The sequence below is a fragment of the Seriola aureovittata genome, chromosome 16, assembly GCF_021018895.1.
Source record: "Seriola aureovittata isolate HTS-2021-v1 ecotype China chromosome 16, ASM2101889v1, whole genome shotgun sequence".
NCBI lineage: Eukaryota > Metazoa > Chordata > Actinopteri > Carangiformes > Carangidae > Seriola > Seriola aureovittata.
Window position 1 is genome coordinate 4,024,094 of NC_079379.1, and position 141,149 is coordinate 4,165,242.

General features: G+C 39.6%; 12 protein-coding genes and 1 long non-coding RNA gene across 17 annotated transcripts in view; 7 read left to right on the forward strand and 6 right to left on the reverse strand.

Annotated features, from left to right (window-relative positions):
• The first annotated feature begins 455 nt into the window (after positions 1-455).
• LOC130183668 (major histocompatibility complex class I-related gene protein-like) lies at positions 456-4,978 on the forward strand. Of its 2 annotated transcripts, none has more exons than XM_056399287.1 (7): positions 456-570; positions 789-1,055; positions 1,680-1,958; positions 2,739-3,041; positions 3,581-3,685; positions 3,888-3,905; positions 4,078-4,978. In XM_056399287.1, the coding sequence occupies exons 1-7, from the start codon at positions 522-524 to the stop codon at positions 4,125-4,127; spliced, it is 1,071 nt and encodes a 356-aa protein (XP_056255262.1). In that variant the 5' UTR covers positions 456-521; the 3' UTR covers positions 4,128-4,978. The 2 variants fall into 2 exon arrangements, with proteins under 2 accessions (XP_056255262.1, XP_056255263.1); XM_056399288.1 differs by having other exon boundaries at positions 3,584-3,685.
• A 2,131-nt stretch (positions 4,979-7,109) lies between these two features.
• On the reverse strand, positions 7,110-12,413 carry LOC130183670 (major histocompatibility complex class I-related gene protein-like). Its single transcript, XM_056399290.1, has 7 exons — positions 12,358-12,413; positions 11,797-12,065; positions 10,862-11,140; positions 9,666-9,995; positions 8,967-9,016; positions 8,614-8,672; positions 7,110-8,501 (listed from the first exon to the last, which is right to left on the reverse strand). The coding sequence occupies exons 1-7, from the start codon at positions 12,411-12,413 to the stop codon at positions 8,495-8,497; spliced, it is 1,050 nt and encodes a 349-aa protein (XP_056255265.1). The 3' UTR covers positions 7,110-8,494.
• Positions 12,414-21,864: 9,451 nt separating this feature from the next.
• LOC130183667 (major histocompatibility complex class I-related gene protein-like) lies at positions 21,865-27,413 on the forward strand. Its single transcript, XM_056399286.1, has 6 exons — positions 21,865-21,995; positions 22,214-22,483; positions 22,985-23,263; positions 24,211-24,513; positions 25,789-26,259; positions 26,585-27,413. The coding sequence occupies exons 1-5, from the start codon at positions 21,947-21,949 to the stop codon at positions 25,971-25,973; spliced, it is 1,086 nt and encodes a 361-aa protein (XP_056255261.1). The 5' UTR covers positions 21,865-21,946; the 3' UTR covers positions 25,974-26,259; positions 26,585-27,413.
• A 2,610-nt stretch (positions 27,414-30,023) lies between these two features.
• Positions 30,024-38,220, reverse strand: LOC130183669 (major histocompatibility complex class I-related gene protein-like). Its single transcript, XM_056399289.1, has 7 exons — positions 38,102-38,220; positions 36,529-36,795; positions 32,984-33,262; positions 31,585-31,887; positions 31,033-31,137; positions 30,723-30,740; positions 30,024-30,551 (listed from the first exon to the last, which is right to left on the reverse strand). Exons 1-7 carry the CDS (start codon positions 38,148-38,150, stop codon positions 30,511-30,513), a joined length of 1,062 nt encoding a protein of 353 aa, XP_056255264.1. The 5' UTR covers positions 38,151-38,220; the 3' UTR covers positions 30,024-30,510.
• A 2,501-nt stretch (positions 38,221-40,721) lies between these two features.
• On the reverse strand, positions 40,722-45,270 carry LOC130183671 (H-2 class I histocompatibility antigen, Q9 alpha chain-like). Its single transcript, XM_056399291.1, has 4 exons — positions 45,105-45,270; positions 43,493-43,759; positions 42,320-42,598; positions 40,722-41,814 (listed from the first exon to the last, which is right to left on the reverse strand). Exons 1-4 carry the CDS (start codon positions 45,154-45,156, stop codon positions 41,513-41,515), a joined length of 900 nt encoding a protein of 299 aa, XP_056255266.1. The 5' UTR covers positions 45,157-45,270; the 3' UTR covers positions 40,722-41,512.
• A 6,399-nt stretch (positions 45,271-51,669) lies between these two features.
• Positions 51,670-56,927, forward strand: LOC130183383 (major histocompatibility complex class I-related gene protein-like). 2 transcript variants are annotated; one of them, XM_056398716.1, is made up of 7 exons: positions 51,670-51,916; positions 52,135-52,395; positions 52,895-53,173; positions 54,156-54,458; positions 55,687-55,788; positions 55,889-55,906; positions 56,094-56,927. In XM_056398716.1, the coding sequence occupies exons 1-7, from the start codon at positions 51,868-51,870 to the stop codon at positions 56,141-56,143; spliced, it is 1,062 nt and encodes a 353-aa protein (XP_056254691.1). In that variant the 5' UTR covers positions 51,670-51,867; the 3' UTR covers positions 56,144-56,927. The 2 variants fall into 2 exon arrangements, with proteins under 2 accessions (XP_056254691.1, XP_056254692.1); XM_056398717.1 differs by lacking the exon at positions 52,895-53,173 and having other exon boundaries at positions 51,675-51,916.
• Positions 56,928-57,571: 644 nt separating this feature from the next.
• On the forward strand, positions 57,572-61,901 carry LOC130183382 (major histocompatibility complex class I-related gene protein-like). 2 transcript variants are annotated; one of them, XM_056398714.1, is made up of 7 exons: positions 57,572-57,701; positions 57,920-58,186; positions 58,811-59,089; positions 60,012-60,314; positions 60,664-60,765; positions 60,864-60,881; positions 61,073-61,901. In XM_056398714.1, the coding sequence occupies exons 1-7, from the start codon at positions 57,653-57,655 to the stop codon at positions 61,120-61,122; spliced, it is 1,068 nt and encodes a 355-aa protein (XP_056254689.1). In that variant the 5' UTR covers positions 57,572-57,652; the 3' UTR covers positions 61,123-61,901. The 2 variants fall into 2 exon arrangements, with proteins under 2 accessions (XP_056254689.1, XP_056254690.1); XM_056398715.1 differs by lacking the exon at positions 58,811-59,089.
• A 1,832-nt stretch (positions 61,902-63,733) lies between these two features.
• On the reverse strand, positions 63,734-79,843 carry LOC130183890 (major histocompatibility complex class I-related gene protein-like). Its single transcript, XM_056399631.1, has 8 exons — positions 79,733-79,843; positions 78,831-79,097; positions 78,288-78,433; positions 71,247-71,379; positions 70,649-71,090; positions 68,174-68,202; positions 66,300-66,578; positions 63,734-65,290 (listed from the first exon to the last, which is right to left on the reverse strand). Exons 1-8 carry the CDS (start codon positions 79,782-79,784, stop codon positions 65,016-65,018), a joined length of 1,623 nt encoding a protein of 540 aa, XP_056255606.1. The 5' UTR covers positions 79,785-79,843; the 3' UTR covers positions 63,734-65,015.
• On the reverse strand, positions 72,514-75,698 carry LOC130183385 (uncharacterized). Of its 2 annotated transcripts, XR_008829831.1 has the most exons (4): positions 75,661-75,698; positions 74,203-74,225; positions 73,946-73,984; positions 72,514-72,794 (listed from the first exon to the last, which is right to left on the reverse strand). It is a non-coding gene; the product is annotated as an uncharacterized LOC130183385 (long non-coding RNA). The 2 variants fall into 2 exon arrangements; XR_008829830.1 differs by lacking the exon at positions 75,661-75,698 and having other exon boundaries at positions 74,203-75,645.
• A 647-nt stretch (positions 79,844-80,490) lies between the features above and the next one.
• LOC130183384 (major histocompatibility complex class I-related gene protein-like) lies at positions 80,491-84,589 on the reverse strand. The gene is made up of 7 exons (XM_056398719.1): positions 84,480-84,589; positions 83,747-84,013; positions 83,203-83,481; positions 82,764-83,066; positions 82,154-82,258; positions 82,037-82,054; positions 80,491-81,934 (listed from the first exon to the last, which is right to left on the reverse strand). Exons 1-7 carry the CDS (start codon positions 84,526-84,528, stop codon positions 81,924-81,926), a joined length of 1,032 nt encoding a protein of 343 aa, XP_056254694.1. The 5' UTR covers positions 84,529-84,589; the 3' UTR covers positions 80,491-81,923.
• Positions 84,590-85,188: 599 nt separating this feature from the next.
• Positions 85,189-94,618, forward strand: slc39a7 (solute carrier family 39 member 7). Its single transcript, XM_056399311.1, has 8 exons — positions 85,189-85,341; positions 87,345-87,918; positions 89,234-89,402; positions 89,904-89,984; positions 90,178-90,312; positions 90,522-90,632; positions 90,759-90,955; positions 91,680-94,618. The coding sequence occupies exons 2-8, from the start codon at positions 87,355-87,357 to the stop codon at positions 91,932-91,934; spliced, it is 1,512 nt and encodes a 503-aa protein (XP_056255286.1). The 5' UTR covers positions 85,189-85,341; positions 87,345-87,354; the 3' UTR covers positions 91,935-94,618.
• A 13,680-nt stretch (positions 94,619-108,298) lies between these two features.
• On the forward strand, positions 108,299-117,942 carry LOC130183316 (chitin synthase chs-1-like). The gene is made up of 22 exons (XM_056398617.1): positions 108,299-108,360; positions 109,183-109,318; positions 109,673-109,861; positions 109,981-110,860; positions 111,223-111,406; positions 111,570-111,665; positions 112,033-112,197; positions 112,279-112,453; positions 112,586-112,687; positions 112,814-112,955; positions 113,055-113,255; positions 113,393-113,508; positions 113,611-113,779; positions 113,909-114,088; positions 114,182-114,460; positions 114,561-114,732; positions 114,813-114,847; positions 114,954-115,018; positions 115,511-115,621; positions 115,716-115,930; positions 116,032-116,122; positions 116,674-117,942. Exons 1-22 carry the CDS (start codon positions 108,335-108,337, stop codon positions 116,839-116,841), a joined length of 3,897 nt encoding a protein of 1,298 aa, XP_056254592.1. The 5' UTR covers positions 108,299-108,334; the 3' UTR covers positions 116,842-117,942.
• Positions 117,943-136,729: 18,787 nt separating this feature from the next.
• The window catches only part of LOC130183891 (chitin synthase chs-1-like), a 9,862-nt gene continuing 5,442 nt past the window's right edge, over positions 136,730-141,149 (forward strand). The window contains exons 1-9 of the mRNA XM_056399632.1: positions 136,730-136,804; positions 137,158-137,346; positions 137,677-138,556; positions 138,747-138,930; positions 139,274-139,369; positions 139,623-139,784; positions 139,881-140,055; positions 140,283-140,315; positions 140,375-140,612. Of these exons, the coding sequence (XP_056255607.1) occupies positions 136,730-136,804; positions 137,158-137,346; positions 137,677-138,556; positions 138,747-138,930; positions 139,274-139,369; positions 139,623-139,784; positions 139,881-140,055; positions 140,283-140,315; positions 140,375-140,612 (2,032 nt within the window). The remainder of the gene's footprint in view (positions 136,805-137,157; positions 137,347-137,676; positions 138,557-138,746; positions 138,931-139,273; positions 139,370-139,622; positions 139,785-139,880; positions 140,056-140,282; positions 140,316-140,374; positions 140,613-141,149) is intronic.

Below are 141,149 nucleotides of genomic sequence, written 5' to 3' on the forward strand. Positions count from 1 at the left end.
TGGTTTTATAATTCCACCATTAGAAAATATCAGATGTGTTGTTCTTTCCTTTGGTGCTGATGTTTCACTTTTCAATAAAGTGTCCAATTTTCAAAAGAACAACTTCAGAGCTAGATGATATGTAATTTTTTTTACACTGTGCACATGATCACACAGAGACTTGTTGACTCAAATACAGATGAGTTTTACCCACAATACACTGCTTTCCCCGCTCAGAGTAAGTTCATAGGTGTTTCTTCTGAAAGCTGATAGGTCAGTTAAGATGAACTCTGTGGATCCTCCTCAAACATGAAGAAATAGCCTGTGTTTTCCTGATGTGACGTCACGTGTTGTCAAGTGGTGAAAATGTTTCCTTAATCTGCAGTTTATTCAGCTCTGAGCTTCCATTAAAATGAATCCAACAGCTCCTTTCATCCCCTTTCTGACTTGACGTGGTGACGTTGACGTGCCAACACCCCCCTAAGCCCCACCCCCCTAAGCAGCTGAATCTTCAGTCTTTTATTCGTCTTCATCCAAACAAGATGGAAAAGTTATTTTTGTTGCTTCTTCTCTGTCTCGGTTCATCAGCAGGTAGGATCACGTTTTACATATTTATTTCACTCTCTCTCTCTCTACTTCGTTACTCTGCATTTTTCTCCTGCGTCACACTCCTGCATGATTTAGTTTCACTTTCACTTCAACTTAATAAAACAATCAACAAACAAGTTTTAACTGAATCCTACTGAATACATTTTATTTATGATGATTGTAAAGTCTATTAATTCTTGAAAACCTTGTTTGTCCCACAGTGAAACACTCCCTCAAGTATGTTCTCACTGTGTCTTCTGGAGTCACAAACCTCCCACCGGTTGTGATTGTTGGACTGGTTGATGATATTCAGATAGGTTACTGCGACAGCGACAAAAAGTTGTTTGAACCACGAGACTGGATGAAACATTATTTAGATACCGACCCTCAGCAGCTGGCGTATTACAAAGCAGAGTGCCATGAGATTCTGCCGAACGTCTGCAAAGCCAGGATGTCCAATGTGAAGCAGCGCCTCAACCAAAGTGATGGTACAGTGTGTTTTTATGTTTCATTGTGAACTCTTATACATGTGTTTTAATACTTTATTTTCCACTACTCATTAATTCACTGATTATATTTTTCCTGAACATGAAATATTCAGAGTTAAACTGCAGGAGGAGACATGGTGAGAAACAATAACGATGTAACGATGAGGAATTATTTAGCCGATCAGAGCATCAGCTGTGTCAGACAGTGAAAGTTTGGTTGTGATTTCCACCTTTTGCCATTTTGAAATTGTTCCAATAGAAACCACTAATGATTATTCAGTAAACAGGGATGTTTTAATGCAGACACATGAAGGTAACAGATCAGAAACAAAGAAGGAGGGGAACAAGTAGCTGTTGTCACATGATGATCACAGACGACGGGAACAGAAAGTTAACATGAGACTCAACATAGACTCTGCTCCCTGACTCACTGGAGCCTTAGCTATGATCCACCTTCCTTCCAATGGAGGCAAGACACTGGAAGCAATAACAGAGAGAGTCAAACAATCACATTACTATGCAGCACCATAACGCAACACACATTTATTAAAGATCATCTTTCCAGTGGAGAAATCATCTGTCCATCACTGTTAACTTCAGTCTCTGTGTCTGTCTCTGTCTCAGGTGTCCACATTTTACAGAGGATGAGTGGCTGTGAATGGGACGATGAGACTGGAGAAGTTGTTGGTTTTTGGCAGTATGGTTATGATGGAGAAGATTTCATATCATTGGACATGAACACACTGACATGGATCGCTCCGAAGCCACTGGCTGTCGTCACCAAACTGACATGGGATGCTGACAAAGCGAGAATAAATTACAATAAGAACTTTTTAACTCAGATGTGTCCTGAATGGCTGAAGAAGTATTTGGACTATGGGAGGAGCTCTCTGCAGAGAACAGGTAGAATCACATGACCTGATGTAGTTTCATGAACACAACAATATTCATATAGACTACTCAGACTGAATTACCAGTGTATCATCACTCCTCTCAGTCTGACTTTACCTTCTTTAGAGATTTGAGTCAGTCCTGACCAATCAGTAGAGACGGACATGTCAGGTGCTCTGACATCACTTTCAGTCAGCTGCTGATGGTCAGTGGACAGTTAGTTTGAGTTCAGTGAGTTAAAGAGTTTCATGGTTAGAAGAGAAAGATGCTGTGAACCATAGAAACAGGTGAGTCCTTCTCCTCTAGTGACTCTCTTTAGTGGAGGAGTAGTTCCCCTCTCTGACTACATACAGACTGTGGGGGTTGTGTAGGAAACCTAACATATGTTGGGATCGGCTGCAGAGCAAACAATTCATTCATTCATTCAGACACAATCTAACACAAATGTGTGATAGGATGACATGATGGAGAAATGACATTTTATATCCAACAGGTCAAAGGTCAACTTCACTGTGACATCATAATGTTCTGCAACAACACCTCTGGCCATTATTGAACACTGTAACTCAGGAAGGAGAGACTGTGGCCATGTTTCCTGTAACTTGACTGGTTGATGGAGGGATACAACGCTTCATCTTGATGACTCCATATTGAATCTCTTCATCTTTCTTTTCCCTTGTTTCCTTTCCTGTTTGTCCTTTTTCATCTTTATCTACCCCTTCACCATCTCTCACCTCCGCTACTTCCATTCTCTTCCTCCCTCTCTCTCTCTCTCCCTCTCTCTCCCTCCAGAGCTTCCCTCAGTGTCTCTCCTCCAGAAGACTCCCTCCTCTCCAGTCAGCTGCCACGCTACAGGTTTCTACCCTCACAGAGCTGTGATGTTCTGGAGGAAAGATGGGGAGGATCTTCATGAGGACGTGGACCAAGGAGAGATCCTCCCCAACCATGATGAAACCTTCCAGATGAGAGTTGACCTGGACATTTCATCAGTCACACCTGAAGACTGGAGGAGGTACGACTGTGTGTTTCATCTCTCTGGAGTGAAGGAGGACGTCGTCACCAAACTGGACAAAGCAGAGATCAGGACCAATGAAGGTAAGAGTGAGATCAGCAGCTGCTGAATGTGAAAGCTACAAAACATGATTTTATTCTGTTGTATCTACTTTGCTGAACCAAATGAACCAGTGTATTTAATATTGATCAACCTTATTAAATACACTGTTTTTTTGTAAATTTGTATCTTTAAGTGTTTAAGTTAAATTTAACTTAAGATCCAAATAGGAAAAACAGATTGATGGATGAATTGATTAGTTTTTCGTGGTCAAAGGTCAAAGGTCACTGTGACCTCACAAACATGTTTTTGGCACTCATGAATTCATACACTAACTATCACACAATTTAACACAAATGTCTAATAGGAAAAAATGAGGTGATGACATTTTATATCCACAAAGTCAAAGGTCAACTTCACTGTGACATCAAAACAGCTCTGGCTATTATTCAGTGCTGTAACAGAGGGGGAGATTGTGACCATACGTCCTGCATCTTGGATGGTTGGTAGCGACATACAACAGTGAGGTGGTAATTCTAGTTTGTCATTGATTTATTTTTTTTGTTATTGTTTTTTTGTTCAGCAGAGAAGCCCAGTAGCATGACCACACCCATCATCACTGCAGTGGTTGTTCTCACTCTCGTCCTCATTGCTGTCACTGGATTCATGGTTTACAAAAAGAAGAAAGGTGAGAGAGAAAAATGGAAAGATTACCGGCTTTAATGACTGTTACAATCCTTTACAATCATGGTCACATATATACAAGGGAAGAAATATATTAAGGGCAAACAGAAGGGTAAAAGTTTGAGTGAGTAGACAAGGGGATCAAATTCACTGGGGATAAGGTGACGTAACTGAACTGAAATGATTCTCTTTTCTTTTGATTTCAGCCAAACACCCTCCATCTCGTAAGTAAAACTTATTTTACTCTATTTCAGATGATCTAACACTGTTTATGCTTTAGATTATTGTGCAGATGATTTTTTAAAAAATTTTTTCAAGACAGTTTGCCGTCAAGTCCAGTGCTGGATGAATGACTTTACACAGTTTCTCACAAACAGTGTGTTTCTGCTCTTACAGCTCCTGACAGCGACTCTGAGCTCTCTGAGAACCTGAATCCAGAAACCTGACAAACACTCAGTCAGTGAGCTCACATGAGGGAAAAGTCAACACTTTAACTTGTGTCACTTTATATAGCTGGAACTTTATTTGTAATTACTGACTGACAAACATTCAAAATATCACATTATACAGCTACAAGAGCTGAAATGTTTTTTTTTCCTGTAGCAACAGTTCAGCAGCTTTATGAGAAGAAAAATGAGATTAGGAGAAGAAAGTACGCATGATTGCCATTCAGGGTTTCATTTAGGCAAATATGCAAATGATAGTTTGTGGATTTATTTTGTTGATTTATTTTAAATATGTTTTAAAAATGTGTATTATTTTTCATGATGCTTTTATTTCTCTTTCTTAATCATTCATTTCACATTGACGCATTCAGTTTTGAATATTTTATGATTTTAGAATAATGATCATATGATAATAATAATGAATTAAATGTTTCTGTAAACATGTTTATTTTGGTAAGACACGCCATGGGACATCATTTATGAGAAGTTTATCATAGCAGAGTGGCTGGTAACTGGTGGAATCAGATAAACATTGATGGTCCTCGGACTGATAAGTGGGACGTGGCGTTCACATGAAGTTATCTATTAACCAGCTGGACCAGCCTTTGTGGTTTAGTCTAACAGATAATAAGGCCAAGGCAGGGACAGCAGAGTATCTGCTCTTTGACTGAATCACAGAAGGTTTTAAAAGCAGCTTAATGATTCATGACAACACAGACTGACACCCACTGCAGCGTCTCATGATAGATCAAAGATCATTTAACTGGAGAACTGGTCATCTACAGGATCCAGAAAATTGTTCTGACTTTTTGGTTTTTCTTTTTTTTCAATAAAGTTTCCAATTTTCAAAACTTTGTCTTTTTTCTAAAGTTCACATGTTCATATGTGACTGTAGTAACAGTAATATGAATATTAGTTAAACAGTCAATACTCTCACAGAGGAGTTTGATGGATAATTAAGATCAGTGTCAACTCTGAGCAGTTAGCTCCCAGACAACTTTAGCTTAGCTTAGCATGAGGGAGAAAACAGCAGAGCAGCGTCTCTGTTGAAGGTGACCTCTAACAACTTCAGAGCTGGATGACATGTTTCTTGCACTGTCCACATGATCACACAGATTCTTGTTGTTGACCTGTTAATACAGATGTTTTTTTTAACAACAATACACTGCTACGAACAACAACTGCTCAGAGTAAGTTCATAGATATTTCTTCGTGAAGTTGATAATAATAATGAGCTCTGTTTGTAGCACTTCCTAACAAAGTGCTTTAAAAACAAGACAAGTGAAAACAATAAATGAATAAGATAAAATAAATAGGAATAATCAGTATAAATTACAACCTATGTCAAACATTTCTGAATGCTTTCACCAAAAAGTTTTCTGAAAATGTTTTTATTGAAACCAGGAAAACTTCACATCTGCAAACACACACACACATACACACTAAACAGTGTACAGTAAATAAAAACAGTAAATAAAAACAACAAAAACTAATTTAATAGGTTTTTTGAAATGAGGAGCAACATTATTGGTGAGTATCCAACGTTTCCAGGTCTGATATCATTTCTACACAGATGAGGACTTTGATTCATATGAAGAGATGAAGACAACACCTGCTCATACATGCAATCATCCATTCAGCCAATCATGGGGCAGCAGTGCAATGTATAAAGCACAAACATCAGAATATAGTAAAATGTGATCTCAGTCACTTTGACCCTGGCGTGATTGCTGGTGTAACCAGACTTAGTGAGGTGGGCGGGGGCTGACTTTGGTGACTCAAAATAAATTGTCTCAGCATAGGCAGCAGACTGTCTTAATGAGACTAGTCGAACTCAAGAATCTACAACTAGTCTCATTTTAAGGATTCAGATTTGAACATATTTTAACATCTTTTAATTGGACAAAATGTGTTTAGGCACAATCCTGGAAAAGATCCCAGTTTTCCTGACTCCTTTCCTCCTCCTCTGCTTCAAGCTCCTCTGGCTGATCTGTTACCATCTTCTGTGTGATTAAAGAAATGTTGAGGTGTCTGTTCATGCCTCACTGCTTCTGCCATCTGTAGAAAACTGTTCACATCTGCCTCCTACAGGTAGTTACACTTCACTTGGCCACCAGTTGTCACTGCCTGAGATTAAGAAGTCGCCTGATGTTGTGTCCCACAGCTGGTCCTCATTCCCTAATCAGTCCCTAGTGCTCACAACAGCCAGCTCAATTAACCACTTAGAAGCAGGTGTGTTAAAAGATGGTTCAGTGTTTTATAATGTTTGAAATGGTGACATCTCCTGGCCAAACCACAATATTGCATATGTATGGAAGGATGACATGAAGAATTTACCTATGCAAATTCCTGCCATGTCTTTTGACCTTTGTCTACTACAACTAAACTAAAGATTACTTTTACTATACCTGCCATGTCATCTGACTTGCGCCATGAAGTCACATCACCTGCTGTAGGTTGGATGATTTACAACTGAAGAATGTAAGTTAGATTATCCTTTAAATGTAAGTCACTGTTGGCGGCTCACTGTTTATTAGGTTTATAGATGAACGTATTCTTCCCAACTTGTGTTAAACTGTTGAATAATGGGTTAGCATATTTGGTTCAGTTGTTTGCTAGCTTGTTTTGCCTGTAGCAAAAGGTTTAAGGTTTGTGATTCAACTCTGGCGGAGCAAAGGCATTAAATGTGTGTTGGTTCAAATGTGTTGGTTGGCTTCCTGTTACTTGAAAATGGACTAAAGTGTGATAAACTAATTAGACCCAGCAACTCCACAGAGAGAAAATTCCTGTAGTTGTTCTAAATAATTATATAAAGAAGTTTTAATAACATTCCTTTAAACCATTAAGATAAAAGAGACAATAGACGTATGACTTTCTCACAAAATTACACATTAATGATTCATTGAAAAACATATGTAATTATGAATAGTTGTAAACACCTTACTTATAAATTCGGATCAAAAATAAAGTATAATGTAAAAAAACAAAACAGAAATGGAATTCAGATTAAACCTATTGTATTGGGGTGGAAGCAATTTTTCTGAGGCAGATATCTCCAAACCTCAGCAAGTAAAAGCAAAACGTAACTGCATGTAAGTCAGAAAATATATAGGCCTAGTTTTTTGTGATATGTGATTTTTGCCAAGTAACTCCAAACCTAAAGGGATGGAAGAACACTCACATAAAACAGAGTAAAGGTTGTTTAAAGTTCATCTCCAACAATGCTCAGTTTTATTGTAAGATGTTAATATATAAATTTTTCTAGAAAAACAAGCTATAACTACATGTTTTTGCTGGGCTACATCTAGTGGCTGTAGTTATGACAGGAGCAAAGGAAAAAGCCCGGTGAATAGAGAGACAGAGTCCACGTAAGAAGGAGGGTGGTGGATGTAATGACGGATGTTCGACAATTGGACAAAGTTAACCACATTATTGTTATTTTAACATGACAGCAAAGATTATTTAATTTAAAGTGAGGGAAGAAGTTATTCTAACAGAAACCACGGCCTTTTCCTAAACCTAACCAAGTAGTTTGAGTGCCTAAACCTTACCAAGCCCAACCATTCATTACTGCAACCATGACAACCAAGGTCTGGTTTGCCTGCTGCAGTAGGGGCACTATTTCCTGAGACCCCTTTATTGGTGGTATCAGAGGGCTGAACACGACAACAATAAGACACCATCTTGTTTATTTAGTTCTTTCTCTTAATAACCTCCCTTAACCTCATACAATGCTGCCTTTTTTGTCTTCCCACATAGGGATGGGCACTTGATGAAATTTCGATTCATTATTAATTTTTCATATTAAAAAATGCCTATGGCAGAAAATACTAAAGAAAGCGTCTTTTTCCTCAATGAAATCTTTATTCCAAGAAGAAATTATAGTCCAAGAACAATCCTCTTAAACAAAGCAGCGGAGCCCGAGGAGCCCTGACCTCCTCACAAATAACAAGCCAAAGCTACGGCGCTTATACACGGCATCTCAATGTTTACAATTAGCTTTGTTATTTTTTAGCTCGAAATGTTCCCACACCAAACTTCTCCTCGCTCTCTTCATGTGTACCTGCGATGCCTATGGCAGCCCGCGCGCCGGCAGCTGAGGGTTTTTCTCTGTTGAAAATTTAAATTGCACCCCTGCTGGCTGCTGCCACGTACTGAAATTCATGGCATTGCTTCAAGGCACACTACACAACACAACCTCGTTGATACACACATGATCAGATTCCACATGATCGACAAAACTCTTGACGATCATCGATTAATCATGCCCACCCCTAGTCCCACGTGATGTCACTGTGTGTGTGCAGGACGGTGTGACTGTCGATCAGGTTTCTGGATTCAGCTTTTCAGCCAGTTCAAAGACTTTGTCAAGAACTGTAGAAGTCAGAAATACATAGTTAGTCCACTCATCATCTACTAAACTATCCACACTGACAAACGTCACCTGTGCAGTCTTATTGAAACTCTTTAATCTACATTAAAGTACCTGTCTTCAGAGATGGGAGAATAAAAACAAGCTCTACTTATTAGGTGCAGGGCCTTTGGCTGAAATAAGGAGAAAAGAAGAATAATTTCAGTTGCCAGAACTTTTTTTTGTCTTATTTTCCACTCTGAACCTCATTCCCTAAATGAAGCCCCTCTCCTTTTCCTAAAACATCTCTTTATGTTGTATATATTAAATTGTGGAGTTACAGTCTTGTTATTGTTGGTTGCTTCAGATTTTTGGCCTTATTACATTTTGACTCAGTGTTGCAGCTTGACAGAATCATCCACTCAGCTGCTTCGAGTCTCACTTTTCTTTTTGTAAACAGTAAATCCAATAACAGAAATGAGGATTACAGGAACAGCCACTGCAGCCACGATGGGGAGGGTCTTTTCACTGGGCGTCTCTGTTCAGCAAAACACAAAGAAACAAAACATCATCACATAATGAGCAGATGAAGCAGGTCAGAACAGAGATACATGTGTTGATCACAATACATTTATCCAGGTGTTAACTATTGTCACCACATATGAGCTTTCTGAGGGGTGGTGAATCCAGTATAATCTAGTAGCTTCTGAGTGTTTAGAGTTACAACATATTAAAATAGCACCACAAACATTAAAATCAAGTTGTTTTTTTAAATGTTCTTGACTCTCGATGAAGATATTTGCACATCTAAATGTCTTAGATACAGGTGCGTTGGAAAGGGTCAATTGTCACTTTAAAACAAAATAACCCCCCGCACAAAAAGACATACCCATTCATATTTGACACCACATACACCCCCATAACTGCTACAGAGAGGTGGTAACACTGATGAAATGCTTAGAAGAAGTATACTGGATATTTACTTTGCAAAGGGACCACTGTCTAGGTGATGGGGTCAGGCCAGTAATCCTGGTAAAACTAGTTTTAGCAATCTTAGTCTTAAAATCATTAACAACTGTGACAATTCACAGATACAGAATGGATGACAAAAGCTAAAGAGAAAAAAAAACCTAAACAATCAGACCATTCAGCTTAAGAAAAAGAAAAGTTAGAGTTGCGTTTCTCACCTTCATCATTTCCATTCTGAATTTTTCCCCAGTTGGTCCTGATCTCTGCTTTGTCCAGTTTGGTGACGATGTCCTCCTTCACTCCAGAGAGCTGAAACACACAGTCGTACCTCCTCCAGTCTTCAGGTGTGACTGATGAAATGTCCAGGTCAACTCTCACCTGGAAGGTTTCATCATGGTTGGGGAGGATCTCTCCTTGGTCCATGTCCTCATGAAGATCCTCTCCATCTTTCCTCCAGAACATCACAGCTCTGTGAGGGTAGAAACCTGTAGCGTGGCAGCTGACTGGAGAGGAGGGAGTCTTCTGGAGGAGAGACACTGAGGGAAGCTCTGGAGAATTAAAAAACATTATCATTATCAGGGTATGTCATACATTTTAAAAAATACTAAAATAATCAGTAACAACTGATTCATCTTTAAACTTTGAGAACAGTGAACATATCCTGTGCTTCAGTTCAAGTGCACATGATGCAGTTTACCTCCACCACCAGGGGGAGCCAAAGTCTCACTCATGATGATAATACAGGGGTTAACTGAATTGTTGGCTAGATGCTGTACTATATTAGAGGTATACTGAACATTACCCAGTAACAACAACTGAAAAAATACTCCATTACGAACAAAGGTACTACATCCTGTCTAGTGGTTCCTCACAGTTGAACTGGATCACGGGATAAATTTGGGTTGATTGTGGGATGATTAAGAAGAAAAAAGAAAGTTCTGTGACCCAAAGCTATATTAATTATTTGAACTCTAATGTTAATCATAATTTTAATTTCATCTTTTGTGGCCTTAAACAGTTTATTTTAATTCATGTTATTTTACATAATGAAACATTAACATAATGTAACTTGAGGGTTCGAGGAATGGTGGTTAGAATCACTCTTTATATAAAGAAACAGCAGAATGGAGACGGATAACTTTCTCAAGCAGTACTTTAATATAACAATTTAAATTTTTCCCAGCTTTAATTATTATTTACATTCATATTATCATCCCAGTTTGAAGTACTATGAGTTAGTTTATTCCACCAAGTGGATAAAGATATGAGGAAAATAAGAGAGATGAGAACAGAAAATGGTGAGAGAGAAGGTGAAAGACAAAGAGGTGAACAAACCACAGTGAGAGAATAGTGTAAAGTTACTGGTTATTAACAACAGAAGAGACATTTCAAGTGTCAGGTCATGTGACTCTACCTGTTTTATGCAGAAGACCCCTCGCATAGGTCAAATACTTCCTCTGCAGCGAAGGACAAAGGTTGGTGAGGAAGTTCCTCCAATACTGATTATTAGCTGTTTTTCCATCCCACTCCTGTTTAGTGGTTTCAGCCTGGGGATTTAAAGAGATCCATGTCCCTGTCTCCAGGTCAAATTTGAGAATGTCTTCTCCATTATAACCATATTGTTTATAAGCATCAACTTCTTCCGTCTCATCATCCCATTCACAGCTGAAAGTCTGCTGGATAATGTAAACACCTGAGAGAGAGAGAGATAGATAGAGAGAGAGAGACAGAGAGAGAGAGAGAGAGAGAGACAGACACAGATTCAGCACAGTCAGCTGCAGTTTATATGACATCATTACTGAAGAGATTGACTGTCATTGCCTGCTGATCAGACTGAACTGCCATTTCACTACAACTCCATTTTTGCACTAATCAGTCATTACTGAGTGGCATCTGGTTTTTGAGCGCCTAAAACGCAGACCATTGGAAACACTGCTGGACCTGTTTTAGTTTGAAAACTCTGTTGCGTTGTCGTCCGGATGAGCGAAAACGGAGACATAGACACTAACAGTCGCTCCCTGATTGGGTCTTATCAGCCTCGACTACCAGTGTGAATACAACACGGATAACGAATTACAAGTGGTACTGACCTTGTTGTCTTTGTAAGCAGCTGTTGAGGAGTTAAAGTCTGCATTTTAACACTGCAGCTGACTTTGCTGTTCCTCATTCACAATATTTTTTTTCAAACAGTGCATACAGGCAGGCAGTAATGTTGATATGCTCAGCTGTGTGTTGTAAAGCTGTTGTCATACACAGGTTTCTGCAGCAGAGTCATTACTGACCAACTCAGCAGAGTTATTCTGCTCTAATCAAGTGGAAAAAGAAAGAAATATCTTGTTGGAAACATACCTCCAGTTTGGTTTGAGTGCTGCTTGAAACTGCCTGCTTCATCTTTGAAGGCCTGCTCATAATTTATGCAATCCTGAGAAATCGTTTCCCAGTGTTGTGGATCATCTTCCATTAATTTTCTCACCCAGTTGTGTCTGGGTTCTGGTGTTGTCATGTTGCTGTCATAGTACATCATCTCAACTTCCTCAAAGTTTGCCACAGCCATATAATCAGGGATGTTTGGGTTTCCAGAAGATATCATGTGGTAAAACTTCAGCGAGTGTTTGACTGTAGGACAAAGAGGGGAAGTGATTTGTCTATTTAAAAAATGTTTATTGTTGGACTATTCACTTCCCTGAACACAGAGCCAAGAAAAGTACAAGATATTATAGCCCTATGTTATGAATTCATTTCATTGTAAATCTGTGGCTCCAGTAGAATATTGTTAGTTTGAAATACCTTACAATGGTAATCTGGCAATTTGAACTCACTTGTACACACCAAAGACAGCTTTTGCAGCCTGAATAGTCTTAATAATTACGGTTTTGGCAACAAATCAAATTAAAATATATATATGTATTGATCTTACCTGAAGACACTTCGTGGCAGAAGAGCAGCAGTATCATGAGCTTCTCCATCTTGTTCAGACAGACACAGCTGAAGAACTAACCTGAATAGTCACTTAGTTTCACTTTGTAGTTTATTCCAAATGTGTTTTCTGGTTGTGTTAAATTATTTGAATTATTAAGGTGTGTTCACCTGTTGGGTGTGACTCTACCAGTGAAAAAGGCTTCACTCTGACTATCCTCTGTTTCCTGTTCCTTCCTGCTTCACTGAAACTCTTTGTCTCAGCTTGTCTGCTGATAAAGTCCAAAACACATGGAACACAGAGAAAGTGACACATTGGACATGATGCACTTCCTCACAAGATCCCATAATAATAATAATAATAATGAAACACTGCATTTACAAGTCATTTATCAAAATGAGTGAATACACAGTGCTTTATACAGGACAATTCTCTGAGAGCTGCACAGATGAAGACGGGTTGGGGTTAGGCAATAGGCAATAGGCAATACTTGTTATTGAAGTTACTGACTTGTCCCAAAGCTGGGTGTTTTTTTATACAAATGAAATGGGAGATATGACTGAGCTTGGGATGCAGACTTCAATTTTGCCATGTTACATCTGTTGTTGAAATTTCCCTTTGTGATTGGTTGGTTATGGAAAGAGCTTCTGCATCGGCGCACCAGTCAAAATATGAGGAGCAGAGTAGAGCCTTTCAACAGTTTATTCCCTTCAGGCAGGCAGTTCAGGTGATTTTAATGGCTTGAAGACAAATGAAAATATAATCAGCAAACATTGGTAATAAATCTAATCAAGGCACTTTACTATCAATCAAAGGAATCGCAATAATTATAACAAATGTCAATAATTTACTTAATCTAAACAAAGAAGCAGCAATAACTTTATCAAAACTCTTGGACTTACTCAAATAATGCATCTGAAGCACATTGAATTTCAGGAAACACAATTTCAAGTAATATAACACTCAACTCAATGTGCTACAGCAAACAAAGAAAGAGGCTGAGCAAGGCCTGATCCCGGCCTCTTATCAGTTCAGACGTGGCCTGATAGGTTGAGGGGCTAAGTCCCGCCTTCCTAGGATTTAACATAAGTCAGATTTTCAACATCTATTCTATTCTATTTTATTCTAGGGATGAATCTCAGTTCATCTCAGTTAATCTCCATGGAAACATGTAAGTCTGATAAATTCCCTACCATAGCGCATTTCATCCCCTCGTGGACTTGGTGTGGTGACGGTGATGTCACTGTACCTGTGGCAAACCTCTGCATGTCCTGAGCGCCAAACGCTTCTACCTCCCTCCGAGAAGAAACAGCAGTGGAGGGAAATGAGCTGCATCAGCTCAGTCCTTCATTCATCAAAACAAGATGAAAAAGTTCATTTTCTTGCTTCTTTTCTGTCACGGTTCATCAGCAGGTAGGATCACATTTTAATTTTTTTTTAAATTAAAAAAAAAAGTAAATTCAATCCTGAACTTCACTTTATTTTTTCCTGTCATAATCAATTGAATCAATGTCAAAGTGACTAAAATAAAACCTACTTGAAATGAAGCAAAGTTTTCCTTGTGTCAGTTTGTATTGTGCTTTAGTGATGTAAATTCACAAACTTCCCACATGTTCAATCTAATTATTACAAACTGGACACAGTAAACCACCAGCTTTCAGGACCCTTAAAGTTCTGCAACTTCCCACTTTGGAAACAGACTCTACACCACAGCCTCTGTCAGGCCGCTGCTCTTCTCTCAATATGACATTTTACAATGAGCGTATCTCTGACACTGAGCAACTACAGTCTTCATGACTGAACAGTCTGGTGTCCAAGGTTTGCAGTGACTCTCATGAGTTATTACAAGAGTCAGTTTGAACAGCGATTTACAAATACATTTCAGTAACTTCTACCACAGCTGCTTTTAAGATGTGGAAATATAAAAAGGTTTCATCATTGATATAAAGAAAGAGTTCACAGATGATCTGCTTTATCTCACATGACAGAGTAACCTAAAACTGTGCTTCACACAATGAACAATATTTTTACGATAACAGATTTAAATGAATTTAAAAGGCACTACTTTGGCTCTGATGCAGCTGCCTGTTTTTGGTCTGTAGTCAGCACTCTGGTCTGAAGCAATGTCCGATGACACCGCTGAAGTTGTAATAAGCATCACAATCCTTTACACTGAAGTGAGAACAACACCACACTCTGATGAACAAGTTCAGCTGTTGGTCGAAGACACACCGAGAGAGAGAGAGAGAGAGAAAAGCTAGCATGAACTGCTAAGCTAAAGTAACTAGCTGATCTGAATTAGTGAAAATCACTAAAAGGAGCTGAGAGCTCTGGGTGCTGGAGCAGAACTAGAGTAAGTCTAAATGTACAGCAGGTAGTTAGACACTGTGATGAAGAAAAGAAAGCATTACCTGTGATAAAACAGATGCAGTGAACACTACTAGTGTGAGAAACTGCGACACTACGCTGACTGCAGCATGTCAGCAGGTGAACACTCACTCGCTACTGTTACTGTTACATTTTAAAAGGCGGAAGGGAGATGGGGAGAGGTAAAACATGTTATATGGTGATAATGATAATATATGATGAAACTATTAAATTAAAGAGCATCTTTAGGCTGCCAGGTGAATCAGTTCAGAGATGAGAACAGCACTGAAGTCAACCGATTAATTCCAGTCAGGCTCTTTGCAGCCTGTGCATACACCTATTATACACTAGGTTGTCAGTTCATTAGGAACATCTAGCTAAAACTAATGTAGTCTAATACAAGTGTCCTGCAGTAAATCCTCCTTCATGAAGATTATGCTGTTCAGTTTGTAATAAAATCTTTTAGACAGATGTTGATTCAACCGTATGATCCTTATGGAGGATGTAGTGTTTGGAGCTGTGTTACATTATACAGAGGTGTTTGTTATTTAGCTACTTTCACTGATATAAATGGGATGGACAACATAATAGAAACACCTGGACGCCACGGTGAGTGTCCTTATACAACAGTAGTTTTGTGTTGGCATATCAGTTTCAAATATCGCTTATCGGTTACCTTGTTTACCGACAATCGGCCCTGAAAAAACCATATGGGTTGATCCCTACTTTCTAGTGGAGATATCATCTGTACACTGATTTCAGTGTCTGTCTCTGTCTCAGGTGTCCACATCTTACAGAGGATAAATGGCTGTGAATGGGACGATGAGACTGGAGAAGTTGTTGGATTTTTGCAGTTTGTTTATGATGGAGAAGAGTTCTTGTCATTGATCTGAAAACCTGCTAATAAGTGCTGACATATACATAAAATAATACTAGAATTTCACTCAGTTCAAAAGACAGGAGCGCAGACTTCTTCATGTTCTGTATGAGCCGTACAACAGGTCTGTAGTCGCTCTAGTTGTTCTGTTCATGTATCGTTGTTCTACAGATGATCAGAATGAATTCATCCTCTGTTTACTACATGATTCTTGTAAAGTGTGAAACGGGCCAAAGCCCATGATGGTGAGTATCCCGGGTGGTTTTATTGGGCCAGTTCAAGTGGCCTTAGTGGAGCTCTGTACAAGGAAAAGTCTGACGAGCTGAACTCATGTGCTTGGGGATTTTGTGAGATCATGTTGTGGTGATAAAATCAGGGTTTTAGCAGCAGAGTTTCGGTGACTATTTCAGACTCGTTCCACTTTCTGACAATAGAAACAGAAAAACACGTAATAGAGAACAGCTTTTCTGTGAATTAGACTGTTTTAAAATACTGTATGTGTGAGCCCAGAGAGGAGCAGAGAACAGGACAGGATGACATCAGTTAACAGGTTCTACAAGTGTTTTCAACTATGTCCTCAATTTCCATGATGTTCACACTGACCATTTGTTGTTATAAGTTATAAGTTATGACCTAGTCTTGTTTTTATGAGTTTTGGTACTTGGAGTGATAAGTGGGACGTCCATATGATGTTGTCTTTAAACCAGTTGGACCAGCCCATGTGAGCTGATCATGTAGATATGAGGCAGCGACAGCAGAGTATCTGCTCTTTGACTGAATGAGAGAAGGATTTAAAAGCTGCTTAAAGCAACATTAGCTCAAGGTTAGAGAAGGTGTCGTCTGTCAGAGGCTCAGTAGATTCATGACAACACAGACTGACACCCACTGCAGCGTCTAGTTATAGATCAAAGATCATTTAACAGGTGAACTAGTCAGTGACCAGTCATCTACTGTATCAAATATCAAATGGGCCAGAACAAAGAAGACCAGGCAATAGACAGACACATATTTTCTGTATTAACAGCAAGATCAAACACATTTAAACCAGCCTAGATGGTAAGATACAGTATCTTCCCCAAAATGAACAAATAGACATGGAGCCAATTCATTCATCACTTCCATTAGAACTTTATTCATCAAAGACAGATACACACATATACATATTTGAACAACTTGAAATAAATAAACAGAAATAATGTGAATGTAACAGCGGCTCAGAGAAAGTTTTCTTTATTATTAAATTATTAGAGTAGGGGCGTCGTGTAGCGTAGTGGTCTATGCAGGCGCCCCATGTGTAGAGGCTACAGTCCTTGCTGCAGTTGGCCCCGGTTCAAATCCCGCATCAGACGGCCTTTCGCTGCATGTCATTCCCCCTCTCTGCCTCCCCGTTTCCTGTCTCTCTCCACTATACTATCAATTAAAGGCATAAAAAGCCTGAAAAAATATACTTAAAAAAAAAAAATTATTAAAGTAGATTAACGGGTTACAGCACAGATGATTAACATTCCTGGTTGATATCTGGTGTAATCAATGATTAAACATCATTCAAGCCTTGATCTACTTCACAGATCAGAGATCATTTCTAATCATCAGCATCAGGAGAACTGACACACACTTTCCAAAACCCTTTAACCACAGCACATGGATATTTACACTATGAACTAATGCCACTGTAACTTCACTGCAGTCGACTTTCCTCTTCTGATCTTCTTCGGTAACATTTTATGACAAAGACGATCTGGTCCCAAAAGTAAAACTGAGGGAAGAATGTCTCTTTAAATCTTAACAGCATTTACATGTAAAATACAGGATGAAAATACAGTATCTGTGCTGCAGCGACTTGTTCATCACCACCCACCTTGGTTTACGGTTTGACAGCTCCTTCTGTTGCTCACACTGTCCCTCCTGCCTGGTCTATGATGCACTACATTGCTGGAGGTCTGACCCCGGTTTGGTGGCTGCTCTGCGGGGCGTCTACACGTCTCATACTTTGTGTTGTACCTTGCTCCTCTCCTTCAGGGAACACAAGTTATTGTCCTGACATTTCCTTTTGTTTCACACTGCAAATGTAAATTTACATTTTATGTTTTTATAATTCCACCATTAGAAAATATCAGATGTGTTGTTCTTTCCTTTGGTGCTGATGTTTCACTTTTCAATAAAGTGTCCAATTTTCAAAAGATTGTCTCTTTTTTCTGAAGTTCACATGTTCATCTGTAGCTGCAGTAATATGAATATTACTTGACTCTTCAATACTCTGACAGAGGAGTTTGATGGATGATCAATATCAGTGTGAACTCTGAGCAGTTAGCTCCCAGACAACTTTAGCTTAGCTTAGCATGAGGGAGAAAACAGCAGAGCAGCGTCTCTGTTGAAGGTGACCTCTAACAACTTCAGAGCTGGATGACATGTCATTTTTTTACAATGTGCAAATGATCATAAAGAGACTTGTTGACTCAAATACAGATGAGTTTTACCCACAATACACTGCTTTCCCCGCTCAGAGTAAGTTCATAGATGTTTCCAGTGAAAGCTGATAGGTCAGTTAAGATGAACTCTGTGGCTCCTCCTCAAACATGAAGAAATAGCCTGTGTTTTCCTGATGTGACGTCAAAGTGGTGAAAATGTTTCCTTAATCTGCAGCTTGTTTAATTTGACATGAGTAAAAAATAACCACTACAGTTGTTTTTATTTTTCTATTCCATCCTATTTCAATCAGCTCCAGTGAGTTCATCAGGGTCTTGATTCATGTTTCTGTGTAAAGTTCAGTGTGATCCTCTGTTACCTGTTCCTGCTGCTTCCACTGAAACTCTGCGTCTCAGCTGGTCTGCTGCTGAAGTCCAATGTCTGCAGCAGTAGTTTAATGACACTGGTGACTTCTTAATGTTGTCTTTATAATCACTTCAGGTTCCATCATGGTCGTGGAGGAAAATGTGAAGACCTGTGGGGCAGAGAGAGACAGACAGAGAGTGCAGTAAACCAGTGTGAGATTGCAGCAGTCAGTTATTATCAGTGGACTTCTTTCCTATGGAGACATGAGCCTTGATCCACAGACCCCAGAACAGCAGACCTACAGCTTTATGAGGTTAGACTACAATCAGAAATCATCACATTAAAACTAAGTTTTGAAAGTTTAAATTCTGGTTTTGAAACTGAAAAACAGGATTGGGATTTGACATTTCAAAATAAGATCTGACTCTTATCTGAATCAACAGGTGAATACACTCAACATGTATTGACATAGTAGCCTATATTCAGGTGAGCTTGTTCATCTCCTTGTGTATTCAATGGAGAATACACGAGCCTATAGGTCGTTTTTGCAGCAGTTTATTAAGACCCATAGTTACGTTTCGTTGTTAGGCAACATCTAGCAGACGTGGTATAAATAGAGAAAAAGTCCATGAGAGGAAGTGGTTAGGGTGGATGGGTCAACAAAACACAGTATTATGAAATGAGTGTGGTGTCAGTTCCCTTATGAAACCAGGATTTATACTGTTTCTAATATCCATGACAGTTGGTTGTTATTATTGTCACCATGACAACAAATATCATCTGATGTTGATGTTTTTCTGCCTAAACCTAACCAAGCTGTGATTGATATTAAAGTAACCATGGTACCGTTGCGTGTTTATCACGGTAACCATGACAACCAAGGTCCAGTGCGCATGCCGCCGTATGGGTGCTATTTCAGGAGACACTCATATGGGTTGCATCATTTACAGGCATTTATAGAGGCATAAAACAATTTAAAAACATTTAAAATAAAAGTATAAGAAGACATTAAAACTGCATTTAAAAATATAAAAACAAACGCAATAACAAGCAAATGAATAGATAAAGTTTAAAAGAGGTCAAGTTCGTAATTTATCGGGAAGCCTAACGAGTGTTTTTAGCCCTGATTTAAATGAGCCGACAGTTTCAGATCAGGAAGATTGTTCCACGTGGTGAGGAGCATAGTAATAAAAGCTGCTTCACTTTGCTTGGTTTTGATCCTGAGAACACTGAGAAAAACCTGTCCCAGGTGACCTGAGGGGTGTGGCCGCTTCATATCTACAGGTACATTAGAAATATATTTAGGGGCCAGACCATTTGTTTGGTTTTATCTTTGGTGGCCAAATTAATATGTGCTTGTTCTTTATCTCTTTATTCTCATGCACACATGTGTACACACACATGAAGAGCCTGAGTCTGGAGAGAGTTTATTTGGATTGAATATACGTTTGCTGATCAAACTTTTTTAGATTTTCAATATAATCTTACAAGTAAATAAATATGTATAACCCTGTAGGTCCACACAGCTAGGAAATAGCAGCCTCTACAGGGGCCATACACCACACAGATTGTAGCTCCTTGTCCAGATTGGACATTTGTGATGTGTGATATTGGGCCATATCAGCTGGAGGCCTACAATATTTTAAAGTGTTGTTTAAGTTACTGTAATGTGACCCAGGGTTATTCTGTTAAGAACGACTTCCTTCCCTTGTTTAAATTGTAAAGAACCTTTAGTCTCAGTGGTAGAAAGACTTGTTGTATTGGAGTGGAATATCCTGACAGCAGGAATTAAACATCTTCTTTGTGCCTTTGAAAATAATTGTTGTGATCCATTAAAAAATGAATGAATGTTCTTTTAAATGTTTACGACACAATATGTTTCCATTACAGTCTGTTGACGTGTCTGCTCCTCACTCTGAAACACACCCATTTTAACTTTGCATGCACTTTCTAACACAACCAAAAGCTTCTGTATTAACAGCAAGATCAAACACATTTAAACCAGCCTAGATGGTAAGATACAGTATCTTCCCCAAAATGAACAAATAGACATGGAGCCATTTCCTTCATCACTTCCATCAGAACTTTATTCATCAAAGACAGATACACACATATACATAATTGAACAACTTGAAATAAAAGCAACAGAAATAATGTGAATGTAACAGCGGCTCAGAGAAAGTTTTCTTTATTATTAAATGATTAAAGTAGATTAACGGGTTACAGCACAGATGATTAACATTCCTGGTTAAATGTCTAATCATGACGTCTGATATCTGGTGTAATGGATGATTAAACATCATTCAAGCCTTGATCTACTTCACAGATCAGAGATCATTTCTAATCATCAGCATCAGGAGAACTGACACACACTTTCCAAAACCCTTTAACCACAGCACATGGATATTTACACTATGAACTAATGCCACTGTAACTTCACTGCAGTCGACTTTCCTCTTCTGATCTTCTTCGGTAACATTTTATGACAAAGACGATCTGGTCCCAAAAGTAAAACTGAGGGAAGAATGTCTCTTTAAATCTTAACAGCATTTACATGTAAAATACAGGATGAAAATACAGTATCTGTGCTGCAGCTACTTGTTCATCACCACCCACCTTGGTTTACGGTTTGACAGCTCCTTCTGTTGCTCACACTGTCCCTCCTGCCTGGTCTGTGATGCACTACAGTGCTGGAGGTCTGACCCCGGTTTGGTGGCTGCTCTGCGGGGCGTCTACACGTCTCATACTTTGTGTTGTACCTTGCTCCTCTCCTTCAGGGAACACAAGTTATTGTCCTGACATTTCCTTTTGTTTCACACTGCAAATGTAAATTTACATTTTATGTTTTTATAATTCCACCATTAGAAAATATCAGATGTGTTGTTCTTTTCTTTGGTGCTTATGTTTCACTTTTCAATAAAGTGTCCAATTTTCAAAAGATTGTCTCTTTTTTCTGAAGTTCACATGTTCATCTGTAGCTGCAGGAATATGAATATTACTTGACTCTTCAATACTCTCACAGAGGAGTTTGATGGATGATCAATATCAGTGTGAACTCTGAGCAGTTAGCTCCCAGACAACTTTAGCTTAGCTTAGCATGAGGGAGAAAACAGCAGAGCAGCATCTCTGTTGAAGGTGACCTCTAACAACTTCAGAGCTGGATGACATGTTGTTTTTTACACTGTGCACATGATCACACAGAGACTTGTTGACTCAAATACAGATGATTTTTACCCACAATACACTGCTTTTCCCGCTCAGAGTAAGTTCATGGATGTTTCTTCTGAAAGCTGATAGGTCAGTTAAGATGAACTCTGTGGATCCTCCACAAACATGAAGAAGTAGCCTTTGTTTTCCTGATGTGACGTCATGTGTTGTCAAGTGGTGAAAATGTTTCCTTAATCTGCAGTTTATTCAGCTCTGAGCTTCCATTAAAATGAATTCAACAGCTCCTCCCATCCACTGTCTGACTTGACGTGGTGACGTTGACGTGCCAACACCCCCCTAAGCCCCACCCCCCTAAGCAGCTGAATCTTCAGTCTTTTATTCGTCTTCATCCAAACAAGATGGAAAAGTTATTTTTGTTGCTTCTTCTCTGTCTCGGTTCATCAGCAGGTAGGATCACGTTTTACATATTTATTTCACTCTTTCTCTCTCTACTTCTTTACTCTGCATTTTTCTCCTGCGTCTCACTCCTGCATGATTTAGTTTAACTTTCACTTCAGCTTGATAATACAATCAACAAACAAGTTTTAACTGGATCCTACTGAATACATTATATTTATGATGATTGTAAAGTCTATTAATCCTCGAAAACCTTGTTTGTCCCACAGTGAAACACTCCCTCAACTATGTTCTCACTGCGTCTTCTGGAGACACAAACCTCCCACCTGTTGTGATTGTTGCACTGATCGATGATATTCAGATAGCTTACTGCGACAGCAACAAAAAGTTGTTACAACCACGGGACTGGGTGAAAAATTATTTAGATACTGACCCTCATCAGCTGGAGTGGTACAAAGCAGAGTGTGAGAGTGAGAATCTGCCGATCCGCTACAAAGCCAGGATCTCCAATTTGATGCAGCGCCTCAACCAAAGTGATGGTACAGTGTGTTTTTATGTTTCATTGTGAACTCTTATACATGTGTTTTAATACTTTATTTTCCACTACTCATCAATTCACTCATTATATTTTTCATGCACATGAAATATTCAGAGTTAAACTGCAGGAGGAGACATGGTGAGAAACAATAACGATGTAACGATGAGGAATTATTTAGCCGATCAGAGCATCAGCTGTGTCAGACAGTGAAAGTTTGGTTGTGATTTCCACCTTTTTGCCATTTTGAAATTGTTGCAATAGAAACCACTAATGATTATTCAGTAAACAGGGATGTTTTAATGCAGACACATGAGCCTTAGCTATGATTCACCTTCCTTCCAATGGAGGCAAGACACTGGAAGCAATAACAGAGAGAGTCAAACAATCACATTACTACGCAGCACCATAACACAACACACATTTATTAAAGATCATCTTTCCAGTGGAGAAATCATCTGTACATCACTGTTAACTTCAGTCTCTGTGTCTGTCTCTGTCTCAGGTGTCCACATTTTACAGAGGATGATTGGCTGTGAATGGGACAATGAGACTGGAGAAGTTACTGATTTTACACAGTTTGGTTATGATGGAGAAGATTTCATATCATTGGACATGAACACACTGACATGGGTCGCTCTGAACCCACTGGCTGCCGTCACCAAACTGACATGGGATGTTGACAAAGCGAGAATAATAAACTATAAGAACTTCCACACTCAGATGTGTCCTGAATGGCTGAAGAAGTATTTGGACTATGGGAGGAGCTCTCTGCAGAGAACAGGTAGAATCACATGACCTGATGTAGTTTCATGAACACAACAATATTCATATAGACTACTTAGACTGAATTACCAGTGTATCATCACTCCTCTCAGTCTGACTTTACCTTCTTTAGAGATTTGAGTCAGTCCTGACCAATCAGTAGAGACGGACATGTCAGGTGCTCTGACATCACTTTCAGTCAGCTGCTGATGGTCAGTGGACAGTTAGTTTGAGTTCAGTGAGTTAAAGAGTTTCATGGTTAGAAGAGAAAGATGCTGTGAACCATAGAAACAGGTGAGTCCTTCTCCTCTAGTGACTCTCTTTAGTGGAGGAGTAGTTCCCCTCTCTGACTACATACAGACTGTGGGGGTTGTGTAGGAAACCTAACATATGTTGGGATCGGCTGCAGAGCAAACAATTCATTCATTCATTCAGACACAATCTAACACAAATGTGTAATAGGATGACATGATGGAGAAATGACATTTTATATCCAGAAGGTCAAGGGTCAACTTCACTGTGACATCATAATGTACTGCAGAAACACCTCTGGCCATTATTGAACACTGTAACTCAGGAAGGAGAGACTGTGACCATGTTTCCTGTAACTTGACTGGTTGGTGGAGGGATACAACGCTTCATCTTGATGACTCCATATTGAATCTCTTCATCTTTCTTTTCCCTTGTTTCCTTTCCTGTTTGTCCTTTTTCATCTTTCTCTCTCTCTACCCCTTCACCATCTCTCACCTCCTCTACTTCCTCTCCCTCTCTCTCTCTCTCTCTCTCCCTCTCTCACTCTCTCTCTCTTTCTCTCCCTCTCTCTCTCTCTCTCCTCTCTCTCTCTCCCTCTCTCTCTCGCTCTCCCTCTCTCTCTCTCTCTCTCCTCTCTCTCTCTCTCCTCTCCCTCTCTCTCTCTCTCTCTCCCTCTCCCTCTCTCTCTCTCCCTCTCTCTCTCTCTCCCTCCAGAGCTTCCCTCAGTGTCTCTCCTCCAGAAGACTCCCTCCTCTCCAGTCAGCTGCCACGCTACAGGTTTCTACCCTCACAGAGCTGTGATGTTCTGGAGGAAAGATGGAGAGGATCTTCATGAGGACGTGGACCAAGGAGAGATCCTCCCCAACCATGATGAAACCTTCCAGATGAGAGTTGACCTGGACATTTCATCAGTCACACCTGAAGACTGGAGGAGGTACGACTGTGTGTTTCAGCTCTCTGGAGTGAAGGAGGACGTCGTCACCAAACTGGACAAAGCAGTGATCAAGACCAATGAAGGTAAGAGTGAGATCAGCAGCTGCTGAATGTGACGTCATGTCTGTGGTTTGTTCTCAAGTTCAGCTTTGAATTCTTCTTCAACAAAACTCATAATAACAAACCAGTTAAATCATTAATATAATCAGAGCAGATTACCAGCAGATCTTTTTGGATTTTTTGAAGCTCTAAAACTTTTTGTAAGCGTCTTCCATCCTTCCATTTCCTGCTGCTTATCTGGAGTTGGGTGGCAGTAGGTCAAGCAAAGTAGTCTCCACCTCCCTCTCCCCACCAATGTTTTCCAGCAGCACCTGGGAGATCCTGAGGCGTTCCCAGGCCAGATGGGATACATCATCTCTGCAGCATGCTCTGGGTCTCCCCTGGGGTTTCCTCCAAAGGGAGGCGCCCCCAGGAGGAGTCCTGATCAGATGCATGAACCATCTCAACTTGCTCCTTTCGACGTGAAGGATCACCGGCTCCACTCTGAGCTCCCTCCAGATTTCAGAGCTCCTCACGCTTTCACAAACCACAAACAAGATTGGTGACAAGGGACGACTGTGGCAGAGGCCACCGCCAACTGAAAACGTGTTTGACTTCTTTCCAAGAATATGGAAACAACTCTCACTTTGGTTGTACAGGGACCAGAAGGCTCCTAGCAGCTGGACTCAGAGCCCCATATTCCCACAGTAGCTCCCACAAGATCTCTCAGAGCACACTGTTTCATCACAGTAGCAGCAGGTTTGTGCTGCCTGTCCACTTGTGTCCAGTTATTTTTGGGGCATGTTATTCCTTTAGTAGATAGCTACAGTGGAGACCAACAGGAAATGTGGAGGAAGAGAGTAGGGAAATGACGAGCAACAAATGGTCCAGCCGGACAGGAGTCAGGGCATTTGTGCACATGTGGGATACGCCTCGACCACTGGGCCATCAGGTTTCCCCCCTGCCTGTCCACTCTTTACTTCACCCAGAAAACACAGAGCAGCCAGTGGTCAAACCTACACAACATGATTTTATTCTGTTGGATCTACTTTGCTGAACTTTAGTCTTGATATAATTATAATTTTTTGTGCTTAAGTTTTTAAGTTACATTTGAATTTATTTATCAATGTTTTATTTATTTTCAACATGCATTGCTGTTTTCCACAGTGTCTGTCCAACACATGAGGGTTTAATATATATTTAAGATAACAGCTGAATAGGATGAACAGATTCATAGATGGATGGATATACAGTTCTGTTCTGTTCTAACCTGTTTATCTGTATCATCTGTAATCATTTTGTTATGTTGTTGTTCACCAGAGAAGCCCAGTAACGTGAGCGTCCCCATCATCACTGCAGTGGTTGCTCTCACTCTCGTCCTCATTGCAGTCACTGGATTCATGGTTTACAAAAAGAATAAAGGTGAGAGAGAAATAGAAAGATCACCTGACTGTTACAATCCTTTGACTTTAGTCTGTGAGTTGATGTTTTTATCCAGATTGTAAAAATGAAACAAGCTTCAGTTTCCTGCACAGTTTGAAGAAGTAAGCTGTGTAAGACTCAGAGCCGCAGAGTCATGATAGTACGACTGTACTATGATGATGTGGGAGAAAGTGTCTTAATGTTTTCACAGGTGATCAACACAAACAGTCAGAGACACAGAATACATGAGATAAATACTTCAAATTGATATTCACCGGTGATAAGGTGATAAAAGACTTCCTGTCATTTACACCTGGAACTGAAATGATTTGTCTTTTCTTTTCATTTTAGCCACATACCATTCATCTCGTGAGTAAAACTTATTGTATTCTTTTTCAAATGATCTAATGCACTATTTACACTTTGAAATGATTGTGTAGATGAACTTTTTTTAAAACAATTTACTACATTTACTGTTTATAAAAGATAAATAGATAAAGTATCTATCTATCTATCTATCTATCTATCTATCTATCTATCTATCTATCTATCTATCTATCTATCTATCTATCTATCTATCTATCTATCTATCTATCTATCTATCTATCTATCTATCTATCTATCTATAAAAGTTCAGTGCTGGATGAGTGACTTTACACAGTTTCTCACAAACAGTGTGTTTCTGCTCCTACAGCTCCTGACAGCGACTCTGAGCTCTCTGAGAACCTGAATGAAGGAACCTGACAAACACTCAGTCAGTGAGCTCACATGGGAGGGAAAAAGTGACGTGTGTCACGTTATACAGCTGAAAGAGTCTAAATGATGTTTTCCTGTAGCAAAAGTGCAATAGCTTTATATGAACAAAGTGGGATTAAGGGATAAAAACAATCTTGCTTGAGGTAAATGTCAAATATAATAGTTTTATTTTTTCATGATTGATTATTTAATTTTATCATTGATCTTACATTGATGCATTAATCTGTTTTCTATCATTTTTGAATGACAGTTTCTGGTTTTACTGTAACTCAGAGAAACATCTAACTAACCTCTGTTTGTTATTGAAACCATCTGCTTTTCTTTGGTGAAACGGGTCATGGGACATAATTAATGAAACTGCTGGGTATTATTAGACTGGTGGAACCAGATACACAGTGATGGTACTTGGACTGATAAGTGGGACATGGCGTTCACATGAAGTTATCTATTCAACCAGTTGGACCAGCCCATGATGTGATCATGTAGATATGAGGCAGAGGCAGCAGAATATCTGCTCTTTGACTGAATGAGAGAAGGATTTAAAAGCTGCTTAAAGCAACATTAGCTCAAGGTTAGAGAAGGTGTCGTCTGTCAGAGGCTCAGTAGATTCATGACAACACAGACTGACACCCGCTGCAGCGTCTAGTTATAGATCAAAGATCATTTAACTGGAGAACTGGTCATCTACAGGACCATCAAATATAAAATGTGTTGTTCTTTCTTTTGCTGCTCATGTTCCACTTTTAAATAAAGTTCAATTTTCCAAAGATTGTCTTTATTTCTGAAGTTCACATGTTCATCTGTATCTGCAGGAATATGAATATTAGTTGAGCTGTCAATCTTCTCACAGAAGAGCTGGATGAGAGCAGAGTCAGCTCCCACACACGTTTAGCTTAGCTTAGCATCAACACTGGAGATAGAGAGAAAATCACAGAGTCTTGTTGACCTGTTATGTTAATACAGGTGGTTTTTACCAACAATACACTGCTACATGCAACAACTGCTTTTCCCGCTCAGAGTAAGTTGATAGATGTTTCTTCTGAAAGCTGATAGGTCAGTTAAGATGAACTCTGTGGCTCCTCCTCAAACATGAAGAAATAGCCTGTGTTTTCCTGATGTGACGTCATGTGATGTCAAAGTGGTGAAAATGTTTCCTTAATCTGCAGTTTGTTTAATTTGACAAGGGTAAAAAATAACCACTACAACTGTTGTTATTTTTTATTCCATCCTATTTGAATCAGCTCCAGTGAGTTCATCAGGGTCTTGATTCATGTTTCTGTGTAAAGTTCAGTGTGATCCTCTGTTACCTGTTCCTGCTGCTTCCACTGAAACTCTGCGTCTCAGCTGGTCTGCTGCTGAAGTCCAATGTCTGCAGCAGTAGTTTAATGACACTGGTGACTTCTTAATGTTGTCTTTATAATCACTTCAGGTTCCATCGTGGTCGTGGAGGTAAATGTGAAGACCTGTGGGGCAGAGAGAGACAGACAGAGAGTGCAGTAAACCAGTGTGAGATTGTAGCAGTCAGTTATTATCAGTGGACTTCTTTCCTATGGAGACATGAGCCTTGATCCACAGACCCCAGAACAGCAGACCTACAGCTTTATGAGGTTAGACTACAATCAGAAATCATCACATTAAAACTAAGTTTTGAAAGTTTAAATTCTGGTTTTGAAACTGAAAAACAGGATTGGGATTTGACATTTCAAAATAAGATCTGACTCTTATCTGAATCAACAGGTGAATACACTCAACATGTATTGACATAGTAGCCTATATTCAGGTGAGCTTGTTCATCTCCTTGTGTATTCAATGGAGAATTAACAAGACTATAGGTCGTTTTTGCAGCAGTTTATTAAGACCAGTAGTTACGTTTCGTTGTCATCTAGCAGACGAATAGAGAAAATACCATGAGAGGAAGTGGTTAGGGTGGATGGGTCAGCAAAACACAGTATTATGAAATGAGTGTGGTGTCAGTTCCCATATGAAACCAGGATTTATACTGTTTCTATTATCCATGACAGTTGGTTGTTATTATTGTTACCATGACAACAAAGATCATCTGATGTTGATGTTTTCTGCCTAAACCTAACCAAGCCGTGACCAATATTATAGTAACCATGGTACAGTTGCGTGTTTATTACAGTAACCATGACAACCGAGGTCCAGTGCGCATGCCGCCATATGGGTGCTATTTCAGGAGACACTCATATGGGTCGCATCATTTACAGGCATTTATAGAAGTATAAAATAATTTAAAAACATTTCAAATTAAAGTATAAGAAGACATTAAAACTGCATTTAACAAACAATAAAAACAAAAGCAAAAACAAGCAAGTTTAAAAGAGGTCAAGTTCGTAATTTATCGGGAAGCCTAACAGGAGTGTTTTTAGCCCTGATTTAAATGAGCCGACAGTTTCAGATCAGGAAGATTGTTCCACGTGGTGAGGAGCATAGTAATAAAAGCTGCTTCACTTTGCTTGGTTTTGATCCTGAGAACACTGAGAAAAACCTGTCCCAGGTGACCTGAGGGGTGTGGCCGCTTCATATCTACAGCTACATTAGAAATGTATTTAGGGGCCAGACCATTTGTTTGGTTTTATCTTTGGTGGCCAAATTAACATGTGCTTGTTCTTTATTTCTTTATTCTCATGCACACACACACACATGAAGAGCCTGAGTCTGGAGAGAGTTTATTTGGATTGAATATACGTTTGCTGATATAACTTATGGACAATGGACTTGTCATGTTTTATTTTTCTCTCTTTAAACTCTTTTTTTCATTAACAGAAATAGTGACATGATAGATTTTCAATATAATCTTACAAGTAAATAAATATGTATAACCCTGTAGGTCCACACAGCTAGGAAATAGCAGCCTCTACAGGGGCCATACGCCACACAGATTGTAGCTCCTTGTCCAGATTGGACATTTGTGATGTGTGATATTGGGCCATATCAGCTGGAGGCCTACGATATTTTAAAGTGTTGTTTAAGTTACTGTAATGTGACCCAGTGTTATTCTGTTAAGAATGACTTCCTTCCCTTGTTTAAATTGTAAAAAACCTTTAGTCTCAGTGGTAGAAAGCCTTGTTGTATTGGAGTGGAATATCCTGACAGCAGGAATTAAACATGTTCTTCGTGCCTTTGAAAATAATTGTTGTGATCCATTAAAAAATGAATGAATGTTCTTTTAAATGTTTACAACACAATATGTTTCCACTACAGTCTGTTGACGTGTCTGCTCCTCACTCAGAAACACAACCATTTTAACTTTGCATGCACTTTCTAACACAACCAAAAGCTTCTGTATTAACAGCAAGATCAAACACATTTAAACCAGCCTAGATGGTAAGATACAGTATCTTCCCCAAAATGAACAAATAGACATGGAGCCATTTCCTTCATCACTTCCATCAGAACTTTATTCATCAAAGACAGATACACACATATACGTATTTGAACAACTTGAAATAAAAGCAACAGAAATAAAGTGATTGTAACAGCAGCTCAGAGAAAGTTTTCTTTATTATTAAATGATTAAAGTAGATTAACAGGTTACAGCACAGATGATTAACATTCCTGGTTAAATGTCTAATCATGACGTCTGATATCTGGTGTAATCGATGGTTAAACATCATTCAAGCCTTGATCTACTTCACAGATCAGAGATCATTTCTAATCATCAGCATCAGGAGAACTGACACACACTTTTCAAAACCCTTTAACCACAGCACATGGATATTTACACTGTGAACTAATGCCACTGTAACTTCACTGCAGTCGACTTTCCTCTTCTGATTTTCTTCGGTAACATTTTATGACTGAGCTCGTCTCTTTTTCTGCACATCTGACATCTCACTGTGATCAGTTAGAAGCTGCATCCAATGGAAATGAAGAGTCTGAAGCTGCAGGCAGAAACAAAAGTGAAGTAGATTCATTTGAAACAAAGAGGCATCATATGAAAGGCAGGGCTGGACATGAATGATTGAGTGTTAATGTTCAGACACATTCACTTCTCAACAATAAGACATTAGATTAAAATGATTATATTTCATTTGTCATAGAGGGAAACTTACTGTTTGCAGGTCTGAACCCTGAAACACAGAAGAGAGAAATCAATGTTAAAATAAATAAACAATAAAAAATAAAACAAAACTGAATTTATGACACAAACAAACGTCGTGTTGTTTTGAAGAAATCCCCCATAAATTCACAGATTTTTGTTTTGACTATAAATGTAGAAAACCAACTCTTTACAAACACACAACATCTGTCGAGGTCTTTGCTGCCTGCTCCAGTTGTCCTTTGGCTTTAGAATGACTGGAGATCAGTGAACAGTGGAGTAAAAGTGGCTTCATCATGAGTGAAAACATCTTTGTCCCTCACCATTGTGTTTCCTTCTCCAGATGAAGAGTCCACAGAGAGCCAGGAGCAGCAGTCCTACAACAACTCCACTGACAGCAGCAGCAGCAGGAAACTCAGAGGGAGGAACTGGAACCACAACAGAACATTCACACTTTGTCTCTAATGCTGGATGGAGACGAACATGTTTCGTCCACTTTAGTTTGAGATCGTAGTGGGAAACAGAATTCACTTCAGTCAGACACAACTGTAGTTTTGCTTTCCTTCAACACTTCAATTAGCAGCACTACAGAAACCTTGTTTCCCACTCACGTTAGTGTTGTAGTGATGTCACTGTGCCCACAGATGTTATCAGTGACTTTGATGTCATTGATGACAACTGATAGAAGGGATGGCCAGAACTTTGACAAGACCAAAGTCATAAACCAGAGTCATTCTGTTAGCCCGAGGTTAAGGCTTAAGATTTAAAAATCAAAGTAAAGATTTCAGAAAAAAAGAGAAAGAAAGAAAGAAAAAAGAAAGAAAGAATGAAAAGTGTGTATTTTCAATCTCCATCACCTCTGATCTCACTCTTACCTTCATTGGTCCTGATCACTGCTTTGTCCAGTTTGGTGACGACGTCCTCCTTCACTCCAGAGAGCTGAAACACACAGTCGTACCTCCTCCAGTCTTCAGGTGTGACTGATGAAATGTCCAGGTCAACTCTCACCTGGAAGGTGTCATCATTGTTGGGGAGGATCTCTCCTTGGTCCACGTCCTCATGAAGATCCTCTCCATCTTTCCTCCAGAACATCACAGCTCTGTGAGGGTAGAAACCTGTAGCGTGGCAGCTGACTGGAGAGGAGGGAGTCTTCTGGAGGAGAGACACTGAGGGAAGCTCTGGAGAATAAAAAAACATTATCATTATCAAGGTATGTCATACATTTTAAAAATACTAAAATAATCAGTAACAATTGATACATCTTTAAACTTTGAGAACAGTGAACATATCCTGTGCTTCAGTTCAAGTGCACATGATGCAGTTTACCTCCACCACCAGGGGGAGCCAAAGTCTCACTCATGATGATAATACAGGGGTTAACTGAATTATTAGTTAAATGCTGTACTATAATAATGCTATACTTAATATTACTCAGTAACAACAATAAAAAATATTCCATTATGAATAAAAACCCTGCATCCTGTGTAGTGGGACAAATTTGAGTCGGTCTTGAGATGATTAATGGAGAGAGAAGAAGAAAAAATACCTGTGACTTAAAGCTGTTTTGTTTTGTTTAATTATATTTTATTTCATTTAACCATTTACATTCAAATGGGGAAATTTCTTGGTTGTTTTTAAAAATGCTTTGTATTTCAGTAAAAATCTTAATCCAAAAACATCTAGTTACTCAATCTGTCCCATATAGTGGAGTGAAAAGTACAAACTTTCCCTCAGAACTGTGGGGGAGTAGAAGTATAAAGTGGGTATATACTCAATCATACTACTCAATTATATTAAAACCGTAGTGAAGAACAGAACATGAGTAAATGTACTTTGTTAAATTTCACCACTGGTCATGATTGAAGAGTGAGTGTCCGTTTATGGTGGTGATAAAAAAACCCACAGTCCTGCCGGACAAAGTTACATGTGGACAAATAAAAATCAGATCCTGTTGAGGCTGAAATGAATATTACAAACATAAACACTTTCTTATCATTATTTTCACTTGCTTCTTGCCCACACATTCTTTCACGTACAAAAATATTTTAATATGATTCAGTATAATCATCTGTAAATGCATAACTGAACCCAGCTTCATTTATTATTTACATTCATATTACTATCCCAGTCTGACGCACTATGAGTTAGAGGTGTTAATAGAGCGAGTAAAAGTGAGAGAGTAAAGACAAAGACGTGAATGAACGACAGTGAGAGTAAAAGTGGAAACACGGTCATATATACTGCAAAGAGACATTTCAGGTCACGTGACTCTACCTGGTCTACCCAGAAAACCACTTGCATAGATCAAATACTTCTTCAGCCAGAAAGGATAAACGTTGATGATGATGTTCTTCCAATGCTTATTATTAGCTGTATTTCCATCCCACTCCTGTTTAGTGGTTTCAGCCTGGGGGTTTGCAGCGATCCACGTCTCTGTCTCCAGGTCAAATGTGAGGAAGTCTTCCCCATTATAACCATATTGATTATAACCTATAACCTTCTCAGTCTCATCATCCCAATCACAGCCCAACATCTGCTGGATGATGTGAACACCTGAGAGAGAGAGAGAGAGAGAGAGAGAGAGAGAGAGAGAGAGAGAGTAAACCAGAGTGAGTTCAGCGCAGTCAGCTGCAGTTTACGGAAGAGGATCAGCGCCACATGTGAAAGTCCAACTCTGACTTTTTTTCTGGGTTTGTCCTCATCGGTTCACGTCGTCTGTTCATGTCTGCTTTACCCTCTGTCTGTTCATGTTGCCTGTTCCTGTTTCTTGTTTAAGTTCCTGTGTTTCCCTGTGCTTCACCAGTGTTTAAGCTTTTTCAGTTAAATAAACCTTTTTGCACGTCCTCATGAAGATCCTCTCCATCTTTCCTCCAGAACATCACAGCTCTGTGAGGGTAGAAACCTGTAGCGTGGCAGCTGACTGGAGAGGAGGGAGTCTTCTGGAGGAGAGACACTGAGGGAAGCTCTGGAGAATAAAAAAACATTATCATTATCAAGGTATGTCATACATTTTAAAAAATACTAAAATAATCAGTAACAACTGATTCATCTTTAAACTTTGAGAACAGTGAACATATCCTGTGCTTCAGTTCAAGTGCACATGATGCAGTTTACCTCCACCACCAGGGGGAGCCAAAGTCTCACTCATGATGATAATACAGGGGTTAACTGAATTATTGGCTAGATGCTGTACTATATTAATGCTATACTTAATAACAGTAAAAAATATTCCATTATAAATAAAAATCCTGCATCCTCTGTAGTGGTTCTTAACCTGAGGGTTGGACCACCTCTACAGGGTCTCAGGGTAAATTTGGGTCGGTCTTGAGATGATAAATGGAGAGAGAAGAAGAAAAAATAACTGTGACTTCAATCTGTCCCATAAATATAGTTGAGTGAAAAGTACAACCTTTCCCTCAGAACTGTGGGGGAGTAGAAGTATAAAGTGGGTATATACTCAATCATACTACTCAATTATATTAAAACCGTAGTGAAGAACAGAACATGAGTAAATGTACTTTGTTACATTTCACCACTGGTCATGATTGAAGAGTGAGTGTCCGTTTATGGTGGTGATAAAAAAAAACCCACAGTCCTGCCAGACAAAGTTACATTTGGACAAACAAAAATCAGATCCTGTTGAGGCTGAAATGAATATTACAAACATAAACACTTTCTTATCATTATTTTCACTTGCTTCTTGCCCACACATTCTTTCATGTACAAAAATATTTTAATATGATTCAGGATAATCATCTGTAAATGCATAACTGAACCCAGCTTCATTTATTATTTACATTCATATTACCATCCCAGTCTGACGCACTATGAGTTAGAGGTGTTAATAGAGTGAGTAAAAGTGAGACAGAGAGAGAGAGAGTAAAGACAAAGACGTGAATGAACGACAGTGAGAGTAAAAGTGGAAACACGGTCATATATACTGCAAAGAGACATTTCAGGTCACGTGACTCTACCTGGTCTACCCAGAAAACCACTTGCATAGATCAAATACTTCTTCAGCCAGAAAGGATAAACGTTGATGATGATGTTCTTCCAATGCCTATTATTAGCTGTATTTCCATCCCACTCCTGTTTAGTGGTTTCAGCCTGGGGGTTTGCAGCGATCCACGTCTCTGTCTCCAGGTCAAATGTGAGGAAGTCTTCCCCATTATAACCATATTGGTTATAACCTATAACCTTCTCAGTCTCATCATCCCAATCACAGCCGAAAATCTGCTGGATGATGTGAACACCTGAGAGAGAGAGAGAGAGAGAGAGAGAGAGAGAGAGAGAGAGAGAGAGAGAGAGAGAGAGAGAGTAACCAGAGTGAGTTCAGCGCATTCAGCTGCAGTTTACGGAAGAGGATCAGCGCCACATGTGAAAGTCCAACTCTGACTTTTTTTCTGGGTTTGTCCTCATCGGTTCACGTCGTCTGTTCATGTTGCCTGTTCCTGTTTCTTGTTTAAGTTCCTGTGTTTCCCTGTGCTTCACCAGTGTTTAAGCTTTTTCAGTTAAATAAACCTTTTTGCACCGTCTCCCAAGTGTTGGCTGCATTTTGGGTCCTACTTACCACAAACCTTGACACATTTCACTACAACTCTGACGCAATGTCACCCTGACATCATTTTCAGACGAGGCATGAAGTTTACAGAGCAGCAGTTAGGGTCAAGACAAGGTGTCGTATATTCCAGTTTCACAAATCACAAATTTCCCTCAAGGGGTGCTTCATTTCACTATGCTAATAATTACATAGTCACCTGCATGTGAAATAACTCCACTCATGCTCCTCTTTTGTTCAGACATTTATGCAGCTATTACCATGTTCATAAAGTAAAAAAATGTTTATAAAGCATAAATCAGTGAATACACAGTGCTTTACAAAAACCATAATGACTGCAGCACAGCCTCAGTAATTTTCTCCTTGTGCTCTGAGAGCTGCACAGATGAATATAAACAAAAAAATGTTAGTTTTGTACTTCTCCTTTCTCTGTCTTTTAATTTTATCTACATCTCAATCTCACAATTTTCATGTTCACATCATGTCCTCTAAAGTGTAATTACCCGAGAGGGAACAACCTTTCACGTCGGCTTCTGACTTTTAATTCTGAGTTGAACAGACTGACAAATCAGACTCAGTGAAAAGAACTGCAGACATCTCAGCAAACCTTTGTCTGCAAAGACTCCACAGCTGAAATCCAGTAGTCACACTGATACAGTTTTACAGGAGCTGTACATTGTTTGCTTGTGTCATGTTGTGGCAAAAAGTCATATCAAGTATTTCAGCATGTACCTCATGTATTCTTTGGAACGCATTATTGAACTGAGAATAGTTCATTACTATGATTAGTAATTGAGCTCATGTCAGTGTGACTGGGACAAGAGTCCTGGGAGAAGATTGTGAAATTGAGTTACTGGAATATTTGCTGTTACAAATACATAACACAACAAAATAGCATCAGATTTAGGCTGTTTATCCTTTGTGACTACAAGGTGAGCAGTAGGGATCCTCCCTCCCTCCTGTCGCCAAGTGTTTGCTAATGTCTATAATAAATTATGATCTTGGCGCTTTACAAATAAAACTGAATGTTTGAATACTGCAGGTCAGAATGAGGGGTGTTTCTCCATATCACTTTTTTTGAACTAATGAGGTGATTGTTGCATGAATGCACCAACCAGCAGCAGAAAAGCAAACAGTGCATAGTAATGTTCATCTACTCATCCATGTGTTGTAACGCTGTTATACACAGGTTTCTGCAGCAGAGTCATTACTGACCTCAGCAGAGTTATTCTGCTCTAATCAAGTGGAAAAAGAAACATACCTCCAGTTTGGTTTGAGTGCTGCTTGAAACTGTCTGTTTGCACTCTGAGGAGATGCTCATGATTTATGCCGTCCTTAGAAATCCCTTCCCAGTCATGTCGATCAATCTCTATTAATATTCTCATCAAGGCGTGTCTGGGTTCTGGTGTTTTCATGTTGCTGTCATAGTACGCCATCTCAACTTCCTCAAAGTTTGCCGCAGCCATATAATCAGGGATGTTTGGATTTCCAGAAGATATCATGGCGTGAAACCTCAACGAGTGTTTGACTGTAAAACAAAGAGGATTTAATGGATTTGAGTTCTATTTTATTCAAACATTATTCTAGTAGTTTACTAGTTTTCACTTCCATGAACACAAAGATATTTTTTTACGTTTGATCAATCACAATGAGCCGAAAAGAACAAGAATAAGACGTTATAGTCCCGTGTTATGTGAACATCTTACAATGATGTTCCTGAAATTTGAATAGTTTAAACCACCAGCATCAGATTGTGATGAGACAGTCTGATAATCATGTTAAAAGATTTTAGACCTAAGATTTTTCCACTTAGGTCTGTTACTGAATCCTAAATCAGTCAGAGTGCTTGAACAATCAGTGCGTCCTTTAGTCACCTGAGAAAGATCAGAGTTAGCGTCTGAGGTTTATCCTTCCAGCTGATACTGAAATCCCCCATAATATGACCTCATTCTTGTCACACCTTGGTGAGGTTGTCCTGGTTTTGTTTTGTCTTGTCATTTCCTGTTTTATTTTGAAAAGTAACTCTCCTCTCGTTTCAGATCACTTGCCCTTCCTCATGTGTCTCAGTCTGATTGCCCTGAGTGTTTTCACCTGTTCCCCTTGCCCAGTGTTTAAATAGTCCGTGTCTCCCTTTGTCTTGTGCCAGTGTGTTTGGTCTGCATGCACCTCAGCTCTTCGTCACAGCGTTCCTGAAAGTTTTGCATTCTTCTTCCTCTAAGTGAGGGATTTTGAGTTGTAAGTTTATTTCCTAGTTTTGTGTCGTAGTTAAAGATTGCATAACCTTTTGTTTCCTCCGTGTGGAGTGATCTTTTGTTTCCTTACTTTTTATAGAGTAGAGCCTCCAGTTGGCTGGAGAGTTTTTATTTTACAGATAGTAGTTTAATAATCCATTGTGTTTTTCCTCCTTAGTGGAGTGATTATTATTTTGATTTTTTTTTTTATAGCCTCTTATATAGTGAGAATTAGGTTTGATAGCCTATTTATTTCTCCACTTGGAGGCACCCTGAAGAAACAATAAAAACTGTCTATTGAACCCTGCATCTGTGTCCTGAGTCCTTGCCTGGTCGTGACAATTCTGAAAATTACAATCTCTTGGCATGTTTTTAAAATGGTCATAAAAACCATTATTTGATCAAGGTGAGCAACAATTACAGAACAACTTGTATAAGTTATTTTTCTTTAGCCTATACAGTTATTAGGTTCACTTGAAAGCTGAGACATGTTATCTGTGAGCACATACAGTACCCTTGGGTTTATAGTTAGATATAAAAAATAACATAGGATAACAAGAAATCTCGCCATCAAATTAAAATATAAATATGTATTGATCTGACCTGTAGATGCTTCGTGGCAGAGGAGCAGCAGTATCATCAGCTTCTCCATCTTGTTCACACAGACACAGCTGAAGTCAGTTAGTGTTACTTTGTTTATTTCAAAGATGTTTCCTGGTTGAGTTAAATTCTGTGAATTCCTGTGGTGTGTTCACCTAACTCTTCACTCTGATTATCCTCTGTTCCCTGTTCCTTCCTGCTTCACTGAAACTCTTTGTCTCAGCTTGTCTGCTGCTAAAGTCCAAAACACATGGAACACAGAGAAAGTGACACATTGGACATGCTGCACTTCCTCACCTGCAGAGCTTATTATAATAATAATAGTAAACCTTTTTTTGAAAAAAAAGGAAGCACTTATTAAAATCAGTAAACACACAATGTTTTACAAAGACAATAATGTCTGCAGCGCAGCAGCAGTCGTTTTCCTGACAGTGATTTTCTAATGTTCTGGTCTGGCTCACTAATTTTCTCCTTGTGCTCTGAGAGCTGCACAGAGGAAGACGTTCGATAGTCAAGGTGACACATACAAAAGATGTTTTAGTTTTTTGTACTTCTCTGGGTTTAATCTCCACCTCAGTCTCACTGTTTTCCTGAAAAAAAAATCTAGTTTGACCTGTTTCTATTTTTGATTCACATCAACAGGCTCAAAGTGAAGAATGTTGAGCTTGAGGATCGAACTCTGAACATGAAGCTTTGTCACTTCTCTTGTTCGTGACACTCACAGACAGGATGTCAAGCTGCTGTAGAGTCCAGTTTGGAGACATGTCTGCTTCTGTCTTCATCGCACACTGACCCCTGATGTTCCCTGGAGCCAGAACGAACTTTAAACATCTTCTCCTTGTTCCTGAGATAAACTCACTCATTCATTCAATGGGCCATTAATACACAAGTCACAACATCTACGGCTCTCTCTCCCTCTATAATTACGATCTAAATACAGAGTAAATGAAAGTAAAGGATGTATTAACTGCATCACACACCTGAAGTTCATTGAGGAAGCAGCAGAGATAGAAAGTTAGTAACAGACTCCATCTGATTAAATAAAAGGTATTTAAAGAGATTTCATTTGTTATTTTTCCAGTAGAGACATAAACAGGTCAAACCAAGAGAGAAAAAACAAATAAACCCACACCTCTGTCAGTGTTTATCAAGACAAGATAATTCCACAGTCAGGAAGTTTTTACAACCAGCACTGTAAGCCACTACTTTATCTTGCACTTGCACAACATTACATAGAGGTGTTCACTGTGTCTGTTGTTGTTATCATTTCCTACATCTTGGCTGTTTACAGTTTGTGTTTCACTTCACAATCAGACATTACAGATGTTGCTGCCCTCTAGTGGAGAGTTAATGAAGCGCACTCAATTAAAGTTTTGACCTGCTGGTGACATTGTATGTATTTATATTTCTCTATAATATTTCTTCATTTTTATTGTTTTTTATCTTTCTCTTCTACTCACGATGGTGTTCGACTCTCTCTCTCTCTTTTTACCCTCGGCACAGAGGAGCAGATGTTCCCACACATTAAAGGGAAGTTGTGTTATCATCGGCAGGAAGCCAGTGTTCAGCACAGTTTACAGGAAATCAAACTCTTGTTGCAGATCAGCAGTTAATATACCACACATCAGGTGGCGGTGGTTGTTTTGTCCCTTAAACAGCTGCATCCAGATGTTAGTGCACTATTTGACTGATACTGTGAGTTAATCATTGCAGCCATTAGTCCTACAGTTACAACTCTTCTACACACTGAACTGTGAGGACTAGACATCATGTCTGCACTGCTACAGAGAGAGTTCAGTGACTGTACAATGTTCCCATACAGAAATGTAATATCTGACATAGGTGTCCCAATAGCCAATTAGTATTTTCTTTGCATTTTTGGATTTTAATTTGGCACAAATAAATATATTTACTTAGTTATTTATTGTTATTGTATTTGTTGTTGTCACAGAAAGTCGCAGGCTTCCCTTTATAGAAACTTGGTTCTTTCCAAACACTTAAAACCCCTGAAGCTACAAATCTTAAAAGTCAGAAGTGTCATGTTTTGCCATGGCAGACACTTTTTGTTAGTTTTATTTTCGACTTCTTGCACTTCCTGTTTTATTTTGTATTGGTTTCCTTGTGTGTCTGTGTGTTGCTTCTTGTCAAGGTCCTGTTTCTGTGTGGTGATTGTCTGACTCGCCCTAATGTGTTTCACCTGTGTTCAATCACCCTTGCCTCCCTTGTCTATATAGTCCTTGTGCTTCCCTTTGTCTGTGTCGGTTCGTCTGTTTAGTTCAGGGTTTGTTCATGTCACATTCACGTCTGGATTTTTGTTAATAAACCTGCCTGCACCGTCTCCCAAGAGTTGACTGCATTTGGGTCCAACTTACCTCGCAACCCTTGACAAGAAGAATATATTTATCAGTAAATGATCTCGACTGGAACCTGAAAATCTATGACTTTATTGCTCAATTGCACATTTTCTTACTTCTTTATTTATAATGTAGAACTCCAGATATACCGTCCCTTTGCTAAACCAGTGCAGCATTGTTCTTAGTAATGTTGGCAGCAGCAGTTTTAAGTATAACAAACGCTGGTTTTGGAGTTTGGCGAAGGAAGACGGAACAGAAAGCAACAGAGAGAAAGTTCACACTTCATTTTATTTGACCGAACAGTTTCTAGTTTACTGAACCAAAAGCATCTCATCAACAATTCTCACTGTACTGAGGATTAAATATAGCACTTCATATGTGTGCAACACTTTGAATGTTAATGTGTTAACAAAGGGACAAACATATATAAATGAACAGTTCAATCAAACTGGATTTGCATTAATTTCAGCTCTTACAATAAAATAAAGCAGATACATTTCTAAAACTTTAAGTTTATTTGAATTACAGAGAGTCCCATGATCCATATGATGAAATCACAACTAGGCTTGAACCATATCTGCAACTTCATATCTAGTCCAGTCCAGCCCAAAATTTGCGATGTACAATAATTATATATTATATAATTGTATTATTGTATTTTATGTTTCAAGCGATGCTGACATTCTCTTCTCTCAATATTATGAAAAACATTTCATATGCCAGTAAATATTGTGATATTCAATATTGTTGTTGCTGTTTCATCCTTCATCATCAAGTCTCATTGCATACAATTATTTCATATAACAATAACCAAAGCAGCTGCTTAATCAATGAATTTTGTGGCAATTGATAAATGTCAAAGATGTAAAACAAACCCAAACTAAAAAAGAGACAAGTGGTCGCATCAGCACAACAACAACAAAACGCATGTGCAGAAAATCAGGTGAAATAAACTACATTTGTGTTTCCCACCTCTGTTATGTCTGATCCCAGCTTTACCTGAAAATGTTGAGTTTAGAATATGTTGACCACCTTCATCCTTTCTAATCCCAATATTTCCCTAGTTGGTCCTGATCTCTGCTTTGTCCAGTCTGGTGACGACGTCGTCCTTCACTCCAGAGAGCTGAAACACACAGTCGTACCTCCTCCAGTCTTCAGGTGTGACTGATGAAATGTTCAGGTCAACTCTCATCTGGAAGGTTTCATCATGGTTGGGGAGGATCTCTCCTTGGTCCACGTCCTCATGAAGCTCCTCTCCATCTTTCCTCCAGAACATCACAGCTCTGTGAGGGTAGAAACCTGTAGCGTGGCAGCTGACTGGAGAGGAGGGAGTCTTCTGGAGGAGAGACACTGAGGGAAGCTCTGGAGGGGGAACAGAAAAACAGCTTGTAGTTTCTTATCATTTTCTGCAAACTAACATTACCATTCCTGTTTGATGGGATGTGTTTTGAAAGACTTTGTTACACATTTTAATATATATGCCAAATGTAATTTAAAAAAAAGGTGTGGTGGGACAGAGGGGAAAAAGACAGATGAAGAAATGTGAGGAGGGAGAGAGAGAGAGGTTAGAAAGAGCAGAGGTGAAGAGACAGTGATGGAAAGACAGAGTGAAAGAGACACTGAGGCAGAAAGAAATGGGGCAGAAAGGAAGAAAAGTGGTGATAAATATGTAAGAGAGAGTGACAGAGAGAAAATGAGGAAAGGAAAGAGAGGTAGAGGTGAGAGAAAATGAGAGAAATATAAATGTGTGTAAACTGACACAGTCGGTCTCTGGATGTTGGTTTGTATTTATTGTTACTGTTGGTTAGAAACAGAGGAAACGTGAAGACTGTTGTTGATGAAACTTCATCAGATCATGTGATTGTACCTGTTCTCAGCATAAGGATCCTCCCATAGTCCAAATACTTCTTCAGCCACTCAGGACAGATCTGGTTCAGGTACTGCTCTGCCTGTGCGATCACAGCGTTGTTATTGTCCCACTTGTGTTTGGTGATGACAGCCTGTGGTGTTGGAGCGATCCATGTCTTTGTCTTTAGGTCAAATGCTATGAAATCTTCTCCATCATAACCGAACTGCAGAAAACCCTTAACCTCTTCAGTCTCATCGTCCCACTCACAGCCGTACATCTGCTGGACAACGTGGACTCCTGAGACAGAGACAGAGATTGTTGTAAACAGACTGAGATCAGCACAGTCAGTCATTAACAGCTGATTTCACACCTTTACCACAGATACACACTGATCCTTTCCTGTAGGATCACTGATATTTACTATAACTAACTATCCTCATATGTGCTGAAGCTAAAACAGTCATCTCTCCCTCTCCTCCTCTCTCTCATCACACTCTTCCTCCATCTCTCTCTCTCTCTGTCGGTCAGGACGACCATCTTCTCTCTGAATAACACTGAGACCACGCCACAAGAAAGCAGCAGTTTTGTGTCTTTAAAGAAAAGAAATGAATTATTGAACAACTGTAAAACTGAAAATGTGATATTTTATGAAAGGAAATAAAAGTTTTAAAGTGCTGAACTAATTTTGTGTTATGAGATAATGAGAAACTCTCATCACATCCTCTCTAGTTTATGTTGACACCAACACACTGTGGCCAAGTGAAGTTAATGTGATCCAATCTGGAGTTTACTGTGTATACATTATGGGATGGACAAATGTGGTCAGTGCAGTAGAATAGTGCTGTGATCTGTATGAAAAGATTCTTCATCACTCAGGTTTATTTAAACATACTGGTACTACTGTCTCATGAGGACCCAGCAGAAGCAGCCTGTGTCCTCTTTACAGTCCTGCTCCATAGTTTAAGAAACCGGGCAGGACTCTTCTTCTGTGTTATAAAAGTGTTGTGTGAACAGGTTTCTAAAGTAGAGTTATAAGGGATCAATTCACTCTCATGGAGATAAAGTAATAATCTCACTCTGAGGAATGTGTGTGTTGTTTAGTCTGACGGTGTGTGTGTGAGTGTGTTTGATACTTTGCAGCAAAGCAGGAAAACAACATGTTACCAGTAAAACAATGAAACATAAACAAACCTCCAGTTTGGTCGAAGCGCTGCTTTGCAATTCCAATGTTGGCTTTGAAGGATGGCTGGTTACCCACACAGATCTGAGTCTGTGTTTCCCAGTACTGTGGATCATCTGCTGTGACTTTGTTCATCCAGTCCTGTTTGGGTACGTTTCTGTTGGTGTTGCTGTCACAGTGGCTTATCTGGACTTCATCAACCAAACCAACAGACACGTACTCTGGGAAGTTTGGGACTCCAGAAGATGCAGTGTAGAAATACTTCAGGGAATGAGTCACTGTGGGGAAGTAGTAAAGATCATGATTTTATTTTCTTCATAACAACTTATTTATAGATAAAACATTTAATTCGTCTTGAAACATTTATTTATTCTGAAATAAGTATGAAATGAGTCGGATATTCAAGTCATGTAATCATGTACCTGACTTTCATTGAGGCACTTTTTTTAAATTAGTCATTTTTTCCTACTGTTGCATATGTAATTGTGAAGTGAAACTCTGATTTAGTGTTCAGTTAGTGTCGAATTTATTCTTCAATTCCCCATACTCATATTGGTTAGAAATATATATTTGCAAAACTCTTACCAAAATATACATGATGGACGTGATTTAGTTTAAATCTGCTTTCTATTTTCAGCTCTAGTTGATTATATTATGTCTGCAATTGGCCCCAACAAACAAATAGTGGAATTCTCTCAGGATTGACTTAAAATATTTCTGAATATTAGATAACTTAAGAAAATACAGGTCAAACTATTTTACTATATGAACTTAATATTTATGTTCAGTAGGTTGTCATTGATTATGTGTGTGTTTTGCTGTGAGCACATTGTGTCAAATTAGAAAGTATTCACAGACACACATTAGTTATTTATTTAATATGAAATAGGGGCCAAATATTTTTCTTCTCCTTCCTCCTTTCAAATGCATGAAATGTACATGAGAATGTACATTAAAGCAATCTGATAAGAAAAGATAATTAATGAGTAGTGATGTATCATGTTGTGGGTGTAGTTAGAAATAAAAAACTTAAACCTAAACTGCAGTTTTATCTTTATTTACACTTTAGATGAACTGTAGTGACATGTTTCGTGAATGTGAACATTTACACCTGATGAATGAAAACGCAAATAAAAAAATATTTACACAGTTGATACAGTAACAGTAATGATTACTGACACTAAATAAAGTATTAACACTGAGCATGTGACTTTAATCAGTCATTCAGAGCACAAAACTTTTTATATACATTCAATTAAATTAAAGATTCCAACTGTCAATGGTCAAGTGCATAATGTGCAGCTTTGGTTAAGAAACCCTTTATTCTAATGCCCCATTTTATCTCATTTTCCCTTTTTCTGCAGTTATCTGACAGTGTGTCGGACTTCTCTCTGCGTTGGGACCGTATCGATCTCAATGATCCTGATTGAAGAGAAAAGACACTTTTCAATTGCCTTTTCAAAAATAGAATATTGGCTTTCCTTCTTGCCATATTAAGGATCAATGACATGAACAGGCTGATTAAGGTAATGAGTTTGTTACTTTGGGTCTTTACATTTCTCTGCAAGGAAGACCTGGGACTTTTCCTTTTATAGTTAAACAATGTAAACATGTGTAACTCACCTGCGGCCGCGCCGTGTATTCCCACAAGAAGCAGAAGAATCAAGGTCTTCATTGTGACAGAGAGGATTTCAATCTTTGATACAAATGTAACTAATGTGTTTCTTTGTCCAGAGAAAGACACACTGTGTTTTCAGCTCCAGCACTAGAGCACAACTAAGGGGAAGATATGGAGCTGTCCGAACTTCAACCTTCATCTGAGCCAATGAGAATTTAGTCTGAGCGTGTAAGTCACTTAAATCTGGGTTAAACTGACTGAGGTTACTGACAAAAGTGAGAAAGAGGCTGAGAGGAGGCACTTTATTTTGGTTTCTCAGTGTGTTCACATATGACAGGAGTGTTAGAACTTAAACTGCTCACACTCTGTAAATGTTTTATAGACTCATGTGACGTGATGAGCAGAGATGTAGATCTTTTCTGGAGGTCAGAGGTCACTGTGAGCTACAGATCAGATACTCTGGAGCTTGTGGAGAGACAGCAGCGTCTTTTTCTTCTTCTTTTATTTTATGTGACAGTTCTGATTAAAATGTCAACATCAAACAAACAAATCCAAGTGTTGTTGTCTTGATGTTACAGGGAATAAATGTGGTGAACTGCTCCCTCCAGTGGTTCAACCCTCCAGCTGACGTGCAGCAGTACAGTCTCTCAGTGTGGACTGTGGAGGACCAACAGAAGAACTAACAGGGGATTTATTTCAGATGATCAGTTTGCAGTAATATCTGCTCATTAAAAGAGATGGAGGAAACATCTTGTATTCTTTTAAAGTCCATTTCCAATAAGATGTTTTGTTGAGTTTCAGGCACAAATCAGACCTACTGTCAGGACAGACCATAGAACAACACGACACAGTGAACATGAAGCAATAATTTACTCCAGTGTTTCACTTTTCAAATGAAAACAAGGAGGAAAGAAATAAAAGACAAACGTCAGCTGGGCTCTGTGCTACAGGCTAAATGCTCCTGGACTGACTGGAGCTGTGAACGCTGCAAACTGCTGCAACAAGAGAAATCCAACTCCACTGTTGATGTTTGAAGCAGGTTTGAACACCTGATGCTGCTTTTCATTTTGCTGCTGCTGTGGCAGAGTTTATCATCACTTTAGAAAATCTTATGAAATCTAGATTGAACTGAAAAACCAAAAAGAGGTTGAAGTCAGACCCTCAGTTCTCAGCTCTTCAGTATCAGTCGTGACTGTTACACAAACAGAGCAACATGCGTCACATCTTTTCCCCAGGTGTAAATGTTGTATTTAAATAGTTAGTGACGTGGAGGCTTGAGCTCCGGTTGATGAAGGCTCTTCCTGCTCACTGCTGATCATCACCTGAGTTTATCACTGACTTCACCTCCACAGAGGAGTCAGCAGTGGGACAGCGCCCCCTCCAGGCCACTTATGTATCTACTGTTGACCTGTTCATGGGAAACCAGCTGAAGACGTCACCTGATTCACTTTGTCAAAACATCATGATGACCCATGACTCTCTGGTCGTATATTCATTATATATTATATTCATTCATGAGGAGAAATGAAGTCAAATAAAATCCATTAAATATATCTAGTGTCAGTGAACAGCCTCACTGAATCGTACAGTAAAATACCCCCCCCCCCATCACTGCCCCCCATCACCACACACACCAACACTGTGTCTGCTGTGGAAACATTCAGGTTTCTGGGCTCCACTATCTCCCAGGACCTGAAGTGGACACACAACATGGACACCATCATCAGAAAGGGCCAGCAGAGGACGTTCTTCCTGCGTCGGCTCAAGGAGTTCCAGCTGCTGATCATCTCTGCTCCTCTATCACTGTCTGGTCTGCTTCAGCAAACAGGACAGGAACAGACTGCAAAGGACAATCAAGACTGCAGAGAGGATCACTGGCGCTGAACCGCCCTCCATCCTGGACTTATACACTATTATATATATACTATTATACAGACTTTAATCAATTTGGAATCTAAACATTATCAATCAAAGTAGGATATATGCCTTATTGGCTTTTACATAATCAATGAGTCAGTACCATAATTGGGGGTATGCTACAAGTTGCACATCTTACCCTTGCCCCTTAATTGAAATACAGTGAAGCTCAATGCTTGAGATAAAAACACTAGATTAAAAGTGAAGTTCAAAGTTTTCAATACCCAAAAAAGTACACGTACACAAAAGTTGACTATGTTGCTGTGACGGGAGTAAATTTAGTTTATCTTCACATCTGTCGAGTAGGTTAAAATAACAGCCAGGTAACTAAATATTACATCTGCAATATAAAATAAACTATATGATAGTGAACATACTGAGATCTACTGGTAAAAGTACCAAAGCAAAAAGTGTAATAATACTCCTGCGTTCAGTTCTCTCCAGGCAGATTTCAGTACAACGTTTTGTTTTTTCAGGGGAAAACCACTGAGGCTTGAGGTTTACAGTGTGAGGAAGATTTACGCAGAAGTTTTACACACATGATGAAATAAAAAATACACATACTGTGACATTTGTATTTCCTCTATTTTGAGTTAGTAAACCTCGAGGCCTTCAATGACAAACAATAAAATAACTGGGAAAGAATACAAGAATACATGTTTCCAAAAGAGTGTAAAAAATACAAAAAGTCACATTCTCCCTTTGAGTTATCTGTAAAGAGTCACATGTTCACCATAATAATGTAGTTCTTCCTGCTCTTTACTTTCACATTTACAGGCCAGAGCCACGTTCATTTAGCCTGAGACAACGTGCTGTATGTGGAATCACAAGACACACAAATCATACAGATGTGGAATCTTGGGACTTTAGTAAAGGAACAAAAGTACAAAAGGAATAAAACAGCAACTTCATTAACATTCATGTGTATAACCCGACACAAGTCATTTTGTTTGCGAAGCTGAGAGAGAAACAGTCCCTCGTCCCTGAACACCAACAGGAAATGTTTTCTATCAGTGCTGAGAATCTTAAAACATCCCACAGCCCTTTAACAATCAACAATAAAATCAAAACATAATGTTTAAAACACATCTAATTATGGATAATATGGAACAAAAAACAATATACTCTTCATTCATTAAGGAAAACTTAGACATAAATTATTTTTCACTTCGGCCTGATTAGAATCTAAATGAAACAATATTTGAACTTTTATCAGTTTCAAAGAAAATATACAAGCAGAACATATTTACACAACTGGGAAATAAATGTTCTAGTGATGCTTGTGTGTGCGTGTGTGTATGTGTGTGTGTGTGTGTGTGTGTGTGTGTGTGTGTGTGTGTGTGTGTGTGTATATGTGTGTGTGTGTGTGTGTGTGTGTTGTGTGTGTGTGTGTGTGTGTGTGTGTGTGTATGTGTGTGTGTGTGTGTGTGTGTATGTGTGTGTGTATATGTGTGTGTGTGTGTGTGTGTGTGTGTATGTGTGTGTGTGTGTGTGTGTGTGTGTGTGTGTGTATGTGTGTGTGTGTGTGTGTGTGTGTGTATGTGTGTGTGTGTATGTGTGTGTATGTGTGTGTGTGTGTGTGTGTGTATGTGTGTGTGTGTATGTGTGTGTATGTGTGTGTGTGTGTGTGTGTGTGTGTGTGTGTGTGTGTCTGGGAGTGGGCGACGTTGATACCACCTATCATTGTATATGTAATTTGATGTTACTTCATGTGTAGTTATGAAGTAGTATATTTCCTGGAAACTAAATGAGTGACTGTTTAGAGATGCAGCAGTGACCAGATGGAAATATGTGTCAGTTAAAGAGTTAATTTACCACAGTGACGCAAAACTGCATCCATCCATTTTCTATCCTGCTGAGTCTGAGGGGCCTGGAGTCAGTCCCAGGCAGGAAGCCAATCACATGCTTAATCTCCATTTCATGTTGCATGTTTTTGGATGTTGCTGATTGATTCTATTCAACAGGGAACCAGTTATCTCCAGGTGACATCATCATATCACTAGTGTATGTATATGACAAGGGGAAAGCATGTACAGTGTGTGGGTGTGTGTGTGTCTATATTTCTGTATATTTAGATTTGTATTATCAATATTGATTTTACAAGAAAACCCAACACCAGAAATATGAAAGTGTAAATATGGTGGGTTCGTTTTAGATGAACACACAAATCTTAAATCCTAAATGAACTGTCTGTGTTTGAACACAGCTGTGACGCTTTCACTGATTTGAATGTTATTGTTTAATTTCTCCCAAGTAAAGAAAACAATGATCATTTGATTTACCAATATCTAAGCAAATATTTTATCAGTGGTAATTCCACTTTTTCATTTTAAACTAAATTCTCACCTTTTATTTTTGATATTTGTCAATTCATTTTTATGTGTTCTCTTTATTCCAACCAATAGATTTCCAGCCCTGACTCTATGAATTTATGTTTTGCTTGATGAATAATCAGTGAATTCCCAGTTCATGGAGGAGCATGTGGGGACACGGCTCCTTGATCCAGAGCTGAATGTCTCCATGAACCTGAAGAGACACAAAGAACAACGTCACATGAAGTGACTGTAAATGTCTGGAGAGTTCAGTTCCACAAAGCCACATATTTACATGTTGACAGTATCATCTGGACCTAAAACAGCCGTGATACAGTCATTTAAGGATTAACATTATGTAAACTGAGTATTTACCTACTCTGAGAACCATCTCATTTAACTCAATATAAAATATCTGTGTAGAAAACCCATTTAAAGTTAAAGCTTTTCTTTACAACTACAAGTTTTACGGTGGATAAAGAAACAATTACATGAAGTTGTTTTGCACAAAGTTTAAAGCAGCTTTGTTGAACGTCTGCAGTGACTCACTGTGTTCAGGCTGGAGTGTTTGTTGCTCAGGCGTTTGGATTCAGTTGCTCCATGACCTCCGGGTTGCTCACAGCTGTAAGGTCAGAAACACACTGTCAGCCCACATCCTCCTCTGACCTCACTCTGTTTTACAAACAGCTGAAACTGCAGGAAACAGTCCTGAGAACGTCTTCAGCACAAAACACAAGAACCTTTTTACTCTACAGAGATCATGTGACATCATAGAAAACACAGTAGAAAACAAGCGTTACTTACGAGATGGAGGACGCTTGGCTGAAATGAAAAGAAAATACAAATAATTTCAGTTGTTGCAGCTGAAAATACTAAAACTCAGACTGATACAGATCCCTTCTCCCTGTTGTTTAGATCTTACATTATTTCTGTTCCTGTAACCACTCCCTTCACCCATCATGCTTTAGTCGCATGATCCTCAGACTGTGGCTGTAAACCCTGCAGCTCTCACTGGTTCAAACACATTCTGTTTTGCTGGGAACTGAAGTTTGTTTCACTTTTAAAATCTGGATAAAGCATCAGCTCAAAGTCTAAGATCAAAACAGAGGAGAAAGAGACGACGTCTGTGGTTTGGTTTCTCACCACTCTTCTTTCTGTAGATGAAGAATCCAACGGCGCCGATGACGAGAGCGAGAACTGCCACTGCAGCGATGATGATGATGATGATGATGATGATGATGATGGTGATCAGGGGAGGGGACTTCTCTGTGGAGCAAAACACAACAAACCAATCACAACCTGTCCTGATGAAGCAGGTCAGAAGAGACGACCACACCACCTCCCTGTACAACGGCAGTTTAGTCTGTGTACACACCATATGTCTGTTTGTCCTGGTGGTGTTACTTTCAGTTTTCATCCCTTCTGGTCTGTAAATAATGAGTGTGTGTGTGATCATTTATCTGTGTCTGTTGTTGTTGTTGTCTTTGTTTACACGTCTGTTCTTGTCACTGTGTGTGAGACTATGAGACCTTCTGACAATCACAGTCACATTACTGTGAACAACTGGCCAATAAACCTGAGTCTGACCCATTTACTGACAGATACATTTATATTCACCCAGTTATTACATCATTTACTCTCTATTCATCTTCTATAACTGACGAATGGTTAAGTCAGTGCAGTGGCTATAATCTCTAAACTGAGGTTAGACAATAATCCAAACTCAAACTTTGTCTGTTGATTCCTGCAGAAACCTAGAATTATATTTTTACAATGATTTCAGCTCTAGAATGAATTTATAAAAGTGGTAAATTTCAATGTAGAAAAAAAAGAAAAAAAGAATAAAATCATGTTTAACTATCGACATTGTTCTTGTATTAAAGTAACAGTCAACAAGCAGTACAGGAAATGTGGTGGACACACACTTTAAAACTTCAACTTTAATCAGAAAGGAAACTTATTAGAAAGATATCAGTTGTTTTCTAGCATTTGTCAGAATCACATGATGATACTAAAGTGAGATACGTGTTGGTTTAATACTGATCCAGCCTTAAAAACATTTAGAAACTGGATGAAAGAAACTGACCAAACAGCATCTATTTTGATGGTGACCTTTAACAACTTCAGAGCTGGATGACATGTCGTTTTTTTACACTGTGCACATGATCACACAGAGACTTGTTGACTTAATTACAGATGAGTTTTACCCACAATACACTGCTTTCCCCGCTCAGAGTAAGTTCATAGATGTTTCTTCTGAAAGCTAATAGGTCAGTTAAGATGAACTCTGTGGCTCCTCCTCAAACATGAAGAAATAGCCTGTGTTTTCCTGATGTGACGTCACGTGTTGTCAAGTGGTGAAAATGTTTCCTTAATCTGCAGTTTATTCAGCTCTGAGCTTCCATTAAAATGAATCCAACAGCTCCTCCCATCCACTGTCTGACTTGACGTGGTGACGTTGACGTGCCAACATCCCCCTAAGCCCCACCCCCCTAAGCAGCTGAATCTTCAGTCTTTTATTCGTCTTCATCCAAACAAGATGGAAAAGTTATTTTTGTTGCTTCTTCTCTGTCTCGGTTCATCAGCAGGTAGGATCACGTTTTACATATTTATTTCACTCTTTCTCTCTCTACTTCTTTACTCTGCATTTTTCTCCTGCGTCTCACTCCTGCATGATTTAGTTTCACTTTCACTTCAACTTGATAAAACAATCAACAAACAAGTTTTAACTGAATCCTACTGAATACATTATATTTATAATGATTGTAAAGTCTATTAATTCTCGAAAACCTTGTTTGTCCCACAGTGAAACACTCCCTCAAGTATGTTCTCACTGCGTCTTCTGGAGTCACAAACCTCCCACCTGTTGTGTCTGTTGCACTGATCGATGATATTCAGCCAGGTTACTGCGACAAAGAGTCGTTACAACCACGGGACTGGGTGAAAAATTATTTAGATACCGACCCTCAGCAGCTGGCGTGGTACAGTGAAAAGTGTCATGAGATTCTGCCGAACGTCTTCAAAGCCAGGATCTCCAATGTGAAGCAGCGCCTCAACCAAAGTGATGGTACAGTGTGTTTTTATGTTTCATTGTGAACTCTTATACATGTTTTTTAATACTTTATTTTCCACTACTCATTAATTCACTCATTATATTTTTCATGCACATGAAATATTCAGAGTTAAACTGCAGGAGGAAACATGGTGAGAAACAATAACGATGTAACGATGAGGAATTATTTAGCGATCAGAGCATCAGCTGTGTCAGACAGTGAAAGTTTGGTTGTGATTTCCACCTTTTGCCATTTTGAAATTGTTCCAATAGAAACCACTAATGATTATTCAGTAAACAGGGATGTTTTAATGCAGACACATGAGCCTTAGCTATGATCCACCTTCCTTCCAATGGAGGCAAGACACTGGAAGCAATAACAGAGAGAGTCAAACAATCACATTACTATGCATCACCATAACGCAACACACATTTATTAAAGATCATCTTTTCAGTGGAGAAATCATCTGTACATCACTGTTAACTTCAGTCTCTGTGTCTGTCTCTGTCTCAGGTGTCCACATTTTACAGTGGATGGGCGGCTGTGAATGGGACGATGAGACTGGAGAAGTTGTTGGTTTCATGCAGTTTGGTTATGATGGAGAAGATTTCATGTCATTTGACCTGAACACACTGACATGGGTCGCTCCGAAGCCACTGGCTGTCGTCACCAAATTGTCATGGGATGTTGACAAAGCGAGAATAAAATACAATAAGAACTTTTTAACTCAGATGTGTCCCGAATGGCTGAAGAAGTATGTGGACTATGGGAGGAGCTCTCTGCAGAGAACAGGTAGAATCACATGACCTGATGTAGTTTCATGAACACAACAATATTCATATAGACTACTCAGACTGAATTACCAGTGTATCATCACTCCTCTCAGTCTGACTTTACCTTCTTTAGAGATTTGAGTCAGTCCTGACCAATCAGTAGAGACGGACATGTCAGGTGCTCTGACATCACTTTCAGTCAGCTGCTGATGGTCAGTGGACAGTTAGTTTGAGTTCAGTGAGTTAAAGAGTTTCATGGTTAGAAGAGAAAGATGCTGTGAACCATAGAAACAGGTGAGTCCTTCTCCTCTAGTGACTCTCTTTAGTGGAGGAGTAGTTCCCCTCTCTGACTACATACAGACTGTGGGGGTTGTGTAGGAAACCTAACATATGTTGGGATCGGCTGCAGAGCAAACAATTCATTCATTCATTCAGACACAATCTAACACTAATGTGTGATAGGATGACATGATGGAGAAATGACATTTTATATCCAGAAGGTCAAGGGTCAACTTCACTGTGACATCATAATGTTCTGCAGAAACACCTCTGGCCATTATTGAACACTGTAACTCAGGAAGGAGAGACTGTGACCATGTTTCCTGTAACTTGACTGGTTGGTGGAGGGATACAACGCTTCATCTTGATGACTCCATATTGAATCTCTGCATCTTTCTTTTCCCTTGTTTCCTTTCCTGTTTGTCCTTTTTCATCTTTCTCTCTCTCTACCCCTTCACCATCTCTCACCTCCTCTACTTCCTCTCCCTCTCTCTCTCTCTCTCTCTCTCCCTCTCTCACTCTCTCTCTCTTTCTCTCCCTCTCTCTCTTCCTCCCTCTCTCTCTCCCTCTCTCTCTCGCTCTCCCTCTCTCTCTCTCTCCCTCTCTCTCTCCCTCTCTCCCTCTCTCACTCTCTCTCTCTTTCTCTCCCTCTCTCTCTTCCTCCCTCTCTCTCTCCCTCTCTCCCTCTCTCTCTCTCTCTCTCTCTCTCTCACTCCCTCCAGAGCTTCCCTCAGTGTCTCTCCTCCAGAAGACTCCCTCCTCTCCAGTCAGCTGCCACGCTACAGGTTTCTACCCTCACAGAGCTGTGATGTTCTGGAGGAAAGATGGAGAGGATCTTCATGAGGACGTGGACCAAGGAGAGATCCTCCCCAACCATGATGGAACCTTCCAGATGAGAGTTGACCTGGACATTTCATCAGTCACACCTGAAGACTGGAGGAGGTACGACTGTGTGTTTCATCTCTCTGGAGTGAAGGAGGACGTCGTCACCAAACTGGACAAAGCAGAGATCAGGACCAATGAAGGTAAGAGTGAGATCAGCAGCTGCTGAATGTGACGTCATGTCTGTGGTTTGTTCTCAAGTTCAGCTTTGAATTCTTCTTCGACAAAACTCATAATAACAAAACAGTTAAATCATTAATATAATCAGACCAGATTACCAGCAGATCTTTTTGGATTTTTTGAAGCTCTAAAACTTTTGTAAGCGTCTTCCATCCTTCCATTTCCTGCTGCTTATCTGGAGTTGGGTGGCAGTAGGTCAAGCAAAGTAGTCTCCACCTCCCTCTCCCCACCAATGTTTTCCAGCAGCACCTGGGAGATCCTGAGGCGTTCCCAGGCCAGATGGGATACATCATCTCTGCAGCGTGCTCTGGGTCTCCCCTGGGGTTTCCTCCAAAGGGAGGCGCCCCCAGGAGGAGTCCTGATCAGATGCATGAACCATCTCAACTTGCTCCTTTCGACGTGAAGGATCACCGGCTCCACTCTGAGCTCCCTCCAGATTTCAGAGCTCCTCACGGTTTCACAAACCACAAACAAGATTGGTGACAAGGGACGACTGTGGCAGAGGCCACCGCCAACTGAAAACGTGTTTGACTTCTTTCCAAGAATATGGAAACAACTCTCACTTTGGTTATACAGGGACCAAAGGCTCCTAGCAGCTGGACTCAGAGCCACATATTCCCACAGTAGCTCCCACAAGATCTCTCAGAGCACACTGTTTCATCACAGTAACAGCAGGTTTGTGCTGCCTGTCCACTTGTGTCCAGTTATTTTTGGGGCATTTTATTCCTTTAGTAGATAGCTACAGTGGAGACCAACAGGAAATGTGGAGGAAGAGAGTAGGGAAATGACGAGCAGCAAATGGTCCAGCCGGACAGGAGTCAGGGCATTTGTGCACATGTGGGATACGCCTCGACCACTGGGCCATCAGGTTTCCCCCCTGCCTGTCCACTCTTTACTTAACCCAGAAAACACAGAGCAGCCAGTGGTCAAACCTACACAACATGATTTTATCCTGTTGGATCTACTTTGCTGAACTTTAGTCTTGATCATTTTATAAATTCACTGTTTTTTTTGTAGCTTTGTAGCTGTTTTCCACAGTGTGTGTCCAACACATGAGGGTTTAATATATATTTAAGATAACAGCTGAATAGGACGAACAGATTCATGGATGGATGGATATACAGTTCTGTTCTGTTCTAACCTGTTTATCTGTATCATCTGTAATTATTTTGTTATGTTGTTGTTCACCAGAGAAGCCCAGTAACGTGAGCGTCTCCATCATCACTGCAGTGGTTGTTCTCACTCTCGTCCTCATTGCAGTCACTGGATTCATGGTTTACAAAAAGAAGAAAGGTGAGAGAGAAATAGAAAGATCACCTGACTGTTACAATCCTTTGACTTTAGTCTGTGAGTTGATGTTTTCATTCAGATTTGTCTTTTCTTTTGATTTTAGCCAAACACGCTCCACTTTGTAAGTAAAACTTATTTTCCTCTATCTCCAATGATCTGACACTATTTATACTTTAGATTAAAATGTTTTAAACATGATTGTGTAAATCAACTTTTTGAAAACAGTTTCTACATTTCCTGTTTATAAAAGTTCAGTGCTGGATGAGTGACTTTACACAGTTTCTCACAGTGTGTTTCTGCTCTTACAGCTCCTGACAGCGACTCTGAGCTCTCTGAGAAACTGAATGAAGGAACCTGACAAACACTCAGTCAGTGAGCTCACATGGGAGGGAAAAGTGTCATGTGACACATTATACAGCTGAAAGAGTCTAAATGATGTTTTCCTGTAGCAAAAGTGCAATAGCTTTATATGAACAAAGTGGGATTAAGGGATAAAAACAATCTTGCTTGAGGTAAATGTCAAATATAGTTATATAGTTTTATTTTTTCATGATTGATTATTTAATTTTATCATTGATCTTACATTGATGCATTAATCTGTTTTTGATCATTTTTGAATGACAGTTTCTGGTTTTACTGTAACTCAGAGAAACATCTAACTAACCTCTGTTTGTTATTGAAACCATCTGCTTTTCTTTGGTGAAACGGTTCATGGGAAATAATTAATGAAACTGCTGGGTATTATTAGACTGGTGGAACCAGATACACAGTGATGGTACTTGGACTGATAAGTGGAACATGGCGTTCATATGATGTTGTCTATAAACCAGTTGGACCAGCCCATGTGAGCTGATCATGTAGATATGAGGCAGAGGCAGCAGAGTATCTGCTCTTTGACTGAATGAGAGAAGGATTTAAAAGCTGCTTAAAGCAACATTAGCTCAGGGTTAGAGAAGGTGTCGTCTGTCAGAGGTTCAGTAGATTCATGACAACACAGACTGACACCCACTGCAGCGTCTAGTTATAGATCAAAGATCATTTAACTGGAGAACTGGTCATCTACAGGACCATCAAATATAAAATGTGTTGTTCTTTCTTTTGCTGCTCATGTTCCACTTTTCAATAAAGTTCAATTTTCCAAAGATTGTCTTTATTTCTGAAGTTCACATGTTCATCTGTATCTGCAGGAATATGAATATTATTTGAGCTGTCAATCTTCACACAGAAGAGCTGGATGAGAGCAGAGTCAGCTCCCACACACGTTTAGCTTAGCTTAGCATCAACACTGGAGATAGAGAGAAAATCACTGTCCTTTTGACCTGTTATGTTAATACAGATGGTTTTTACCAACAATACACTGCTACATGCAACAACTGCTTTTCCCGCTCAGAGTAAGTTGATAGATGTTTCTTCTGAAAGCTGATAGGTCAGTTAAGATGAACCCTGTGGATCCTCCTCAAACATGAAGTAATAGCCTGTGTTTTCCTGATGTGACGTCAAAGTGGTGAAAATGTTTCCTTAATCTGCAGTTTGTTTAATTTGACATGAGTAAAAAATAACCACTACAGTTGTTTTTATTTTTTATTCCATCCTATTTCGATCAGCTCCAGTGAGTTCATCAGGGTCTTGATTCATGTTTCTGTGTAAAGTTCAGTGTGATCCTCTGTTACCTGTTCCTGCTGCTTCCACTGAAACTCTGCGTCTCAGCTGGTTTATTCAGCTCTGAGCTTCCATTAACATGAATCCAACAGCTCCTTTCATCCCTGTCTGACTTGACGTGGTGACGTTGACGTGACAACACCCCCCTAAGCCCCACCCCCCTAAGCAGCTGAATCTTCCGTCTTTTATTCGTCTTCATCCAAACAAGATGGAAAAGTTATTTTTGTTGCTTCTTCTCTGTCTCGGTTCATCAGCAGGTAGGATCACGTTTTACATATTTATTTCACTCTTTCTCTCTCTACTTCTTTACTCTGCATTTTTCTCCTGCGTCACACTCCTGCATGATTTAGTTTCACTTTCACTTCAACTTGATAAAACAATCAACAAACAAGTTTTAACTGGATCCTACTTAATATATTATATTTATGATGATTGTAAAGTCTGTTGATCCTCGAAAACCTTGTTTGTCCCACAGTGAAACACTCCCTCAAGTATGTTGTCACTGTGTCTTCTGGAGACACAAACCTCCCACCTGTTGTGACTGTTGGACTGATCGATGAATATAAGATAGGTTACTGCGACAGCGACAAAAAGTCGTTACAACCACGGGACTGGATGAAAAATTATTTAGATACAGACCCTCATCAGCTGGAGTGGTACAAAACACAGTGTTATGAGATAATGCCGAACGTCTTCAAAGACAGGATGTCCAATTTGAAGCAGCGCCTCAACCAAAGTGATGGTACAGTGTGTTTTTATGTTTCATTGTGAACTCTTATATATGTGTTTTAATACTTTATTTTCCACTACTCATCAATTCACTGATTATATTTTTCATGCACATGAAATATTCAGAGTTAAACTGCAGGAGGAGACATGGTGAGAAACAATAACGATGTAACGATGAGGAATTATTTAGCCGATCAGAGCATCAGCTGTGTCAGACAGTGAAAGTTTGGTTGTGATTTCCACCTTTTGCCATTTTGAAATTGTTGCAATAGAAACCACTAATGATTATTCAGTAAACAGGGATGTTTTAATGCAGACACATGAAGGTAACAGACCAGAAACAAAGAAGGAGGGTAACAAGTAGCTGTTGTCACATGATGATCACAGACGACGGGAACAGGAAGTTAACATGAGACTCAACACAGACTCTGCTCCCTGACTCACTGGAGCCTTAGCTATGATCCACCTTCCTTCCAATGGAGGCAAGACACTGGAAGCAATAACAGAGAGAGTCAAACAATCACATTACTACGCAGCACCATAACACAACACACATTTATTAAAGATCATCTTTCCAGTGGAGAAATCATCTGTCCATCACTGTTAACTTCAGTCTCTGTGTCTGTCTCTGTCTCAGGTGTCCACATTTTACAGAGGATAAGTGGCTGTGAATGGGACGATGAGACTGGAGAAGTTACTGGTTTCATGCAGTATGGTTATGATGGAGAAGATTTCTTGTCATTGGACATGAACACACTGACATGGATCGCTCCGAACCCACTGGCTGTCGTCACCAAACTGACATGGGATGCCGACAAAGCGAGAATAATAGACTATAACAACTTCCACACTCAGATTTTTCCTGAATGGCTGCAGAAGTATTTGGACTATGGGAGGAGCTCTCTGCAGAGAACAGGTAGAATCACATTACCTGATGTAGTTTCATGAACACAACAATATTCATATAGACTACTCAGACTGAATTACCAGTGTATCATCACTCCTCTCAGTCTGACTTTACCTTCTTTAGAGATTTGAGTCAGTCCTGACCAATCAGTAGAGACGGACATGTCAGGTGCTCTGACATCACTTTCAGTCAGCTGCTGATGGTCAGTGGACAGTTAGTTTGAGTTCAGTGAGTTAAAGAGTTTCATGGTTAGAAGAGAAAGATGCTGTGAACCATAGAAACAGGTGAGTCCTTCTCCTCTAGTGACTCTCTTTAGTGGAGGAGTAGTTCCCCTCTCTGACTACATACAGACTGTGGGGGTTGTGTAGGAAACGTAACATATGTTGGGATCGGCTGCAGAGCAAACAATTCATTCATTCATTCAGACACAATCTAACACTAATGTGTGATAGGATGACATGATGGAGAAATGACATTTTATATCCAACAGGTCAAAGGTCAGCTTCACTGTGACATCATAATGTTCTGCAAAAACACCTCTGGCCATTATTGAACACTGTAACTCAGGAAGGAGAGACTGTGACCATGTTTCCTGTAACTTGACTGGTTGGTGGAGGGATACAACGCTTCATCTTGATGACTCCATATTGAATCTCTTCATCTTTCTTTTCCCTTGTTTCCTTTCCTGTTTGTCCTTTTTCATCTTTCTCTACCCCTTCACCATCTCTCACCTCCTCTACTTCCTTTCTATCTCTCTCTCTCTCTCTCTCTCCCTCTCTCACTCTCTCTCTCTCCCTCTCTCTCTTCCTCCCTCTCGCTCTCCCTCTCTCTCTCTCTCTCTCTCTATCTCCCTCTCTCTCTCTCTCTCTCTCTCTCTCTCTCTCCCTCTCTCTCTCTCTCTCTCTCTCTCTCTCTCTCTCACTCCCTCCAGAGCTTCCCTCAGTGTCTCTCCTCCAGAAGACTCCCTCCTCTCCAGTCAGCTGCCACGCTACAGGTTTCTACCCTCACAGAGCTGTGATGTTCTGGAGGAAAGATGGAGAGGATCTACATGAGGACGTGGACCAAGGAGAGATCCTCCCCAACCATGATGAAACCTTCCAGATGAGAGTTGACCTGGACATTTCATCAGTCACACCTGAAGACTGGAGGAGGTACGACTGTGTGTTTCAGCTCTCTGGAGTGAAGGAGGACGTCGTCACCAAACTGGACAAAGCAGAGATCAGGACCAATGAAGGTAAGAGTGAGATCAGCAGCTGCTGAATGTGACATCATGTCTGTGGTTTGTTCTCAAGTTCAGCTTTGAATTCTTCTTCAACAAAACTCATAATAACAAACCAGTTAAATCATTAATATAATCAGACCAGATTACCAGCAGATCTTTATAATTTATTTATGGGTTTAATTATAACATGCATTGCTGTTTTCCACAGTGTGTGTCCAACACATGAGGGTTTAATATATATTTAAGATAACAGCTGAATAGGATGAACAGATTCATGGATGGATGGATATACAGTTCTGTTCTGTTCTAACCTGTTTATCTGTATCATCTGTAATTATTTTGTTATGTTGTTGTTCACCAGAGAAGCCCAGTAACGTGAGCGTCCCCATCATCACTGCAGTGGTTGTTCTCACTCTCGTCCTCATTGCAGTCACTGGATTCATGGTTTACAAAAAGAAGAAAGGTGAGAGAGAAATAGAAAGATCACCTGACTGTTACAATCCTTTGACTTTAGTCTGAGTTGATGTTTTCATCCAGATTTGTCTTTTCTTTTGATTTTAGCCAAACACGCTCCACTTTGTAAGTAAAACTTATTTTCCTCTATCTCCAATGATCTGACACTATTTATACTTGAGATTAAAATGTTTTAAACATGATTGTGTAAATCAACTTTTTCAAAACAGTTTCTACATTTCCTGTTTATAAAAGTTCAGTGCTGGATGAGTGACTTTACACAGTTTCTCACAAACAGTGTGTTTCTGCTCTTACAGCTCCTGACAGCGACTCTGAGCTCTCTGAGAAACTGAATGAAGGAACCTGACAAACACTCAGTCAGTGAGCTCACATGGGAGGGAAAAAGTGACGTGTGTCACATTATACAGCTGAAAGAGTCTAAATGATGTTTTCCTGTAGCAAAAGTGCAATAGCTTTATATGAACAAAGTGGGATTAAGGGATAAAAACAATCTTGCTTGAGGTAAATGTCAAATATAATAGTTTTATTTTTTCATGATTGATTATTTAATTTTATCATTGATCTTACATTGATGCATTAATCTGTTTTCTATCATTTTTGAATGACAGTTTCTGGTTTTACTGTAACTCAGAGAAACATCTAACTAACCTCTGTTTGTTATTGAAACCATCTGCTTTTCTTTGGTGAAACGGGTCATGGGACATAATTAATGAAACTGCTGGGTATTATTAGACTGGTGGAACCAGATACACAGTGATGGTACTTGGACTGATAAGTGGGACATGGCGTTCACATGAAGTTATCTATTCAACCAGTTGGACCAGCCCATGATGTGATCATGTAGATATGAGGCAGAGGCAGCAGAGTATCTGCTCTTTGACTGAATGAGAGAAGGATTTAAAAGCAGCTTAAAGCAACATTAGCTCAGGGTTAGAGAAGGTGTCGTCTGTCAGAGGTTCAGTAGATTCATGACAACACAGACTGACACCCGCTGCAGCGTCTAGTTATAGATCAAAGATCATTTAACTGGAGAACTGGTCATCTACAGGACCATCAAATATAAAATGTGTTGTTCTTTCTTTTGGTGCTGATGTTCCACTTTTAAATAAAGTTCAATTTTCCAAAGATTGTCTTTATTTCTGAAGTTCACATGTTCATCTGTATCTGCAGGAATATGAATATTAGTTGAGCTGTTAATCTTCTCACAGAAGAGCTGGATGAGAGCAGAGTCAGCTCCCACACACGTTTAGCTTAGCTTAGCATCAACACTGGAGATAGAGAGAAAATCACAGAGTCTTGTTGACCTGTTATGTTAATACAGGTGGTTTTTACCAACAATACACTGCTACATGCAACAACTGCTTTTCCCGCTCAGAGTAAGTTGATAGATGTTTCTTCTGAAAGCTGATAGGTCAGTTAAGATGAACTCTGTGGCTCCTCCTCAAACATGAAGAAATAGCCTGTGTTTTCCTGATGTGACGTCATGTGATGTTGAAGTGGTGAAAATGTTTCCTTAATCTGCAGTTTGTTTAATTTGACATGAGTAAAAAATAACCACTACAACTGTTGTTATTTTTTATTCCATCTTATTTCAATCAGCTCCAGTGAGTTCATCAGGGTCTTGATTCATGTTTCTGTGTAAAGTTCAGTGTGATCCTCTGTTACCTGTTCCTGCTGCTTCCACTGAAACTCTGCGTCTCAGCTGGTCTGCTGCTGAAGTCCAATGTCTGCAGCAGTAGTTTAATGACACTGGTGACTTCTTAATGTTGTCTTTATAATCACAGCATCAAGGACACAAGTTCATCAGTGGCCACAGAGCTACTGTTCACATAGTTGGTAGCTGTAATAACTGTTTATTTAACAGCTACATTGGATTTATTCACTTGTCATGAAGCTTTTGTTTTGAGATACTGAAGAAGGGTAGTGCATTTTATTTCAAAGTGAGGTCCAAACAACATATCAGTAATGCTGCAAGGTCTTCTTTTTTTTTCTTGGATAGAAAATGATATAGAAGATAAACATTAAGATGTTGATTGGTCACTAACTGCCAGACTTCAAGACTGGTTACTGCAGTCCTCTGAGTGTCCTTTAAGACTGTAAGCTGTAACATGCACTGTCTCATGTTATCTAAAACTGAAGCCATAGAATCTAATAATACATAAGCCCATAATGTATTTAAGTTTAAACCTCTGCGTCTAGAAGGTGATCACAAATGATTGACAATAAATAATCACAAAAACCACAATTTGCACGTAGCCAAATAAATCTGTCAGATCTAGAGATCAATAAAACCAGGCTGTTCTGATCAGTCAAGTCACTGAGTGTGAGTGAAGACGCTGAGTAGTGATGAAGTGACGTGATAGAGAAGCAACTGCTCCTCAGTGTATCCAGTTTTATCTGACCAGACCAACCAATCAGATATAGATGAACTTTGATTATTTGCATGTGGCTTGTTTATGATTGGTCAAATAGAGAAGGACAAAATAAAATACTTTTCAGTTGTTTTAATTTTGGGATGAAGCAGGAGTATTTGGTGGAGCATTGTCCCACATGCCCATGCCTCGAGCTGGGCCTGCACGGGACATGTATTCTGTTAACAGAATAAATCTTCGTCTTCAAATCCAACTAATAAAAAGTAAATCTCCTCAATGAAACCAAAGAGAAGTTTTGCACTTTGTGGAGAGAAGCTGCCGCGTCTGATTCCTGGAGCCGCCTTCATCTGACGAGGTTTCAGCTTCTGTAGACGATCGTCTCTGCCACTAGATGTCGCACTAGACCAGCAGCATCTCACACCAGGTGGTGTGTATCAGATCCTTTGCAAGGCTCTGTGAGCTACTGTTACCCAGAGCACCTCCAGACAGTTGTGCATCTTTACAGAAGCACGAGTTCGATTCATGTCGCCGCTCTGATGTTGAATGACTTACATACACAGAGGAAGCAAACAACTGCCTTAAAAACAATCTGATTTATTTACATCATTTACTCATTGTACACACAGAGATATGTAAAGGACTGTGACATTGTTTTGATGAGGTTAGACTACAATTAGAAATCATCACATTAAAACTAAGTTTTGAAAGTTTAAGCTATGATTTTGAAACTGAAAAACAGGATTGGGATGTGACATTTCAAATGCCCAGTGTTCATGTTATTGCAAATGATGTTTTGACCTGTCATTGGACCCTACAGTGGGTGTCAGGCTGTGTTGTCATAAATCTACTGAGCCCCTGACGCACGACACCTTCTCTAACTAACTTCTCTGTTGGTGAAACAGATCAAACCAGGAACGAAAAAAGAAATGTTTATTAAGCCAAGAAAATTCCCCAGTAAGTCAGGAAGATCCTACAACCAGCATTGTGTTCATAAGCCACTCCTCTGGCAATACATACCCATTATATACAATCATAAATACCTAAATAAAGTAGCAAGAATAATTTAGAGAATAAAACTACTAAATTGCACAAATGATCCATTCCACAAATAGATTAACACACTTAAGAACCTAATTGTTACACTATTGCACACTTTAAACAAACCACGTAGATTTTGAATTGCAGAAATTGTCATCTAAAGCCTGATGACCTTTCTTGCTTTCCTTGATGGAAAGTCATCAGTTACCAAAATTATATACAATCATACATATTAGAAAGATTAGTTAGCTTTTACATTAGGAAGTGGCTAGGTGTTCCTAGATGTTTAAGCACAGTGGCACTGTATGGGAAAGGCATACTTCAGCTCCCAGTAACTAGTCTAGTGGAGGAGTTTAAATGTACAAAGGTTAGGACAGAGCTCCTGTTATCTGGGAGCAAAGATGCGGTAGTTAGTAAGGTGGTTCCAAACCCAATCAAGGGGAGAAAGTGGAATCCAAGAATCGCAGTGCAGGAGGCAGAAGCAATGCTTAGGCATACAGAGATTGTGGGTAATGTCCAAATAGGCCGGGGAGGCTTGAGGCTTGGCCCAAGCAAACCGGTGTGGAGTAGAGCAGGTCCCAAGGAGAAGAGAAAGCTAGTCGTGGAGCAGGTTCGTAGACAGGAGGAAATATTAAGGGGTGCTAAGGCAGTGGCCCAGGCTAAGCAGGGACAGTGGGTGAATTGGGAAGGTGTAGACAAGAAAAAGCTTAGCTGGAAAGAGCTGTGGAGTATGGAGGAAAGTAGTATTAGATTCTTGATAGGGGCAACTTATGATGTATTGCCAACTCCCCAGAACCTAAAACTCTGGGTAAATGGAGACCCACTATGTTCATTTGGTGACGACGTCGTCCCTCACTCCAGAGAGCTGAAACACACAGTCGTACCTCCTCCAGTCTTCAGGTGTGACTGATGAAATGTTCAGGTCAACTCTCATCTGGAAGGTGTCATCATTGTTGGGGAGGATCTCTCCTTGGTCCACGTCCTCATGAAGATCCTCTCCATCTTTCCTCCAGAACATCACAGCTCTGTGAGGGTAGAAACCTGTAGCGTGGCAGCTGACTGGAGAGGAGGGAGTCTTCTGGAGGAGAGACACTGAGGGAAGCTCTGGAGAATAAAAAAACATTATCATTATCAAGGTATGTCATACATTTTAAAAAATACTAAAATAATCAGTAACAACTGATTCATCTTTAAACTTTGAGAACAGTGAACATATCCTGTGCTTCAGTTCAAGTGCACATGATGCAGTTTACCTCCACCACCAGGGGGAGCCAAAGTCTCACTCATGATGATAATACAGGGGTTAACTGAATTATTGGCTAGATGCTGTACTATATTAATGCTATACTTAATAACAGTAAAAAATATTCCATTATAAATAAAAATCCTGCATCCTCTGTAGTGGTTCTTAACCTGAGGGTTGGACCACCTCTACAGGGTCTCAGGGTAAATTTGGGTCGGTCTTGAGATGATAAATGGAGAGAAAAGAAGAAAAAATAACTGTGACTTCAATCTGTCCCATAAATATAGTTGAGTGAAAAGTACAACCTTTCCCTCAGAACTGTGGGGGAGTAGAAGTATAAAGTGGGTATATACTCAATCATACTACTCAATTATATTAAAACCGTAGTGAAGAACAGAACATGAGTAAATGTACTTTGTTACATTTCACCACTGGTCATGATTGAAGAGTGAGTGTCCGTTTATGGTGGTGATAAAAAAAAACCCACAGTCCTGCCAGACAAAGTTACATTTGGACAAACAAAAATCAGATCCTGTTGAGGCTGAAATGAATATTACAAACATAAACACTTTCTTATCATTATTTTCACTTGCTTCTTGCCCACACATTCTTTCATGTACAAAAATATTTTAATATGATTCAGGATAATCATCTGTAAATGCATAACTGAACCCAGCTTCATTTATTATTTACATTCATATTACCATCCCAGTCTGACGCACTATGAGTTAGAGGTGTTAATAGAGTGAGTAAAAGTGAGACAGAGAGAGAGAGAGTAAAGACAAAGACGTGAATGAACGACAGTGAGAGTAAAAGTGGAAACACGGTCATATATACTGCAAAGAGACATTTCAGGTCACGTGACTCTACCTGGTCTACCCAGAAAACCACTTGCATAGATCAAATACTTCTTCAGCCAGAAAGGATAAACGTTGATGATGATGTTCTTCCAATGCCTATTATTAGCTGTATTTCCATCCCACTCCTGTTTAGTGGTTTCAGCCTGGGGGTTTGCAGCGATCCACGTCTCTGTCTCCAGGTCAAATGTGAGGAAGTCTTCCCCATTATAACCATATTGGTTATAACCTATAACCTTCTCAGTCTCATCATCCCAATCACAGCCGAAAATCTGCTGGATGATGTGAACACCTGAGAGAGAGAGAGAGAGAGAGAGAGAGAGAGAGAGAGAGAGAGAGAGAGAGAGAGAGAGAGAGAGTAAACCAGAGTGAGTTCAGCGCAGTCAGCTGCAGTTTACGGAAGAGGATCAGCGCCACATGTGAAAGTCCAACTCTGACTTTTTTTCTGGGTTTGTCCTCATCGGTTCACGTCGTCTGTTCATGTCTGCTTTACCCTCTGTCTGTTCATGTTGCCTGTTCCTGTTTCTTGTTTAAGTTCCTGTGTTTCCCTGTGCTTCACCAGTGTTTAAGCTTTTTCAGTTAAATAAACCTTTTTGCACCGTCTCCCAAGTGTTGGCTGCATTTTGGGTCCTACTTACCACAAACCTTGACACATTTCACTACAACTCTGACGCAATGTCACCCTGACATCATTTTCAGACGAGGCATGAAGTTTACAGAGCAGCAGTTAGGGTCAAGACAAGGTGTCGTATATTCCAGTTTCACAAATCACAAATTTCCCTCAAGGGGTGCTTCATTTCACTATGCTAATAATTACATAGTCACCTGCATGTGAAATAACTCCACTCATGCTCCTCTTTTGTTCAGACATTTATGCAGCTATTACCATGTTCATAAAGTAAAAAAATGTTTATAAAGCATAAATCAGTGAATACACAGTGCTTTACAAAAACCATAATGACTGCAGCACAGCCTCAGTAATTTTCTCCTTGTGCTCTGAGAGCTGCACAGATGAATATAAACAAAAAAATGTTAGTTTTGTACTTCTCCTTTCTCTGTCTTTTAATTTTATCTACATCTCAATCTCACAATTTTCATGTTCACATCATGTCCTCTAAAGTGTAATTACCCGAGAGGGAACAACCTTTCACGTCGGCTTCTGACTTTTAATTCTGAGTTGAACAGACTGACAAATCAGACTCAGTGAAAAGAACTGCAGACATCTCAGCAAACCTTTGTCTGCAAAGACTCCACAGCTGAAATCCAGTAGTCACACTGATACAGTTTTACAGGAGCTGTACATTGTTTGCTTGTGTCATGTTGTGGCAAAAAGTCATATCAAGTATTTCAGCATGTACCTCATGTATTCTTTGGAACGCATTATTGAACTGAGAATAGTTCATTACTATGATTAGTAATTGAGCTCATGTCAGTGTGACTGGGACAAGAGTCCTGGGAGAAGATTGTGAAATTGAGTTACTGGAATATTTGCTGTTACAAATACATAACACAACAAAATAGCATCAGATTTAGGCTGTTTATCCTTTGTGACTACAAGGTGAGCAGTAGGGATCCTCCCTCCCTCCTGTCGCCAAGTGTTTGCTAATGTCTATAATAAATTATGATCTTGGCGCTTTACAAATAAAACTGAATGTTTGAATACTGCAGGTCAGAATGAGGGGTGTTTCTCCATATCACTTTTTTTGAACTAATGAAGTGATTGTTGCATGAATGCACCAACCAGCAGCAGAAAAGCAAACAGTGCATAGTAATGTTCATCTACTCATCCATGTGTTGTAACGCTGTTATACACAGATTTCTGCAGCAGAGTCATTACTGACCTCAGCAGAGTTATTCTGCTCTAATCAAGTGGAAAAAGAAACATACCTCCAGTTTGGTTTGAGTGCTGCTTGTTCCTGAGATAAACTCACTCATTCATTCAATGGGCCATTAATACACAAGTCACAACATCTACGGCTCTCTCTTCCTCTATAATTACGATCTAAATACCTAGTAAATGAAAGTAAAGGATGTATTAACTGCATCACACACCTGAAGTTCAATGAGGCTTAGGCGGGAAACAGGAAGCAGCAGAGATAGAAAGTTAGTAACAGACTCCATCTGATCAAATAAAAGGTATTTAAAGAGATTTCATTTGTTGCTTTTTCCAGTAGAGACATAAACAGGTCAAACCAAGACAGAAAAAACAAATAAACCCACACCTCTGTCAGTGTTTATCAAGACAAGATAATTCCACAGTCAGGAAGTTTTTACAACCATCACTGTAAGCCACTACTTTATCTTCCACTTGCACAACATTACATAGAGGTGTTCACTGTGTCTGTTGTTGTTATCATTTCCTACATCTTGGCTGTTTACAGTTTGTGTTTCACTTCACAATCAGACATTACAGATGTTGCTGCCCTCTAGTGGAGAGTTAATGAAACACACCTAATTAAAGTTTTGACCTCATGGTGACATTGTATGTATTTATATTTCTCTATAATATTTCTTCATTTTTATTGTTTTTTATCTTTCTCTTCTACTCACGATGGTGTTCGACTCTCTCTCTCTCTTTTTACCCTCGGCACAGAGGAGCAGATGTTCCCACACATTAAAGGGAAGTTGTGTTATCATCGGCAGGAAGCCAGTGTTCAGCACAGTTTACAGGAAATCAAACTCTTGTTGCAGATCAGCAGTTAATATACCACACATCAGGTGGCGGTGGTTGTTTTGTCCCTTAAACAGCTGCATCCAGATGTTAGTGCACTATTTGACTGATACTGTGAGTGAATCATTGCAGCCATTAGTCCTACAGTTACAACTCTTCTACACACTGAACTGTGAGGACTAGACATCATGTCTGCACTGCTACAGAGAGAGTTCAGTGACTGTACAATGTTCCCATACAGAAATGTAATATCTGACATAGATGTCCCAATAGCCAATTAGTATTTTCTTTGCATTTTTGGATTTTAATTTGGCACAAATAAATATATTTACTTAGTTATTTATTGTTATTGTATTTGTTGTTGTCACAGAAAGTCGCAGGCTTCCCTTTATAGAAACTTGGTTCTTTCCAAACACTTAAAACCCCTGAAGCTACAAATCTTAAAAGTCAGAAGTGTCATGTTTTGCCATGGAAGGCACTTTTTGTTAGTTTTATTTTCGACTTTTTGCACTTCCTGTTTTATTTTGTATTGGTTTCCTTGTGTGTCTGTGTGTTGCTTCTTGTCAAGGTCCTGTTTCTGTGTGGTGATTGTCTGACTCGCCCTAATGTGTTTCACCTGTGTTCAATCACCCTTGCCTCCCTTGTCTATATAGTCCTTGTGCTTCCCTTTGTCTGTGTCGGTTCGTCTGTTTAGTTCAGGGTTTGTTCATGTCACGTTCACGTCTGGATTTTTGTTAATAAACCTGCCTGCACCGTCTCCCAAGAGTTGACTGCATTTGGGTCCAACTTACCTCGCAACCCTTGACAAGAAGAATATATTTATCAGTAAATGATCTCGACTGGAACCTGAAAATCTATGACTTTATTGCTCAATTGCACATTTTCTTACTTCTTTATTTATAATGTAGAACTCCAGATATACCGTCCCTTTGCTAAACCAGTGCAGCATTGTTCTTAGTAATGTTGGCAGCAGCAGTTTTAAGTTTAACAAACGCTGGTTTTGGAGTTTGGCGAAGGAAGACGGAACAGAAAGCAACAGAGAGAAAGTTCACACTTCATTTTATTTGACCGAACAGTTTCTAGTTTACTGAACCAAAAGCATCTCATCAACAATTCTCACTGTACTGAGGATTAAATATAGCACTTCATATGTGTGCAACACTTTGAATGTTAATGTGTTAACAAAGGGACAAACATATATAAATGAACAGTTCAATCAAACTGGATTTGCATTAATTTCAGCTCTTACAATAAAATAAAGCAGATACATTTCTAAAACTTTAAGTTTATTTGAATTACAGAGTCACATGATCCATATGATGAAATCACAACTAGGCTTGAACCATATCTGCAACTTCATATCTAGTCCAGTCCAGCCCAAAATTTGCGATGTACGATAATTATATATTATATAATTGTATTATTGTATTTTATGTTTCAAGCGATGCTGATATTCTCTTCTCTCAATATTATGAAAAACATTTCATATGCCAGTAAATATTGTGATATTCAATATTGTTGTTGCTGTTTCATTCTTCATCATCAAGTCTCATTGCATACAATTATTTCATATAACAATAACCAAAGCAGCTGCTTAATCAATGAATTTTGTGGCAATTGATAAATGTCAAAGATGTAAAACAAACCCAAACTAAAAAAGAGACAAGTGGTCGCATCAGCACAACAACAACAAAACGCATGTGCAGAAAATCAGGTGAAATAAACTACATGTGTGTTTCCCACCTCTGTTATGTCTGATTCCAGCTTTACCTGAAATGGTTGAGTTTAGAATCTGTTGACCACCTTCATCCTTTCTAATCCCAATTTTTCCCCAGTTGGTCCTGATCTCTGATTTGTCCAGTTTGGTGACGATGTCCTCCTTCACTCCAGAGAGCTGAAACACACAGTCGTACCTCCTCCAGTCTTCAGGTGTGACTGATGAAATGTCCAGGTCAACTCTCATCTGGAAGGTTTCATCATGGTTGGGGAGGATCTCTCCTTGGTCCACGTCCTCATGAAGATCCTCTCCATCTTTCCTCCAGAACATCACAGCTCTGTGAGGGTAGAAACCTGTAGCGTGGCAGCTGACTGGAGAGGAGGGAGTCTTCTGGAGGAGAGACACTGAGGGAGGCTCTGGAGGGAGAGAGAGAGAGAGAGGGAGAGGGACAGAGAGAGAGAGGGAGAGGGAGAGAGAGAGAGAGGGACTATATTTTACTTCATATTCACTGTAATGTTAAATGACATTCAAAGAAACATGCTGTTGTAAAACTGCAGCAGACCATGGGTTACCTGTTCTCAGCAGAGAGCTCTTCCCAGAGTTCACGAACATCTTCAGCCACTCAGGACAGAGCTGGGTGAGGAGGCTCTTAATGTGAGCTAACGCAGCTTTGTCAGTGTCCCACTCGTGTTTGGTGATGACAGCCTCCCACTGAGCAAAAAGTGGTCCAAAACACGTTAAAAAGACGTGATATCCGAACATCCAGAAGACGTTCTCAGAGGAGCCAGAATGAAAGTTTTTAATACGTCTTTCCCGGACGTTTTAAAGATGTCTTTTCTAGACGTTGTATAGATGTCATAAAAGTACGTGTTAAAGACGTGATATCCGAACATCCAGAAGACGTCCTCAGAGGAGCCAGAATGAAAGTTTTTAATACGTCTTTCCCGGACGTTTTAAAGATGTCTTTTCTAGATGTTGTATAGATGTCTTTTCTAGACGTTTTAAAGATGTCTTTTCTAGACGTTGTATAGATGTCTTTTCTAGACGTTTTAAAGATGTCTTTTCTAGACGTTTTAAAGATGTCTTTTCTAGACGTTGTATAGATGTCATAAAAGTACGTGTTAAAGACGTGATATCCGAACATACAGAAGACGTCCTCAGAGGAGCCAGAATGAAAGTTTTTAATACGTCTTTTCCGGACGTTTTAAAGATGTCTTTTCTGGACGTTTTATAGATGTCATAAAAGTACGTGTTAAAGACACAATTATTGGACATCCAGAAGACAATATCCATGAGGGCAATATAGGCCACATCTTTTCAGGACATTAAACGTTAAAAATTCAAACTTGGTTACTAATGAGAACAGCTTATAAAAGTAGTACCCTTCACTGACATGAATGAAATGCACACACTACAATTAACCACTACTGTCCTGTACTGATTAGATGAGTGATGACCAGAGTTGCTAATCAGATATTAAAAAATGGATAAACGTTACAGATAATTAGTATAAAGTTCCACTGTCCTCAAATTGACACAAACATAAAAAGTGAAGAATGCATGTTTGAGCAGAAATAGACAACTTGGATCTGTGTGTGACAGTGAGTGAGTGAGCATTCATTCTTATATGATATGATATAGTATCACTTTCTGTTTGATCATCAATGACTCAACAGTTGTCGACACACAGTATCCATATTTGTCTACAACACATAAAAGTATTGGACTTCATTAATTATCGAAGTGAACATCTAATACATCTAATAGTTACAACCTCCCCACTGGGGTGAGCTGTAACACTGCTGGGGATAGATGTAAGGATGACAGGTAATTAGCCGATTTAACATTCACACTATCCAATTTTATTCAAGAACTTTGATGAAAAGCCACGAACACATTTAAAATACATTGTACAACAGTGAACATTGAATAAAACGAAAATAACAAAACTATAAATATATAAAAGTATTTAAAATTAGAAAAGAGTAAAAATTCAGTTGCTAACAAGACCTAATTGTAACCTCCTCCTCCAACTCGTCCCGGGGCATGCTTCAAGTGATCTGCAGCTGCAGATCTGATTTGCGCCTCCGTCGCAGCAGAATCCCATTGCATAACAGCAGCTAAAATAAAAAAGAATAATATCAAAAAACAAACAACAAAAAAATCATGTGAATACATCCTCAGAGGAGCCAAATTGAAAGCCTGTGTCAATACATAATGATGCTACTGTTCAGAGGCCCGTGTCAGAAAGCAGGTTTATAGTGAAAACTCTGAGTCTGTTAACCCTAAATGAGGGAAACTGGGCTTTCCATTTCAGAAAGGGAGGAAAATCACACCTGAGAAACTGAAGTAAGTTAACCTCTGAGTATGACTATGGTAACTGAATCTATGAACCTAACCTTGTCAGGAGCAGGTTTCTTCAATGAACCTTGAGTTTCTCTCCGTCTCCGTATTTTGTAAATGGCTAAAATAAATTAGATTTTTAACATTTATATTAAAACTTTTTTTTATATCTAAATTTCTGTATGAACAACCATTTCCATCAACTATAACTCATGTGGCACATTGTGTTAGCTAATCCAAGTTTGTACTGCCCTGATGCACAAATAACAAGACAAGTACATCAAGAGTCTCTAGTTTAAGAAGCACATGCTTCATGGGTCCTCCATTTGCAGCTTCATTAATTGACCCTTTGCTAAGCACCTCCCTTAAAAAACTAAGACGTCTCGAAATTAATAGTAAGTTACTTATGTTTAAACTTTAAGTCGAGTCACTGTGTTGTAGGCTACTTGAGCACAAGAAATACTAGTAACATTAATTGCTAGGCAGAGACACGTTCTGACATATTGATATCTTTTAGCATTTTGTGATCGAACGCCCTATACCTGACTATCCCAGTCCTGTGACTGCTCTCCCTTCGTAAATGTATGTTTGTGGAGTTTGGATCACACAGCAGACATTTGTCAAATGCAGCGCAACTGAAATGATGGTGGAGGACTGCTTTACATATCATTATGGTTAAGAAAATGTGGTCCGTGGGGTGTGAAGTCTCTGTTGCTGATAAAGTGCATGGCTCCATTTAGTCACATTTTGCAACCATTTTACTGTAACAGTTACTGTATCCACAAGGTATGCGCTGCCCTTCTTTCACTCAACAAGAGAAGGGGGATTGAGACGGTGCCTGAACGCGGGTGGGACTCAGTTAGTCATGATCAACAATGCTAGTTATCTGCATGCTGATTTTATATATACGATGAATGGCTATACTTACATGCAGTGGACCTCTCCCTGCTGTATGACTTAGATGAACCTGAAAAGTCAACACCAGAATATTCAGTCAGTCACGATCAACAATGCTAGTTATCTGCATGTTGATTTAATTCTGTGGGGAAACAGTGTAGGTAGCTTGTATATTTTCTCATTTTAAAAGAAAATCACAACAATTTAATTCAAGCAATATAGAGAAACTCTTCCACAAAGCTGAATGATAAACAAAATGTCAAGGACATGTCTTAATAGTGAACTTACCTGGTTGGCAGCTCTTCTTTTCTCTATGAAGATATAAAAAACATATTTATCAAGTGTATTAAGATGTCAGAAAAACATTTTGCATTAAAATGAATTGTTACATTCTACAATGGCGATGTTAAGTACAACAAATTAGACTAATAGCTACATGATGATACAAGAAAATAAAGTGAAACTGCAGACTGATCACATACAAAACTATATTAAAGGACCAGCCAGACAACTGAAAATACTGAATTATTCAAAATATTCTCTACAGAATAACCATGGTGGGGTTGATGACCATCTGTCAACTGTGCATTACCTCTGTAGGACACATAAGTCTAATTAAACGAGGGCATTAAAAGAACACAACAGTAGTTAGACATTGCAGCAGCTAATACTAGCTGAGGACTGTGGTAAACTGTGCACTCTAAAGCTTTCACACGAATTGTATTTTGTATTTCTTAGACGTGTCATCCTCAACAACTAAGTATTTCAAAATAGACAGCAGCGTGAGTTGTCTGTGTTGAGTCTCGAGAAGTTTAAGCTTTGCGACAGCTGGCTGTCACGGAAATTGAGGACAGGGGAGTTTGGAGTGGGCATGTCAGATCAGTAGAATTAAAACCACCATAATTTACAAAAAGATCACACCATCTGATAATTTAAAGATTATATGAAGATTTATATTATGACATCTAACATGACAATTTTAAGATTTCCAACTAAACACAAAGTTACTGTCTTATTTATGATAGGAATACTTCTATCGACCTCATCTTCCTCAGGTAAAGAAGTAAACATACAGCTCGACATTCTCTACTTAAAAGATAATGTTCCCAGTCCGTCTCAATGAGTCATTACGAAATATTATATACTCTTACTGTCCCTTAGGCTAGCCCCTGCACATTCAGCTTGTCCAGTTCACACGGCCCATTCTAGCCAGCATAGGCTGGCTCTCACTAACTGTCACTCGCACACAGCCTATATGTAGAAAATCATATGAAAAACTATATTATTTTTCGTACTAAAACAAATTAAATTATTCATAAAGGGAAAAGTCTGATATGAAGCCTACCGCACTCCCATTTAAAACAGATAACATTAGCTTTTGTGCATCCAAAAAAAGCAGATTTTGAATTTAGGAATAAACAGCAATATAACGTTTTTAACCTGGATGCATAAAATAATAAGAGAGTTAGGAAGCACATTTCCTCTAACTGCAAAACTACCTGATCTGTAAATGTTGCCTGTAGTCACAACCAAGTTAACCTAACGGCCCAAGTGGCGCTAACATTATGCTAACGTTATACGAAGCGGTTTGCTAGCAGGCGCCAAAAAAAAAAAAAAATTCTAGCAAACGTTGTTTTCCAAGTCGTATGTACAAAATGAGACTTGATAAATTGCCTAACAATGTCATGTGTGTTTTACAAAGACTTTCGTTTTAGGGTTTTATGGAAGTTTAGTTTAATTTCTTACCTTACGATCTGCAGGAGTCGAGTAACTGCCAAGTCCACTGTGTGATTGTACAATTCCTTGCAGACTTCATATCCATCCGTGCGACAGCACTATAGAAAACTTTCCTGGCAAGTTGGCTCGATTAAAAAAGCAATGTCATTTCATAAAAGGTTGAAATAGTCGTTAAAGGCAATGTTAACCACTACGCGTCCCAATTAAATTATTAATCACCACTATAAAAGTAGAACTACTTTCACAGCGGAAGGATATCAGTCTGGTAACAAGAACGTGATTGGTTAATTCAACCGAACTTTATTAATACCGTACGACCTTACAGCCAAAAATGTTTTAAATACCAAACCACAGACAGTTGTTAAATAAAAAATATTCTATATTCTATAAAAAAAATGACAAATTATTATTAACAAACGGGGAATATGTGGATAAATAGATTAATTCAAGTTATTGATGTTAGGATGGCTGCCGGTACTGCATACGGAAAACGTTTTTTTTTTTTTAATCTCTGAATCCGGAGGCAAAACCTGCCCAAATCAGGAATAACTCCTCAACCATATGGCCTATATTCATTATTCTGGTCACTTTTGAAAGAAGCTAACATGAATCCATGGTATTTAAACCATTTCTATAGAGTCAAGATGCAACAAAGGAATTTTTTATCCTTGCCTTGTAAAAATGCACTATAACAATAAAGCACTATAACCATTAACCAAGTTCCAGTAGCCAATTTTTCTGCTGAATTTGTTTTCCAACTCCTATACAACAATTGTAACTGTAAACCTGATGGAAATACACCAAAATGCAACATTTATGATGAAAATATATATATTTTCCCAGGTACTCAGGTTTTGGCTTAGCCTCTGTGATTTTGAATTCAAACTACTATTTATTTGCATGGCAACAAGTTGCAAGTAACATAAACCTCCAAAAATCATTGAAGTATTACTAAAAACAATGAATATTGCTGAGTATTGGTTAATTGTTAAGAAGTCTATGCTGTACAGGCAGATCAATGGAGAACAGCCATTGAAACCTCACTCTTCATGACAAAAAAACAGCTCTAAGGGGCCTGCCTTGCCTCACTCAATGTAATTTATTAACTAATTCAGGCTGTCATATAGACGTCCAGATTGTGGCCTATCGGAATGTCTCATTTACACTAGTTCTGGTTGTCTGTAGCCGTCCAAAATTGGGCCAGGATGGACGACTTTACTCAGTGTCATTTATCAACTAAATCAGGCTGTCAAATAGACGTCCAGATTGTGGTCGGTCAGAACGTCTCATTTCAACTAGTTCTGTCTGTAAGTAGACGTCCAAAATTGGGCCAGGCTGGACAACTTCACTCAATGTCATTAATTGACTAGTTCTGGCTGTCATATAAACGTCCAGATTGTGGCCCGTCAGAACGTCTATTTTCAACTAGTTCTGTCTGTAAGTAGACGTCCAAAATTGGGCCAGGCTGGACAACTTCACTCAATGTCATTAATTGACTAGTTCTGGCTGTTATATAAACGTCCAGATTGTGGCCTCTCAGAACGTCTATTTTCAACTAGTTCTGTCTGTAAGTAGACGTCCAAAATTGGGCCAGGCTGGACAACTTCACTCAATGTCATTAATTGACTAGTTCTGGCTGTCATATAAACGTCCAGATTGTGGCCCGTCAGAACGTCTATTTTCAACTAGTTCTGTCTGTAAGTAGACGTCCAAAATTGGGCCAGGCTGGACAACTTCACTCAATGTCATTAATTGACTAGTTCTGGCTGTTATATAAACGTCCAGATTGTGGCCTCTCAGAACGTCTATTTTCAACTAGTTCTGTCTGTAAGTAGACGTCCAAAATTGGGCCAGGCTGGACAACTTCACTCAATGTCATTAATTGACTAGTTCTGGCTGTCATATAAACGTCCAGATTGTGGCCCGTCAGAACGTCTATTTTCAACTAGTTCTGTCTGTAAGTAGACGTCCAAAATTGGGCCAGGCTGGACAACTTCACTCAATGTCATTAATTGACTAGTTCTGGCTGTTATATAAACGTCCAGATTGTGGCCTCTCAGAACGTCTATTTTCAACTAGTTCTGTCTGTAAGTAGACGTCCAAAATTGGGCCAGGCTGGACAACTTCACTCAATGTCATTAATTGACTAGTTCTGGCTGTCATATAAACGTCCAGATTGTGGCCTGTCAGAACGTCTTATTTCAACTAGTTCTGTCTCTAAATAGACGTCCAAAATTGGGCCAGACTGGACTACTTCACTCAATGTCATTTATCGACTGGTTCTGGCTGTCATATAAACGTCCAGATTGTGGCCTCTCAGAACGTCTATTTTCAACTAGTTCTGTCTGTAAGTAGACGTCCAAAATTGGGCCAGGATGGACGACTTTACTCAGTGTCATTTATCAACTAAATCAGGCTGTCAAATAGACGTCCAGATTGTGGTCGGTCAGAACGTCTCATTTCAACTAGTTCTGTCTGTAAATAGACGTCCAAAATCGGGCCAGGCTGGACTACTTCACTCAATGTCATTTATCGACTAGTTCTGGCTGTCATATAGACGTCCAGATTGTGGCCTGGACGGACGGACGTGATATCAACTAGAATTGGACGTCCACAGACGTTGCTTGCTCAGTGGGCTGTGGTGTTGGAGCGATCCATGTCTCTGTCTTTACATCAAATGCCATGAAATCTTCTCCATCATAACCGAACTGATTATAACCGTTAACTTCTTCAGTCTCATCGTCCAATTCACAGCCAAACATCCTCTGGTAAATGTGGACACCTGAGACAGAGACAGATAATATGTTATTACATACAATGTACAGTATATGATTTGATTGTATTTTTTTACAACATTAGAACATTTAAAAAAGTTTGAAAGTGAGCAAACCTCTGTTTGATCTCCGCTCTAACAGGTAACGTGTCTGTGTGGTGCAGACTGTGTTTTCTCTCCATGTGACACTAACCATACTTGAATGGTGCAGTGCGCTGAGTTGTACTGTACTGTAAATAGTGGATTCCAAAAAAAGCGTGTGTGTGTGTGTGTGTGTGTGTGTGTGTGTGTGTGTGTGTGCGCGCGCGCTTGTGTTCATGACAGGTGTCTACGTCTGTTTGCTGTGTAACAAACTAGATTGAGGAAATAATTCAGCAGGAAAACGTGAGACCTACAGTAAATATACCTCCAGTTTGGTCGAAGCTCTCCATCAGAGTCTTCATCATGGCGTTGAAGGAGCGGTGACCAGCATGACACTCTTCAGTGAACCAGTCCATGTGCTTTGGATCATGCTCCAGGGCTTTTGTCATCCAGTCCTGTTTGGGTTCAGCTCGACTGATGTTGCTGTCGCAGTAAATCACCTCAGCTCCATCAACCATCGCAACACCGACAAACTCCGGCCATTTTTGGTCTCCAAACACGCCAGTGTAGAGAAAGTGCAGGGAGTGAGTCACTGCAGCAGAAACAGGTTTTCTGTTAAGTTAAACCTCTTTGGTAAAGCTAATCATTTCTGCAACTTAAGTAGTTTTTTAACCTAAAAATATACTAATTTGTTTTTTTTTTAAAAGATAACTGATTAAGATCCATTTCATGTTTGGCTGCATCCAAACCTTGTTCACCAGTTTATAAGAAACGAGCTCCTCCTGTGAGAATTCAACGCGCTTCATGTAATAGAGAGTAACGGACGGAAAGTGACGAGACAGTCACGTAAGCTGCACCGAAGCCCCAATGCAATAACTTACATCATTAAATAGGAGCAATAAAATGATAAATATACTTGCAACCGAAGGTGTTAAAATTCATCTAATTGTTTGTTACAATAAGATAAATAATATGTTTTTCAGTGCAAATACTGTAATAAACCTGCTTTTATTTTAAGCATGTGCTTTTAAGCATCTTTCCAGTAACTTTACCTAGAAATGTCACTTGACAAAATAGACATTTCATCTAAGAACTTCAGTCTAAAAGTTGGGATCCGAGTAGTTTTACCCCCCAAAAAAGAGCGCTGTCATATATTAAAACAAACTAGAATATAAGTGAAATCAAGCTGCTGTTACAACAAAAGGTTGAAATAAAATGTGATCTCACCTGGAGATACAACGTGACAGAAGAGGAGCAACAGAAATAAAGTCTTCATCATGTCTCAGTGGAGCTGATCTAGTGATGAACTTCAGGTGTATGTACATACACACACACACACACACACACACACACAGATACGATCTGCCCACGCATCAATAGATACCCTCTACAGGAAGACAGTTCACAGGAAATCATAAAATACCAAACAAAGACATCGACATGTGGTTAGAATCTGCAATAATAGGACTTTATGTTCGTATATCTGATACCTGATGTCACTTACACAAACTCACAGCACTCTGTTCACTTACATCAAAACTATCAATTTAATGGTATGCAATAACTATTAAGAAAACCTTAATTTTCTTTTTTAAATTACTGTCATACAGTGTATAATTTTAAATATTTGATATTTAATAATTAAAAGTTATTTAAACAAGGAGCTTCCTGCTTCCTGTGTGGAGGTACGAGCCCCGGAAGCTGCAGATCTAAACGCTTTAGAGAGAGATTAAGTCTCATTAGCCAGTTAGTATTTTCTTTGCATTTTTGGATTTTAATTTGGCAAAAATAAATATATTTACTTATTTATTTATTATTATTGTATTTGTTGTTGTCACAGAAAGTCGCAGGCTTCCCTTTATAGAAACTTGGTTCTTTCCAAACTCTTAAAACCACTGAAGCTACAAATCTTAAAAGTCAGAAGAATATATTTATCAGTAAATGATCTCGACTGGAACCTGAAAATCTATGACTTTATTGCTCAATTGCACATTTTCTTACTTCTTTATTTATAATGTAGAACTCCAGATATACCGTCCCTTTGCTAAACCAGTGCAGCATTGTTCTTAGTAATGTTGGCAGCAGCAGTTTTAAGTATAACAAACGTTGGTTTTGGAGTTTGGCGAAGGAAGACGGAACAGAAAGCAACAGAGAGAAAGTTCACACTTCATTTTATTTAACCAAACAGTTTCCACCAAAAGCATCTCATCAACAATTCTCACTGTACTGAGGATTAAATATAGCACTTCATATGTGTGCAACACTTTGAATGTTAATGTGTTAACAAAGGGACAAACATATATAAATGAACAGTTCAATCAAACTGGATTTGCATTCATTTCAGCTCTTACAATAAAATAAAGCAGATACATTTCTAAAACTTTAAGTTTATTTGAATTACAGAGAGTCCCATGATCCATATGATGAAATCACAACTAGGCTTGAACCATATCTGCAACTTCATATCTAGTCCAGTCCAGCCCAAAATTTGCGATGTACAATAATGATATATTATATAATCGTATTATTGTTTATTTATTATTATTTTTCTCTCTCAATATTATGAAAAATATTGCATATGCCAGTAAATATTGCGATATTCAGTATTGTTGTCCCTCTTTCATCCTTCATCATCAAGTCTCATTGCACACTGTGACGCCGCTCCCTGTTGGGTTGTTGGGCAGGAGGCTTGCTTGTGTCACTTCTCTTCCAGGTACCAGTGGGTGTCGCTGGGTAATGGCTGATTGGATACACCTGGGCCCGGTGCTCCAGGGCTATTAATCCTCCACACGTCCTCCCTGATGAGCAGGACACAGAGGGAAGCGTGGCTCCAGACGCTTCACGCTCCTCGTCTTCTCTCTGTTTTTGTTTTTTGTTTTCTTTTGTTTCTTGACCCCCCAACACTTCATACTCCATTCTTCACTCATGCACTCATGCTATCACCACTGATTGACTGACTTCCACACCTCACAGCATTTTTGATTGACTTTGATTTTTGACTTTGGTTACAAATAAATAATGGTCTCTTTGCTTTAACTCCTTGTGTTGCCTCCCGCTTTCCTTGTCATGGTTTTGAGCCGGTCGTGGTAACAATTATTTCAACACAAGCCTGTCTCTGTCTCTCTACACACTGCTGCTGCTAAGAGAATAAATCTGCTTGAATATTGAAAATATAAAATGCTGGAGGTGGATTTCTAGCCCAACAAAACGTTTTTTTACCAACTTCTGTCACAGTAATAATGCGTATAAAATAGTTAGTGTCACAGTTCTTTCTGCTTTAAGACAGCTGAGGTTTTCAAAAATGAATCTCATGATGACTGTCAGGTGTGCTGATCCTGGAGCTGTCCCAGGTACATGATAGTGGGTCAGAATCCCATTCATTCCTCACTCAGCGGAGTTCAGCATCCTCTTCTAACCCTCACCGTTCTCCTGTCAAGAGACACAGTAAATAAATAGTAAAAAGGAAATCTTGCCTGTCACAGTGAATTCATGCTTGTCTACACTAGGAGAACAGAAAGGTAGAATACTTACTGTTAGCTAGCTGAAACCCTGAAATACAGACGAGAGATACCAATGTCAAATACATGAATTGACTTATTGACTTATATCACAGGTAGTGGGGGGGGGGGGGGCGACACTGTTCCTCACCATTATTGTTCCTTCTCCAGATGAAGAATCCAGAGATGCAGAGTGTAAGGAGCAGCAGTGCAACACCTCCAATGACAGCAGCTGCAGGAAACTCTGAAGGAGGAACTGGAACCAAAACAAAATAATAATTGCTGTGTGAAGTCTTGAGTTATGGTTAGAAAGTGTTTTCACAGGTCACTGTGACCTTTGACCCCCCAAATCCCGAGTCCTAGTGAATGATTGTGCCAAATTTGAAGAAATTCCGTTGAGGAGCTCTCAAGATATTACATCCACAAGGTGAGGTCACCATGACCTGGACCTTTGACCTTTCTGTCATGTCATGCTCATTTCCTGTCATCTCCGTACTTTCTCTGATAAAGGCAGAAAATTACTTCTGGAGTCTTGAAAAATTGGCTGAAGAATATCTAAAAAATATGTTTAGGTTAAAATGAAAGAGTAAAGTGCATAAACACATAGTGGCCACATGGTGACACTATACACACCAATTTCTAGCAAGTTCTTTCTTGTTTTATGGACTAACTGTTCATTAAAATTCATTAAAATTTCAGATATCCTAGACCATAAACAGGAATAAAAGCCCAGCCTCCACCACCTCTGATCTCACGCTTACCTTCATTGGTCCTGATCACTTCTTTGTCCAGTTTGGTGACGATGTCCTCCTTCACTCCAGAGAGCTGAAACACACAGTCGTACCTCCTCCAGTCTTCAGGTGTGACTGATGAAATGTTCAGGTCAACTCTCATCTGGAAGGTTTCATCATGGTTGGGGAGGATCTCTCCTTGGTCCACGTCCTCATGAAGATCCTCTCCATCTTTCCTCCAGAACATCACAGCTCTGTGAGGGTAGAAACCTGTAGCGTGGCAGCTGACTGGAGAGGAGGGAGTCTTCTGGAGGAGAGACACTGAGGGAGGCTCTGGAGGGAGAAGCAGATGAGTTTATACCATCACATATGACATATAAAGTAGTATGTGTTTATATATTGCTCCATTTTTATTGGAATGAAGGCAGATGAGTGTAGTTATCAGTATACAACAGAGATGTGATTCTACCTGTTCTCTGAAGAAAGCTCTGCCCATAGTTCACATACTTCTTCAGCCAGTCGGGACATTTGTGGATGTAGTAGTTTTTATTGTATTCTAATCTCGCTTTCTCAGCATCCCATCTCAGTTTGGTGACGACAGCCTGTGGTTTTGGAGCGACCCACGTCAGCGTCTGTAGGTCCAATGCTATGAAGTCTTCTCCATCATAACCATACTGATTATAACCAACAACCTCTCCAGTGTCATCATCCCACTCACAGCCATTCATCCTCTGTAAAATGTGGACACCTGAGACAGGACAGAGAGAGAGAGAGACTGCAACTAAAGTGAGAACATATCTGGGGGGCAGCTACAAATTTCTAAGAATGTGCCTCTATTAAAAGCAACCAGAATGGCTGACTTAGGACCGCTTGAGTGAGTACAGGTGTGGCGGGCAGGGCCACCATGCTATTTGGCAAATATGATGTCCACGAAACTCTGAGTCTGTGAATATAGATACTGTGAGTGACTGGTCAGGCAGGAGTAATTGAGCTTGCACATCAGTAGAAAGTACCTTGAGTTTGGTTCAGGCGTTCCTTCAAGTTGTCAATGTTGGTTCTGAAGACTTGCTGATTTCCAAAACACTTCAGTGTGTACCACTCCAGGTGCTGTGGGTCATCTTTTATAATTTTTTTCATCCAGTCTTGTTTTGGTTCTGCTGTCTTGATGTTGCTGTCACAATAACCCACCTGAACTTCATCAACCATTGCAGCTCCTATGAACTCTGGAAAGTTTGGTATGCCAGTAGTTGCAGTAAGGAGATATTTCAGAGAGTGTGTCACTGTGGGACAAATAAATAGTTTTGAATTGCATTTTATACATTTTATTGTCAGTTGCCTTTAAAAATATAATTTTAAGATTTGTTAAACCACAGTGGGCTACAAAAGAATATGGTATATACCCGTTCTAAATACTATTACTTTAGTTCTAACTGCAAAGTGTGTTATAGAAAAGCAATTACAGCACACTGTATTTGAAAACATGCCTAGTAGTGTGTTGAAATTGCCTAAATTCAAATAAATGTAATTTTATAATGCACTGACGTGTATAAAACAATAGTAGTAGTAATGACAATGTTTAATGATGACATGTAATGACATTAAATCAACATCAGCGTAATAGAAAGTGAAAGTGAAACAGTAATCCCAGGAACAACGTATCGCGCTCCACAGTATAGTCACAAATCAAACAAGCTTTACAGCAGCAACAGTAACAGGACATAACGAAGAGTTACAACATACTCTTACCTGGAGAAGCAACGTCACACAATAGGAGCAGAACAAACAATTCCTTCATCTTGTTCTGATACGCAGACCTAAATCTCAAGAGGTGGAGTCATCTGTGGGCGTGTCTTAAGTGAATATATTAATAAATAAATATATTTACAGTAAATGATGATGATGACAATAATAATAATAATAATAATAATAATAATAATAATAATATAATAATATATATATATATATATATATATGTGTGTGTGTGTGTGTGTGTGTGTGTGTGTGTGTGTGTGTGTGTGTGTGTGTGTGTGTGTGTGTGTGTGTGTGAGTGTGTGTGTATGTGTATGTGTAAGTGAAAACCAGGTTGCAGAAAAAGGTTGTTCATATATGTTTAGCATGGATACATCCTTGATGTCTAGTCGTTGGAGTTTCTCATCCTGGTCTCCTGCAGGATGCACTGGGGCGATTATTCAAAATACGAGGTTCATCTCGCGATATTTCTATTGAGCCCTCTGTATCCCTCTTCTGTCTCCTTTGTATCATCATCATCCCATATAAAGGTTTGCATCGTGTATGAATGGGCGTGTTTTTAAACATGTTGTAAAATATGCTTATATAACATTGTAAACAGTATCATTGATAATCCAACATATATATGTATAGCCTATATATATATTTCAATCTAAACAAGGGAGCAGAAGGAGGCACATTTGGAATGAGACGTGTTCCCGCGAGAGTCCAATGAGTTGAGTTGAGTAAATGCCACGTCTTATACACAGCTACCAGCAGCATCAACGTAGTCACATTATCAGCACTTTACCAGACTTACTGTTGGCAGGACAGAGAGTTATCCAGCGGCCCAACCGGCACTGATATCTGACACAATCCGGTAAGAGTTAATTCTTTGTTTTTCATTGTGTGTCGTACTTAGCGATGTTGCTCCTGCTGCTGCAACATGTTAGCAAGCTGGGTACTAGCTAGTTAGCCACCTAGCAGGCTCCCTGCACAACTTATGGAAACAGGGATCAGTGGTCGTTGTTTGAAGACCGGCTTTACTGTTTACTGTGAGATTAAAGTCAACACGTTTTGAGATTGAGAGATTATATGCTTTACATCCACGTCCGACAGCAAACAAACACAATCGCAAGACAGAGCTAAATCAAAGTCAGATGGCTAATCGTGAAGTTAGCCAACAAGGTTCGTGAGTTAACACGTTCATACAGTGTGCACGCATCAGCATGCATCCTTCACTGTTTCTAATGTATCAAATACTCCACACAGGATTAAATCAGGGCGAACCAGCCAGTGAATACCTAGCATAGCAAAACTTTAATTGAGCACTCTGAGATGCTAACTGTGCTGCACAGCCATCATGACTTGTAGTTATGTTTTACTGGAAAAAATCCAGTAGCCAAATCCCAGTGTAATTTGAATACCTGTCGTGTTGGCACTGTAATGCAAACTGGCCTATCTGATGGAGAGTGGAGAGCACACCCCAGTCTCACTGAAGATGCACCACTGTCCCGGTTCTTAAACCAGATGTGGTGGTAATCAGGAACACATCTGACTACACACTGAATGTGATGCAATGAAAATGCTTATTTGTCCATATGGACTGAGCACCTCCTCAGCCTTTTAATGTGAGTGCAACACAAGGATTCTTCAAAACAGTGTATATTTGCTGAAGCCAAAGATATTATAGCAAGCTTCAAGGTTTTTACCCAAGGGAAGGTAATGCACCAAGAACATCTATGGCGCGTAGCATGTCATTCAAAAGTTGCGCTAATCAGGACTGAGGTAAACGATCCAATGAATTGTTGTGCATTCAACTGTTATAATTTCGCCTCCTCGTGCTTCCTTGTCACAGTGAGAGAGCTAATTTCAAGCCCTTTCCTATAGCAGTTTCTGCCCAGTGTCAATCGCTGTACCGATTAATGTGCCACTACTGTAAATGCATCTCATCTAAAACAGTTGGCATGTGCCATGAAGTGGATGGTGCAAGTCTCTACTTCTGCCACACGTGTGCACATGTGGGTGTAAGACAGATGTAGCAAGGGACAAAGTTATAGTTGCTTTTGTTTTAACCTCATTGCACATTCAGTCATTTTTAAACCTACCAGGAAAATGAAAGTGCAGGTTTGTTTACAGGACTAAAAATATTTACACTGTAGAAAGGCACAACGTTTTAGTCTGGCTCTTTATTGAATTTTATTTATTTACCTTTTTATTTATTTATATATTTTACTGGTTTGTCCTTTTACTCTGTGATCATTTTCTGGACTGTTTTCCTTTTAATACCCTACTTTTATCTCTGGTTATTTATTTTATTTCTGCTTTTATTCTCTTCCAAACATCTGCTCTCTTATAGAATTTTATTATTTTATCTTTACTATTTGGTATTCGTTTTTTATTAGATTTTTAATATCCTACTTTTCATTTGTGGTTTTACTCACCTCAGTGCATGTCCTCTGTTTTAGTATTTTAGTATTTTATCTTTATCATTGTGTCTTTATCTCTGCTTTCCAGTCTTTGGTGTTTCCTCAGTATTATTATTGTCTTAATTTTTAAGTCTTTATCCCTTAGTGCTCTTTGTGTGTGTGTGTGTGTGTGTGTGTGTGTGTGTGTGTGTGTGTGTCTATGTGAGAGAGTGAGACACAGAGAGAGTGAAGGGTGGGGGGTTGCTTTGTTATTGCTTCTATTCTATAAAGCACTTTGTGTTACATTGTTTCTATGAAAAGTGCTATACAAATAAAGTCGGGTTGATTAAATAATTCTTCCTCTGTTATCTTGCATCCACGCCCAAGACACACAAACTGACTTGGAGTGTATGTGTAAACAGTTTAATCATCAGTCAGCCTGTGAGTTTCATTCTTCCTGTCTTCTCTTTGTCAGAGGGGATATTATGGGCTGTGTACGTCTGCTGGCGCTGACACTGGCCACATCTGCAGTACTGCTGTTCGCCTCCCGTTCAACCTTCGCTCACAGCCACTCGCATGGTGACCATGGACATGGCCACCATCACCACGGCCACTCCCACGGAGAAGAGGATCACCACGGACACTCTCACGGCCCACAGGTGAAGATGTTCCACGGGGCGAGCAAGTGGAGCGCCGAGGCCAACCTCCCAACGGCTGAAGAGGAGCACCATGGACACGCCCACGCTCATGATCACGGGCACGATCATGATGATGGGCACGCTCACGCCCATGATCACGGACACGCTCATGATCACGGGCACGCACACGCTCATGATCACGGACACGGGCACGCTCATGATCACGGACACGGGCACGCTCATGATCACGGACACGGGCACGCTCATGATCACGGACACGGGCACGCTCATGATGAGGATGTTGTTCGAGTGCACAAGGAGGAGAGTGGGCATGGGCACACGCACGGAGGGGAGAGAGTGAAGAGGGAGGCAGAGGGAGAGAAGAGGGACATGGTGGAGCTCTGGACGCAGGTGTGGTCATGGGTTATAATGTGATCTTATAATAAGTTACAAGTTTGAAATGTTAAATGTTGAATTGAGTATTTACACAGGGAGGAGACTCAGTGTTTAATCCTCCCACAGCAGCTGTGGAAGACTGTGTGTTTCAAGTCAAATATTAAATAGGTGTAAGGCTACTCAAGAAGAACCGCTTTAATCAGAGAGTCCTTTTATGTTAAGAAATTCAGTCTGAAAACAAATCAATGCTTTAAAAGAAATTTTTTAAGTAACACATCATCTCTGTAACACTCACTGCAGCTGGCCAAGAAATAGTCTTGTGCACTGTAAAACCACAATGCGCCGTTTTTACACTTAGGTTTTTGTGATGGAATAGATAAATGAGAACTTTGCTGGCTTTTTGAAATGCAGACACAGCTAAGTTAGTTGTTTCCCCCACTTCCTTTATGCTAAGCTAAGCTAACTATCTGACTCCAATTTCATATTATCAGCCCTCACCTCACTCTCAACAAATATGCAAATGCATTGAACTATGCATTTAAGAGCTTGATAGGTACTGTCATTTATTGAAACTGACATTTAGATGCAACAGTTTTTGTCCTCTACTTGTCTTGAGTGTAAAGTTTTTCTGTGTTTTGTCCACCTGAAAACATACAAGGCTACTGAGAATAATTCAGATCAACTCAGTTGTTGATTTGACTCTGCTACCAGAGGGAGGGTAGATCAGCCAGCAGTAGATTCAACAGTTTTCTGGAGATAAAATAGATTCTGGTCAGGTCTCAAGAGAAAAATGTGAGCTTGGCACCAAAAAGAAGCGTTGCCTTTAGCTGTGACCTCTGCAGTGGGCACACATGGGCGAGCAGAAACGTTTTCACAGACGGAGACCTCCACCTTCTGCTTGTTTTTTTCGGGGGACTTCTAAAGAGTTTCCCTAATTCTTGTAAATGTTGAAACAGTTTTGTTTTATTCTGAGGAACTCGAATTTCATGACTCTTTCCCAACCAGTGGGAACAAACAAAAACACATCTGGAGCCACGATTGGTATCCAGATGTTAGTTTGTTGTGCTCTGTTTGACAACATGTGGATACACTGTCTGTGCCAGAAGCGTTTTAGTCTTATTTTTTCAGTCGTCACAAAACAGATTTTCCTCCATATTAACAACCTCACAATGACTTTTTCTTTTTACCTGCATTTAACTTTCCCTGTAAACACTCAGAAACCCGAGTCATCCGTCTTCAGGTTGCCTCCTTGATGATCTTGCATTTTGAGGACGTTCTCTCCTGCGGGACACTGATGTAAAGTAAAAGCTCCCCGTCTTCCTGTCCGCAGGCTATCGGAGCGACTCTGCTGATCAGCGCGGCTCCTTTCCTCATCCTGTTTCTGATCCCAGTCCAGTCCAACAGCGACCAGCACCAGAACCTGCTCAAGGTGCTGCTCAGCTTTGCCTCCGGCGGACTGCTGGGCGACGCCTTCCTCCACCTCATACCACACGCTCTGGGTGGGTAGTTGAATCCATAGAAGGCTGTTTTTACTCGCTCTGGCTGGATTTTTATTTATTACTTTCTTACTCTGGCTGTCTGAATAGCTGTGAGGTTTTATTTCCTTCTTCATATAAAATGTAGAGGCAAAAAGTTTAAATTCAAACATGTTTGAGCAAACACGTCACATTTCTTGATATATGGGTAACAAAGTCCTTCAGATGTTCACCGCTGCCGCATGGTGCTGAGAAAGTGTGACGTTACTTAGAGCAGCTGAAGGTTTCAGGACTGACCCCTGTTTCTCACGTTTATTATAATGTACAAATGAACACTTCAGATTAGGCACTCTGGGTAAGTGATTCCTCAACATGAATAAATACACACACACACACACACACACACACACACACACACACACACACACACACATAGAAGAATCACAAAAACACAGTCGCAGCATCTTCAGTTTGTCCTTTTGACTTTAATACTTGTTTCCTCTTGTTTTTTTTTTTCCCCCGCAGAGCCCCACTCTCATCATGGAGAGGACGATCACGGACACTCGCATGAAAGTGAAGAGTCTCAAGACCACGGCCACTCCCACGGTGCGCAGTAGCTGCCTTTTCTCTTAGTTTGTATATGTCGTGATACTCTGACTGCTGGTAAAAATCAACCAGCCTCACCCTTTTCTCTGGTGATGCAGTTATAGTAAATTGTATGTGCCTTTGAGCTGTGGATGGGTCAAACTGTTCATCTATCACAGTTCCAACCAGTGTTCCTCATCCTCTACCTGCACAGGAGCTGCTCACGGTCACATGATGTCAGTGGGTCTGTGGGTCCTCGGCGGGATCATCGCCTTCCTGGTTGTAGAGAAATTTGTGCGTCTGGTGAAGGGAGGGCACGGCCATGGACATTCCCACGGCCACTCGCATGGTACGTCGGTGGAAACTCACCTGCAGAAAACAAACAAAACTATTTTTAATGTAGATTGCAGTTTTTAGCAGGTGCTATTTTGTAATTTTATTTATTATTTTTATTTTATTAAATTAACCAAAGGTGCTCAGAAACTGTTGGAATAGACCTCATTACTTCATCTGGGGATTGTGGCTAAACTTGAATTTTATTCTGTGTAACATTTTCAGCTGCTGCCAAGGAAAAGGACAGTGATGGAGAGGAAGAAAAGGAAAACAAGACAAAGGAGAAAGGAAGCAAAGACAAGAAAGTGCCAAAGAAAGAAGAGAAACAAAGCTCAGGTGAGCAATATGTTGATTTTCATAGACTTATCTCTAATAGGAAACAAAGTAGAAGAACTCTGCCCTCTGCTGGTGTCTTTCTGCACTCTTTAACCCCCCCACTCTCTGTCCTCTCCACTAATACAGACATCAAGGTGTCAGGTTACCTGAACCTGGCAGCGGACTTCACACACAATTTTACTGACGGTTTGGCAATCGGAGCTTCCTTCCTGGTCGGTCCAGCAGTGGGCGCCGTCACCACCCTCACCATCCTGCTGCACGAGGTCCCGCACGAGATCGGAGACTTTGCCATCCTTGTCCAGTCTGGCTGCACCAAGAAAAAGGTAGCCGACTACTCAAGCTGCAATTTATTAGAGTGAATTATATTCCCAGCACAATCAGCCGGACCTTTAACAGACTGATGCTCACGATGCCGACACCTACGTGGAAATTGAGTGTTAAAACATTCAGAATGAGCTGGGACAAATGCTAGGGTTTAATTTCAGGTCTGAACTGTTATTTTATTAAACTGTAAAATCATATAAATGTGTTGGAAAAGATTTAGAAGGAAACAAGGTAAATGCTATGAATGCAGAAGAGACTAATAATCTTTTTACACAAAGATAAGACGGTTTAAGTGGGTTTTTTAAAAAGCGGGTAAATCCTCAAATTCCTTTTTGACTCCTTTTACACTGCAGGACGAGTTTTCCTTTTTGAGAGGATGCACACAGGTGACAGGTGTGTTGCAGTTCACTCATCACTGCTGATCGAAGCCGATAAATTCCCACGTCTACTGCAGAGTCATTTAACCTGGGAGAGAATGCCGATTGTACCCATTCACATTGCTGCCAAAAGCCAGATGTTAGCGGGTTTTTTGACCAGTGGAAAAGGGGATATGTAGATTTTACCCTTCTGATTGGTCACAAGCACAACCATTTAAATTAATATAGAAACTTGTTCCCAACGAATGTGTTATTTTTATTGTTTTATATTATTAAGAAAATGTTAGAATAAATAAATGTGTGGAGAATGTGTTGATATTATAATCCCCTGCCTCTCTCCCATCAGGCCATGTGTCTACAGCTGCTGACGGCCTTGGGAGCCCTGGCTGGCACAGCTTGCTCCCTATTGGCAGAAGGCGTGGGTGCCGCAGCGACCGCCTGGATCCTGCCCTTCACGGCCGGCGGGTTTGTTTACATCGCCACGGTGACCGTGCTCCCGGAGCTGCTTGCGGGCCGCGCCAGCTTCGGCCAGTCCCTGATGGAGATTCTGGCCCTGCTGTTCGGAGTCGGCATGATGGTGCTGATCGCCGAGTACGAGTGAGACGCAGCGGAGGAGACAGAGACAAGAGAGGGAACAGGTTAAAAAAGGTGGTTTTAAAGTAGAGTTCAAGTGGAATATTTTTGTCAGGGGTGTGTTTTCTTGTTTTTTTTGTTTTTTTTAAAATGTGTTCTATTTTGGGACAAACACCACCCACTTATGGCAAACGGATGATTTTTGTTGTCTTGTGTGTTTTAGCAGTTCACAGTCACATCCCTGATTTGTGTTACAATTTGTTTTTGAGAGGAAAAGTGTCGGCTCGGTGGAGCGGTGGAGACTTGAGAGCTGGAAAGAGACAAACTGATGGAGGCGTTTTTGAGGACTGCTGTGTTGTTCACCGAGGGCCTCCAATCAGGACACGAGGTGAAATCTTTCTGTCCACCCGTCCCAAAACTTCACTCGCCACCTTCACTTCACGGATCACCTGCAGCTTACACTGACAGTTGCTAACCTCCAAAAGTGGCTTCAAGTAAATCAGTTTCGCAGCCATAAATCTTTCTGTCATTAGAGTGGTGGTCCTCTAGTGGCTGGTCCTTAAATCTACATTTCAGAGTCGGGTCAGTGAAACGGCAGAGAAAGCTCAGTGGACTGGCTCAGTTGTTCTCACTACAGCGACCTGCTCAGTGAAACGTGTTTCATGCCTGTTTTGTTATGAAGACACTGAATGTTAATATTTTTACATTCCACAAAATAAAAGTAAATGTTATGGCTTCTACAGATGTGCTCAACATGGCATCATGTTAATGCTCTTGTTTTATAGGAAGACTTAAAGGTCCCATATTGTAGAAAGTGAATTGTCTATGTCTTTCTTGATTATAGAGCAGGTCTAGGTTCTGTATTAATAATGTAAAAGTATCAGTGTGAAATCCATGGACAAGATGCACACAGTCTGTATTCAATAACTGTCTTAAAACAAGCTGTCAGGACTTCTGTAACTTTGTGACGTCACAACAAAACTGTCACCACCCTCAGCCATGCCCCCAGCATGGCCCACCTGGACCCAGTGTCCTACTTTGCAGGATTTGTTGTGTGTTAAGCTGAGGTCTGCTATATTTTTATTTGATCATTCAGAAAGCCTGAGAGAGGAGATGTAAAACTACTCTGAGAAAAGAGGAGTTACTAAAAACCACAAATATATCTTCTTATGGATCAAAACATGAAATAAAACACAGGAAAAGTATAAAATATGGGACCCTTAACTTTTAACATTCCTATAACATTTTTTTTTTCCACCTGATGGATGATTTAAAAAGAAAAAACACTGACAGCTGTGATGAACATTCCCAATAAAGGTCGATAATCTTCAAAGTGATTACTTTTCAACATATTATGAACTTAAAGACTTGAAAATGTCACCTGTGATAGTACATAACTGGTTGAACGGCCTGTTTTTATTTAACAGTTGAATTTAATCAAAAATGATTTTGCCTCTTATTAACAGGCCTGACCACAAGAGGGAGCAAGAGGTCCTTCAATTGGTGTTTGATATTTTTTCTTAAAGCGCCCTAGAGGCAGGTGATTTGCATAAACAGTGCAGAAGCAGGAAAAACATTCCGCCTGAAGCATATCATGCAGACATGTGTCACGCCCATGTGTTGGCATCATGTGCTGAGTCCTGGTTGCCTGGTTTTCTACAGTGAGCTTCCACTGTGCACTAGCTGTAACTTTATAGTGAGTTTTTTTTTTACTGAACCAATAGTTCGTATTGATCGTATTGATTTGTAATTTGAGGCTTTGGTTCTAAAAAAAAAAAAAAAAAAATGTGAAGGAAATCTTAGGACATCTTAGCACCAAACTGTTTATTTTTATAATATATAAATTTCGAGCGGTTCAGTCAAAGAATGACATTTCCTTTTCAGACAGAGACTTGACAAATTTTTCAGCAGCGTGGGGATGTCAAAGGATTTACTATTACAAAAGAAAGAGACAAGTAAAGATATTGTATTTTAGATCAGTTATTTCTGTCCTATACCTGAGGGGTTACTGAGAATAACATTTATTTTGAAAAAAGAAATGAAGTGCAGTGTTTTGATTAGACAACAAAATCCATATGTTAGCGCTAAAAATGGTTGAAGCTAAACGAAATGAACAGTTACTGAGCTGAAATGAAGACAGATGATAGAAGACTGGTCGCTGGTGTTGAATTCATCCGCACACAGGTGCATGGTGGAAGTCAGATAAAAAGGTTGGAAAACACTGGTGTGAAAACGGTGGACTAGCATGCTGCGACTTTAACTGTATGTTACAGTAACAGTGCAGCAGTGTTGGCTGGGTGTTCGTCTGTGAAACCTAACAGACATCATAAATCCTTCCTTCAGTGTGGTTTGTTTTCCCCGCGCTGTCAGCAGAGGACACAATGTGTAGGGGCCCAGATGAAATTAAAAAGTTAAGTAACGAGGCCTTGGATAAGGTGTGTAGGTGTTGTCTATTTCTGATGATTAATAGATAAAGATGGCATGAAATGTGACGCTCCTCTGGAATCAATCTAATTAGTGACACAGTTGAGTCATAAGGCATGTGGTATGATTGTGGTTCACCAACATCTTGCAGCTTTTATTTTGTTTTAAAACAGCTGTGGGAAGTTTTTCTTTCTTTCTTTTCTGAAAGCAGAAGCTGGAAACAAACATGATGTTTCCTTGATGTAAATTAATAATGTTTAAACTGATTAAAACAGATATCTAAAGTCACATTTCGCAGTTTTACTACTGTAACCACCCTGTAATGCTATCTTTTGGCACTCGCTGCAACTGCTTATTAATTATCAATTTAACCGCAGCACATTCAGGACTATCCCCACAAACCTGAGTTACCACATTAATCTAAACACACATTTAAAGCTTGTCATGTTTAAGGTAGTTAGGCATATTGAGTAAGAGTAGAATCGATGAAACCATGACCACATAATGCTCATGTAAATATGTGCTTTATTCCAGGACCCATAAAACAAACATTTGAGCTAACAAATAAATAAAAGTAAACACGCAAAAAAACCAAAAAACAAAACAAAACAAAAAAAACAAAACAAAAACACACACAGAAACCACAAAAGGGGAGACGAAAAATACAAAGGTTCTTACCGCTAAAAGAAAAACACACTTCACAAATTAAATCGCGAGGAAAATGTAATGTAATGTTTATGTGACTGTCATAACATCTTCGTGTGTATGTTTCATTATGCAATTCACTGCCGTCATCACAGCTCATTATGTATACACAGGTATGCTCAGGCATGTATGTAGAATAAAACGAAACAATCAGGAGCGAGACAGTAGCGTTGATGAGCAGGTGTAGATCAGCATGTGTGCTTTTTTCATAATGTAGGAAACTCACAAAACAGCTTTTACTGAAGTTGATGTGACATAGCACTTTGCCCGTCTGCTTCTTAAGTAGGTAGAAAAATACATATGGCCCCAATCTGGCCCATATACGGCACGATTATCAGATGCTACTTCCACATCTGTACCATTTGTGGCACACAGAGAAAATCTTACAGCTGTCAGACAATACCCGAGGGTCACAGCCGGAATCTGCCCAGATGTGGAAGTATATGGGCCAGACTCGGGCCAAGGACCCAGGCATGTGTTGGGCACGATGCAGCAAAAAAGGGATCTTTTAAGCTTGTTAAAAGCACTGGATTTTGATTTTGTAATTACTATAGTGCTAACACGATGAACATTGTAAACTTATACTATAAGTTATAATAGTTTTGGATTTTTCATTAGTTTTTATTTTGATTTCGTTTTGACTTTTTGTTTTCACTTTCAGTTTAGTATTAATTTTAAAGCAGGTTTCTGGTTTAGGTTTTATTTTTTGAAAATGATTAGTTTTAGTTTAGTTTTCATTAGTTTCAGTGATGTTTCCAGTTTTTATTATTCTTTATTAATTATATAATTATTATTATTATGTTTTCAGGTTGTCTGTCCCTCCATCCTATTCTCGTGAATGCGATATCTCAGTAACGCCTTGAGGAAACTTTTAGGCCATAACTCACAAATTCATGCAATAATTATGACACAATTTAACTCAAATGTCTAATAGGAAAAAATTAGGACATTTTATATCCAAATGGTCAAAGGTCACCTTCACTGTGACATCATAGTTTTCTGCTAAAACACCTCTGGCCATTATTCATTGCTGTAACTCAGGAAGGAGAGACTGTGATCATTTTTCCTACAATTTGACTGGTTGGCAGAGGAACACAAAATAATTAACAAAATAGAAATAGGTGGTAATTCTATTTTGTATATTTTTTTTAATATGGGGCTTTGTCAGGGGTATGATTAAAAAAGGTCAGAAAAAGTATTGTGTAATAAAACTCAACAAAATATCACACCATTTAAAAGATGTATTCACTTAGAACAGATGAAGAACCGTCCATAAAAGACAACTATAAAAGATGTGAGTTAGTCAGTGTGTTTTTGTTATTAACCAGAAAAAAATAACTGGACATGACAACAACAACAACAATAAATAAAATTAAGATATAGGCACAAAGTAAGTCAGTCTGAGAAAGAAAACATGAAAAAACTTTAGAGGTCTGACTCATTTAGATTGACTCAGAAATTGACTCATTGGTCAACTGGACTGCCCAGCACTAGTCATATGTGCTGCAAGTATCACAATTATGACACATAATTACAGTGAATTAACAATACTTCACATGCTGTACTTTCATTATTAATACACAGAATGTTTTGGACACTTGAAGTGCAAGTTGTGACACACTGAAAGCCAATCAGCTGGTAGGATACTGCTCCATCTGGCTAGATATTTAATATCTGCCCAAAACACCAGAGGCTTATGTATGAAATAAATAGACAAAAACAAAATGTAAAGACATTTTCTCTGTAATTTGAGTTGATTCTAGTTACTTCTGTAGTTCAGTTAGTTATTGTTTTTTTTACACAGTTTTATTTCAGAAATGTTTTTTCACATTTAGTTTTTGTTAGTTTTAGTTAATGTTAATAACCTTGACCTGTTAAACACCAGCCTGTTAACACTGTCGCTCTCAGCCTGGTGCAATGACTGTATATGGGCCTAAAGACAGATGACAGGACAGCTCCCTAAAAGTGAAGTACCCGTCAAATACCTTTTTCCAAACACGGTGTGTAAATAGTTCTCATCACGCTGATGGAAGTTCAAGTTCAAGTGTTCATTTTTCTGATCAGTTTGGTTAAATTAGTTGGTTTAATTAGTTGTTTGATGCTATGAAACAGGAGTGTAACTTGACTCGATTAACCTTGATACCGCGGCTCCACTCCCTGATCACTGCTGCGCTGAGTCTGGCGCCAAATGATTATGTTTTCGCTTCATTTTTCATTGGTCTGAAGGTGAGTGAGCAAGCACAGACTCGTGTTTGCATGCAAAGGTCATGCTAATTAACTGACAATTATTTCAACCCCTTTACTGAAACTTATTGTTTCCCTCCCCCTCACACCTTTATACAAGCCTAGTTCCTTGAAAGTAAAGTGAATTTCCTCATTTTACTTCAACCTGTAAGGCATTCTTTGGAGTTTGACTGGGCTTTGAAATGTATTGCAACACAAAGACTAGTGTTAGCGTGTTGGGCGTGCTGATGTTAGCATATCTGAAACTGTTAAGTGTTTAGCTGAAAACACCACTGCGCCTAAGAACGGCCCAAAGAGCTGCTAGCACGGCTGTAGACTTGTACTTTTGTTAACATATGGGTGACAAGGGTAACAATTCAGTTCTGATTCTATCTCTGTGCAAAGTCTGTTGAAATTCAGTTAAATCAAATGGAGAAGATTGAAACCAGCGTGTATTACATTGGTTCATAGGAACAAGTTCTTCAACCTCAACAAACATATACAGTAGGTCAATCATCCCTACCTTCTGCTACGGCTCATGGGAGCGTACCAGCAGCAGCAGGCCTGCCGGAACTTCGCGGGAGGTTATTAATACCCTTTTTACACCAAAATTAGCAGGTTTAAGCAGGTTTTTTTAAATGCCGGTAAACCTGATAAACCCAAAACTGATCCGTCACGTCCCATCTCCGGGTTGGTGCTCCTGTAAGTGCTGGTGCCTCGGTGGGAGACGCTTTGGTTGGTGATTGTGTGTTTTTAAAACTTTTTTCAGGGCTGCAGCTCACTCTTTCATCCCCGAGCGCAGTGTAGCTGTAGGGTTTCAGATTTCTAGACAGGTGACAGCAGCAGGAAAAGGGGTGAAAATTACCGTGACCACCCAGGTGTTGCGTTTACATAGCTGATGATTGGAGCCAGAGCCGATAAATACCCACATCTACTGCAGAGTCCTTTTTCCGAGAGTGAATGCCAACTGTAGCCTTTTCCATTGCCGAGAAAAGTTTAATTTGAAAAAGAAAAGTTCAGTTCACATCCACATGTAGTGGAATAATTACAGTAATACGTATAGAAAAGGAGAAACAAACTTGAGTTTCTTAATGTCAGCAGTGAGAGTGGAGGAGTTGTTAAGCAATCTTGGATGTCAGGCTACAATAAGTGTTTACTCCTCATATAGAGAATGCAGGAAGTCCAAATTCAGAAAAAAACCCTTTCCTTCGTGCCAATCTTTTCCTTCCTTTACTTCGGTGTAATATATAAGCTCAGTTGTGTGTTTACGCTCTGCGACTCATCGCTTTTCTTTCAGTCCTTGTACCATTAATTTGGTTTGGCTGAGTTTAACTACGGGTCAAGGGTTGTGACCTTTACTTTTTGAGTTTTTTCTGTTTATTTAAAGAGCTGTTAAATTATTATTCAATTTTCAGTGAAACCTTTTTTTGGATTGTAGTTTGGTTATTATTATTATTATTATTATTATTTTTTGCTTTTATGGTTTTTTATTCACTTTTATGTTATCTACCCTCCATTTTCAAACCTTTGTGGGATTGCTCGTTGCATAATCCCTTCATTACTTAAGGCAACTTGCTTAATAGATATTATGGAATGGGGAAAACTGAACCGTACCTTTAAATGTCACGTTATTACCATTCCATCGACGCTTGTCTCATAAATTATCGCTCTGCTGAGTGATAGGTTTACGACTAAAATATGCAGTACTGTTTTCTACAGGCTAGTCAGCTTTAGAAACGGTGCAAGAAGATGCAACTATTACATCCATCAAAAAACAAAACAAAACAAAACAAGAAAGCACCAATAAATACTATTAAATACATGATAAAATATGGACTGCAACTGAACAGATTTGTCCAACACATTTCACCTGTTTGTCAAAACATAATTGCAACCATGTAATCAAAATGTGAAAACTAAAATACATAAAAACAGTGTTTTTATGACATCATCAGTGATCATTCGTTTTAAGTGAAGCACCATTGTGCAGAACTTACAGCGCGAATGTATCAATGACAGAACGATTGTTTATGTTGAAGTTGTGTTTTTTCCTGGGTAGATTTGAGGAGTGACACTGTCACAGTGTTTTAAGATTCTAGTTTTTGTTGTTGATACAACAGATGTAACTGTGGTGTCTGTCTGAAACGTCCACTGGAACGTATCCACTCGCCAAAAAACAAAAGAAATTGTTTAAAGTTCAGTAGATCATAAAATAAAGGAACATTTTACCAGACACAGAGAAAGGTTTCACGTTTGTTTGGTGCTCTCTGTTCTGCAACATGTCCTCACACATTTTGCATTCAGTCTAAACTATAAGTTATGTAAATTACTGTTAGTTAAGGTTTTATTATGAGACTACTGACAGCTGTTGCTGTTGAAATGTGGTGTTAAATAACTTAAGTAACTTGAATGAATGAATGAAAGAAAATATGCTACCCTGGTTAATCTGTGTAGAAGCCTACAGCTTCCTTTATATGGAAAGTTAAAAAAGTAATCTTGATATCAAATGTATAAATACAATAAAACAAAAGTCTATATGGAGTGCTGCAGCAGTTGATTGTAGTTTTCTGTCCATGTGCCACTGAAGTGTTTCCTCCTTGTTTGCGAACTGTACAAGTATGAGGGAGGACTTGAAATACAACAAGTCTGATAACCACAGGGTCATTAACACAGATTAGTCAGCTTCACAACCCAAGAGCTCAGTCACTCATAGTAATGCAACTGTAATTTATTTAAGTATTTCAATTTAATCCGTTGAATGTTAATGACCGATTAAGAATTAAATGTGTTTATCTAACTTGTAACTTTATTGCCATGTGACTGAAAAATGATAAGGTGACAAAATAATAAACACAGAGCCACACAACTAAATAACCGTGAGACCACTGAAGACATCAGTGTCACATGAAGCTCTCAATGTTTTAAGTAATTCACTGAGAGTAATTATAGTCATTCCAGGGGGATCCTGATATTAATTTAAAATGTTGGGTGATTATCAATACTAATACATCGGAATATATTTGTTGATTATATTTTAATAAAATGTTGCTGATCATTGATCAATGGATCATATTTGACAAAGAAAATTAGCAGCATATAATGTAGTGGATGTGTGTATGTGCTGAAAAGGGTCATGTAAGCTACTGTATTTACAGTATTAATGCATATGATATTGCAGCCTTCTCCACTGACTTATTATTATTTATTTTAATTATTTATTTGTATGTATTTGTTCTACAGTTCAGTAAGTGTATTCTTTACGTTGACTTCTTATTCAAGATACATATTCATTATGTAAGAGAGATAACAGGGTGTGTGTCTTTATTTATAAATGATCTATGCTTCAGCAGGGAGACCGACCTTTTGAATATAAATGCCCATTTCATTTTCTTCACGTTGATGTTTACTTAGATGTGTGAACAAAGGGATCTCAGTGTCTCCAGCTAGGGTCATACCTGCACTTTAACTGCGGAATTAGGGCTGGGCGATATGCACTATAAATACTATCACATTATTTCTGGGCTACATCGCGATACACAATATATATATGGATATTTTGAAAGCTCCTCTAAAGCACTTCATAAATGTGCAGTTTAATTCTTTGATGAATGAAATCACATCAGTAGGATGACAACATTTGTCTGCTTTAAAACATTTTTGTTTACTGTATATTCATTAGTGGTTTTCTGTGTTGCTCTCCCTCTAGCTTGCCAAAACTGTCCTCCTGTGAAAAATGAGCCCACAGGTCGTCTGTGCAGCAGTTTATTAATTTTTTGTTAGGTGACATCTAGTGGTCCTAGTGATTATGATAGGAGCAAAGATAAAAATGCGGTGACGTAGAATAAAGAGAGACAAAGTCCACAGTCGGAGGAGCCTAAAGTTTCGGCTGCATCTAGCTAACATTGATAGAGTTAACAAAAACTCACATGAGCTGTTTTATAATTTGCAAACAGTAAGAACACAGCAAATCCGTTTTATACTCTTGCCGTCAGTGTTACATATCGTCACCTTCCTAAAATAATGGCCTAAGTCATGTTTTGACAAAAATGTTTTTTTTGCCTAAATCACCCCCACATGATGCTGGCCACCTCTGGTAAAATCGCCTGAATCCTCAGTTGAGGGGAACATGCAATTCTACCCCCGGTTGTATAATGGCCTATGTCAAAAGTGTGACTCTTTTGTTGAGTTTTTTGTGTTTCCTGAAAAACCTGAAAAAATGACTTAGGCCATTATTTTAAGAGGGTGTCGATATTGTTCCTTTAAATTTGCCAAAAGGTGGAAAATCCCACAAAAACAGCTCAAAGCAGAGAAAAAGTGCATTCACATCTAACCGTAACACTCTCTCTGCGTGGCAGGCTGCAGAATGTATTGGTTATCATTTTGTCCATGTTAACAGGTTAGATGCATCACGATCTGTTGCGTGATTTAAAGATTCGGCGTCTCGCCTATTTTCCACGCTTGATGTGTGGTTCCTGGCAAAAAGTAGTCATATTGGTGGTAAGGTGATTATTACCAAGGAGGAAACACGTCCTCACTGGCAACATTCGAAATCCTGTAAAAAAAAAAAAAAAATTTCTATTAGTTAATTTTTTTTCACGCTGTATTTACTCATCTAAACGCTGTCTCACTGCCAGAGGTTTAATTCTGGTGCTAAACACTGAAAACCCATTCTTAGGGTTCATTCAATTTATTTGTCATATTAAAAGATACTGATAATATAAGAAAAAACCCCATAAAACATAACCCAGTATAAGGAAACCAGGTTTCTCTTGATCCTTTATCTCAGTTATCAAACAGGATTGTTGAAAGCAAACAGACTGCAGCAGCAGAGATCTGGCAGAGGCAGTAATGATTAGCTGTTTGCACGTAGTCTGAATTCTGTGGGATGATTTTCATCTAAAACAGCATTCTGCTTGTGAAAGCCAAGTGGGAGACGCCCAACACAAAAAACCCCAAAATATCTTGGTATCATTGCGGAGCGGACATTGTTGCAGTGTTTTCTGTTTTTAACAAACATCTGTGCATTTATATTTATTACACAAACCAAATTATGAAACCATTACATGAACTTGCATGTAGGACACTCAAATTTAGTTTTTTGTTGTGTTTTGTGATGTGAATGTTAATTAAGCTCGGATACATATTTGGCTGTGTAGCACAGTTTGTGTTGATCCTGAAATCATGAATGACACATTTCTCACAATGACATTCATGAGAACAGGAACAAGACTGTGAGGGGCACATCTGTTGTGACCAGTGATGTATCCTGTGACGAGCTGAGATGCCCATTCTTCACAGAGTATTCGATTTTAGTGATGCCAATATTGCACCTTCTGTTACTGAGCTGCCTTGGCAGCAAGCACATAAAAGTGTATTTGCACACGCTCATAAAAAACGGAAGAAGACAGAAAATTCTTTCCCATCCTTCAGAGGATGCCTGCTACAAAGGCACGGCCTCCAAAGACTGTAAATAAGGAAGGAAAGGTGATAAATATCTTCCGAGGTATGAGGAGGGGAACAGCACAAAGACAAGAAAGAAAGCACCTGGATTCCTATTAAATCAGCAGTTTCCTTACTGGTTTCACCCTTGAGCAAGGTGGTAGTGTAAAAAGAGTACAAGATTACGGTTAGGGTTAGGTCTTGTTCTGTTGGCTGACAACTGAAAAAAAAAAAAAAAAAAGTAAAATGAGAACAGCTTTATTGTGAATTAGGTTGTATTAAAATACTGGACATGTGAGCAGAGCGAGTAGGAGAGAAGCACAGATGAAGGGCTGAAACCAAACCAAACCAACCAAACCAAAATACTAGGAAGAATGTAAATAGCTTATAACACAATCCAGCCATGTACTAGGTTTGGTCTTAAGTAAATGCTGGTTCCCTTTGTCTTCTACTGTAAAACACCATATCCTTTTGAGATAGGCCTTTACTTAGTTGCTGCTATTTTTACCAGTTTCTTATTTTTCCCTTTGTTACACCCATCATTGGATTTCCCCTTTAGCATGTTTTGGTATCTGTTGAATTCTTTCAGGTGCCAGGTTCCCTGATGGAAGTGATGGAGCTGATTTGCTTCGAGTAAGTAGAGTTTATTCTTGTGAAACCAGCAGACTAGGAGAAAATCTTCAGGGGTAAGATAAACTGCAGCTCCGTGTCACTTCATGATTTTATTTGACAGACAGCAATTTGTCCCTGTGAAGTGATGGACATCAGATATGGCAGCAGCAGTAGCAAAGGCCCACGGCTGTTTATGAGCTTAAGTGGTGTCTGAAATCCTGAAATCGTATTATAAGATTCTTTCAGGCATGAATTATATGCCTGTTAGCTGTTTATGATGTGTCACTTTTAAGATTTTATTTTCAAACAGAAGCAGACACAAGGTGGAAACAAAAACAAAAGCTTGACACATAAACTAGTTCTTAAGAAAAGATAATCCTTGACTTCAATCACATAGCAGCAGGGAGCCAAACCTTTGTGGTCATGCATCAAATCTGATTCAGCACAACTTCTTCATTCTTCCACTGAGCTGTCAGTATGACCTAGTTTTTTAGACATCATCAAAGCTGAAATTTTGTCACATATAAGAAAAAAACAACTGTAAATTAGGGCAAAAGTAAGAAACTAGTTCACATTAGGAAGCTATAGTGTAAGTTAAGGCAAAAGTTAGAAATTAGCCAACGTTCAGTGTTGTGCCCGTTCACACTTAAAAATAACTAGTTCAAAGTTCAGTTCATACGGATGAAAATGAACTAGTTCACATTCATAGTTCATTTTTCAAAATTTCGAACTAAGTTACAATAAAATATAAAACTATTCCATAAAACTGTGGTGAAATGTGAAGCGTGAATGCCGCTCACGTTCACGTTCATCATTCGTAAACTGATTTGTTCAGTTCAGCGTCACAAAATATATTAACATGTTCAATGAACGTCATTCACTGAAGGCGTTCATGCACAACACTGCCAACATTAGCATTTATCCGTGGATACTTGACACAATCTAATTCAGACACTCTGAACATGAGAAAGTAAGGTGTATTACACAAGCTAGACAGTTATACTACTACTTACATTTACCTACAATGTCTGAGCCATGTATGGGTGCAGAGACTTGACAAGCAGATGGGACGTTCATCTAATTTCAAGGTTAAGAGATTAGCAGTCCACCCTAGGGGTGTCTGAAATCCTGAAATCGTATTATAAGATTCTTTCAGGCATGAATTATATGCCTGTTAGCTGTTTATGATGTGTCACTTTTAAGATTTTATTTTCAAACAGAAGCAGACACAAGGTGGAAACAAAAACAAAAGCTTGACACATAAACTAGTTCTTAAGAAAAGATAATCCTTGACTTCAATCACATAGCAGCAGGGAGCCAAACCTTTGTGGTCATGCATCAAATCTGATTCAGCACAACTTCTTCATTCTTCCACTGAGCTGTCAGTATGACCTAGTTTTTTAGACATCATCAAAGCTGAAATTTTGTCACATATAAGAAAAAAACAACTGTAAATTAGGGCAAAAGTAAGAAACTAGTTCACATTAGGAAGCTATAGTGTAAGTTAAGGCAAAAGTTAGAAATTAGCCAACGTTCAGTGTTGTGCCCGTTCACACTTAAAAATAACTAGTTCAAAGTTCAGTTCATACGGATGAAAATGAACTAGTTCACATTCATAGTTCATTTTTCAAAATTTCGAACTAAGTTACAATAAAATATAAAACTATTCCATAAAACTGTGGTGAAATGTGAAGCGTGAATGCCGCTCACGTTCACGTTCATCATTCGTAAACTGATTTGTTCAGTTCAGCGTCACAAAATATATTAACATGTTCAATGAACGTCATTCACTGAAGGCGTTCATGCACAACACTGCCAACATTAGCATTTATCCGTGGATACTTGACACAATCTAATTCAGACACTCTGAACATGAGAAAGTAAGGTGTATTACACAAGCTAGACAGTTATACTACTACTTACATTTACCTACAATGTCTGAGCCATGTATGGGTGCAGAGACTTGACAAGCAGATGGGACGTTCATCTAATTTCAAGGTTAAGAGATTAGCAGTCCACCCTAGGGGTGTCTGAAATCCTGAAATCGTATTATAAGATTCTTTCAGGCATGAATTATATGCCTGTTAGCTGTTTATGATGTGTCACTTTTAAGATTTTATTTTCAAACAGAAGCAGACACAAGGTGGAAACAAAAACAAAAGCTTGACACATAAACTAGTTCTTAAGAAAAGATAATCCTTGACTTCAATCACATAGCAGCAGGGAGCCAAACCTTTGTGGTCATGCATCAAATCTGATTCAGCACAACTTCTTCATTCTTCCACTGACCTGTCAGTATGACCTAATTTTTTAGACATCATCAAAGCTGAGATTTTGTCACACATGAGAAAAAAACACTGCATGAAGGAGCAGAGAGATACACTGTTGCTCATAAAGTTGGAATAAAATATTTTTTACCTCTTTCCATGAAATGATTGTGACAATGTGATTTATTCTTGACAGATAAAGTGTATATCTTCTCAAAACTTTAGTAGTCAATCTCTTCCAAAGTGATTACTGATGCATTTAAATAGGAATAACCACAAGATTGTGTCTGAAAACAAAATGATTCCAACTTTACTGAGGGAGGAACCCCCCGAGCACCCTGGGAGAACCCATGCAGAACATGCAAACTCCACACAGGAAGTCCCCAGGCCAGGGTTCGAACCCAGAACCTTCTTGCAGTGAGGCAACCGTGGTAACCACTTTACCACCGTGCTGCCCATGTGTTTTTCAAAGAGATACAAATTAGTAATTTGGTTATAATATTATAATACTGAACTCACATTATTTAAAACCATTCAGTATCCAAGGTAGTTTCACAGGAATGAATTACTTTCCACCACTGCTAATACAATTACTTAGCCTTCAGTATACATGGATTCTAATATTGTTCATTTACCTAACCACCTAAAACTCATGAATTCCTGAGTGAAAACAATGGGGATGCCTATTGTAAAGGCTAATATCATGAAGACTAAATAAACCACCATGGCCACACAAAAGTATATATCTCTGTTGTAGTTATGAACCTGTTTCAGCCAGAAATATCTGTCTCAATGCGGTGGCTCCTACTGGCCCACCTACTGCATTTACTGGAGTAAACTTACACAAGCAACAGTTCTTTATAAAAGTCATTTCTATTTCTCTTATCACATAGTATATTCTGCAAAGGAGAGGTGGGTTTAGATAATGAATGTCGACTTCTATATAAAGGTGGGAGTGTGTCAAAAATGCTAAAACAATTGGCCCTTTAGCAAAAAGCCCTGCAGCTGTCATTATTTATTATTTTGTTATTTGTTTGTTGCTCTAGAGAATCTTATTTTCATTTGTACAATTTTATAATTAGGAAATTATTGAAGGGATTTTGATGACTTTTCAAAGTGCACTATAAAGCTTTGGTGAGCAGACTCAGGCCTGTGCACCACCCAGTCTTCGCCCCCGCAAATTATAAGTAGTGGTATGGCCATCATTCACAGCTGCTCTATCCTGCCACAGGCAACCTGCCTAAGTTAAGTAACTCTTTAATTTCTTAACAACATTTTCTCCAAACAGAAACAATAACCAAACCACCACTCATCAAAGGTGGCTCACATTCCTTTACAGCAGGGGCGTATCTGTCTCTTTGGCAGGGACGTTTTAAAGGCTGTTGTTGACAGGATTTTCAGAATAAGACTGTACATGATTTTTACACTGCTCAGTGTTACTGTACTGTCAGTGTTGAAAAGAAACATGAAACAATTAGCAGATTTGATTAAAAATACTTCTCCAGACAGATGATTCTGTAATATTTATGAAGTTACACCCTGATCCAACATTTGATTAGCTTGGATTAGATATGGTGAATATTCAATGCTCCCCATAGGATTATTCCTAATGACTTTGGGCCTCCCTTTTTATCTACCTAAGAACCAAAAAGTCAACCTCAGGGTGGAGCTCAGTCAGGGGATCATCAAACTCATTAGCATGTAGGACTTTCCTCTAGTGCAGGGGTACTCAAATACAAGTCTTAGGTCTTTTAAAATCTTTTTTATTGTTCTTTTATTGTTAGATTTCTTACTTGATTTGTCCTTTTCTTTTCAGCTCAACAGTCATCTGTGAAGCACTTTGAACTGCACTAACCTGTATGAAAAGTGCTATACATTGATTGATTAAAGTTCTGTCACCTTTTTTAGTGTCACAGACCCAGAAATGAGCAACTGATACTTATATCCTAAAAATTTGAGAACTGTGTACACAAAATACTTTTCTGTCTTCATGGGAGAAATGACTCCCAGGCTAAGTCTTGGGCACAAAAGTTGTGATGGCCAACCTGAACCACAAATCTATGTTAGTTTCTGAGTTTGCTGTGGTAAATGTTTTTCACAACACTCCTAGAGCTGATTCTTCTAACAGTAATTTGACGTGACGACTTCAGTTTAAGTTGTGTGTTTCTTGCTTTTGAGCCATGGTAACAAAATTGCTGTCAGTGTGAACATTAAGAAAATGAGTGTCATGCTTTCCCTTGGTAAAATGAACCTGTATTTCTACTTGTGCCTGTGTTTTTACAGTCAAACGTTATGTTCATTAACATTCTCACTTACTCTGACTAGTCATCCCTGCCATCTGCTGTCACCTCCCCAAACACAAGCAATGTTCCCCACCTAAAGTTTGCATCTCATTTGGTCTCCCAATGCACAACAAATACAAATACATATACAGAAACAACACATTTAACACCCATATCTGAGAGCTTTTAGGAGGGATGTTTAATATTAATATTATATTAATGTAATATCAATTATTGTTCATTGAACTTTAAATTATTACTTTTAATTATTATTACTTTAAAATTCAATTGAAAATGAATGTAATCACTCATGTGCTGGTGTAGTCTGTGTCCTGTGACTTCCATTCACAGAGATGATTTACCTGAAGCTGCGTGCACATTGTTGGCCCCGCCCTCAGGTATATCAGGTGAATGTAGGTGCAGTCAATGCTTTATAGGCTCGCTCAATCTGAGAGAGTTCATTTGCAATTATCATCATGGAAGAAGACAAAGAAATACTCAAGTAAGTCCACACAGATTATTATCAAATAAATGCATATATATTTATTTATTTTCTACTAATAGAAGTTAACTTTCAGCTATTACAGAAAACTATTTATTATAGTAGAACTAGTGCAGAAATAATGAGATATTAGAAAGTATTTTTTTCATATTTTTGTATTTTTTCATATTTTTCTGCAATGACAGATTAGTAAGTTGTTTAAGTAAATAATGTGAAAAGATTGTTTATATGATCAGTTGTTCCTATTTATCATTCATAAGCAGTGTATAGACATATAATAAATAATTGATAACACATCATAAAAATAGTTATAAGCAGATCTAATGACAAATATGTTCAACGATTTATAAATTATTATATAAATTATTCAAATTTGAAGAACTATGTTGTGTCATACAATCATTTATAATAGGTTTACCAGCACTCAGTTATGGACATTTCATAGGTGGAGTGTCCATGACTGGATACATCAGTAAACACCTAAAAAGACCTTATATCTTCTTACAACAGCATTATACTGTTATAAACATTAATTAAATGTTATTAAAAATCTTTTTTTAGAATATTTTTTCTGCTGCTGTTACAGTTTACAAATAATGTTTTGCTATCAAAATTTCATTCTTACTCTTTTAATGAATGAATAAATGATTGATCCCTCTATTTACCACATCATGTATCATTATTATTTTGATTTATTATTCATAACTACATTTGAGTGTTATACTTTTATTGTATTATTTTATTGTAATTTCATCTATCAGCTTCCTAACTTGTTACTTTTACACATATCTCAGAAAATGACCCGTTGGTGTCTTTCTTTAGGAGGCCGTGGGACACCTGTCGAGAGGTTCCCATCATTGAAGATGAGCAAACGCCCTGGAAACTAATCAAACTACTAAAGATCATCTGTCTTTTTTTAGTTGCCCTGATTGTGTTTGGATTGGCCGTATGTAGCAAGGTTGGTTATTTTGTATACATTTTATACATTACATTATTAATATAAATATGACTAGAGCTAGACACTGTAGAAATTACCCTTATATTTCATATTTGCATAAAGTCTCTGCTTCATAGACAGAAATGAATCGCTTAATTAGTTACAAGGTAGATTTTCACATTAAATTCTTGCAGCCTACGTTTTGGTACATCCCTGTTATCAACTTTAGGTTACACATTTACTTTTGGTGTAATAACTTAAGTTAGGGGCTCAGTCGATGTCTGTGGAGCAGCTGCTGATTTCACATTGCCCTCACTCTGCAGTATTGATTAACTGATTCATTGTTGTTTTTTTGTTTTTTTTTGTTCGCTCCAGACTTCTTTCCTCCTCCTCATCACCTTTGCCAATGAAGGAACACAGACGATCCCAGCAGAGCAGAAACCTGTCGCTCTCCTGTGTATCGGCTGCTCTATCATCGCTTCCAGTGTCTTTCTGTTTCTCAAAAGCATCTGGAAGGCATGTTACAAAACATCAAAGCTGCCATGGAAAAGCACTGCTGCCCTCGTAAGACGACTCAACATCTCTGACCTTTATCTCATCTTTGACTGATGCCTAAAACATATCCTGGCAGGTAGTGTGGTCCTTTTTTTAAATTTGCTGTTTTTCTTCTCCTCCTTCTTCAGGTTCTGTTCTTCGAGTTTGTGGTGTCTGGAGGTGCAGCAATTCTCACCATCGTGGCGATGCCGCACTTGGACATTGTGACCAATGTGACGATCCTGAACGGTGTAGCTGTCCTCTCTGCGCTCCTACAGGTGGTCGCTCAGTGTACTGCCAAGGAAAGGAACCGCTTCCTGCTTCCCTCCATCGCTGCCTTCATCCTCATCTTGATCGGTTATGTCCTGTTCCTCACTTTATACATCATGAAAGATCCTACTGATATCAAGATGATCATTTGGGTGGGTCTGGCTGTTGGGGGGGCCTTCTTGGTGTCTTTCAACTGGTGGGAGAACTACTTCAGATTGATTGGCGAGAACAGCAGCTCCGTCTTCCTCAAAATCCTCTCCGAAGACATGAGGAGAGCCCAGAACATCCTGCACATCCTCTCCAGCCTGCTCAGGATTGTGGTGACCGGTTGCGTGCTGGGAGCCTACGTCCCTCTGTACAAAATGGACTGGGAGGTGGTGAAATCCATCCCGAGCCGTGAGACAAGGATTATAGCCATCACCGTTGGGGTCCAGCTGATCTCTTCAGCTCTCTGCCACTGGTTCGCTGTTGCAGCCTGCAAGATGCACGCCCTGCGACGATGCTTCATCCTGCCTCTCTACCTGGCCTCTCTGGCTGTTATGGCTCTGCTCGTCATCCCTGTCATTGTTTACTATCAGGAATACAGAATAAGCCTGAATGGGACTGAAAGCATCAACTTCACAAGATACTGCAATGTGGTTGTTGATGGAAGAAACCAAGACCTGAACGGCAGCGTGTTCTCAGAACTGGTTTTGGATGTTACACACACTCTGTGCTTCCTGGACATGTCCAAAGTAACTGACATTGGCATGCTGACAGGTAATGAACAGCTGTGTGGTAAAAGCTACGATAACATTCAGTACTAATTATACACACAGACATAAATACATAATACATTCATAAAGGAAGCTACTATAGAGCACCACACCCTAACCTACATACTTGCACAGTCACAGTGCTGTGCTGTGTGTAGGATCCATTGCTTTGAAGAAGAAAAATCTAGCCTCAACAATCTTCCACCATGATGTATTTTTGCTTTTAAATTCGTTGCATGCAGATTTTATTGTAATGTAGTGCTGCATTTTTCTCTGAACTCAAAAACTTCATCATAAGCTAGAGATAAAGGTACTAGTATCCAAAGTTGGTCTTTTCATCCAGTGTTTTTATTCATTTTCCCTCAGGTTCAGCAGTCGCCTGGTGGCTTGGGCTTGTGTTGGCCACTCTCCACCTGTGGTACCTCAATTTGTATCGTATCCAGAGAACCCAAGACCTGTTCGTCAGGCGGTTGTATGAAGGAGCCTTTATTGAGCAGTCCCTGCTACTCAACACCCGGTTCGACATACAGACCAGAAACAGGAAGAAGAAGTAAGTGTGTGTGATGCTAGTGTAGTCTTCCATTCTGTTCCATTGGTTCGTCAAGGTGTGCTTGGACTTGGGTTTAAAGTTAAGCTTTAGATCAGGTGTGGATATCTGTCTCATCCAAACAAAAAGTATGTTTCTCAAGTTTGCAAATATTTGTCATATCAAGTTCCAGGGCGTTTGATACGGCGATGGTGTATCTGTGTGCGACCATGTGGCATGAGACCTACGATGAAATGATGAATATCATCATCTCAATATTCAGGTGAGTTTTGCAGATATGGTCTATAATTAAATCATCTTTCCAATCCTCTGACTCTCTCTCTGTGGGCCTCACGTGGGCCACATGCTTGTTTTCTTCTGGCCTAGTGTACACCTGGATCCACTGTCCCAATCTGGCCCATATACAGCATGATCGCCAGATGCTAATTCCACATCTGGACAAATTCTGGTACACACACAGAAAATCTTGTGGCTGTCAGACATTAGTGCAGGATAATAGCCAGAATCTGCCCTGATGTGGAAATATATGGGCCAGAGTTGGGCCGAGGACCCAGGCCTATCCTTGTAGTCTTACTTTATCACAGTGTATTTCCTCACAGTCCCTCTTTGTCTTTCTCTGATCCCCACAGACTGGACAGGTACAGACCAAGGACTGAAGAGTCAAAGAGCCAAGATTTCACCTTCGAAGCCCATATCTACTTTGATGATGCGTTCGAAGGCGCTGGTGGGGGTCAGGAGCGTCACCTCAACGAATATTCGAAGAACCTTGTGGAAATCATCAAAGAAGTCTATAGGTAAGAACCATTGATCAGAGATGGTCTACAGTCACAGAACACAAATTGCTATTAAAGTGTTTTCTCACTTCCTGTCATCAGCATCTTCACAAACATCGATGGTAAGCTCTTCAAAAGGCAGCAGCAGATCCCCGATCAGAAGGTGATCAGGACACCGTATGGAGGTCGTCTTGTCATCACCATGCCTCACGGGAACAACATCACGGTGCACTACAAGGACAAAGAGCTCATCCGCCACAAGAAAAGATGGTCTCAGGTAGGAAAATAACAAACTGTAGACTCCAGAAGTTAGAATTTCACCTTCGTGTACCATTTACAGTCATTTCATACAAGACTTGAACTAATGCATTGTGAGAAATACTAGTTTTGTTCATTTTTTATTTTGCAGGTCATGTACCTTTACTATCTCCTGGGCTGGAAACTCATGACCAAATATTATGCTCGCTGGCAGAAATGCAGGGAAGAGAAGGACCTGAAAGACGAGATCGAGGTGAGATAAGAGAAACATTTTTTTTTTTATGATCTTGAACATGCATGCCCCCAATTTCTCAATGAAATATGAAAGACTACTATAGCAAGTATGTAAAAACAGAACAAACTGTTTGTGTTCCTTCAGAAAGAGAAGCACAACACCTACATCCTGGCTTTGGATGGCGACACAGACTTCCAGCCGCCTGCTGTGATGCTGCTCATTGATCGTCTGAGAAATTACCCACGTGTCGGGGCAGCGTGTGGCAGGATTCACCCCACTGGATCAGGTGGGCACAATGTAGAAAAAGAAAAAAAAAACAGTAGAGAAGAGGGACAATTTAGCGAGTCGTGTCGAGGTTTACAATACCTCTGTGTTTCCATTACAGGTCCTGCAGTGTGGTTCCAGAAGTTTGAGTACGCTGTTAGTCACTGGCTGCAGAAGACAGCGGAGCACGTGTTTGGCTCTGTGCTGTGCAGCCCCGGCTGCTTCAGTCTGTTCAGAGCAAAGGCGCTGATGGACGACAACGTGATGAGGAGATACTCCACTAAATCCATGGAGGCAAGCCACTACATCCAGTATGACCAAGGTAACAGATGTTGGTATAACTTCCTGTCTCTTACTTCGTCTTGATACCCTCCACAATTGTTTTTCTCCTGCAGTGGCGTCCAAAAGTCTGAGACCACTTTCCCATTCACTTTCAAATACATTTCCTGTTCCATGCAGGTGAGGACCGCTGGCTCTGCACTCTGCTGCTGAAGCAGGGATGGAGAGTGGAATACAACGCCGCATCTGATGCCTACACCAACGCACCTGAAGACTTCAAAGAACTCTACAATCAGGTGAGAGTTGCAGCTAATCAGATGGCAATTAAAAAAATCCACAAAGATTTGACAAAATTATTTAGCCATCAAGTCATGCTAATAGTGATCTGCCATGTCTAGCGTCGGCGATGGGGACCATCCACAATGGCCAACGTTGTGGATCTATTGGGCTCCACCAGCATGATCTCCAAGAGGAACCCATCCATGTCGAAACCCTTCATGTTCTACCAGCTGTTCGCCATGATCTCCGCCATTCTGGCGCCAGCTACCATCTGCCTTTTGGTTGCTGGTAGGTGTTATTTTTGAGCTTGAGGACATAATTTGTCCTCAAGCTCTGCTGTAAATATAAAATGCAATATAAGCTGTTTATTCAAAGCAAAAAACAACGTGTGTTTTCCCCTTCTGTTGTGCCCTCCAGGTAGTTTGGCCTTCATCCTTAAAATTCATGCTGCTGTTGCTCTGGTCCTAGCCGTGATACCACCATCCATCTACCTGATCATTTGCTTCAAGGTCAAGGCAGACATTCAGATCACTATTGCAGCAGTCATGAGTATCATATATGCCTTCCTCATGTTGGTGGTGACGATGTCCATTATAGGTACGTTATGTTCCAGCAGGTATCACTTTATCACATGCAGCTTTAAGCTGCTTAAATCCTTAAAAAACTCACCTTCACCCATTTATCTTTCAGGCTCAATGGTGAAGGACAAAACCATCCTGACACCCAGCAGCATGTTTATCATCGTCATGGCCATGATTTATGTCATCACTGCTATCATGCATCCTCAGGAGTTCCCCCTAGTGTTCTACGGCTTTCTCTACATCCTCTGCATCCCCAGCGCCTACCTCCTGCTCACCATCTACTCCATGGTCAACATGAACAATGTGTCCTGGGGCACCAGGGAGACGAAACCTGCTGCCGGGGCTCCAACAGCTGCAGCGACGAACTCGCAAACAACAGCACAGAAAGGTAGATGGGAGACTTTATTGCTATAGAGCCCAACAGCACGACGCTAACCCAGTATGATTCTTTTTGCTGACTGAACTGAACTTGATTTTTACTCTTGCAGCCAAAAACTTCTTCCAGCAGTACTTCTCGTGTGTTAAATGTAAAAGATCCAGCCAGAGGTCTCAAGGACAACAGCTCACTGTTAACCAGGAGAACATGATCCCAGAGTCTGCAGAGCCTGAACCCCGAAACACAATTGTAGACGATGAAAGGATCACAGAGGAAGAGCAGGGGTAAGCTAAAAGTCAAACATTGACTGAAATGTGTCAGTCATACAAAGTGTGAGACAATGCTAATAAATTTTCTGTTTCAGGCTAGTGCCACCGGTTTTTGATGCTTCTACCCAATGTAAGTCCTTAAAAAATTATCTTTTTTTTTTTTTTTTGATAAAAATTCCAACACACTTGCAATTGTGATGTTATCTAAAACCCTCCCGTCTTGCTCTTTTCTCCAGGTTGGGTCACAGAACTACAGGAGTTGTCCAGTGAAATGCCACTGCAGGAGGACTCACTCGACCAGGTGCGTGTGTCTTATTTTATCCGTTTTAATGATTAACTCTAAAGCCCATTTGAATCACCTCTGCCCATTCCTTAAAATGATGCTCACCATATACAGTATATATATACACTGTTGCTCATAAAGTTGGAATAAAATATTTTTTTCCTTTTTCCATGAAATGATTGTGACAATGTGATTTATTTCATTTCACCTGGGCAACTGGGACACATAATATAATCATTGCACCTGGTCAAAAGTGATTACTGATGCATTTGAACAGGAATAAACAGAGGATTGTGTCTGAAAACAAACTTATTCCAACTTTATGGGCAACAGCATATATATATATATATATATATATATATACATACATGAAAACCCTTGCAGACATGGGCGAATGATGACATTTACAACAACATTAAACCTTAAGAGTGATGGTAAAGGTGAACACAGAGCTAGTTTCCTGCCCTAGAGAAAATACTTAATTGTAAGGTTTCCTGTGTTTCTCTGCAGGAGGAGCATCACTTCTGGGAAGAGCTTCAGGAGAAGTACCTGAAACCTCTGCCCGATGACAAACAGAGACAGAAAAAGGTCGCCAGTGACCTGAGGGAGCTGAGAAACAAGGTAGGTTCGGGGGAACTGAACTGTGGTACATGTCTAACGGGAAACCACTGTGCAGTTGATCTGAAAGTAATCTTATCTTTCTCTTGACCAACAGATCAACTTTGCCTTCTTCATCTTGAATGCCCTGTGGCTGGTGGCGACCTTCACCCTCCAGATCTTCGAGGCCACCTTCTCCATCAGGATCCCAAAGGTCGACTTCAACCTCGAGGAAACCGGAGAAGACGTTCAAATCGATCCCATTGCCTTCATGTTCATCCTGGGGTTTGCCACATCGGTCGTGATCCAGTTCTTTGGCATGCTGTACCACAGGTAACCACTTTCGTCATACACCTTGTTTTTTTCTCCGCAGTGTTGTGATGCTCATGACGTTCACACATGCTGACTAACTAAAAACTTTTGTGTTTACCCAGAATCTACACCCTGATCCATTATGTAGCCTTTCTGGACACCGTACCCCGGGAGCGAAAATATGATGCAGACGCATATAAGATAGGAAAAAAGGTATTTACAACTATTTTGATTGTTACTTCTAATACTAATCTACTAACCAAAGTATTACAGACACCATTTTAACATAATCCTTTTTGTCCCCTTGGTTCTTCTACAAATATCTGAGGAGGGCACATTGTTGCTGAAACATTATCGATATAATAATAAAGTTTAATAATCAAGTTATTGTAAATGGCTCCTGCCCTCTTTGAAAGTTATTTCTCTGCTGTCTAACCTATGGGTTGAAAAGCAATGAAACATGTGTTAGTAGGTGTTGAAATTCCTAAGTACGATGTGTCCTTCTTAGAAATGATTTTAATGTGCAGAAAGAATAATGTGCAGAGTTTATGTCACTGTAATTAGTGTTATGCAAGTTACTCAAGACAGAGGAGAACACTAAATTGGTCTGCAAATATTTTTCCTCAATTACTGAAACAAGTGGAAACCCAATGTACTTGCATTCCCAACCACACCCTCCTCCTAACATTGTGTAGTTACCCGCCAGAAGTGATCCAGGCATGGTGGCATTCATGTACACTGATGTTCATTTTAACTCCTCCCAGGCTGATATCGACCCCAGGTCCGACTCCAATATGCCCCCCAACTCCAACTTACACTCTGAGTTCAACTCCAGCACCAGTTCCTTCTCCCATGACGACTTTGACCTTGAGGACAGTGAAGATGAGTTTGCCTTAAGCTTTAACAGTCAAGATGAAGGGACGATGGTGTGAACACACACTCTCTGCATACCCAAAACCTTTTAGCACTTTGAAATCTCCAAAGCATGTGAGAGGTCACTAAAAATCTCTTTATTATGTGTATTATTTGTGTAATGTTTACATCTATTCAAGTGCAATTTATTTATAAAAACTTGCCACAAAGTGCTTTGCAGAAAGCACATTTACAGTGACACACACGATTAATTTAAAAACAATTCAGGGACAGAGCAAGAGTGAACCAATCTGTAAAAAAATTGATTGAGTGTGTGCATATGTGTGGTGTGTGCAAATGAAGCAACCAGACAACATCATATCAGTAAATGTAACATTGTGAATGCTATTTATGAAGGATCTGTTATGTTATGTTTCACTGTATGTTGCACTGTAATGTGAAGAGGAACAAATGAAGTTTAGAAACAGTAACAGACTGTGAAGAGTAATGACACTGTTCTGCCCTTACTGTCAATCGCTTGTAATCATGATAGAAATATAATTATCAGAGTAGTTTTTAAAATTTCTTGGATAAACATGTAAGTTTAAAACCAAATATGTAAAGTGTTGGCTGCCTTAACTGCAGAGAGTTGTTCTCCGATAGGGAAAGCGCTGGTGATCAGAGGAGGCATATGCCTTTTATTGTTTGTATTTATTTTAGAATGAATGAGACAAAAGTCTAATTAACCAAGGTAAAATTGTTTCTATGCTGCGTAATTTTACCTTTTTAAAGCAATAATGAGCGCTGCCTGTTTCGTTGTATGTTCTCTAAAAAATACCAGATGAATAAAATATTTTTGCGATATCTTAGCTGTTTTTTGTTCTAAATGCTGTAAGAAAGAAAACTGTACAGTAGTAAATGTGTTTTTTATATTTAAGAGGAAAGAAAGAATGTGTCAGCACCTTTTAGTGTTTTATCGGATCATCTAAGAGTTGACACCCTCTCATTCTATCTTCCTCGTGTGTGAGACTACGCCTCGTAATAGGTGTGTAGTCAAAGAACAAGCAGCTCATACATTGTAATTAAAAAATATTTTCATGCACACACTCATCTGTACTTCTTTGAGAATGTTTTGACATTTTAAATGTGACTGATGTGAATTAAAAACAGATTAGACATTAGATTACTTAATGCTTCATTATTTCGTAACTTGGCATTTACAGTTATATATTGACCTGAGAATTGACCAGCTTCAGTATTAAGTACCTCCTGATAAAACATCTAATCTGATACTTATTTTATAAAATAAGTATAATAACATTGAATGACATGGCTGCTGGACCTATCAGCCGCCTTTAATTCAGTGAACCACCACATCGTGCTATCTGTACTCTCCGACACGGGCATCTCGGGCAAAGTACTTTCTTCTCTGATATATCCACATTGGCCATAAGTCTCTCTGGATAAAAATGTCTTACCTTAGTGTTTTATCACTTGGACTTGGTCTCTTCACCCACAAATGACTAAGAGAGTAAGAAGTGACTTTTTCTGTTGTGTGTGCTAAACTGATCTTAAATGCTTTGCACAGACAGAATCGGGCTAATCAGACGTAGAGTTTTCAAACAAAGATTGAGACCAGCACAGACCAAAACACACCTAAAGGCCCAAGTATCCCGAAACTTTTTTCACAAGCCAAGAAACGCTCAGCGTGATGAGTAAATATCACTTATAAAAATGTATGGATTGCTGGCTGCTTAATTTTGTTCTGTGGTTCTGTGCGGTTTTATTGCTTAAAACAGCAGAAAAAGAGGCAAGTGATTTTTCTTTGTTGCCAGGATCAAGAATTTGATCAGTTTTTCACACATATAAAGAAAATTCTCTTGCATATTACAGCTTCCATAATCGTCTGATACGGATACGAATGATCAGTTGGTTTCAGGACTAGATCAATCTTTGCCAGTGTAAATGGTTCAGACATCCTTCTCTTTCCAACAACTCCTCGCCAATTCAGATTGTAAGAACAAAACACTTGAAGCAATTTTTCTTTGATGTGTTATTTAATGAGTCTCTCTGTTGGTATTTAAGCAGGAGGATCAAGTTCAAAGGACAAACACAAACCCAGTAAATGATGCACACAATGAGTTAATTTGTCTGAGTCACGTAAATACAGAACCAGATTTGTTTTATCAGATTGGTTTAATCACTTATCAGAAGATCTGCCTGCACAGAAAAACTGGTTTGTTAGAAAGGCATAACTAGCTGGGGTCAGTTTGTTACTTAAAATACAACAGGTCACACAAGGATATAAACATAGGCACATAAACAATACACCAAAACACACCCAAAGCAACGCCTGCGCTTCCAAAATATCTGATTTTATAAAACCACAGGTTGAGTAATACTCTGCATGATGTGTAAATGTGACAGATAAAAATTTGTAGCTTTAAACGGCTGGCCGATTTAATTTGTTCTGTCTTAGTTTTTTTTTAGGACACAAATGTTCAGAAATTGATCAGCTGATACTGAGCCAAGAAAAACAATTTGTGAATCAGGGCAGATCCCACTAATTACATTAGACAATAAACTGACAGTGGCTATAAATAGGGAGAAAATCTACATCACAATGCCTCCTGTTTATATGATGCAGTTCCCGCAGGTGAGACATCTCAGGCCCTAGAAGACTGTCGAGTACCACACAACATTGGAGCTCCATTAGGAAGAATTATGTAGCAGGTCCTGTAGTGAGAGGCGAGAATGAGGATTTGTGGTTTTAAGAGCCAAAAACCATCTCAGTGTAATTTTACATCTCCCCTCTCAGGCTTCTCTCTTCAGCTCTAGTAACAACAGGTCGCAGATAATAGATAAAATATGTTTTATATTGTATTATATAATGATAATATATAAAATATATATAAAATATATTATCAGGTAAAACATTCAGAGAACCAAATCCTGCCAGGACAGTGGGTCCAGGTGGGCGGGGCTTGAGGCTCGAATGCTAATGTTGTGCTGTGTTTGTCTGAGGTGTAAATAAACTGCTATGTAACAACCTAAGCTTATTATGTCAGTGTTGTGTTTACACTTTGTGGCGCAACCTCCTAACGACCAAATGTTTCAATTAATCGAGGTGCTTCCATGACAGTGTTAGGTAACTGACTTTGCTTTTAGTGCTGCGATCTGCACTATAGATCTGAAGGGTTGTCAATGTATAGCTAGAAGTGACATCCATTAACAACAGTGAAAAAGTAATGGAGCGAACTATTAACACACCCTGCAGAAATAATTGGATATGGCATGAACATGCCACAGATGATACTTCTAACCGAAGAGAACAAATGTCTTTAATCATTTGTCTGTCAGCAGAAGGACTGCACTCATATGTGCTCCTGCATTTAAATCACCTTTGTCTGAAAGGTGGTGTTTAATTGTCCTCACCTCGCCCTCAGTGCTAAAAGCTTCTTGAGTTAATCAGACAATTGCAGAGAGCTTAGATTGTTATGTACACATTTTTCAAATCTCCTTATTGCCATACAGCTAGAGGCCGCTCCTCCCCCGAGGATGAGTCGGTATCACCTCTGATATGCGTCATACATAAACAGGCAGGCAAACAGGCAGAACAACAACAAATCTTACGTTCGCAATTACGTTTGATTGCATGTGTGTGCATATTCACAGTCTCATGCCTCAAGCCCCTCCCACCTAGACTCACCGTCCTGGCAGGATTTGATTTTTTACCAGATTGAGAGCAGCCTGCAGGATACACTCTGGAGCTCCTGAAAGCTGAAGGACCTGTCAATATTTGAACGTCTGCAATTTGTGTGATACCATTAAAAGAGCCAGAACGGCTAATTAATTTACCTTGTTGTGAGACTGTTTAATCACTGTTTCTACGTTCAAGAGTAAATTGCCCTGACTGATCTGATATCTTGAGACTTTAGACTTGGACTTGAGCTGGACTTACATAAAGCAAGTCAAAGTACAAACGTATCTGTTAATTATAATAGTTTTTACAAACTGGTTGCCTTTTATGCATATATTGGACCAAGAATTATATATATAAAAAACTCAATATCTTAAATAATGAGAAGTAGTGTATAGATCAGGCAAGAATAAACAACTTTTTGACTTGCAATGTTAATAAGAAGACTTATAACTTCACCTTAATCTGTCCTGAAAGATGGGTGTGTGTTCAGTAAAGGTTAGGTCAGGGGTCGGGGTTGTGCATGTAGCAGTCAAGATGAGGAGAAGTGTGTTTTGAGGGTGTGGGATGCTGCAGAGGCACAAGGTGAAATGATTGTGGCTGCCCCTTTAATTAAGGGTCATTAACTGTAATGAAAACTCAATGTAATCAACTCAATGAATCACAAAAGGCTTAAGGGTTAATTGTCTTATGAAGTGATACAACATCTGCGTTTTGTCTAAGCTCATTTGAGGTGGCTGACCAGCTTAGTGGTTTGGCAGCCTCGTGAGGCTTTTCAGTGATACCATGATAGATCCATTGTCACTATATGTGAAGTGCTGACAGATGTTATGTTTGCATTAGTCACAAAGTACAAACTTGGCTCCTGGAGATTTAACATTTCTAAAACCACCAGTGTGGTGAAACTGTTTGTCTGAGAGATTCATATGATTTTGTCATTTTGAACGTTCCCTACTCAATGCAGCTCTTGCTACGTTTGCTCATATTATCACAAAAGACACAACGTTTGGTTCCACTGCTGAATATTGAAACTGGAAAGGTGCATTAAGAAAGTTGAAATTTGATGACAATGTAACTGGTAACCGGTGCAGAGCTGCAGGAATGCAGATATTATGTGAATATTTTACTAATAGCTTATGTTCAGTATGAAAGTAATGGAAAATAATAATAATAATAATAATTAAATTTCCTTCAAAACAGATTTGCTTTTGCAAATTAGAATAGAATAGAATAAATCTTTATTGTCATTGTTAAAAAACAACAACAGTCAGGTTAGCAAGCTCTTCATCAATGTGCAGAAGAAGCAGCATAAAAAGAAACAGAAAACAAGGTTGTGTATAAAGTTTATATACTGTAAATGTAATTCCTGGGAGACAGGGCCGGTGGTTCAGGTTTTCAAAGACATCGTGTGACTGGGTGTGTCAGCCTTGTGCATGTGTGAACGTAATGTAAGTGTTTCCAGCAATGTGTAGCAGTGTTCAAAAAATGATTATTTCTCTGATGTGCTGATGCTGCTCTCTAGTGGATCATAGATGTTTTTGTACATAAAAGCTTGTATGAAAATACAATTCAGCTCCATACTTCGTTGTGTGTGAATTTTATTTGGGCAGAAGTGTTTGCCTGGATCATTTGTCTAAATTTTTTTTCCATCTGTATAAACAACCCCTGAGAAAAAATCACCAAGAATCATTATTATTATTATTTTTATTACTATTTTTATTATTATTTTGTTTATTTTTTATTCTATTTTTTTAACTTTTTTTTTTTTTTTTTTTACAAATTTTTCGTCAGAATTATTCAGTGTTTGCTTTTTTTTTATACTGATTTGAGCCAAAAGAGGGTGAAGTGCACCACTACCTCAGTCTAAATTGGACTAAAAGCCTTCATGTTAGGGGATTTTCGATTTCTCCATCCACTAAACACAAGGTACATATAATGTGTGCAAAAAAACTAAACGATTAACAATTCATAGAGTAAAAGATCAATTGATTACATCCACTAGAGAGCAGCATCAGCACGTCAGAGAAATAACATCAGGCGAACACTGTTGCACACTTGTTTGCACCGATGCTCTACCACACCTTCCATACAAACAAACTGAAGGGGCCTCAGGTCATTCATTTTGGATTAATGATTTAATCAGTTTCAACCTTGCAGAGTTTTATGAGTCACTGCCGTCTGAATCAAAACCAGTTCTAGAAAAAGATCACTGCAAAAACTGTGTGTCAAAGGATTGAAGATTTTACTGTTTGTTTAGCTAAATACTGTAGAAGTGAAACACATCTCTAATACATTTTATCTACATAGAAATAAAAATCACAGCTAAATCCTCTGTTTCCCCCTTACCAATTAATTTAATTTATAAATCAAGTATATACAGAAAAGGTTAGCTACTACTAAACTACTTCAATGATTAAAATTTCAGAATGATTTCAGTGTATATATTATTATTATTATTATCATTGTTTATTTATTTCTTTTTTCACACAACCTAAGTTGATCTTTGTCATCTTTCTGTTTTTCCAGTTGTTTTTTTTTTATTAGTTTCTGTTCTGTAAATCCAGTCACATTTTAGCTTTCTTCCCCATGTCTCTACAGTTTTACTCTGGCTTCTCCTGTGATGTCCTCTACACTACGTCCAGCACCGATGAACAAGCGAAGTTTAAAAAAAAGTGTTAAACCGTGTTTTAAAAGAAACCGAAATCTAAAATACTTTGCTCTGCAGAGCTGCAGTCGCTTCCTGCAAGACACTGCAGCGGGTCTCAGGGGAATGCTGAGAATGCTGACGTCTGAAACCGTCCTCCCTCCACACAACTGTCAGAATACTGCAGTCCAACAATCACACCCAGCAACAGGCAGGTGACAAGTGAGGAAGACGGCAGGTTAGAGCTTCTCCCTGAGGCTCTCTTTTTCATTTGTGATGCAACTATTTTCAGGTGAACAAACAAGTACAACACCACGAGGAGAACCTGTCTGAAAACATGTGGCGTCAACATTGTATTTAAATTATATTGCATCTTCCTCTCTGTGACAGCTGCCTTTGAATGTTCAGAACAGCTATGAGCACTTTTGCCTTTAAACGTTGACAGATGTTACTTCATAGTTTGTGTTAAGTTCTCTGAGACCTTGACTCCCTGGACTGACGGAGAAGAAGGTTCCAAGGCACTAAGGCCTGAGCTGTTATTAAAGAAAGTACAGGTTTATACATGTAACAGCTCTTAACACTTGAATCCTCTTCTAGGGATGTTAAAAAGTTTTTTTTACTATTTGTAGTTTTGTCATATTAACTTATTGCACCAATCTCCCAGTTTCAAAATTCTTACTTGAAGGTGTTGAGATCAGGGATGAATCGGTGTGATGTCTCCCTTACTGAATATAATATTTAATCCTCCAGGTACAAAGTACACAGGTACAATACCACAGGGTAAAACCACAACACAAAAGGTAGGCATCCAAAACTTTACTTAAGTAAAAGTATAAAAGTTTTAGCAGGAAAAGGAAAGTGCACATTATGCAGAATGATTTCAGAATAATGTATATTATATTATTGGATTATAATTATTGATCCATTGATGGGCATTATCACTTGTTGCAGTTGTAAACGTGGAGCTAATTTTAATTACACTATACTATGCATTGCTGTGTAGCAGTATATTTCAGGTAAACACAGAGAAACCAAATCCTGCAAGGTTGGATGGTGGGTCCAGGTGGGCGGGGCTTGGGGTGTGGCTGAGAGCGGTGACTGCTTTGTTGTGACATCACAAAGTTCCAGAAGTCCTGACGGCTGGTTTTAAGCCTCAGTTTCTGAATACAGGCTGTGAACATTTCTCTGTGGACTGAGGCTTTGATACTTTCACAGTATTAATATAGAACCTAGACCTGATCTATAATCAAACAACACATGGAAGTCTACATTTACACTATATGGGACCTTTTATAATCGGAATCTGCAAAGTAACTAGTAACTACTAAGCTATCAAATAAATGTAGTGGAGTACAATTATTACACCTGAACTGTAGAGAGTACTTTCCACCACTGTGAACAGTACAGGTACATAGCAAGGATATCACAGTCCTTACCATATGCAGAGTTAAACCATGGTAACTGTCTATTACTCTTTGTCTTCTCTTTCTCTCAGGTCATCACGTAATTATATGTTATTGTGCATTAGTAAAAAAGCCAGATTTAACATACCTTTTCTGCAGGCAGCAATGCAACAATATTAGTAATTTCATCCTGAAAGCAGCATCTTTTGCACCTTAATCACACTGGGAGAGGTGGGATGTTGTTATCCAGCCACCACAGATGCTCTGAGTTAGAAGGTAAAGACCTTGATCTGATTTGTATTCAATGCTGACGGCTGAATCACCACCTGTCTGTCCAGTAACAACAATACAGATAATTTGGTATAATGATATCTTGGAATGTTCTGAATGTTTGACAGCAGCAGCCCATCACAATGACGAGGAAAGTTTTACGAAGCTGCTTGTTAAAGGGGTGGCTGGCTGGATGGGTGGGGATGTGGGGTGGGGGGGTTACACAATACCAGGTGTTTTTGGTATTTATGGGGGAGGTTTATGGATGCTATTAAAAAAAAAATATATATAAAATGTATAAAAAATGGATATATATATTATATATATAGTGTGTGTATATATATATATATATATATATACACACGAATATATATATATACATATACACGTATATAATGTGTATATATATATATATATATATATATATATATATATATATGTATAAAACCAAAAGAGGAGTCTTAAATAAGATCCACGAGTAACTTTTCTTAAAAGAAACTTAAAAAAAAAAGAAATACAACCTCACTATGTGTCTTCACTTAACATTTAAAAAACATCAAGACAGTACTCCTCCTTAACAAGGAAATTCTGACTGTTCACATCAGTAATTGAAACTATGTGGTTGAGATCCTAGGTAGTTAACAAGCACAAATACCAGTTTCACACTGTTGAGACATGAATTAACAGGTTGGCAAAGCGTCTGTAACTTCTCAGTCCCCAACAGCGTTGTGTATGAACGAGCTAAATGAGCAGTGAATGTTCACAGTGTAAGGCACCAAGACGCTGTTTGCCAACCTCCAAAAAACAAGTCAGAATGTCAGTTACATCGGTAACAAATTTTAAGCGTAACATTGAGAAGCATCTGACCAGCCTTTACTGATAGCTGCGAGTGAATGAAGATCACAAGAAAACATTAAGAAAAGGTCAGACCATGAACCAACAGCCGCAAAATTCCTCCACCATAGTCAAACCCACAGCATATACACATAAAACACATGCTTAAATTAGAGGCACACAGCTGCCACCAACGTCATTATATGTTGACACTTGGTTGAAGGTAGGTTTTTACGTCAGGTACCAGGATTCAATGTCAGGACAACGTCTAATACCAACGTTACTCTGACGTGTGACACCATCTTGATACACAACGTCTGCTAAACGTCACAATGTCAATTTGACAAAATTATGTTTTGACGTCACCACGATTTTCATTTCCAACCAAAATTAAACATCTGTGCGATCTTTGAGCTGTTAGAGTCCAACACCTATCTGACATTACACTGACGCCCGGTGTCTGCTGGGAACGGGCCGCCTCAGCAGCGACACACACATCAAAACACTACAACAAGGGTTCGATACATTAGGTCAGCGTCGGCTGCAGCTGGAACAAGACACTATGTGTACTTTAATGTTTTGATTTAGGTGCAGAACACCATGACTGGTGGGTTATTCTTTCTATTCAAATTTCATTATGAAGCACTGACATTTGAAATAAGCCATTAAATGAGTTATAATTATGAATGATTACTGAACATTAACTGGCATTATTTTTGACCTGCAATTCCTGTTCATGATTCACTGAGTACATACCTTCTCAATGTTTTTTTTTTTCCATTGTTTCCACTTCCTGGTTATTATTCTTTACGAAAGAAACAATACATATCAGTGTGACACAATATTAGAAAAATCTATTACATCTGTTTAACAAAAGCCTGAAGTACCTGTATCTTTGCCATCCATCATGTTTTAAAATGATAAAGTGCGTACATATATGGGTGTGTTGTTCTTTCTACTCTGCTCGTGTATTCTTGGAACAGATAATAGCTGCATTATAAAATGATGAGTTACAGTAGGAGCATGTTACTATTATGTAGCACCTTTCTAGACTCATTGCATTTACATGTGTTCGTTCCCAGAATTTAGGGCTCCTGTCTGTTCCCAGTGTTAAAAAGACATCTGCTGGCTGCAGAGCCTTTTCCTATCGGGCCCCTCTGCTCTGGAACAACCTCCCTGCTGATATCAGACTGTCTGATTCTGTTCAGACTTTCAAATCTAAACTTAAAAAGGTAATTTTATGCCTTAACTTTCAGTTAGCTTCCTATTCTTTTACAAACTTAGGCTTTGTACCTGTTGCCATCCTAACACGGGCGGATGGGCCTCAGTCTCAATAAACCAGTAAACTCAGTGCAGTATTGTCCAGGTTGTCCTGCCGACGAGATCACTGTAAACTTTCTGAATATCACTGCATCATTCTAACCGTTTGTTTTCTCCCTCAAGCACATGAAGCGCCCAGGCTGTGTGCCTCTCTCTCTCCCCCTTCTCCTTCTCTATCTCCTCCCTGTTAGTCTCCACAGGTCCTCCCGCCTCCAGGGCTGCAGCTGTACAGTCTGGACTGCAAACCACCTACTACCCCCATGATCCTGTCTAACACCTGCTGCTAAACCTGCTAAAATTTACTATAATTAACAATTATTATTATTAATGTTATTAGCGATCATTATTATTTTTATCAGTAGGAGCACTACAGTTTCCACTACATTACTATCGCTGTTACTGCTGCTGCTGTCACTATTATTAATATTGCTATCATTGCACGTTCTTGTTCTTTTCCTCTGTGCTCTCTCTCTCTCTCTCCCTCCCAACCCAACCGGTTGAGGCAGATGGCCGCCTACCCTGAGTTCAGTTCCGTTCGAGGTTTCTGCCTCTTAAAAGAAAGACTTTCCTTGCCACTGTCGCCTAGCGCTGCTCTTGGTGGGAATTGTTGGGTCTCTGTAAATATTATTATAAAGAGAAGGTCTAGACCTGCTCTATTTAGAAAAGTGCCTTGAGATAACATATGTTGTGAATTGGTGCTATACAAAAAAAAGTTGACTTGACTTGACACGACACGTGGCATTCAAATCTGGACTCTGTCTGCATTGTGATCGGGTCTGGTTTGGTTCAATAGACATGGTCCCATCCCAGGTTACGTGTAGCATCTTGAAAAGTTGGTTGGTCTTTCTGACTGTGTGATAAATTGGTTCAAAAAAATCACAGGGAGAAAGTTTTATGTCAGTCTGGGAGATTGTGTGTCTGGGACTATTATTTTTCTCACTGCACTATACTGATGACACACAAGTGTAGATCTCTGGTGAACCAAATGATGCTGCAGCTATAAACTCCATTACCTCCTATCTTGTAGCAGTAAATAAATGGATAAACAATACTTTTTCAAAGTTAAATGAGGACAAAACTGAAATCCTACTTGTCGGGCCCCAAAACAAAAGGAGAAATGCTGTTTGATAATCTGGGGAACCTGACTCCCTAGATTAAATCTGAGGTTACAGGTCTTGGAGTTATCTTTGTCACAGTCCTGTGTTTTCAGTTTTTTCCATGTTTTCCCTTCTCCTGTTGTGGGTGTATGTGTCTGGAGCTGGGGCGGTGCCAGAGGTCAACTGGAATCAGCTGTACTACCATTGCAATCACTCACCTGCTCCTCATCTCATAATCAAGCCACCTACACTGCTGCAGGATAAAAGACCAGTTCATTCTTCCACTCATCGCCAGATCGTCCGTTAAACACCCGTGGTAAACCTCTGACTGCTGTCCGACTACTTTGTATACTTCTTTGTGCGTTTGGCTCTAACCTGTATTCTCCGGTCTCTAGTTCCTGCGTCCCGCTTTCTGGCTCCATTCTGCTCATCAACCAGCTCTGCTTCTACTACTCACCCACTGGAAACTCCACAGCCTGGATCCTCATCGACCCTCAGCCCCCCTTACTGGTTCTATCCACAATAAATTTGTTATTCTCATCATATTCAGTGTCCGGAGTCTGCATCTTGTGGTCCTACATCTTGTGAACCTAACAGAACGATCTGGCCACGACAATGGACCCCGCAGACCAGGACACAGAGTCCACTCATTATCAGCGTGCTGTAGCACAACAGGGTGTGCTCTTAGGTCAACATGACAACAGCATTCGAGCATTGTATGAGTGTAACCAATCTCTCACTCGACAAGTGGCAGCTTTAACCTCTCAGCTTTCAACTTTCTTCTCCTCACAGTCTCCTGCCACTCCGCCTGCTCCCCCCGAAACCCACAACCTGGATACCTCACCTCCACATGATGGATGTGCAACCTCTCTGGAGCCTTTTTCAGGTCAGCAAGGTCTGTGTCGAGGGTTTTTGTTCCAGTGTCAAACTGTTTTCAGGCTAAGACCTGTTTCCTTCTCAACTGACCTCTCGAAGATTCAGTACATTTTTGGCTTACTACGGGGTAGAGCATTGGCTTGGGCAGAGGCAAGATTCTCTCGAACGATTGGAGTTCAGTTCAGTGAGTTTTTGGAGGAATTCAAACTGGTTTTTGATCATCCAGATTATCAAGCTAATGCATCTTTTCGGCTCATGTCTCTCTCTCAAGGACAACGATCGGTCGCAGATTATGCCATCGAGTTTTGGACTTTGGCTGTGGAGGTTGATTGGACTGAGGAGGGTCTTAAAGCAGCATTCCTGAAGGGGTTGAGTGAGACTATGAAGGATGAATTAATAAGTCGTGATGAACCTGCTTCTTTGAACGCTCTTGTTTCCCTTGCTAACCGCATAGATAACCGCCTGAAGTCTCGCCGCCATGAGCGGGTTACCTCATCCGCTTCCACCAGAACTCGGCCAGACTTTTCAGTTCCAGCTCAGGTGCCTACTAACCTGGCCCCGGTGGTCCCCTCTCCACCTCCAGCTGACGAACCCATGCAGTTGGGCCGTGCCAAGCTGTCTCTGGAAGAACGCAATAGTCGCATCAGCTCTGGCAAGTGCCTTTACTGTGGCAAGCCTGGTCATTTCATTTCCTCCTGTCCAACACGGCCAAAAGAGAGGGCTCACCAGTAAGCCTGGGGGTTCTGGTGGGCCATACTCAAACTGCATCCAGTAAAAGCCCCCGCTTTCAAGTTCCAGCTACTTTGAGCTATCAACTCCTGTCACTCCCTCTGCTGGCACTCATCGATTCCGGGGCAGAGGAGAATTTTTTGGATTTTCAAGTTGCTGAGCAGGCTGGCTTCACTGCAGAGGCCCTGGAGGCTCCCCAGAACGCTTTAGCAGTGGATGGAAGGCTCCTCTCCCGGGTAACACACCGCACCATGCCTATTACACTCATCCTGTCTGGTAACCATAGGGAGACGATTCAATTCCACCTCATCGCTGCTCCCAACACTCCACTCATTTTGGGCCATCCTTGGCTAGTTAAACACAATCCACATATTGACTGGGCGCAGGGGAAAATTATTAGCTGGAGCCGAGCCTGTCATAAAACTTGCCTGCATTCTGCTCTTTCTCCAGCTAATGGTTCGCCGGGTCTGCCTCCTGTTCCCCCCGATCCTCCTGATCTGTCTGGTGTCCCTGAAATCTACCACAACCTCCATGAAGTTTTCAGTAAAAGTAAGGCTCTCTCACTTCCACCTCACAGACCCTATGACTGTGCCATAGACCTCATCCCCAGCTCCACGTTTCCATCCAGCCGTCTGTACAAATTGTCAAGACCAGAGCATGCAGCCATGGAGAACTATATTCGAGAATCACTTGCAGCAGGTATTATCAGGCCATCGTCCTCCCCTTTGGGAGCTGGTTTTTTCTTCGTGGAGAAGAAGGATACCTCTTTGCGGCCATGCATAGATTTCCGTGGGTTAAACAACATTACTGTAAAGAACAAATACCCACTTCCACTCATTGACTCTGCTTTTACCCCTCTTCAAGGTGCCACAGTTTTTACCAAACTGGACCTGCGCAACGTGTACCATTTGGTGCGTATACGGAAGGGCGATGAGTGGAAGACGGCATTCAACACACCCCTGGGGCATTTTGAATATTTAGTGATGCCTTTCGGGTTGACCAATGCCCCAGCTGTTTTCCAAGCACTTGTTAATGATGTGTTGAGAGACTTCCTTAATCAGTTTGTCTTTGTGTACATTGATGACATCCTGATCTTTTCCAGAAATCCCACAGAACACCAGGATCATGTTCGCCAAGTTCTACAGAGGCTCATGGAAAACAGACTCTTTGTGAAAGCAGAAAAATGTGAGTTTCACACACCCAAAGTCAACTTTCTTGGCTTTGTCATAGAGGCCGGGCAAGTCAAGACAGATCCAGAGAAGGTTAAGGCAGTAGCAGATTGGCCCATACCTACCACCCGCAAACAGCTACAAAGGTTCCTTGGCTTTGCCAACTTTTACCGGAGGTTCATAAGAAATTTCAGTCAAGTTGTGGCACCCTTAACCTGTCTCACCTCTCCATCTCACCAGTTTTCCTGGACTCCAGAAGCTGACTCCGCCTTTGCCAAGCTTAAATCCCTGTTCATTTCTGCCCCTGTTCTGATTCAACCGGATTCCGCACAGCAATTTGTTGTGGAAGTGGATGCCTCAGAGGTTGGTGTTGGAGCAGTCCTGTCCCAGAGAAAGGGTCCCAAGTCCCGGCTTCATCCATGTGCCTTCTTTTCTCACCGTTTGTCCCCAGCACAACGCAACTATGATGTGGGTAATCGGGAACTACTGGCGGTGAAGATGGCCTTGGAGGAGTGGAGGCACTTGCTGGAGGGTTCTATTCAACCCTTTTTGGTATGGACTGATCACAAGAATCTTGCCTATATTCAATCTGCTAAACGTCTTAACTCCCGTCAGGCTCGATGGTCTCTGTTTTTCAGCCGTTTCAATTTCACCCTCTCATTCCGACCCGGATCTAGGAACATCAAACCCGATGCACTCTCCCGCCAGTTTTGTGCAGAGGAGACAGTCCAGACCCCAGAAGCCATTTTTCCAGCCTCCCAAGTCATTGCTTCCCTTACCTGGGAGATCAAGTCCACAGTCAAGCAGGCCCAGCTCCAACATCCTGACCCAGGTGGTGGTTCCCCAGGTCGTCTGTTTGTCCCAGATTCTGTCAGGTCTCAAGTTCTCCAGTGGGTTCACACTTCCAAGTTTGCCTGTCATCCAGGGATGAATCGGACTCTGACCTTGGCCAAGCGTTTTTTTTTGGTGGCCCACCATGGACCAGGATACGAGAGCTTTCATCCGTGCCTGTACTATCTGTGCCAGAGGGAAATCCACACATGCACCACCTGCTGGATTGCTCAGACCTCTCCCTATCCCTGGTCGCCCTTGGTCCCATATAGCCTTGGATTTTGTCACCGGACTGCCCCCCTCTCACAATAATACTGTCATTTTAACCATTGTTGATCGCTTTTCCAAAGCAGCTCACTTTGTTGCCATACCCAAGCTTCCCTCTGCCAAGGAGACAGCTGACCTCCTCACCACACATGTTGTCAGACTCCATGGAATCCCTCTGGACATTGTTTCAGACCGTGGGCCACAATTCATATCCCAGGTATGGCAGTCTTTTTGTAAAGGTTTGGGTGCAACTGTCAGTCTCTCCTCTGGTTTTCACCCGCAGACTAACGGCCAAACTGAAAGGGCGAATCAGGACCTAGAATCTGCTCTTCGTTGTGTGGTTGGCTCCAACTCCTCTACCTGGAGCTCTTTCTTACCCTGGATAGAGTACTCCCACAACTCCCTGGTGAGCTCTGCCACAGGGGTGTCTCCTTTTGAAGCTTCCCTCGGCTACCAGCCTCCTCTTTTTCCCTCCCAGGAAGAGGAGCTCTCGGTACCCTCCATCCAGCATCATTTACGCCGTTGTGAGTCGATCTGCAAGAAAACCAAAACAGCTCTGCTGTAAGGAACAAACGTCTAGCTGATAAACGCCGCATCCCTGCCCCACAGTACTGTGAAGGTCAGTCAGTTTGGTTATCCTCAAGCAACATCCCTTTAAGAACTGACTCTAAGAAATTGTCTCCCCGCTTCCTGGGCCCCTTTCCCATTGTGAAAGTCATTAACCCCTCTGTTATCCGATTGAAGCTTCCCACCTCTATGCGTGTCCATCCCACCTTCCACATCTCCCAGTTAAAACCTGTTTTTGCCAGTGACCTTTGCCCTCCTGCCGAACCCCCACCACCCGCCCGGATCATCGATGACCACCCTGCTTATACTGTGCGTCGTCTCCTGGACGTCCGGCGACGGGGCAGGGGTCTGCAGTATTTGGTGGACTGGGAGGGTTATGGTCCTGAGGAACGCAGCTGGATCTCCAGCAAGCTCGTGCTGGATCGTACCTTGATGAGACAGTTTCACCATGACCATCCAGATAAGCCGGGTGGGTCGCCTGGAGGCTCCCGTTAAGGGGGAGGTACTGTCACAGTCCTGTGTTTTCTGTTTTTTCCATGTTTTCCCTTCTCCTGTTGTGGGTGTATGTGTCTGGAGCTGGGGCGGTGCCAGAGGTCAACTGGAATCAGCTGTACTACCATTGCAATCACTCACCTGCTCCTCATCTCATAATCAAGCCACCTACACTGCTGCAGGATAAAAGACCAGTTCATTCTTCCACTCATCGCCAGATCGTCCGTTAAACACCCGTGGTAAACCTCTGACTGCTGTCCGACTACTTTGTATACTTCTTTGTGCGTTTGGCTCTAACCTGTATTCTCCGGTCTCTAGTTCCTGCGTCCCGCTTTCTGGCTCCATTCTGCTCATCAACCAGCTCCGCTTCTACTACTCACCCACTGGAAACTCCACAGCCTGGATCCTCATCGACCCTCAGCCCCCCTTACTGGTTCTATCCACAATAAATTTGTTATTCTCATCATATTCAGTGTCCGGAGTCTGCATCTTGTGGTCCTACATCTTGTGAACCTAACAATCTTAGATTCAGCTTCAAGTCCCACATCAACAAAACATCAATTTTACACCTTAGAAACAGCTAAAATACTGCTATTTATAATTTCATGCCTTTATCTCAAGGCAGTTTAATTACTGTAATGCACTTTTTACTGGGCTCCTGAGTGACTACTGAGAGACTTCGATTCAACTTCACTGTGACGTCACAATGTTCTGGAAAAACACTTCTGGCAATTATTCAATGCTGAAACTCAGGAAGAGAAGATTGTAAATATATTTCTTGTAACTGGACTGGTTGGTGGAGGGATACAACCACAAGGTGGTAATTCTAGTTTTTCTATGTTATTTTATTATTATTCTATCTCATTTTACATCAATATTTTTGACGTTTTTTAATGTCTTTTTGTGTGATACACTTGGTGCATGTCATTTGTTTTTTGTTGTTGTAAAGGACTTTGTGCTGCATTTCTTGCATGAATAGTGTTACATACAAATAATACAAATAAAGTTTATAAAGATTATTTTGATCCAGATCTTCTTCAGTCTTAAGAGGTGTCCAGCCACAATGCAGTATTTGCTTGTGATAATGTGATAATAAGTGATAGTATTCAATAATTTGCTTGTATAAGATACGACCCTGGTTAAACAGCTTTTATTCAACTCATGTCAAATGCTCATTAAAGAGGTGAGTAAGTCTTATTAGCTTGCAAAACAGGAACACTGGTTCCGCTGGTTTTATGCCTGGAGGACAGGAAAGTATCTGTGTTATTTTCATTTCATGCTCCGCATATTCGATATACAACGAAAACAGTTACAAAACAAGTCAATGGATGACTATTTAGGTATCGAATACTCCATAAACTTCAGATAAACTCTTGAGTTTGCAGTATTAAGCTTTGAGTATCAGGTTTTCTGTCACCACTGTCAGTGTAAATGCACTTGAAAGGATTGTTTAGCTGTTGATGTGAAATACTGTAAAGGATTAAACAAATCACAGTAACCTTATAGTATAGAGGAGTTTCCAGCCTGAAGGTCTGATATTTTCAGTCAATTTTCTGATTGATGTAAACAGGTCACTGCCTCAAGGCCCTGGACCTACAGGGGTCCCAAAACCCAGATGAGAACTGTTTTGGTAATCTGGAAATCTGGTTTGGAAAAGGCTAATACAATATATGCCCATCTATACGTCCTACACATGAATTTACTACAAGTGAAATGCTGCTACACGAGACACATTTTTTTATTTTTGTTGAGTAATCATAGTGTCAATGCTATTGTTAAGTACTGTGAGTCTATGTTTGAATGATTTATTGAATTACCAGAATCAATTTTCCACCATGTTGGTTTTAAACATGTGAAACACTATTTGATGGTTTCTTTTAAAATCACTGATATCTGAAGCTTCCTGTGTGTTTCCTCTGACAACAGTTATATGAACACACCCATAAAAACAGACAAACTTAACATTTTGGAAGCCAGCAAATGACATTAAAATAACAAATATGACCCCTGTATAAATAACATTCATTCATTTAACTGAATATGTATAAGAAAACATTCTTCTTCACTTATAATGAAAGGTTTCTGTTTGCCAACTTATTTTTTCTCCATTCAAAAAAAAATGTAAAAATTTGCATGAAAGCCATGGCAATGTGTGTGTGTTGAAGACACGTGAGTTGGCGTGTCAGGTCGACTTCAGATTAAACAGGTTCACAGCTCTCAGGTATTCAGAAACTCTGGTTTCCTTTGACCTTGTTTTTCTACTCACCTGAAAACATCATCGTTTTAAGGTGTTGGCATTTAATGAAAGGTTGAGCGTTGCTCAGCTCTGGTGATGATGGCATCTGGAGGGGGATGAAACATATAATGTTCAGCTCATTGTGACTTATACAGCAGCAGTCAATCAAAGTGACACAGTAGTCAGAAACATGGGTGAAGACGGGAGGTCGCCGCAGTGAGTTGACACTTTTTCTATTTAAAACTTACATTATATTATGTATTATTTTATTATTTTTTCTGTTACTATTACAAATGTGAACTATATATTAGTTATTACCCAAAGTAGTAGTTAATTATTAAGTGGCTAATTAAGTCAATATATAATATACATATAAACATATAATATCATCTGTCACTTCTTTACAAAATATGAATTTAGTGAAGACTCTGTTATTAAATGTGAAGTCGGCTGTTTCAAAACTGATGAGAAATTTACTTTAACTTTCTTAGTTTATCACATTTAACCTGTTTAAGCAAAACCTAGAAAATTCTAGTTATGATGGTTTAGTACGGTGTGGATGACAGGAGTTTATTCTTATAAACTTGCTGGTATAGAAGAAAAACCTGCCTGCTATGATAGGTCCAGGTCATATTTTTCATTTATTTTCATTTTCATTTTAATTAAATTTTTTTAATAGCAGCAAAATGTATTTGTCTTTTTATTTGTGTGCTTTATATTTGCAGTAGTGTATTGTGACTTATGGTTTTTATTTGGAGACTACGGATGTAAATTAGCATTTTTGCTACAATCCAGCATGTTTACATTGTACTGATCTTCATTAACATACATTGTCCCTGTCAAAAAAACACATAAAATAAGAAATAAAAAAATAAAATAATCACATAAAAATCTATTAAAGGAGCATGAAGGCTGTTTTATAAACATTTATTAAAAAGATATATAAAAATTAGACAACATTATTAACAACTGTAGAATAATGCGATAAACCAAACCAGCAAGTCCATCCTTTATAATGCTCCTATTGTTTAGATTCTCTTGACACTGTGCCAGCGATACGATCTATTCTCACATTTGCTTTATTGAATTCATGCACGGAATACATATGCTCACATTCATGTTTAAGATTAATGACGCAGTTGTGGTTACAGTTGTAATACGTTGATAAAGCTATTCACTAATTGTTGAGGCTTCAGTTTGTGGTTTTGTTTTACATGACACATAATGTATACACTAATCAACATGTCCTTTTTATGGCTGAGAAAGAATGTGCTGGAAGATTTTTGATTTATTATTATTCATGTTGACATTTATAATGTAACTTCATTATTTAACTTGAAGGAAAAATACTGTTAAGTTATTATTGACACAATAATTTTTGACACAATCTACAAAGGGAAAAAGTTAAAATAAAAACTATGATTAGATAGATAGCTAGATAGATACTTTGACATGTTGTTGTCTTTCTTTAGGAAGCCATGGGACACCTGTCGAGAGGTCCCCGTCATTAAAGATGAACAAACGCCCTGGAAAATGATAAAGCTACTGAAGATCATTTCTCTTACTGTGGCTGCTGTGGCTGTGTTTGGGTTAACGTTGTGTAGCAAGGTTTGTAGCACATTCCAGTTGGACAACTTTGTCCAGATTTGAACTTTTTTCTTTTGATTTAATAAAATAAAATAATGTGACAAAACAGGGGAGATTGCAGCTGCAAGGGTCTTAACTTCTACTTAATTTACAAATCAAGTTCAAAGGATTTTGTGTCTTTAATTTCTAGCTTTATTTATGATCTAATTCAACATTTTGTGCAAAAAAAGTAACTAAGTAATGGTAAAAGTTAACTAATTTAAAGTAACATTTTGGGAATATTGAAAGAAAAAATAAAATGTGATTGCCTTTACCTTTCTCTGAAGCTCTTACGGTATACATCGGTCTTGTCTGGACTTTGTTTAAATTCCCAGACTTCTTTCCTCCTCCTCATCACCTTGGCCAATGAAGGCACAAAGACCCTCCCTGTAGAGCAGAAACCCATCGCTCTGCTGTGTATCGGCTGCTCTCTTGTCGCCTCCAGCGTCATCCTCTTGCATAAGAGCATCTGGAAGGCGTGTTACAAATCATCAAAGTTGCCGGCCAGAAAAACAGTAGCTGTGGTGAGAAGTCTTAACTCACACTGCCTCTTTCTCTTATCAGCATCTAATTTGTGATTTTTTCCACATCAAACAAGTCAAAATTGTTTTAATTAAATACCAAACTACCACTCAAAAGGCTTCCTTTTTCTCTTTTATTGGTTTAATTTCACCTAGAGTTTAATGCACTGGATCACATGTAAAAAGGTGCAGCAGCACCTTTAGCACGTTTTGATTACTGGATTAGCGCAAACCAAAAATGTAACAGGACAAGTTGAGTGGTTACATATCTTTTGAATATTCACCTTTTAGGAACAGGTGTAACCCTGGTGAACTCTGCTCCCTCTTCTTCAGGTTCTGTTCTTCGAGTTTGTGGTGTCTGGAGGTGCAGCAATTCTCACCATCGTGGCGATGCCGCACTTGGACATTGTGACCAATGTGACGATCCTGAACGGTGTAGCTGTCCTCTCTGCGCTCCTACAGGTGGTCGCTCAGTGTACTGCCAAGGAAAGGAACCGCTTCCTGCTTCCCTCCATCGCTGCCTTCATCCTCATCTTGATCGGTTATGTCCTGTTCCTCACTTTATACATCATGAAAGATCCTACTGATATCAAGATGATCATTTGGGTGGGTCTGGCTGTTGGGGGGGCCTTCTTGGTGTCTTTCAACTGGTGGGAGAACTACTTCAGATTGATTGGCAAGAACAGCAGCTCCGTCTTCCTCAAGAACCTCTCCGAAGACATGAGGAGAGCCCAGAACATCCTGCACATCCTCTCCAGCCTGCTCAGGATTGTGGTGACCGGTTGCGTGCTGGGAGCCTACGTCCCTCTGTACAAAATGGACTGGGAGGTGGTGAAATCCATCCCGAGCCGTGAGACAAGGATTATAGCCATCACCGTTGGGGTCCAGCTGATCTCTTCAGCTCTCTGCCACTGGTTCGCTGTTGCAGCCTGCAAGATGCACGCCCTGCGACGATGCTTCATCCTGCCTCTCTACCTGGCCTCTCTGGCTGTTATGGCTCTGCTCATCATCCCTGTCATTGTTTACTATCAGGAATACAGAATAAGCCTGAATGGGACTGAAAGCATCAACTTCACAAGCTACTGCAATGTGGTTGTTGATGGAAGAAACCAAGACCTGAACGGCAGCGTGTTCTCAGAACTGGTTTTGGATGTTACACACACTCTGTGCTTCCTGGACATGTCTAAAATAACCGACATTGGCATGCTGACAGGTAATGAACAGCTGGTTCTCATTGTCTTCATGTAAAACCCACAGAGAGCTCTTATCTACTCTCTTGTTGTAAAGCATTATGAAAAATTCACAGGAAGTGGTTTCAAGAGAGAAAAAATTTCAGTTCTTTATCATATCACTGGTTAAGAGTTTAATTTAAAGGTGGGATCCTTTCATTCATCTTCCCCCAGGTTCAGCCGTGTGCTGGTGGCTCGGTCTCATCTTGGCCACAGCTCACCTCTGGTACCTCAGTCTGTATCGCATCCAGAGGACCCAGGACCTGTTTGTCAGGAGGCTGTACGAGGGAGCCTTTATCGAGCAGTCCCTGCTTCTGAACACTCGGTTCGACATCCAGACGGCCAACAAACGCAAGAAGTAAGTGTGTGTGTGAGTTTTTAAGACAGATTTTGATCTTAGAGTAGCCAAGTTAAGGGTTCAGGTTCTGATTAGCTTAATGCTAATGCTAATGGTGTGCCATATTATACTTATTGATACATGAAACATGCAGTAAATTAAGGCTTGACCTTTACACAGAATCTGCTAAGCAAGTCTGCCAAGTGAAGGTTAGGGTTCAGGTTAGCCATGTATTGGTTTATGTTGGTGCGAGGATATGGTATGGGTCAGGATTCGGAGCTCAGGAACGCAGATGTGTATATTGAAATGAAGAGTATTGAAAATTAGCATTGTTTCTCAACAATGAAAATTTTGTCATTTCCAGACTCAGACTACTTGACCCTGTGAAAGTGTTCCTTTGTGCGACAATGTGGCACGAGACCTACGACGAGATGATGAAGATAATCATTTCAATATTTCGGTAAGTTTCACATAAAGAATCATGTTATGGACATTTTTTTCAGCAGTTTTAGCAAAGTAACAACATTTTTTGTGGATAGTTTGGTTGTTACCACTTGGATTGTACAGTTCAGTTTGAAGAGCTTTGAAAATCATGAAAACACATGGAAAACATTGACGGCCATGAGGGATTTTCGTAGAAGGATCTCTAGGTTCATTGTGATAGAATTACAATTTAACCATAGTAGTTTCATGTGATTCTCGTAACTCCCCAGACTGGACAAGTACAGGCCGAAGACGGAAGGACAAAGCAGTGATGTGACTTTTGAAAGCCACATCTACTTTGACGATGCCTTCAGAAATGTCCCCGGGAGTCAAGGGCGACACGTCAACGAATATGCAGAGATGCTTGTGGAAATTATCAGAGAGGTTTACAGGTAAAATATGTGAAACTGTGAGATTTCATTTACAGAAAATTCTCACTTATTATCCCCTTAAACTAAGCTGAAGTACCTTTCATCCTCTGTCATCAGTATCTTCGTGAACCTCGATAAAGGCCTCTTCAGTAATCAGCAGCAGATCCCTGATCAGAAGCTCATCAGGACACCATACGGAGGACGTGTGGTGGTCACCATGCCTCATGGGAACAGTCTGGTGGTTCACTTCAAGGACAAACAACTCATCCGCCACAAGAAGAGGTGGTCTCAGGTGGGGAAATTATTTAATACAGGTTTATTAAAACTTTTGCAGCTTAAAAATCAATGTTGATTAAGACATTAAAATGTACCTTATAAGGTCAATATAGCAAAGGTATTGCCACAAGCGTTCATGCAATGAGAGAAGTGGATATCAGATAGTTAGTCATGAGACGATGATATTGTTGTGTTGTGTCTCTATCAGAGAGTGTTTTCTGATTATTACGTAACATTTTCAAGGTCATGTACTTGTACTACCTCTTGGGCTGGAAAGTTGCGACCAAGTATTACAAAAGAGCGGAGAAAGGAGAGGACGAGACTGAGCTGCTAAGAGAGTTTCAGGTGAGGATGAGATAAAACAACACATGAACCAGTGCAAATACATAGAGATATTTCTATATGTGAAGTACCTGTGCATGGTTCTGCAGAAAGAGAAGCACAACACCTACCTCCTGGCTTTAGACGGGGATACAGACTTCCAGCCGGCTGCCGTGATGCTGCTCATCGATCGGCTGAAACTGTACCCACTTGTCGGGGCGGCGTGTGGCCGCATTCACCCAACTGGATCAGGTTGGTCAAACAGAGTGAAAGAACAAGGACAGGAAACAGAGGAGAAGTGGTTAAAATGAGACAGATGACAACACTCAATAAACAATGAAACCAAGCGAGTTGTCTACCAGACGAATGGGTGAAAGATCTGCCACCTTTTTACCTTGTAAAAAATAGCAGTTATTGATGATTGACTATTGGCAACCGAGCATCTAAATATCCAGTTGGATGTAGAAGGATTTCTGTTTTTTTTCTAGGTTAAATATTAGACAAGTTGGTTGGTCATTGAGTTGGTTATTGTAAATTGTACTTTAAATTAACCTTTAAATGATGATGACCTCACTGCTCAACTCATATGGAAAGCCAAGAACTTGACTCTCTTTCACAATGCATTCAAATAATGTGATGGATTATTGGTCTTTTCCATCTAAACCTTATGAAAGGACGCAATTGTAACCAAAAGTTTTGAATCTAATATGTTAAAATAGATAATAGGTATCCAACAAATAAATAAATAAATAAAATAGAATGCAAAAAATAAACAAGTAAATAAATAAT

Excerpts from the sequence above, each read along its gene's own strand:
- LOC130183671 (XM_056399291.1), bottom strand. The coding sequence starts at position 45,156 with ATGAAGACCTTGATTCTTCTGCTTCTTGTGGGAATACACGGCGCGGCC. Across the intron at positions 43,760-45,104 it reads AATACACGGCGCGGCCGCAG|TGACTCATTCCCTGAAGTAT; the intron begins GTGAGTTACACA and ends ACTTCCCCACAG. Across the intron at positions 41,815-42,319 it reads GATCCTTATGCTGAGAACAG|AGCTTCCCTCAGTGTCTCTC; the intron begins GTACAATCACAT and ends TTCCCCCTCCAG.
- LOC130183384 (XM_056398719.1), bottom strand. The coding sequence starts at position 84,528 with ATGAAGGAATTGTTTGTTCTGCTCCTATTGTGTGACGTTGCTTCTCCA. Across the intron at positions 83,067-83,202 it reads GAGCTTTCTTCAGAGAACAG|AGCCTCCCTCAGTGTCTCTC; the intron begins GTAGAATCACAT and ends TTCTCCCTCCAG. Across the intron at positions 82,259-82,763 it reads AGTGATCAGGACCAATGAAG|TTCCTCCTTCAGAGTTTCCT; the intron begins GTAAGCGTGAGA and ends TTTTGGTTCCAG.
- slc39a7 (XM_056399311.1), top strand. The coding sequence starts at position 87,355 with ATGGGCTGTGTACGTCTGCTGGCGCTGACACTGGCCACATCTGCAGTA. Across the intron at positions 90,313-90,521 it reads TTCCCACGGCCACTCGCATG|CTGCTGCCAAGGAAAAGGAC; the intron begins GTACGTCGGTGG and ends TAACATTTTCAG. Across the intron at positions 90,956-91,679 it reads CTGGCTGCACCAAGAAAAAG|GCCATGTGTCTACAGCTGCT; the intron begins GTAGCCGACTAC and ends CTCTCCCATCAG.
- LOC130183670 (XM_056399290.1), bottom strand. The coding sequence starts at position 12,413 with ATGGAGAAGCTCATGATACTGCTGCTCTTCTGCCACGAAGTGTCTTCA. Across the intron at positions 9,017-9,665 it reads TCAGAATGGAAATGATGAAG|AGACGCCCAGTGAAAAGACC; the intron begins GTGAGAAACGCA and ends TTTGCTGAACAG. Across the intron at positions 8,673-8,966 it reads TGGCTGCAGTGGCTGTTCCT|CCAAAGGCCCTGCACCTAAT; the intron begins GTAATCCTCATT and ends TCCTTATTTCAG.
- LOC130183890 (XM_056399631.1), bottom strand. The coding sequence starts at position 79,784 with ATGATGAAGACTTTATTTCTGTTGCTCCTCTTCTGTCACGTTGTATCT. Across the intron at positions 79,098-79,732 it reads CTGTCACGTTGTATCTCCAG|TGACTCACTCCCTGCACTTT; the intron begins GTGAGATCACAT and ends TTTCTGCTGCAG. Across the intron at positions 71,380-78,287 it reads GGATCGCTCCAACACCACAG|GCTGTCATCACCAAACACGA; the intron begins CCCACTGAGCAA and ends GCTCAGTGGGAG.
- LOC130183316 (XM_056398617.1), top strand. The coding sequence starts at position 108,335 with ATGGAAGAAGACAAAGAAATACTCAA. Across the intron at positions 109,319-109,672 it reads GATTGGCCGTATGTAGCAAG|ACTTCTTTCCTCCTCCTCAT; the intron begins GTTGGTTATTTT and ends TGTTCGCTCCAG. Across the intron at positions 113,256-113,392 it reads CTACATCCAGTATGACCAAG|GTGAGGACCGCTGGCTCTGC; the intron begins GTAACAGATGTT and ends TGTTCCATGCAG.
- LOC130183667 (XM_056399286.1), top strand. The coding sequence starts at position 21,947 with ATGGAAAAGTTATTTTTGTTGCTTCTTCTCTGTCTCGGTTCATCAGCA. Across the intron at positions 22,484-22,984 it reads GCGCCTCAACCAAAGTGATG|GTGTCCACATTTTACAGAGG; the intron begins GTACAGTGTGTT and ends TCTCTGTCTCAG. Across the intron at positions 23,264-24,210 it reads GAGCTCTCTGCAGAGAACAG|AGCTTCCCTCAGTGTCTCTC; the intron begins GTAGAATCACAT and ends CTCTCCCTCCAG.
- LOC130183382 (XM_056398714.1), top strand. The coding sequence starts at position 57,653 with ATGGAAAAGTTATTTTTGTTGCTTCTTCTCTGTCTCGGTTCATCAGCA. Across the intron at positions 57,702-57,919 it reads CTGTCTCGGTTCATCAGCAG|TGAAACACTCCCTCAAGTAT; the intron begins GTAGGATCACGT and ends TTTGTCCCACAG. Across the intron at positions 60,315-60,663 it reads AGAGATCAGGACCAATGAAG|AGAAGCCCAGTAACGTGAGC; the intron begins GTAAGAGTGAGA and ends GTTGTTCACCAG.
- LOC130183669 (XM_056399289.1), bottom strand. The coding sequence starts at position 38,150 with ATGGAGAAGCTGATGATACTGCTGCTCCTCTGCCACGAAGCATCTACA. Across the intron at positions 36,796-38,101 it reads CTGCCACGAAGCATCTACAG|TCAAACACTCGTTGAGGTTT; the intron begins GTCAGATCAATA and ends TTTGTTTTACAG. Across the intron at positions 31,888-32,983 it reads TGGTTTTCTGGGTAGACCAG|AGCTTCCCTCAGTGTCTCTC; the intron begins GTAGAGTCACGT and ends TTTATTCTCCAG.
- LOC130183668 (XM_056399287.1), top strand. The coding sequence starts at position 522 with ATGGAAAAGTTATTTTTGTTGCTTCTTCTCTGTCTCGGTTCATCAGCA. Across the intron at positions 1,959-2,738 it reads GAGCTCTCTGCAGAGAACAG|AGCTTCCCTCAGTGTCTCTC; the intron begins GTAGAATCACAT and ends CTCTCCCTCCAG. Across the intron at positions 3,042-3,580 it reads AGAGATCAGGACCAATGAAG|CAGAGAAGCCCAGTAGCATG; the intron begins GTAAGAGTGAGA and ends TTTTTTGTTCAG.
- LOC130183383 (XM_056398716.1), top strand. The coding sequence starts at position 51,868 with ATGGAAAAGTTATTTTTGTTGCTTCTTCTCTGTCTCGGTTCATCAGCA. Across the intron at positions 53,174-54,155 it reads GAGCTCTCTGCAGAGAACAG|AGCTTCCCTCAGTGTCTCTC; the intron begins GTAGAATCACAT and ends CACTCCCTCCAG. Across the intron at positions 54,459-55,686 it reads AGAGATCAGGACCAATGAAG|AGAAGCCCAGTAACGTGAGC; the intron begins GTAAGAGTGAGA and ends GTTGTTCACCAG.